Source organism: Solea solea, chromosome 2 (genome assembly GCF_958295425.1).
Source record: "Solea solea chromosome 2, fSolSol10.1, whole genome shotgun sequence".
Lineage (NCBI taxonomy): Eukaryota > Metazoa > Chordata > Actinopteri > Pleuronectiformes > Soleidae > Solea > Solea solea.
In genome coordinates, this window is record NC_081135.1 from 28,516,353 (window position 1) to 28,638,248 (window position 121,896).

The 121,896-nt window shown below is 42.1% G+C and overlaps 1 protein-coding gene across 3 annotated transcripts; it reads left to right on the forward strand.

Moving 5' to 3' along the window:
* The first annotated feature begins 39,426 nt into the window (after positions 1–39,426).
* On the forward strand, positions 39,427–121,374 carry epha3 (eph receptor A3). 3 transcript variants are annotated; one of them, XM_058615157.1, is made up of 18 exons: positions 39,427–39,611; positions 45,865–45,929; positions 53,424–54,084; positions 83,764–83,919; positions 86,848–87,216; positions 91,622–91,746; positions 96,150–96,312; positions 96,690–96,795; positions 97,157–97,221; positions 98,628–98,753; positions 102,026–102,211; positions 104,911–104,972; positions 106,183–106,392; positions 108,135–108,284; positions 108,959–109,152; positions 113,523–113,678; positions 116,998–117,115; positions 118,409–121,374. In XM_058615157.1, the coding sequence occupies exons 1-17, from the start codon at positions 39,518–39,520 to the stop codon at positions 117,077–117,079; spliced, it is 2,970 nt and encodes a 989-aa protein (XP_058471140.1). In that variant the 5' UTR covers positions 39,427–39,517; the 3' UTR covers positions 117,080–117,115; positions 118,409–121,374. The 3 variants fall into 3 exon arrangements, with proteins under 3 accessions (XP_058471140.1, XP_058471149.1, XP_058471130.1); XM_058615166.1 differs by having other exon boundaries at positions 117,001–117,115; XM_058615147.1 differs by lacking the exon at positions 116,998–117,115.
* The last annotated feature ends 522 nt before the right edge of the window (positions 121,375–121,896 follow it).

The window sequence follows — 121,896 nt, forward strand, 5'->3', positions numbered from 1 at the left end:
GCAGGGGAGGATATTCTTTTTTTTTAAGTGGGGGGGTTTTCTCCTTGGTGATAATCAGTGAAGCTGTGGAGGTTTTTTCGTGGCCAAGAATAGATGGCGCTTCTGGGCACAGATGAATGACCGCATAAGGACACTGGGGTTTCCCGTTCCCCCTTCTCACCCTCACCTTTTTGTCAGTGGATGTTTATGCTCAAGTAAATGTGTGAGCCTTCCTTTCTCAGACCTTGGCCAACACTGTGCCAGCGCCTGGCACCAATCTGTGATTGGCTGAGAGATGCAGCACCACACACATCATTGCTAGAGAGTGTGATGGAAAACAGTGGGAAAACTGGTATCATTATGGGTTCAAGTGTTTCATGGTTGTTTTCATGGCTGTGTAACCGTAACACAAAGTTAATGAGTTCATGAACTCTGTCATAGTGTGTATGTTTTTTCCTTTGGATAATTTTTGGGTATTTTTGTGCTGAGCTCTACAAAAATAAACCCCGACTTTCTTTCTATGCAGAAAGATATTTGTGTGAAATATGACTGTTGTAATGACTGAAATTTAAATTAGTTTTTATGTTTTAAATATCCCTTTTTGTTTGTTGTTGTTTTTACTAATTGTAATCTCTTGGTGTTGCATGCCAGAGAAATTACCAAGTTTCCAGGTGAGGCCTTGTTCTAATCCTGTCTTCAAGCTTGAACAAACCTTAAACGTATGCTAAAAAAGGAGCATATCCTACCAATTAGGGTCAGCTAATGAACCGGTTTTCAGAATCTAATATCGGCTGTCCGTCACACTCACTGAGCATGTTGTCAATGTGAGCCTTTCCGTGATCTCCGGTCAATACTTCCCAAACAAAAATACACACCCTCAAACTCATCCAGCATGTTCCTTGAGATCACCAGTTATCTTTAAGCTCTCCAAAATATTTAGACAGTGTGGGGTTAGGAATTGCTGCATGGTATGCTAATACCTAACAAATGTGGGTTGCAGCTTTGTCATGCAGGATACTTGTTTAAATGAGCTGAGATCAGTGTGATTGTTGGAGTCCTGTCCAAACAGTGGGATAAGAGGCAAACAGTGACCCCCTCACAGGCTGATCATTTCTACCACATGGAGCATGTTTGCACAGACCTGCTGCGGCTTCAACCCAGGAATGCATGTCCAATTTCCCTGCATCTCCATATACTTTAATGCATCTTTAGTGGCCGACAAAGGAGCCCACTGATGAGAAACATAAAAGAAAGAAAGAGAGAACAGTGCTCTGTTGATAACATCATAGTTTGTTAGAAAAAAAAGGAAAGGAAAGCCATCGTGTCATACTGATTAATAACAGTGTATGACATCCGGTAAATGATGATGAATAGACTCATTACTGTCAAATGATTCCCATGCTGGTTTGTTATTTTCTGGTGGCTGCTGAAGACTGACACCAGGTCAAACTTTGCCCTTTAGGGGTTAAAAAGACATCTGCGGGCTATAACAAATGACACATATATATGTCATGTGTATATATATATGTATATATGTATATATATATATATATATATATATATATATATATATATATATTTGTATATATATACATATACATATATGTTATATATGTTACATATAGTATATTATATTAAATATTACACTTCAAGTTGCAGTGTGTATTTTTGGTAATTTGTGTTGCTATTGTTATTCTGACTCAGTTTTATCTTCATGAACTGAAACAATGCAACATCATTTGTGTGCTTCATCCATTTGAAGATGGGCTCTGTCAAGCAACACTATCAGACATGACTAAGGTAGCATTTGTGTGTGTGCAGCAGCAGGGTAAGGGTGGGCAGGACCAACAAGCCAATGGCAGTTGCTGGTCTTTGAAACAGAGGAAGCTCATTTCAGGCCCAGTTATTTATTCATAAACTCTAACATAAATTCTGCCAAAGAACAACTACAATAACTTGATAATTATGTAAATCTCAAATGCTATAATAGTGTTTTTATTTACATATTGCCAAACACATAACACACAACGGCCAGCTATTTGTCTACAGATTTCCCTCGCAAAATCCCCACTGGACTGAGGCAGAAAAGGCTCCACTGTCATGTATGGTTCTGCAACACTGTCAATCAAAAACTGGTTCCGCCTTTCAGACAGTTCCACCAATCATGATGCAGAAGCCCAGTGTCCCGCACCCACCCACTCACTGCTCCATTGACCCCCAGAGAAGCTGAGCTTCCATGGAAGTGTCGTTTTTGACACTTTTTTTGCATTTGTCCACCGCAGTAATAAAACAAACTAATCTGTGTCGTCCCATAGAAAACAGTTGAAGCTGAGCTTCAAGTGGTTTTAATGCGGAGGCTGCTACGGGAATACGAAAATCACGTAAGACCATCCATCAGCTGATTCTGAACAATTCCGTTCTAGAACAAGTTTAGTATTGAACTATAAATAAATTTTAGAGGAATCTGAGCTTCCCTTGCTGTCTGGATGCTGACCGGATTTTTGAGCAGTCAAATTCACTTTTGTTTCTGTTGCTTCAGAATGTCTTGACATAAAACATTGTAACGGTCTTCTGACAGGACTCCCCAAAAAGAGCATTAAACAGCTGCAGGTTTAACCAGAGCAAAAAGACCAGAGCACATTACTCCAGTTTTAAAGTTTTTACATTGGCTTCCTGTCAGTTATAGAATAGACTTTAAAGTTTAGCTGCTAGTCTACAAATCACTAAGTGGTTTAGGTCCAGAACACATTAATGACATACTAAAAGAATATACACCTTGTAGGGCTCTGAGATCTACTGACATAGATAGTTAAGCCCAGGCTTTAAACCAAATATGGTGAAGAAGCCTTTAGCTGTTATGCTGCACACAAGTGGAACAAACTGGAGCCGAAAGTAGCACCAAATGTGAATATTTTATTATTAAACAAATACAAACATGATTTAACTCTTTTAAAGCATTTTACAAATTTAAATCTTCTGCATTTTACATTCTTTTGAATCATTTTAGAGTAAATTATTGTTTTATGCTGCACTATCATATTTTACGCTCCATTTTAGTCAAACTTTTTTTTTTCCTTTTTATTATTCTGTTCTTTGTATTATTTCAAGTAGTATATTTTTATGTTTCCAAATGTTTAATGGTATTCTGTTTCTATGTAAAGCACATTGAGTTGCTAATCATGAAATGTGCTATATATATTATATTATATTATGTTATAAATAAAGCTGCCTATAGGTTTTGACATTTTCTTTACTTTTATCTTTTTAAAGAGGTACTAGTCCAGGTGGGATTACTGTGTGGCCGTTGTCATAGACACACAGCAGTAGCAAGACGCCTGTAAGGTTGCAGGTATTTCTTTCTTCAGGCCCAGTGCTTTGCACGGCTCCTCAGGCAGTTAAGGCGATAGTTCAGTATAAGAAAGAAGTGAGAAGTGTGAGCACTTTCGAGAGAAACTAGGGTTTACACAATGTTATACAGAATGTGCAAACTGGCAAAACCAATTATGTGGACTATATTATTGCCTCGCGTATACAAGTAAAAACAAAAGGGGAAGCAGCAGAAGACAGAAGACTGGCTACTGTTCAAAGCAGAAGGACAACAGTAAAAATAATAATCGATAGTTAAATCGGCAGCATTGAACTCTTGTTTTATCTCTTTTTCGTCATCTGTTTTTTTCTTAGATTCTTTTTCTCTTATGAGGTCAAGTTGATTTAGTCACTTTGAATGTTGTTCTACACAGCTGTTCCTCCTACTGGCAATAGATCCCAAGGAAACCCTGTTGTCTTCTTTGTACACTGTCTTTAAATCCAGTCGTCATTGTTTTGTGAAAACCACATTCTGGTAGCCAAGAGAATAAAGATATTGGACCAATATAAACATGGATTGTGGTTTAATAATAATATTACAGATTTAAACCGAAAACAGTTGTCTATTTCTGCTTGATGACATACTGATACTTTGCGTGACTATTTCCATCCAAGTCCACGGGTCATGTTAAAAAGTTTTTCCGATTAGGGACATTAAGTAATAAGTACGGCTTGTTAATTGTAGTCAAATCCAATCAAAAAAGTATGTATTATACTGCTCATTGTCTAACATCATATAACCTACTGTATGTTAAGTGCGGGACAAGAGGTCCTAGTTAAGAGGGCAGAGGTGCCATTAAGCAGTTTTCATGGGAAAGCAGATGAGGTCACACATCTCTAACTCACCTTGAAATGTCCAAATGGAGACCTCCTGTTGCCGAGTATCAGTGTCTCACAGCTTTATCCTCGTGGAATGTCTGTGTTTATTATGAATGAGTTGCACTCCAGTGTGATTGTAAACGCTTGCAATCAAAGGATTAACATAAAACGTTGTGTTGTGCTACGTTCATTTGTTTAGGTTTATGTCAATGCAAGACTTTTGTACACGTCATGAACAGTGTATGTTGTTTATTTACTGGTTTGTGTCCTCTCTTTGTACATCTAAATGAAACCAGGCGCTTCTTTTTACCGCCATACCTCTACTCTATCTTTCTTTTTGTTGTCCCCTATTATGCAGCTAAAAGGACCAACTATCCCCTCGGGGAATGTGAGGTTTCCTCTTATCTTTCTCAGAAATAAGTTCAGTAAGCTTCTTCAATTGGTTGTGGATCACTGAGGTTAGTCTCCAGGTCTCAGTGGCAAGCCAGTGATGAAGAGTGTCTGTCAGCCTCCGCGCTCTGTGTTTGTGTACATGTGTGTTACATGATATGGCTGAACATTCCTCATAACCTGATGGCTTAAGGGTGTAAAATTGTACGTGGGAGACATGGCTTCTTCTGTGTTGTATGATGTTTGATTTCTCGCATTTAAATTATTAGTCCCTGTTGTGTCAGACTTGCTTTATAAAGTAAATGGTCTTCAAAACGTGTTTTTGAAAAGAAAAAAATGCTTCACTGCCATTAAATTATACTTGGCAAATTGTCTTGGTTACGTCTCCCTCATAAAAGGGATTTCTATCCCTCAGCATTCTCTGGTTTATTAAAGAATGTAACGTAATGACGCAATTATGTCTACTTTCCATTTAGGATTTTTTTGTGGTGTCAATATTTAATTTGTGCTGTATTCTTCCTCTTTTTTGTCTGTTCTTTTAAACAAATTCTTGCTTGTGAAAAACTTGGTTGTGACACTTAAGTATACAAGGCAAGGCATCAGTGAAATACAAATACAACACACAAAAACAACCTTTCACAACTACAGTCAATTTACAGTGTCCTCTTAACTTCTGCATGTTTTTTTGTCTTCATCATCGTCGTCACTATTTTTATTATTATTATTGTTATTATGCACACATATATACATATAATCTCAATATCCAGTGATGCAAGTGAAATATATACAAATCTGAATTTCTCAACAAAAACATACTAAATGCACTTTGCTGATTCCCTTTACTGATCGTAGATCAAATTACATGAAATATCACGTCATCCAAAAGTGAATGAAATCTGTATTTGGACCTCTTTCTCATATCTAAAGTCACTGAGGTGAGTGTTGCCTTGATCATCCATGAGTTAAGGTCACCTATTGTTTTCCTGTTAGCAATGACTATCACTACACAAGTCCCTCTATAAAGAGACCTCTACTGTCCTTTGAGATCAGCCTGTCTCACTGCGATCAATAATCCAATCTCAGTCTCCTTGTGGGGGAAGAGTGCATACGTGCATGTGTGTGTGTGTGTGTAATTGTACACCCGCGGTAGAGGCCACCAGTAGGGGGAAATGCTTCTGTCTGACCTCCAGCATGCATCATTTTCTTCCCCTTCTGTCTCCTGGCTTTGTGGGTCCATCACACATGTCTCCATTTGGCTCCTCTGGTCTTTCCCCTCCTCGCTCCTTTCATCTTTTCACCTGTCCTCATGCATCAGTGTGTCCATCTGTCTGTCACTCACTCACAATCGTTCATAAATTGGCTTGCACTCTGGAAAGCCTTTCTCCACATTGGGTGCTGATTACTGTCAGTGTATCTGTCATCTTCAGTACATGTCACACTGATCGATGGAGTGTGCGTATTTTGTTGAACGTGTGTGTGTGTGTGCACACGGGCCACGTCGGAGGAGCCACCTTGGTGATTTTTGTATCTAAGAGGGTCAAATCAATGTCTGTGGAGCCTAACTGTCTAGTCCTTTATTAGCCCCAAGGCCCAAGAACACACACATTAACAGATAAATCAAAAGTCACTGATCGGACGCGTAATGAGTGGAGAAGAAATGGAAATGACAGGTCACCTCTGCCAAATTTCCAATCCTTGGTGACTCTATTATCTCTATTTGTGTGAATGTGAGCATGTGTGCTTGTATATAAGGTTGGATGGTCACCACCGGTTTCCACACTGAGATTAAAGATCTACACAGGCACTATCATCGTGGCTCCCCGGTGCTTCTCTGTTCCTCGCTTGAGTGAGGATGCACTGGATTTAATGCAACACCTGCCTCTGTGTGCGTGTGTGTTTCATTCATCTGCATGTGGACAAAGACCACTTCATCACAACACGTCATTCAAATCGCGCCAGTCACCACTCAGCTGCTAAACAGGGAGAGGGGAACAGCAATTGATCGGTCACCTGTGCTGCATGTGCAAACCCTTGGGGACCGTCTGTGTCTCTTTTTCAGTGTCTGTGCATGGCAGCGTGTGGACGAGACTAAAGCCGGCTTTGAGAATGCTTTTAATTAATAGACTCATTACCTTGCAATCTCGCCGTGCCCTTGCCTCTATGTTGTCTCAACCTCCAGAGGGAAGCTTAGTGATTCTCGTCTGTAGTGAGGTATTACATCCCTGGAAACAAGACCCCCAAATGACCCTGTGTTTGCCAGCTGGGCTGGTGACATGCAGCACAAAGGACAGGCGGCGTGGTTAGACTGAGAATAATCACTGAGATTTGGAAATCTCAAGTAGAAAACAAAAGAAGATTGAATATACAACTTTTTGATCGACTTGTGCTTTTTGTTGGATAGAAACAATGAAGGGCCTTGAAGACGTAGATGAGAGAAATGAGAATAAGATGGAAAAAAAGGGCAGCATGAGAGCAAATAATATTAAATATCACAGTTTAAGATGAGGGAAAAGTCTGACCTGCATATTTATCACTGGGTAGCTCTGGCATATACAAACCTATACTTACTCAGGAAATGATCCAGAATACATCATAAATAATAAATGAATTGTGCTTCTTGTTTTCTTTCATGACCATGAACCTATGATTACCAGTGTTTAGGATGTTTCTGTTAATCTGATACTATAACTGTTACTTGTGAACATTAATCTTGAATGTTAAATCTTCTTAAACACACACACACACACACACACACTTTCTCTCCATGGCTGCATGTCGAGACTGTATTGATCGGAATCACAAATATGATTAGCTACCAATGAAACACCCACTGAGAGAAAAAAAAAGTCAGTTATATGAGGATTAGGTGACTTTGAGAGCAAATACTCAAACGCATCTATTATGCAGCTTGTCCACTGTTCCCCAATGAAGTGCTCACATTGTTTCATCCGCTGCATAAAGTCTCACTTAAACTGAGAGCAGCAAGACTTTTATCAGGAGAATACATGGAGGAAACCCCAGAGGCTTGAGAAAGCTGAGAAGGGCAATACTTTACAATAAGGTAGGGGAGAAAAAAGGTTAACTTATCGTCAGGCAATCATTAATCATTAGTTTATGATTAGATAATCATTAATTAATGCCCCAAAATTCAAGGGTTAGGGTCCACAGGCAATATTAAGGTCCTTTTCTAATAGTCCGCTAGACTCGGTACGATCCGGGGTTGCAACAATCAGCCGGTCCGAGTTTGCTTTCACACTGGACTAATAAAATATTCCCTCCTCCTCGCTGCATCAAGAATGACTGAAGATGAAGACAAGACAAACAATGAACAAGGAAACTCGCTCATTTGTTGGTTAATGCAGGACAACTTCTGTTCCTGCCACATAAGAGCAAAACATGGAGCTGCATCAAATCCTATCGGTCTTAGGTTATTTATTTTGTTTTATGTGAACATACTATACATATACACTGCAGCAATGGGCTCAGCCATTTCTCCCGGCTATCACGTATATTTTTTGCTTGTGTTTACCCACAGTGCCCTGTGTGGAACACACAATGGATCAGAGTTTGGTTGCACATTCACACCTCCCCAAACGAACCGGACTCTCAGAGCAAATGAACTAGTATTTAATTAAAGAAGGGCTGGTGTGAATGCACCCTAAACATCCCTGAACCTTTGCTTCTGACATCTGACCCAGAGAGATTTGTCAGGCAATCTGAATGAACTCTGCCTCCTTTAAAATGCAAGTGGAACCCAATGAAACAACACGTGCATATTTTATTTTGAGACATCAAGAAAGTGTTATGAATTGTTTTTGTTTTTTTGATAAAAGATATATTTTGTTAGGCAATCAGCCTTCGGTCATAATAGCAAACACATGGTTTGTTTTGCAATGCCAGGATTCAATAACAGATCTTTAGAGTATTGGGTGGGGTAATACAATAGGTAAGTAGAGGCGTTAGCACACCACAGACGGGATGAGCAGCAGATCGGCGCTGCAAACAAGCAACAACAGTGCTCCACTGGGGAGCGTGTTATGTCTGTGCAAGCGTCGATTTGTTCATAAACGATACATTCTGCACATAGACTTTTTCCAATGACTTTTATCGCCTGGCTTTTGATCAGCGCTCAGTCGGTTGACCATGCCTCGCTGTTTGTCTGTTCACTTCATCAATCAAGGACATTAAGCTTTCATCAATCTGCTCTTTCTCCTCACCTGCTTTCAGTAAGATAATTGCAACCTCAAGTACCAATCTCTTGCCTCGCAAATGAGACGAATGGCGCGGCGGTAATTAAACTGGAGTAGCACATCAGTGGGATGTTGCTCTTGGTGTCTGTGTTAGCATTAGAGAAGTGACAATTGATATCATTTCCCAAGTAGTAAGCAGGGCAGGTTTCACCATAACTTATAATACTGTGTATTTGACTGTGTTGTTGTGTGCATGTGTGTACTGGGAACACATATGCAGCAGTATCCCTCCCATAAAAAGAGTTTCATGCAGTTGTCCTCTTCAATTTGGAACTCCTGCTGACATTACATGTGCACTAGCTTTTCTACTCCCAAACACAACATGGCTAAACTGTTGTTTTATTCATCGCCTGCCTGTTGTGTCCTGATCCAAGTACAGAAGAGCAAATTCCAGACCTGCAAAAGTTCTGATCTAGTCCGTCTAGTCCGTGCTCTCGTCTTTTAATTACAATATAAAAAGATCCACGCTTTGTCTTGGGGGCGGTATATATTACAAACTCTCACAGTGATATCTGAGATCTGCGTGCGACTGTGACCCATTTAAACCATTTTCAAACGCTGATTGAGCCTATCAGCTCTCTCTCTCTGTATGTCCCGCACTGCACCAGGAAGTGATTTGTTTTGTGTCAAGTTAGACGGAGGCAACAGTAATATTTCACCTAGAATGGTGAGACGGTGCAAACATGTTGGGAAATTACTGAAAACACCCATGACAAGTGAATTATTCTGCCCTGGTTGTTCAGCACCAGCCCCTGTGCTGCCACTGTATACACACAAATGCTCCCTCGGTCAGATCAGATAGTATTACTTACTTACGTTCAGATGTAGCATAAAAATAATTAAACACACTGTGTCACAAAGACCAAACAGAGGCGAAATAGTGACATCAACAACAATGTTGTAATAAACTGCAGCTTTAAATTAGATGGACTACATTTCAGATTAGTAGTTTTATTTACTCACTGAAAGTAGAATTTAAGCAGTGTGCTGGTATGTATGTGGTACTTAAACAACACCTATATGTCTGCATTTTATGGTCCTCCCAACCAATGAGTGGGACTAATTGTGCTGCTTGTTTAGCCCACCCACACTTTGAGGAGGACGGCTACAAATTTCACAAACCCGAGCTCTAATAGGTTGATGGATAGTTCCCACCTGTCAGCGTGACATTTGCAATGGTCCCAATCTTTTGTGAGAAAACGGGAAGGAAGGAATAAATGGAGGGTGAGAAATGGAGACAGAGAAATGCCTCCTTTAGTTCCCCGTGTCTTCATCGCCACATAGGCTGTTTGGCAAGGCAAGGACACGGCAGACATGATTCACTTTGAAGAGTGAACAATGGATGCAAATTGCCACCAGTTGTTTGCTTCCAACATAAATCTTGTGCTTTTCTTATTTACTCCGTCGGTTTTCTACATGTGAGTACATTCCCTCACACAGTTGAACGTGAAGCTTCCACTTTTATCCTTAAGGTGAACATTACATTTCCTACACTCGCAGGAAGGGCTGTAATAAAACTGTTTAACTGTAAATGTCGCATTATTTGTCCTCGCTACCACCCACCAAACTAAAATACTCGCCGAAACAGGCACATCAAAAGGCACAATGCCACTTCACTAGCTAAATCTTATGCCATGTGTGCTGTAATAAAAACACGGCCTGTACAAATATCTAGGAGTTGACCAGCTTTGGTTTTGTTGTGGCAGTGGTTTTTACTTTGACTGCTACACTTTTAATTTCTTTAAATCCCAATGAAAGTTAAATTGCAGGTTCCTGTTACCGGGGCGACTGTGTTTTCTTTGTCTCTCTGGGCTTATGTACAGAAATATTTCATCCCTTAGATGAATTGGCAACAAAACCAGTGAGACAAACAAATGTTGCTATGGCTTCTGGAATTAATGCTGTGGAATATAAATTGGGCCTGTTTACGTTTTGATAAATTGGCATCGTTAAATATGCCAAAAATAAAATGTCCTGTTGACAATGTACCCATATATACCCAGACAACAATTACCGGGTTACTTTGATTACTATAGACAATGTGCATCTATGTTAAGCTTTGGTAATTCTTTCGTTTTCTGGAAATATAACATAACTGTCAACGTTTTAATTACAACGGACATTGGACGTGAGGCATTTATGGAAAGCATAGATTGCACTTAATCTGGACATGTGTGCCTAATCTGTGCCGCATGCTTGGCCAAAGTTACAAGTCTGGTTATGATTTTGTTTTCATTTTTGTTGTATTGTCAATTGTCAAATGCTGACGTGTTTAAATGGTAAAGTTAAAGCTCCAGTTTGTAACTTTTACAGCTTCTGTTGAGCAATACGATCACATCTATCTGAGGGAGCGTTGGCACAGAGGTGGACAGGGATAAGAAGCATGTATCCTATCAATCTGCTTACAACTGGGTGTTTTGAGCAGCAGAGTTCACTCTTTTTTTGTGGGTGTTTCTTTACATTTTCAGTCATACTCTAAACCTTGTTTGTGCCATTTTACTTTACTTGCACAGTGTCGCTCTTGCCTCTGCATGTTTTGACATAAAACAAATCATTTCCTGTGTGCAGCATGGGAATGTCATCGGGTGATACGAGATCTAAACACTGCTATACTGTGTTGATAGATTTTTTGTGACAATGGTTTGATTGCAGTTGATAAAAGTTACACACTTCACTTTCCTGAAGGGCACAGCCCTCAGCTATTATCATCGCTGATAAATAGATAGATAGATTGTCTGATTGTTGAGGATGAGCTACCAGGCTGTACTGAAGGAAAGGAAGCAGCTCAAAGAAAAGGTTTGCACGTCAACGCGGTCACTATAAATTCACCTCTCTCCTTTTAACATGTTCCTCAAGTATGGTTTGACGTGAGCGAATATACATTTTTCACCGCTGACTGGAGCAGCTGCAGGGTGGAAAACAACTCGTGTGTCCTTGCGTAGTGGTGCATTTCTGCTTACGTTGGCCAAAACCTTTAAAAGCATGTGTGTGTGTGTGAGAGAGAGAGAGAGAGAGAGAAGGAGAGAGAGAGAGAGAGAGAGAGAGATATCTGACTGAAGGATGTGATAGCTCGTGAGAAGAGGTGGTAATTGATGACTGTTGATTTAAAATGCTCCCGTAAACAACACACACGTGACTGTGTGAATGCTGACGTGTTGTGTTGCCATGCCTCGGTTTACACCGACGTTACGTTTTGCTATTTCACACAAAATGGCACGTGTCCTATGGCATGGGCCATATGTCAGACATGTCAAGAAGAGAGCCATCAAAGAAATCATGTCAGAGACAGACTCAAATGAAATCAGCCTCTTGTCTGTATGCATTTACTCACAATCGGAGACATTATCGGTGGTATAGAGCTGTTCAACATCACCCAGCACAGTACTGTGTTTACATGACAGAAGGAGACGGCTGTGGCTTATTGTTTTTATTAGTGTTTGTGTGAATCTAGAATACCATGTACACAAAGCAAGTTGGATCTTTCTCTAACAGTGTTTTTGCCTGTGTGTGTGTTCAGAGAGAGAGGAATAGTGTGTGTCCGTTCTGTATTGTGCTGCTTACTTTCCCACTGTGGTCATTCACATTGCCAGTTACACACAGCCTTGTGTGTGACATGCTAGATAAATCGTATTTGCATGTCCACACACACACACACACACACACACACACACTCGGGCACGGGGGGCACCCTGTGAGCCAAGAGACATGGGCTAGTGGGTTCAGCTTAACCACAGTGAACTCTGAATTGTCCAAAACAAACGGAGAGCACCATTCAAGGACCGGGCATTTAACCAGCTTCATCAGATCTACATCACTGTGTTTTATCTTTTGTTATTAAAGATTCGCCGTCTTCTCTTTCAGACATGAACTGGTGGGAACCTCTCACACCAGCAGACCAGAACCAAAAACATCGAGATTTTCAGGAGAAAACATCAACAATCAATTTACTCGGCAAGTTCGCATGCTGCGTTTCAAAATCAGTGCCTCTCAGCTCCTGCGGCTTATTTCGAAAGTTGGATTGATTTATTTTGGAGTCAAGAGCTCATCATATCAAAAGACAATTAGCAGGCTCTTCTGTTGTTGCAGCAAACAGAGATCCTCGTCGTTTTAATTTAATGAGCAAAGTCTGGCTCAGAACGAGAGTCTTTTTTTGGAATTTAATAATGGTTTCTACTCTGTCTCGCTCTGAAGGAAAAAAAAAAAAAGATTCAGCCTGGTGTTGTCACAGTGTTAGGTAGCATCTGACGATATTATAGAAAAACAGGCCCAGACATAGTGAGCAGAAGATGTCCACACAGCCCGGGATATTAGATTCATGAAAGGGCCAATACAGAGGCGGTGTGGGCAAGATTTTGCTTGAATAATGGATGTTTGTTATTGAAGAGAGCAGATGGTTCTGTTTTGTTTCTTTGTTTGTTTGTTTTACATATTCCTCCAACACTGAAGTGTTTTGACTGATTCACTTGTTCCAGAAAAGAGAAGAGGCTCTCTTCTCACCAATCGCACAGGCTAGTATAATGAGACAACCGCGCACACACACACACACACACACACAGACATGCACTCAGTGGGATAAAGGTGTTTTTACACCCCATTTCGATGTCCTTGCTCAGTTGTCCTCATTTGCACAGAACCTAAATGTGAATGGTAATCATAGCATTGTTCACTCTGCTCTCATGGAAACCCGTTCAAACAAACACATGTTGGGACTTCAAGAGTGGATTACTAGCAGACTTCTGTGTGTGCTCCTGGCCTGTCTGCACAAGAAAAGCAGCCAGTTAGCATTTAGACCCAACACTATAGTATTGTGGCTCTAATGGAGCATTAGATTAGGTTTAAGAATCTGAATGGGGACTGGTTCACTTGCTCTGGCCTGCGGCTACCCATACAGGTCCTCTGCTCAGCATTAGCATAATTGCGGTGCACGGCAGCACAGCAGAAGGTACGAAGAAATTCCCTTCCCTTCCCAGCTCATCTAATTCACTCTGATTGAGCTGGGAGGACTGGTGTTGAACTCTACAAATGACCCATGCAGGGATGGGGAAATAGAAGGATGGATGGATGGATGGACGGATCTCCTGGTAAAGCAATTAGAGAGGATGCAGAACTGCAAGAAAGAAGAGCCAAGAACTGCAGTTTCTTATTCAGTGCTGGAAAAACAAAAAAAACAAAAATGAGCAAGAAAAAGCAAATAGTAAGAGCGAGTGTGGAGAGAACAAGCACATCTGGCAGTCATAATTATCCAAATAAAAATGTTCTACAACAAGCCTGACCCTCCTAGAAAGAGAGAGAATAAGATATCATTTCAACTTACTAGTGTGGATGAGAACAATAGCTGGAAGCAGCCTCCCCCTTTCTCTCTTGCCTCTCTGTCTCTCTCTCTCTCTCCTTCCCCCTATACTGCCATCTCTCCTCCTGGGATGGGCCCTATTTTGAATTTAATGAAAAAGTAGATAACATTACATTGCACAGGACTCAAATGGGACCCAAGAGAGTCCCAAACCAATTTTTGTCGGACAATAGAAAAAAAGGAGAATAGAAAACCAGAGATGTGCACAGTTTTGATGAAATATAGCCGCGCTGTTTCTAAAAAAAATTACATTCCCACAAAACTAAACTTCATTCTCAATTACATTTTGTTTAGGATCTTATATTATTGAATTCAACACATTGTGTAACTCATTTATGTCTACAGAAGGGCATATCAATGTGATTGTGCTTGAGCAGGGGGAGATGATAACAATTTCCTGGTTTATAACGTGGACAGATTTGGGCACAAAAATATGTTCCTTGTAAAATGTAATGGTGGGAAAGAAGAAAGAGTTTGAGATGTCATTGAGGGGAATGATTTTTATGTTGTCCAATCTTGCACAGCAGTTTCATTTGGAGGTGTTCCTGTGTGCTCCTACATGACATAAAATGGATCTGAGACGTATCCGCGGCTTTACCGATCACAAACCCTTCTCCTGCTTAATCAGAGGTGAGCAGTGAAGTGGGATCGGTTTAACACCGTGCCACGGAGCCCTCATTTTGCAGTACCACAGCCTCAATGGATCCTAGACTCAGGGCCAGTGCCCTCTACACGGTGCCTGTGAGGGTGCCCTGAACCCAGACAAGCGTTTTCCCTCCCATCTAGCACTATTCTACCCTCCCCTTGCCTTGGATTCCTATTAAGCCAGTTTAACATGCCACCAGGCCCATTCAAATGGCAGTCAGGAGGTCTTCCAGAGCCTTACAGAGCCACTGAACTCTCCCTAACCTACTAATCAGACCTCTCCTCCCTTTCAGCCCTCAAACATAAAGCACCATCTTGACCACCATTTTGTAGGTCAGTCAGTGTGGGCTTTGTATGGGCCTTAGCGCTGCCAGAGAAAGATCCTCCTCCTATTGAAGCATCTTGAGCAGCTCCCTGAGCCACCCAGACACCTCCTTCTGCAGATGGAGGCACCCAAAGACAGCCAGATTATTAAGCTGTCACTGCACATCTAAATCTGTTCCCTATTGCAATGGTGCGGGCCTTTCCAGCAAAAGAGAGGGGAAGCCTTTGTGTGGCACCAATGTATTCAAAGCACTATAAAAAAAAAAAATCACACACACACACAAACTAATGCACACACCAGTGAAATGAGATGCAAATCCAAGGATTCACTTGGCAGAAGGGTGTGATTTTCTTTGTGTTGTGTGTGTATCGTGTGTGTGTGTGTGTGTGTGTGTGTGCAGGTGGCACTTGTAGTTTTGTGCATGTGTGTGCATGCCTAATTCCTGTTCTCAATCTCCCCTAGCATAACAGGGCCTGTACAGTTGAGCAGCCATAACACAGATGTTGGTAGAGGGGCATTGTGCAACAGTGGCAGGGAGAAAAATTACTTGAGGAGCCAAGACAATGCTTTCGGTTAAAGCCGGGCTACAGTGAGGCACAAAGGTGCCCACATTGCTGAAGATGAGCAATACAAGGGTTGCAGCAAAGGGAAAGAGACGCGGGGGGGAAAAGGGTATGCAAGGGTAAAGGCTGACCTGGATCCTGGTTAAGACTTCCTGTTTTTTTTTCCCCGCTCTCTCTTAGACAATCGGCCCTCACAGATTGGATTTGCATGGCTAATGTGAGTTTAAGGAGTTTGTTTATGCTAGGGGTCTTCAGATGCGGTTGACCCATGGATTCTGAAACCTCTCATGGAACTCCACCATAGCATGTTGCAGTATTTGAATCCCTGCTTTACTATATTGACATAAATGGCAGAAGGGGGCTCTTGTCTGACAGTTTTCATCGATGTGGATGCACGACTTCCTGTGCATGTGCTTTCCATCTGAATCAGCTGCAGGAGCTGCCTCAACCACATGGCAATGCAAACTGCAACATGGATTTTGTTTTTTTGTTTTTTTGTGGATGCATTTAATTGCTGTCAAAAGTAAATAATGGACATAATTAGTGTCAAATGTGAGGTTTGTAGGTGGATTCATGTCCAAACTTTTCTGGAGTAAACATGTTCCAGGGTAAATAGAGAAAAGTTTTAAATTGTCTGAAATATTAAACTTTTAATCACAACTGACTCCTTAATATGATGAACAGTGTATTGGTAGTGAAGTATTCTCTCCCTTCCCGCTCTCTCTTTCTCTCTTTCGCTCTCTGTCTGTCTGTGTATTTGTCTAAGGAGTGGAAATTAAAGGATCTCGAGGTAAATTCTGGTATTAGGAAAGGAAATGACCACTGAAACACTCAATAACACCCTCCGTTGTTAATGGCCACCACCCAGGCTCAGACAGCAGCATGGCCGGACACATAGACATATATACACACACACACGGACACCTGAGTAAAGGAAACAGGAAGAGGAAATGAGCAATCCACGATCCACTCTACCTTCTACTGTATATTCCCACAAAGATTTAGTGGCTTTCCCTAACTTCTCCATGGACTAGAGTGAGGCTTGTGTAATGCTTGAGCAAAGAGGTTGTTTTGGACCAAAGACAACCTTCTTCACCCTCGAGCTTCCGTGTGTGTGTGTGTGTGTGTTTGGGAGTTAGCCCTTCAGTTTAGCAAGCTACGAGGAAAAACATTGGAGTTTTGTTTTGGAATCATTAATGGACAGATGGTGTAAGTGTTGAAATACGACCCAATTAACAAGTGCTGCAGTTGTGTTATTATTTCTCTCCCTGAATTCATCTTATGGAAAAAAAGAGCTCAGAGTAAGGTAGATATTTCTCATGGCTCTGTGAAATGGGTTACACATGTACAATCCCGGCCCACCGCTGCCCTCTTTCCACTGCTTTCTCATATGGCTGCATGCTCTGTGCGTAGAGTATCAGCCGAGTTGGTCATGGGCTAAACAAACAGTATTGCCTTTCTCCCTTGAAAGTTCCTATTTGGTCTGGTAATAATTTTAGGTTAAAGGACTGAGGGGAGCCTGTAAGTGTGTTACAGATGGTATTATAACATGAAAATAGGTATAATTGCTATGTGCTTATAGCGCTGGTTAAGAAAACCTACAGTGTGGGATTAGGTTGCACTGTGTTGCCCTCCCTTGTGCATCACTCATGTGTGCATGCTGTTTTCACTGAGTTATAGCTATAACAGACTGTATAAATGTCTTATAATTACCTTAGAGGGGAATTTGTCATACTTCTGTTTTACACCATGGGTTAACAACCCCAACCTGAGCTTGATGGGCCTGGCAGGGTTCGAACAAGAAATTTGAAATGTTTGTGGTGTTAAGGTCTGACGGTCACATTGGCTGGGTGAGCTAATTTGACATGGTGCTTTCATATTATTATTATTATCAGTATTAGTGGTGTGCTATGGTTTATCAAAATAAGTGTTGATGGACAATGGAAAATAGTGCTGCTTACATTGACTGAATCGGACTTGGACACAACAAGTATGCAGCATGCATGGAATTTGAAAAAGTGGTTGATTAGAAAGTCAAATATGAGTTTCCCTAGAATTACAATCTTGCTTCTGTTCAATAAAGAAAAATTGAAAAACAGATTAATGAAAAATTAATAAAAAAAACTCACTTTAATGACTTACCCATTAAAATTTGCAGTAATTGCTGATAATACTATATGTCTTTGTCAAATGCAATTTTAAAACAACAATAGTCCTTCCTTTGTTTTTGCCATTCACTGTTTACGTCAAGTGGACAGCATTCAGGGAAACAATAATTGTGAATTGTTTGTTGTTTTGAAAGATCTACGGTTGCAATGAATCACAACACGATGGTTAATGTATTAGAAGTGCAAAAGAAATAGGCAAACAGCCTTGAGTTGCAAATACCAGACACATTAAGGCCTGGAGCACTTCCAGGGAAACCTTTCAATTACACAGAGTGACTACCACTCTGTTTCGGGAGCAAGATGGATAACCTCGAGAATGGGCTGTCAAAGAAGTAAACCACACTAGAGATTTAATTAGAATAACACATCGGGGGAGCTTATAGTTGTTTGAGCAAGGCTGCGTCGTAATAGACAGGTGGATGGCAAATCAATGCTTTGACCAGAGGGAAGGGCTGTGATTTTTTTTAAGAAGAGACACAGAGGCAAGAAGAAAAGTGAGTTTGTTGAAAGTGTTAATCAGGATTGTCACTTCAACCGAAGGCCCTCAATTCAGAATCACAGCATCACACCCAAATGCCCTGGGAATAACTGGTTAAAAGTGATGATGTTGACTGTCAGGAATGAACAACCATATTGTTTCGTAACCTCAGCCGTATTGTTGTAGATTCTTGGTTCGTTACTTGAAAGACATTCATCATCTTGGAGTATGTGCTGACACGATGCTCTCTCTCTCTCTTCTTTTTTTCTATGCTAGACAGTGTCACAATATTGGGCCTGCTCACCCACTGTTGATACCAGGAGAACTAATGATTTGTGAGAGTCTGCCAAAGCATTATGTCACTATGTGAATGAGAGACAGTATCAGCAGTTCAGAACAGTAGCACCCTGGGATTTGCCCTTCACCTCTGCAGCTCTGACAGTGTCGTTTTTGTTTGGTTTCCAATCACAACTTGTCAGCCATAATTCGTGGGAATAATTGAATAATGGAGCCACTTTCACATACATAATATACTGTGTGCGACAGAGAGGGAGAAAGAGAAATGGACAGAGCGAGCATTCAGCTCAGTCAGCATTGCCCGCACCCATGACTGCCTTCAAACCTCACAGTTGCAGGTCTAAATGCTGCCCAAACAGTGACAGTATGCTAATCCATTTAAACAGCTGTCAGTCAATCTAAAGCACATGAAAGTGTGTTATATGTGATTGAGCTAAATGCAGTGAGACAGACAGATGGAGCGCATGTGACCGAGTCTGTGAGTGAGCAGGGCGAGAGAAGCGGCACCGTGTGAGTTATTATACATTTTGTTCAGATCCATGGAAGGCTGACGTCCTTGTCAAGTGTATTAAATAACCACATCTTTCAATTTCTGGGTAGATGTTTCCAACTAAGTCTGTCTGCACCGACCTTTCTGTCAGACTGATGGTGTCCCGGCGAGGGCCGAGCCTCCACACCATGAAAGACCAGTCTGTCAGTGGACTCTGAAGCACTTTCTGCCAGACATGTGGTTCTTATTTTGCAGCTAGAGGAGCAGATTAACATAAAAGAGGGTGTGTAACAGTTCTCCTTTCCTTGGGGCATGTGGCGGAGAGGCCGCTGCTGGATTACCTCATTGAGGATCCTTTATAATGCTGTTTACCTTGCAAAGTGTGCATCTCAATGAGGTATTGCAATGGCAGCAAGCATAACAGGGTCAGTGGCCAATTTTCTCTGGCAGATTCCTGCACACACATACTGTATATATATCTGGGAATTTAACGTTTTACTCATCATGTGATACTAAGACAATAATTTGTCCCTCACGTCCTGGTGATTCTTAAACAAACAGTGCATTTCAAGACAATCATCCAATATTTTTGGGACTGAATGGAAAAAACGAACTTGAGGCAGCAGATGAAAGAACAGTGTAATCCCCACGGTCTGTTCAGTGGCAGCGCTGAAACTTTTGATTGTATCACACGATCACCATCAACAGATGGAGATTGCTTTGGTGAAGCAATGTTCTTTTGCATTAATCTCGCCGACTCGACAGATCTGAGCACACGGTCTAAATTGCATGGCACAAATGCAAGGTTGTACTTAGCCTTGTAATTGATCGTGGGTATGTTCTGAGTGTAACAACTAATACAGCACCAATCAGAGCACCATCTCCCATTGTGTATCAAAGCCTATAGTGCATTTGCACCTCAATGGTTTCACTGAGTGTACATGTAGACCATGTGTGCATTAGCGTTCCATGTATATTACTGTTTTGAGACACAGTGAGATGTTGCACCACTTTCGGACCAAGTTTTTACTTGGCAAACCACTGCAATGTCACCCTTTCACTTGTAAACAGAGTTTGATTTTGGTCATCTGATACCAGAAGAGCTTCTTAGTGATCATCTTGATTTGACCTAAACAATTAAACAAACAAGTAAGGAGAAGGGTCATATGTTGCAAGAAATGGCACTGTATTTTCTCATGTTACTTGTGACCCTAAACTGTACTTGTACTTTTCAACAACCAATGGGCAGGATTAGGATTAGGATTGAGATGTCATCCTCATCATCCTTCTACAACTCTAAATGAGAACGTCCTTCCAAGTTACAATGCCATATGATTATATTAATAATGTGGAATATGGGTTGTTTTTGACCAGCCATGGGGCTTTTAACATGTGCTCGCTTTGACATACTCCTTTTTTATTTTGGAAACATGTGTGAAATGTTGCTTTCCCTGATTGGTTCAAGTAAAAAAAAACAAAAAAACAACTAAGTAAATGATGTCAGGCCGAATGAAGGCAAACCTCCTCAGTGCCAGCTTTCGGCATCATTTGTAATCTTGTCAAAGACAATAACAAAATCCACTGCCAGACGTCACCACACAAAACTTGTGGTTATATAGAAACTGTACCGGGACAAACACACAACCATTAAACACAGGTGAGAACCATTATTCCAGCTATTTGACCTGCTGACCTGCGAAAGGAGCTACTGGCTGGTGGCGTTGACGTTCGTGTCTGTACATATCTAATGCAAGACTGCAGAGTTGATTTAAAACAAAGCAGACATAGTTTAAAAGACCAGTTACCAGTTCAAGGTTTGATAAACATATAAAAATGTCTCTCTTTCTTACAGGCTTGTGAGGTATTAGATGAAAATGTAGGTTTAGGACATTCTATGCAGACATTATTTATTCAAACAAGAATAAGTATAGTTGATTTTGTTAAAGGTACAGTGTATAACATTTAGCAACATGTATTTACCAGCTTGCATGTTGCTGCTGAAGTAGTATCTGAAGTATCACTACTTTGGTATCATTTTATTTACGTAAAATTAAAAATACCGGTCTAAAGATGTGTAGTGTAAAGGTTATTTAGTTACTTTTTTAACAAGGTTTGGGTTCTTTCTTGTGTCGTGCAAAAATGCGGACACAAATCTCACTTTAATTGTTTTTCATTAAAGGCAAACCTTTAGTAATTAAAGTGTTGACAAAATAAAATATGTAAACACACAATGTATCAAGTAAAAATGGGTCAAAGTACACAAAAAAACCTACTCAAGTACAGTAACTCAAGTAAAAGCATTACTTTCTACCTCTGGCCTTTAGTTACCTCCATATAGAGCTGACCCGACCCCAAGACTTATCCTGGGGTAAAGAAAAACAACAGTTTAAACAATCAGGTTTCTTGTAAATAAGATAAGTATCATTTTTATCTAAATTTCTGCCAAATTAGAATAATTACAACCACATTTCACAGACTTAAAGTAAAACGACAAAGCAGACACCCCCCCAATGATCAGGCTAATACTGGTTTCCCAACACATTAGATACTAATGTTCAAGTACTTTTAAGATTTTAAGATTCCTCTTACTCTGCTACTGCATAATTTTAGCCATCATTGTAAGAATTTCTCTTTAACACCACAGATCTTGAACGGGGAAAAGGCCACATATGAAGTGAAGAGTCCTTTGTAAAAGAAGAATTAATGTAATTTTGTGCAGTTAAGTCATAATGCAGCAGGTAATGAATCTCCTCCGTCGCTGTTCCATTACTCCGTGCAGTCACGTTATCAAGCCCTAAATTTAGCCTCATTATATATTCCATTTCTACCAGCCACATAAAAAAAAGGGAAATGGCCTTCTCTGAACATCAGGTGTATATTTCATATTACTGTTCACACAAGGGCCGGTGCCCCTCTCGTGTCCTCTTCTTTTACCTCTCACTTCATCTCCTTGAATTATAGCCACCGCTCACATCTACCAGCTCCAGATAAGCAGGTCTTTGCTACTGGAATTGAAAATAGATGACAGGACCAAGATGAAGCACTTGGATGAAAGGTTCAATTATTTTGATGATTGGTCTCAGGAAATGTCTGACAATGACACTCATTTAGTCCTGGCGGTGCTCTGTGGAGACATACTTATTGCAAGCCGAAAATGTCATCCTCCTCCTCCTCTCAGCACAATATCATTGATATCAGTGAAGCCATATTATCCCATGGGAGCTTTTTTTTTTTCAAACATTCCCCTTCATTTGCTGAGATATAGTTTATAGTTTAAATTACCTTGATAATTCATCTTCTGGTGACCCTTGTTTGGCGGGAACCAACCCCGTCCAATTAAGCAATGTAAATCTGTAATTAAGATGGCGCATAATGAACTTGACCCACGAGGTGGGGCAGATGATGTCCTAATCAGCATCACCGAGCTAATCTATCTCAACAGAGGAGTCAAAGGTCACCGATGAGGCTGCGATAAGAGGTGGACTCAATGCATAACAATTGCAGGATTAACTCGAAGCCAGTCTCTGACATAAAGGAGATTCAGCCAACGATGTAATTATTCGGGAAACTGGACAAAAGTCTTATTTGGGCAAATCTGTGCCTGTGTCTTCAAAAAAAAAGGCTCATTAAATAATAGCAACATCGCTCACTTGGTGGGTTGTTGTGTCCCTAAACATCAAAAATACTTAACGTTCATTGCAGACCAAAGACCGCTGCATATTTATTTTGTATTTTTTCTGTACTTTACGGTCACATCTGCTATTTTCAACCAGGTTATTAACCTGTTTGATTTTATTTGTCTGTGTTTTGAAAGTCAGTAATAGAGGCTAATTTAAAAAAGGTAAAAGTAATTCAACAGAAACACAGTGATAGCCTCGAGCTACGGGGTTTGGCTTTTTAAAATCAGGTTTATGTCTGTAAATAAACCAAAAATGAAATGTGAAACAGAACAAACCAAATATTTTCAACTGACTCTGTGTTATTTCATAACTTTACATAACCCAATGGCATTTGTATTATATATATATATGTATATATACATATATGTATATATATATATATATATATATGCCTGTGCACCACCGCTGGTGATCTGGACACTCTGACGGTGTCCCCTGTTCACCTCCATAAAGGTCATTGTGGGGGAGGACACACACACCCTGGTTTGACCCCCTCGGGTCAGTGGAGGCCTGTATGATGGAGATAGCTGGACAGGGTCAGATAATAGAATGACAATAAATGTATGGTGCGTTATATGCCCGCGAGCCTCTCCTGCATACATGCATGAGTCTCTCCATTCAACGCGTTGGCACACTCGGCGCATAAACATAAGCATTGTGTGCGTGGGGGAATGGTCAGTCCAGCTTGTCAAGCTTGCGGCTTGTTACATGTGCAGCAGATAACAGTGTTTGCATCTCTCTCTCTCCCCAAATGCGAGAGAAAATCCTTATGTCCACAACCCAAATATTACTTTCTATTTACTCCATGGATTATATACTGCAGATAATTCGAGATAACAGTGCTGCTTAGGGCACCTGTCACTTTCTCTGCCACCTGGCTGTTATTCCATTATCTATCCCATTTGAAATGTCAACATTTGATTTTTGTCTTAAACAGAAAGACCTTGTCAAAGCCATGGCAGGAAATGACCAACCGAACTGTAAACACTGTATTTTATACTTGTTCCAAATTTCAGCTGCCGTGTTTGTAAGCGCAATGCAAATGTATTCGGAGACAGGAAACTGTTTCACTTTACTTGTCCAATATGGTCTTCATATTTGTCTTTGGTTTGACCTGCTACAGATGCCTGATTTGATGCATAATTTATGCTCGGAACAGGGAGATGAATGTATCTGGGCTGTCACACACACATATACACGCAAGGTAGGGTAACGGACTTGAATTACCCGAGAAGGAAGAAAAGGAAAGAAAGGGAAGGGACCTTGAATTTGAACGGTAAAAAAGGGGGTAATTACGGGAAGTGGAGAGAAGAGGATGAGGAAATGAAAAACAGTTGTAGGAAAATAGCGCTAATTCAATTGGATTAAGTCTCTGTTTTCAAAAATAAACATCATGACGTGACATTAACCTACGGTACAGTATCCCCTTTTGTTGTCAGCTTGTCAACCTTCACACTGTCGTCCTTAGTCAGTCTTGGTTAAATAAAGGGTGATGAAAACCACTTCCTGGTTACACATGTGGTCAGGAACAGTCAGTAAACTGTGGTCAGGGCTCAGAAAAGATCATCATTATTCCTCGTCGTCTCACGGCCTCTATGGTGCACTTAACTTCAGAGACCTTTGAGTTAAGTGCACCGTACTGATAATGCACTCAATTATCATGATTACCAACATCAATTATTCCTTTTTCCTCCACATTGCTACACATCAGGTTTAATCTTGAATCCCAAAACAATTCCTTTGTCCGTGTGAAATGGATGACACATTGTTTTTCAGGATGCTGTGTGAAAGAAATAATCTTTGAGTCACGCTCACTCAGTCTATTTTGCTCCAGCTGTCCTGTATAAAGTTGTCTTTCTTTTATGTGCATAAAACTGGATACACTGTATGTCTTAATGATGATTCTTTTTGTTTTATTTGCCTCAGTGTTTTAAGCAAAGATGCACAGATACTAATGCCGGTCTGATTGCAGCGCTGGAGTCCTAAATCATCTCTTCGACTGTTTTTCAGAAAGCTTAATCGTGCAGACAGGCAGGGTGAACTAATTATCTGCATGCTATTTTTCCAGCCAAAGCTGGTAATTTAGTAGCAATTGACCTCCTGCAGTTTGCCAGCGAATGAAAACATGTAGGCCAGTCTGCTAACGAGGGGCCCGAGGACCCCAGGGTTCATCCGGGCCTTTCTCAGCACAGTGGACACAGGACCTCTCCCTTCACTTCTAATTTACCTCTTTACCACCTCCAGGGGAGACATCATCATCCTCACACTGTGGAATGACTTAAGCTGTAGCTGCAGCTGAGGAAAAGTCTGCTGGGGGAACAACTCAATACTGCAATTGTCTGGAAAACGGGATGTGCTTTTTTTTTTCTGATGTGTTTCACTGATGGCTAAAGGCCTTCACGCCTCCAGCTGAAATGTGCCTAAAGAGCACAATTCTACCATTTATGTCATTTCATGGAACATTCTTTTTTTTTTTTTTGCTTTGTCATTTAAAGTTAAATAGAAATTTTTTATTTTACCCATGGCATCTGACACCGTTAACTTCATGGGAGACACCATTCCAGTTAAACAAAGACAGATTCAGTCTGAATTGCAGCATGAATACAGCAGAATTGGACAACTGGGGTAAAAAAAAAAAAAAAAAAAAAAAAAATCAATAAAAATGGCCTCTATTTTGTTTCATGTGACCACAAACGCCTCACCTCGTTGTCTCACAGGATAATTCCGTTTGCTCAGTATTAAACACTTCTGTCAAAAAGATTCAGTTACTTTTATTGTTGTAAAGTAGTGCTTTCATCTTTTATTGGAGATTCCAGTGGGTGTCATGTTTGGCATGGCTGCAGATGGAACAGTATAGAAATCACAACTGTTATAACTTCACTGATAAGTGAAGTATGCTTATGGTGGAGTTTTGGATTGGCCCTGTGTGTGCCGAACTCTGCTATATTATATTGCTTTTGTTATCATTACAGTTATATATTAATTTGCAGTTGCAATTAAGGCCACCATTTCTTCAGTGTCATCTTATTATCACCTTGTTGCCACAGGGCTGTCCATCCGTCCTGCGTTTTACTACATTGTCATGTATTCAATGATGAAATGCTAAAGTAATGAGGACAACACTCACTGACGGGTGATGCATGTGTCAGTGCAGACTGCTACAGGCTCATTTCATTGCTCTGAACTGTAGAAAACCCTGAAAAGGCGGACACACCCACTGTCACTGCAGCAGCAACACAATACCTTGCGAAAACTCACTCATGTGTGAACTGGTCATAATCAGCATTTTTTTTTTTTTGGCTGTATTGCTAATTGTGCTGCATTTCATAATGTCAAATGCAGATTCAGCGTTTTTTTGAGAATGCCATATGAATTTGATGTCCTGTTTATGGTCCACTGCTGACAATGAGACATGGTTGTCTTAACTAATGTTCTCTTTGGGATGCTTTGTTGTAACTTTCCTTTGAGATATATCTTGGTTATATAAAGTCTATAAAGTGGGTGGAGGTAGGAGGCAGAGGAATTTCACTTAATTTCCTTTGTGTGTTTGTTAAAGTAAACACTGTTGCTCCATAAAAAAGGAGTAGCTGCATCACCACGATGTGTTAATTTGTGTGTGTGTGTGTGTGTGTGTGTGTGTGTGTGGAAGTTCCCCACAAATATTTGGCTAATGGTACAGTTGCTGTTGCTATATTTTTACTACCCGCAGTTTGTGATGCCAGTAAGTGGCTGATGCAGAGGGCATCTGTTGTCAACATGTTTGAAGAACACTCCGAATGAGGAAGGCGTCATGAATCACTCTCAGATCCTCAGAGATTCCCATTAAAAAAATAATACACACAGGTATAAGTATTGTAGATCTGGCAACCTGTTAAACAATTAGTGCTTTTTTTCCTTACAAAATGTGTAGCTTTGAAAAGTGTGTCTGTACAATTAAAGATGCTACAGATGTACATAGTTCAACTTTCTTTAAAAAGTGATATGCTTTTATTCTGAAGGCTGATTTTGAACTGCTATTTGCACGGTTTTATGTTTATTTTCTTTGATTTTTTCCCCCCTGTTATTCTGTATTTAATGTAGTTCCAGTTCTATGTTGTACTAAACATCTGCATGGATCTTGTTAAGGTGACTTCCTGTTTTACTACGTAGTCTTCCATCTGTGTGCATTAAGGCTAGTTTTACTTCCTGTTTCTCCCTCCCTGATTAAATGCACATGTTCCCAATTGTTTGTACCTGTGTCCCATTACCTCCTCTCACTTTGGTTTTTTCTTGGCCAGATCAATCTTCTGTGTTATCTGTAAGTATCCTCACATTCTCCATCCTGCTTGTTTTTCCTCCCATGTGTGTGTTTCATTCAGTTTTTCTGGATATTTTTTCTTTAGCCATGAATGCTCACTTGTGTAGCGAACCTTTTCTGATTTACCTAAAGATTGCATGAATTACCCGTAACCTTACCTGAGTCGTCTGTATTTTGGACCTCATCCCTGTGAAAAGTGACAATAATCCAGCTCGTTGTAGATACAGTAGTTCTGCAGAAGGTTGACTTTTGCTTGTTAAATCTGATAAAGTAGAGTTGTTGCCACTTGGGAGCAAAACAGACAACACCATATTCACATAATATCCCATTTTAGGTAACTTAGGTTTATATAAAAAAAAATAAGGCTACAGAAACATTCAGCAGAATGGTCCACATTTGTATTCACTCCAACTCCTGAAGTGAAACTCAGACTTGCTGAATGTATTCATATTGAAAAGTGACTCTGTGAAAGTGATGAAAAACACAACCACATCAGATCTCTTGAACCTCCGTTTCTTTTTGAATTTTTAATTGAATGGGCGTTTTATTAAACTTATTTTTGGCCAGTGACTAAATCACATGCACATGATACTGCAAAAACAATACACATTTCTTTTTTTCCTTTTGTACATGTTAGTTTTAAAAGTATCTTCTGCACAAGTTCCAGTCAAAACATTATCAGAATGTTTTAAGCGTCAGTAAAACAAACAGTAAAGCTATATATGTTCACTTGGAAATGATTGCTCTACCCAGATTGCTATATTTGCACATTGTTCGAAGACTAATAGTGAAGCAGACTGTGTACAGAACGTTGGTCTGCTGTTGCAATCAGACGATGGAACTGCGTCCTTGTCAACATGTGGACATATTCCTTATGCTTGCTGAGTCTTGGCTGTATTGAAGTGCTGCTTTTGATTAGTTTTGATTGGTTTCATTTGTTCCTCTGTGTTTAGACATCAATCACTGCCGTCCTGTATTGGATCTCTGCTGTCTCCCAGCTGCTTGTGTTTTGTGTGTGTGTGTGTGTGTGTGTGTGTGTGTGTGTGTGTGTGTGTCGGACCGCTTGGCTTTGAGACTCACAGGTGGTCCTCTGTGAATCTATAGGTGATCGGAGAGAAACAAACGGAACATAAACTCATGGCAGCGAGGTGTGAAGTCTGGATGTGTCCTGTGATGCCACTGTTCTGGCAGTTTGCCTCGATGTCTTTTGTATAATTGTTTTCAGCCTGCATATGACTTCACCAGTGCAGTGGGCTGAATTTACCTTTTAACAAAAACCAATTGAAGTATCTGTACTCGTGCTTTTGAGAACCAGTTTCAATCCAAATGGAAGTTATTCACATGTTTTCTATTCCTCTATTCAAAGAGATCAAACTAGCTGGCATGTTTACACACAACTACGTGTGTTGAAGTGATTACTTTGACGGGCTGACTTTGTATTCGTGTTAGGCCGATGGACATAAACATGGTAACCCAGTATCTTCAGAATCAGTCCGCCTGTTATTGCTTGAACTGCTGTTCCTTACTGACAGAGGAAAGAAGTGTACTGGCCCGCCTGTATGATCCGAAATGTCATGTATTTGTTCGGTAAGCAGTTAGATAATCCATCTGAAAGACTTCTGCTATCTCAGTTTGCCGTGATTGAGAGGGATGGGTGTGTTGAAAAAGAAAGCTTTCCGTGGAGGTTTTTTTTTTTTTGGCAGTGTAGGAAGAAAGGGAGGGAAAGTGCGTTGGGAGTGAGATGTCTGACATGCAGCTGAATCTCTGACCTGGCAAGGCCTGGAATGGCCTTGGCACTGGAGCACAGACAGAGGAGCGTTCATGTATGAAAAAAGGAGGACAGACTTTTTCATTAAAACGGACAGTTTAATTGAGAATTTTCAATTCCAGTGCTGCTTTTTTTTTTTTTTCTTCTAAAGATTATCGATGTGGTTGTGCCCCTGGCGAGCCCTTCTCTTATGGGAGGACAGTGGAAGTGGAAGGCCTGGTTGAGTTGGCAAAGCGAGCACAGACTAAGTGGTGCATGGATACCAGACAGCATGGCACCTACAGTACAAACACCATCTAACCATCCTGTGTAGTTCATAGACTCTCTATTCTCACCGTCCTTCCCCATTGTATACCGAACAACAGTTACACCAGCTGTCCTCGTATTAAAAACGTAATCTCATTTGCTCACTGCATGTTTATACATCACAAAAGTTAAAAGGGGGTCAAGCCAAGACAAGCGTATTAAATGAAAGCAAAGCATTGATACTAATAGTTTACTGCCATGTGTAGCAGTTACAGCCCAAACAACACTACTAACCCTGCTAAATGTTGTCTTCTGTAAAACATGTGCTATCATCAATATGGTATTTTAAGGGGAAAATGTTCAACTTACCTTAATTATCCGCCTCACTTTCACTACCATCACTGAAAAACACATTTTTCCACGTATTCATGAATTTTGCATTATCATGACTACATTTCTTGTTAAGTAGCGTTACGGGCCGCAGCGATAGATAATAGTTTGGCATTTTGCTGCAGCTTTTTAAAACTACTTTTATTATCTGCAGCTCTCTCTTCAGACAGGCTAATAATATTTTACTATTGGGACATTCCTTATCGTTACAGAGTTGGGGAGTTGTTACTCATAGCATTCAAAGCTTGTTCTCATCATTTAATTTTCTCCTTAAGGACTGTTCGCCTATATGAGCCAGCAACTATGAATACTGAGCTGATTTATACCGAGTTTGCAAACAAGAATTAGCCTCAGAAATGTCACTGACATAAAATAGGGTTTCTGATGCAGCGCTTTTCTGTCTGGATTTGAGGGGGAAAATGGATAGAACTGTTTCTGTAATGGCACCTCTGTCCCTCTGTGACAGATGAGCTGGAATAAAAGAAACTGAGTGTCTTCGTTTGTGAAAGTCACCCTTGGTCAGACACTACACTGACCGCACGTGATTGCTTGAGAAAGTGAACCCTGGTTATCTGCGTTGTTGTTGTTCACTGTGAGAAGAATGAGCCTGTGTGGCTCATGACGAGTCACAGTTGGTGATGACAGGAAGACTTTTTTTTTTTTTTTTTTTTTTTTTTTTTTTTACATGTTGTGAACATTACACAACATTTACATTTTGTTTTTCTGAAAGTATTTCACTTGACTGGGCAACTAGAGGTTTATCCACTGCGTACACCACTGCTTTCCACTATAACAGTAAAGACCAGGGGGTTGGTGCGTTGGCGGTCATGTGGAGGGAAGGGATGGCGTGATGGTAAGCATGCGTGTCAATAAAACGGTTGCCAGTGGGCTTGTGTCACAGTGCTTTAGACTATGTTGGTTGGATTGTACATGCAAGTCATGCACCCCCCCAGGCCAAATTGGCATATTGTCTGCTTTCATATACATGATAATTAAAACCATTATCTGTTAATGTTCGAAGGCTTCCTGTCCCTGTTCTTGTGCTGGAGCCACACCTCTGACCTGAGCCGTCTAAACTTCAGATGTACTCAATGCCAACATGCTTACCTAAACAAGCAGCTAATCAACCATTGAAGTGTACAGAAAGCAACACAGAAATACCAGCTAATTGGGCACAGTGGCTATCATTTTCATGTTTGTTTTTTTGCCTTGCAATTGGGAGCATTTCCTCTGCCAGTTATAGGCTGTTTTTTTGAGAATGTGTGCATGCTTCATAATTTTCATAAGAACCGCAGTGTGTCTCAATCATCCATATATTAGAATGGATCAAATAACCTCTCAGGAGTTCAGATATGCAGGGCTCATTCATCTCTGCATTAATGTGTGACAACTCTGCTCTGAAGTAGCTCGTGAGGACAAGAAACTTCTGTAATGACTCTTTTCATGGAAATGTTTGTCGCACCATAGGAGGTTGGTGCCAGGATTGTGCTCGCTGATGAATTCCTATCATATTCAGAAACAGCTGGCTGCTCAGACTAATCTTGGCCATTGTTTTTCCCTTTACATGACTGAAACACTGCCGTCTAATCAGACACAATAGTCAAACTCGGGTCTGTTTTAGAAGAGCTTCTTCTGAAACATTCGGAACAACAATTCAAATCACACTCGGTGCGGTTGTTTTTCTTAAGTTGAACTCAAAAATAGTCACAATATAAAAACATTGACCTGTTTTGATGTTGCAGAATTTCAATGTAGATTCCTTCAGTGATTTAAGCAACAGCTTAACAATTTACTCAGGTAAATGCTTAGTATTGACTAATATGAAGTCAAATGGCCTTTGACCAACTACACACCTGCCAATGAAAAGGTATTTTCTTCCTTTTTGTATAGTTATTTTAGAATTTCATTTTTTAGTTTTATTTTTTTATATTATTCATTGTTTGTATTTGTCTCCACTGTCAAGGCTCCACCAAGCTTTTTGTTGAGTGCTTTGCTGTTTTTAATGGCAGTTGTCAAACCAGCTCCGAGTTGCATTACTGCCACCCTTATTGCTCCTTACGCAAAGTATTCTGGGTTACGGTCGGCAAACGAAGGACGCACCATATGTATGCTTCACGGACGGGCGAACATTGCGGCCGCGTTTCCCGGAGCCGTCGTTTCGTGTGACAGTTGGGACAGCCCACATCGCACTGCTCTGACACATCTTTGACAACGTCCGGATGACGAACGCACATTTGGCGGATGCAGCTTTGAGAATTGGGACGGAGCTAATGTGTCTTGGAAAACGGGGCAGGAAGAGCGTCAGACTGTTCACATGAGAGGCAGCTGCTCCCGACGACGGGTGAGGGTTTTATAGTTCAGTATTACAGAGTTTCGGTTGGATGTGGTGTAGTCGCGCTCGGCTCTCACTCTGCTGTTGGGAGAACTGTGCATGTGTCATAAAGCAGAGCAACATCATGATATGGGCCCGTTACACACAGTATTTAGAGATTAGACTAACACTGTGGTTTTGTGGTGGGAGTCGTGCTGATGGTAACCATGTGTGCCTTACACGTACTTCGCCTGCGCCGGCAAATAACGGCGTAATGAATGTCAACATACCTGATACATGAGGACGTTTTTTCGGGAACAGGGTTGGTTTTGATGAGCAATGATGGAGTCATAGCCTTGTTTTGGCCCTATTTTGGTATTTCATTAAGCTGTGGCAACTGCTCGTGATATCACTCCTAAGAATCTGAACTCACATTTTGAAGCCCTCAGAATTGCAAGTTGTGTTAATGAAGAGGCGGCGCCCACATACAAAGACCCTAATGGACTGTCAATGCCTCTCAATGGGAATTGAATCAATTTACGATATTGACTAAACGCAAAACTATTGATTGAGACCATTAACTAAGGCAAATGTTTGCTGACATTATAAAAGGTCATTTTCCCATAAACTTACACTCAGAGTTATTTTACAAACCAGTGGAGTTGGTCCTTAGTGGCAATTAAATATCTTCTTATTTCTGGGTTGGCTTCAGAAGGGACCTAGAAGACTGTCCACTTATAACTGGACTGTGGTTGTAACTGTAAAGCTGGGAAAATTAAACTGATGATTCATTCCTTCGAGAACTTCAACTACTTGGATAATACTGGACAGCTCTAATGTGTTAGACTCTCTTCGTAAAAATGATTGCTCGCCTTTGTCCCAGCTTGCAATTTTAATTCACGAGCAAGCAATTTGAACATTGTCAGCAATGTGTGATCGCTAATGTGACAACCTCGTATTATGATTTGATGTAAATTATATTCAACTGAGCAAACACTCATTCCCACTCCAAGAGGCACACAGTTTTTCACATCAGTAGCTCAATATCATTTTCCCATAACGTTTCACATCTTGATGGTTTTTTTTGATAGTTTCCCTTTCTTATCAAAGAACAAAACCAAGGGAACTTTAACCGTTTCTATAAAGTTTTTTAAGCTCCATAAACTCCTTGTAAATACTTGTTTATGAGTGCTCTCATGGCAGCATGTACTGTATAAAGTATGAGTTTAATATATATATATTTTTTTGTTGGTGTAGATCTGCAGTAAGTCATGTTGCAGCTGTTTTTAAGAAACGTTTACGTCCACTTGTGTAATGGATCTTTTTTAAAACACATTACACATGAGGGAAAGCATTCCTCCATATTTGTTTAAGCTCAAATGCATCATAGGAAGAAAATTGCCACAGAAAACATTCAATCCTGTAATCCTGCACGCTGATGTCACAAATGCAGTCGCAAGGAAGAAGTTTGTCCAAGTGTGCCACGCCCATAGTTTTGGTTTTCACCAAGCTTTCCAAACTGCCCTGGACCCGAGACTAGGAGCAGATGACGGAAACGCAGAAATCTGCAGGGATGGTTTTCAATCACCACGCAAAGACGTTGATATTTGGACGTTTGCATTACTTTCTGCTCTGTTTTAACTTCAGCTAAAGCCCCGGTCTCAAAGCAACGCGTGTTTTTACGTCATCCGTCTCGGACATTAATCTTCATGCTGCTCTGCAGCTACATATTTCACTGTCAAACTGTTCATGTGTCTTTCCCTTATAAATCAGCCATATATATTTATATGGGCCCTTATTGAAACTGCTATGTGTGAGCAGAGGAACTGTACTCTAATGACTAGGCGCTGAAATAATTATATTAATGTCATGTAATTAGTGCATTAGCCAGGCTGCTTGGTGTCACTCAGTACTCGGGTACTTTTAAAAAAAAAAAACTAAACAGCTGCTGTGATTAATGACAAAGGACCACCTCATTTAGTAGCTTTAGCAGGAACAATCAACACGTATGTTTATGTCTCGTCTTCCTCTCCTCTCTGTGCCAGGAGTGAACACAAACGCCTGTCACGCTACAAATTGTTGGCGCGCACACGTCTGTCTGTTTGCATTCATGTGTACACTGTGCGCAAAAGTATATGCTGCACATAATGTGCACATTTAAATATCTTCTTGATAACACACTTGTGTCCGATGGGAGGGAAAGTTATGCACAGCCACTGGCCAGTTAGATTATGGAAGCTGTGTGACACTGTCGCACTAATGCACACTCAAACACACTCACACACACACACAACTTCAGGGCCTCTACTCTCTCATCTGTATAATTAAGGTGCTTTTCTCCTGAATATTTCAGTTAAATGTCTCGGCACAGCTACAGACTGCTGCACTCAGAGGAGCCATTGGGAAACATTCACACGCACTCTTGTCCTAATTCATATGGAGCTATTATTTTATAGAATCGGGTAGAATTTTATTTAAATGGGGACAATATAGTTAGCATAGATCCAATACGAATAATGCAACTGATGTGCTGTACGTAGAGTTTATAGCTATTGCTATAGCGTCTGTGACTCTTGTCAACATACATGATCTAACACGTTAAAACTACACTAAAACAACATGCGAACATTACATAAAACATTAAAATGTAAATGCATATACATAACAACTACGAGCTAAACTAGATTACACACAATAACAATTGGCAGACGATAAATGTAAGACATAATCAGTACAATAAAATATGATAAAACTTGCTTAAACGACACACTAAAATGCACGCAGATTGTCATTAATGCTTTAGCAACTTAATTACATGAGTCACAATTCCATATGAAAACATGCAAAAACGTCAAATGTCAAGATTCTCTTCAAACCAAAGTTGGTGCTGTGTGGGTGCCTGCATGTGTGTGTGCACGCGTGTGTAAATCTAATCCCAGAGCAGATGGAGGAGGAATCGAAGACAGTAGTAGCAGAAGGAATAGCAGATCACGAGGTTAAGACACTGTCCTGCGAAGATTGTTGAGAGCTGAGTCGATGATGGACATCTTCCTGTATTAGGACTGAATTCCTTCCCAGAAAACACAATGCGGTCTTTCACTTTATCTGACTCCGTTAGGCAACAACTTGGCCGTGAGTGTTCTGTTGCAACACTGGGAATTAAGATTATTATTATTATTATTATTATTACAGACAAACGTTCTTCTTCCAATGATTGATTTCCACAATTAAAATGATTAATCCAAAGCAATTGCAGATACAAAATGACAACTGATTTCAATGTGAAAATAAAAGAGAGGTGAAAGAGAGGGGGGAGCGTTTGTCTGCTTGTTTGCATATTACTGTCTCCTTGTGACAAAACCTCAGAACTGGCCATCAAGGAGACCTCCATCTAATTATGAGCTCTTATGGTTTTGCCTTGTTTAGCCGTCCTCCTGTAAATAAACCCTCATGTCAAACTGTTTTGTTTCAGGACTTTCCCCCAGCCTTTAGCGTTGGTGGTGAATGTTTTCCTAGCTGGAAAAGAATTATACCCTTTTTCTTTTTTTTAAGAGTAACTGGCAACAGTCTCGCGTATAGTAAAATGTGTTATTCTGTTAATCAATGACTGTGGATAGCGGGTAGTGGTGTAACCTTTGACCTTCAACCATTTCTTAAATGTTTGGCTGAGAAAGACCAGTGATCTCGTATAATATCCAAAACAAAAACACTGCAGTGATAAATCCATAACACCAATTGAAAAACATGAGGTTTTAGGCATATTCTACCCCCCGCCCCCCCAAAAAAAGTGCTTTTTTGTGGCGGTACTGGATTCTGCTGAAGCGTATGTGGTTTTTACTTGAGCAACATTTTTAGCTTTAATTTAAGTCAAACATCTAAACACTGTTTCTATCACTGAGGTTAGTTCTGCTATGTTGTTGCTTTTTTAGGGTGATAACACAGCCATCTGTTTACAGTGCTGTCACTCACACTCACTGTGTGTGTGTGTGACCATAAACCAGTGTTTTTGCCAAGGCCTGTAAACAAAAACAACAAAAGAAAAACACCACGAATCATCAGAAACTAAAAATGAAGATCACCAGAGCACATTGTTAAGGTTTTCCCATGTAAACGACTGTATAGGGTTGCCGTCCAAAACGGTGGTCAATAATCCAATCTTTTCTATTAAAACCAGCCAAAAACATTAAACCCAAAAAATCTATACTCGTTTACTGTGCTCATTGCCAGCCTCATCCCACTGCACTAGCGGGGAATGATAGGACAGGACTGTGGCTGAATATGGAAAAAGAAACTGTTGTGGGTGGGGAGGGAGAGGAGGAGGAGGAGGCCCGGCCCTGTCTCACAGGACCCCTTTATGGCGGCTTGATCAGTCCTCGCAGAGCAGCTTCTCTCAGCATGGAAGGGAGACGCTGCCACATGCACCATAACCTAATTAATCACTGGTGCAAATACAGGAGAGTAGAGCGGGAGCGCTTGATTTCTTTTGTGTAAAAGCACACACACACACGACAGACCATATGATTGTGCACATGGTAAAATAAACTTTTTGAGTGATGCTGATGTTAACGTCAATCTTTAGCAACATTTACTGCTTTTCGCATTTTTTTTCCTAAACACTAAATTCCACATGGACTGACACAAAATGATGATGGAATTCATGATTATATTCCTCCTGTTTGTCTAATGTACACTTCATTTATACAACACTTTAACAGCACAGCGACCGTGCCTCCCGTGAGGACCGTGACCAGGCTGCTGCTGCTGCTGCTGTTCTCGTCACTCTTTAGATTCTCCTACAATGCTGTAAGAAAAATAAAAGGACATGAGAAAGGGGTGAGGAACAGCGTTGCGGCTGGCAATAATAAGAAGGCGTCGCTGGTATGATGCTTGGTGTTGGGGGGGATAGTGTTACACGCCAGAAGCCTGCTGGCTTCTCCTCCTCCTCCTGTACGCTGTGAGTTTGGAGGAATGTGCCGTCTCAGAACCACAGGGAGGAAGAGTGTACTGACAGCGAGCAGTAAACACAGTCGGCCTGTGTGTGTGTGTGTGTTTGTTTGTTTGTTTGTGTGTTACCGTGTAAGAGGGCCAGGGTTTGGCAGCTTCAAAGCGTCTCGCAAACATCTGCTCCGCGAGTTTAGAACTCTAGAACTATACAGCCATGTCAGGACACATCGTGGCTAACAATCGCAGCTCTAAATCAATATTTTCCTCCCATCTCACACTGGATTGTTCCACTGGCTGCAGTTCAAGAATAGACAAGCGCTCATTGAGAAGAGGGGGAAAAATGTTTGAGTGGATATGGGCGGGAGGGGACCCGTCGCATTTTTCCGATTTGCCACAATCGGAAACAGATTTTCAGTAATTAGTCAGAACTAACTTGCAGGTTTAATGACTAAAAAACGCTTCTCAGACGAGCATATGAAACAAATTATGACTGATTATGTCTGACTGTCGGAATGAATCATTAATCATTAATACTTGTAATCATATTTCTTAATTGATTCACTCTTCTTTATTGTGTTGATGAAACAATTACCATTTGTGTGCAATCACTGCGACTTCCATTTGAGTTTTTTCTTGTGGTGAAATTACGACATTATTCAAATGGAGATGAAATGATGCACATTTTCATTTTTTTATTATTATTTTTTTTTTTTTCCAAAAGCCAGTGCATGTAGATAATTCATTGAATTTCCCATGTGTTTGCTCAGAAAAGTTCCCCCGTGGAAAATAAATCTTCAGACAGTTTGTGTGAACTGCGAGTCCACAATGACCAGCCTTTGAATTGATTGTTAGCAGTGCAGCCTCAGAATGAATGTGTTTCACTGTGTAATAAGTGAATTAGTGGGATGTAGAAGATGATGTATGATGGAGGCTGGCACGTCCAAAGCCCGCTGTAAATCCACATGCCACAGCCACTTAATAATGTGGCTGGAGACCTCCTGGCTTCATTCTTCACTGTAGCCCTGACAACCTGAAAATCATAAATCTCTCAGAGTGAGGCATGGCTCACTGAATTCACCATCAAGTCATTTGTGTTATACATTAAATGCATTGTTAAAAAAAAAAAAAAAAAATTACATTTATACATCATCATAAGCAATAATGACAATTTATAACATTAAACACTTAATCTAAAGTTTTTACATACTTTCTGTAACAAAAGAATGATGTGTAGCGTCCATAAATTAACTTTGATTTGTTGATAATATTAAGATAAATGTATATTCACATTGTTCCTTAATTTGATCATTTGTTTTATGCTATTTTTTTCATACAAAACACAAAAATAAAAGGATATTTAAAAAATAGAAGACTATCTCTAGGAAATGCAGTAGCATGAGGGCAATTTTACATTGATTTTGTATTGTTTTAAACACAAATATCACTTCCTCACTGGGTGTGAACTTGCATTTTGTAATAGTTTTCTATACAAGTCAGAGTGGAACCGCGTCGTTGGCCTCGGTGTGCACCGTGTTGTTGAACTTTTCCCATACGTCGGATGCCTTCCCAACCTCCAGCCTTCAACCCCCCACCACCACAACAGCTGGCATCCCAGTGAGGGCCCTGACATTACACTGCCACCATTTCAGTTTGCAAGTATTGTGGTGTCAGGACAGACCCAAATATAATCATACACACACACATGTAACTTTGGCCTTGAGTTGGCAATCCCTCCAACATATAGAAAATGAAATTGTCTGTGTTTTGCTTCACGTTATCGTAAATTATATATGAAGTAAAAGTTGTAATATTTTCAATATTCCCTTTCCTAGCAGCTAACTATGAAATAAAAGTGCTTCTTCTTATGCCTTTCAAACGCTACATTATAAAATAAAAACAAACAAACTACTGTACACGCTGCATTTGTTCCAAACATCCAAGCTTCTTCCAAAGTTGACAGGATCCTGTCGACCCGATCCAACTTTCAGATTTAAAGCAAATGGGTTTGCACCGGTCGCTCCTCCGTCCCAAATAAAAAACCAAGTCGTTCCGCATGCATGAACGAAAAAATCCCGCACAGCTTTCGCCTGTTTTATTAAAAACATCAGGTTCTTGTTGGCTCTCCCTCTGCGGTGTTCAAGCAAAGACATAAAAAAAAAAAAGTACATTTGATTTACACTCTGTTGTTCTAAAGGCCTGTAGGTCCTGGATTCATCTGCTGTACAGTACTTCCACTGGCCTAAATAAACCCGAAGTGAAACTGCTGGACCAGCAGGTCACATATTTCCTTTTAAATACCAAACCATATAACTTTATTATTTGACTAACTTCCTGGAAGAATAAAGCAGAGAAAACACAGAGAGTGGAAAAAGAGTAGGTTAAAATGTGACAGAATTATTACAGGAGCCGGTGAGAGGGACATATTTTTTGTGTCTCGAGATGGAGTTATTCTCAGACGGTGTTCCCCATGTTGGTTATTCAAATTACACTTTTTGGATTGAAAGGGGGCTGTAAAATATGCTGCATGTCTGAGTTTGACATGAGAAGAAGAAGAAGCCCGAGGAAACAGGTCTGAAACTGACCTGTGGTGAACTTGCTGTGTGTCGGACTCTGTAGGACCCAGCGGAAAACTGCTCCAGCCGGAGGGAGACTGCCTGAGTGAGAGAGGGAGAGGGAGAGGGAGAGAGAAAGCTGCGTGGAGAGAAGACGCTCTCAGATCAGTCAGTGGCTTCATGGAGTTATGTACCTCTGATCCGCCGCCATGGATTGCACTTCGCGATCACTCCTTTTCTTTGTATCTCTTTTGTTGTCCTGCGTTATCCCCGCGTTTCCCGTCATCTACCCCCCGAACGAAGGTAAGGAAACTCTCCGCTCTGCCCGACATGTGTAATTCTGCGTGCGCGCACGCTCATGTGTTCGTGTGTGTGAATGCGTTACGGGTCCGGCCGGCTGTGCGCTCGCCGCACATTTTACCTGTCCAGATAACAACATGAGCCAAAGTTCATGGAGGTGAGACCGACACAGTCCGCGAGAGCCGCTGTCTGATCACGCGCACGCAAAAGCTGGGAATGAAACTTGGAAAGGGATCCATCCACGCAGGAGCTCGAGCCTGATGTCGGATTTAATCTCTGTCCCCGAACTACAACTATGAAAATAAACATGCGTTTGGAGGGACACCGTTTCCAAAAGGCGCATGATGCGGAGTTATTACGCGGCGAAAAGATTTCTAGAAACTCGACTGACTGTGTTTCCCTGCGAGCTTCATGCGGCTCTGTTTTATCCAAGAATCCATTTGGGGTAGACGCCCCAGTTAGACACACGCAGTCGCACAGATTTACGGGCAATAAATGGAGGATGAACGCGTTTTGGAAAGTGCGTAAAAACGTGGATGTCTCTCTTCATGATTTTTGATCCAAAAACAAACCCTGTTGACTTTTGTGCCACTTAAGTCTCTAAGACGATCCTGTTAGTCGGATGATCACGATTCTTCTCTTTGTGGAAATGGATATAGTTTTTATTTACGTGCGATATGTCATGTCACGATTTTAATCACCGTTATTTCCAGAGTAACTCGTGTTTAGAAACGCGTCAGAATATGACAGACAGACAGACAGACAGACGCTCCGCTTCAACCACGTGAAACTGCGCTGGAAACCAGTGAAACGGTCTCCTCCTGTTCTTCATTTAACTCTCTCAGTTATTAAAATAAAAAAAAGAAGAAGAAGGTCGACGTGTTTTTGTAGCGGGGTCAAAGTAAAAGGGAAAGTCGAACTGTGCTGAACGTGCTTTGGTTAAAGCACCAAACTGCAGACAGGATACATTTAAGACAAGATTTGCATCACACTGTCCAAAAACTGACATCACAGTTACAGTTTATACTTTCATACTGGCATAAATAAAGAAATAAATGGAATAGTCACATAATATATGTTTATAGACCCCTTTTTAATCAACTACTTGGTGTATGAACAACTTCATTGCGCAGAGACAAACTTGAACGTAAGTTTAAAGGATGAGTTTGAAAAGTTTTGGTCAACAGGCCGCGTCAGAGGAGAAGAGAGGAGCAGATCTGAGAGAAACAATTGTTGTTTCCATTGAGTTTCTGTCTTTATCACCGTCGACCTGCGTCACACTGTTGTTTTCTTTCTTTTTTTTCATGCACCATACTACCTTTTTTAAAGTTGCCACTTACTCTGAGAAGTTTAAATCTCAACTTTCTTCTTAAAATCACCTATCTTTAAAGTTGTGTGTGTGAGAGGGAGAAACTGATGGAAGAGTTGATTTATCACACGAAGGGAGAATTTGGGAGAAGGGGGAATTAAAGTTTGCCTGGAATATCGAGTTTTGAGTCAAGGTCATCGAGGCCTTCTGCCAGGATTCACTTTTGCTTCGAGAAACTTTCGTTTGTTATATAATTGAGAAGATGTAATATTGCTTATTAAAATGTACAAGCAGAGCTGGAGAGTGGTGAGTGTGTAGGCCTGTGTGTGTCTTCGTGTGTGTGCGAGAGAGAGAGAGAGAGAGAGAGAGAGAGAGAGACAAATTAAAACAACAAAAAACTCACAATCAGTCAACTTTAAAAAAAATAAAAAAATACAATATCTGCTCAAACAAAAGATTGGGCTGCAGTTAACATATGCAGGTCATGATATTAACAGTTGCTGTAAAGAGTGACGTTGTTGTCACGGAGCGGATTAGAGGAATATAAACACACTGATGAATAAATAAATGACGAATATTTGTCTTTATGGAGCAAACTAACAAATACACTGAAAGTGATCGAGGCTTTTTAAGATGAAAAGTTACACTCACGTGTCTTTTGATTGTGGGGAAAGTTTATAAATGACATGTTCGATAGTTAGTGACACACTCGTGAGTGTGTGATCATTAATATATCACCAACCTTTCTTTCTTTCCATCCCTCGTTCTCAGTTCTTTTCACAAGTTTTCTACTTGAGGTCTGATGAAGGTCTGTGGAGTTGTTTTTGTTTATCTTAATCAGCAGATTATATATATAAATATATATATATATATTATAATAATAATAATAATAATAATTAAATAACAGTGCTGACTATAGATCTCTGTGTGTAAAGTTTAAATTTGATGGCCCTAAAATAAAGTGCTGTGAATTCGTTTACAGGTCATTTTAGTCAATAACGGAGCAAGTTAGGGACTTAATGAACAATAATTACAGACCTATAATGTAAATGAGATTTTTAAAAAATAAATAATAATAATATATTTATTTAGAATTATTTATTTATTTTAAATACATGTTTTTGACATGCTCATATGTCACAGTATAGAATAATTTGACTAGGAAGAGACACTGCTTGACATCATGAGAGACACTGATGTGTTCTTTCTTTTTTCTTTTTTTTAACACTTAATTGAAAAAAAAAAAAGTAAAAGTAAAAGTACAAGAACACCAGAAACAGAAACTTGAAGGTTGATGTTGCTGAGCTGAGTGTGACCCGCTGCGGGGCGTCGGGAGGCCTCTGGTATTTTTAGCCCGCGGTGGGGAGGCTTTGGCCCGCAGAGCCGCCGCTGCTGTTCCCGCTGGGATGTCCCGGCGTTAGTGAGCGACGGTATTTTTCACTCGTGTTGTGGAAATGAGCTCACTTACACACGAGTTTAAAAGTAAAATCCCTTATATTAAATACTGACAACACGTATGTGTCCTAACGTGAGGGTCGAGAGTGGATATCCTCCATTTTCACAGCAGGTTGATTTGATTTTCAGTGAGTGTCATTAAGTGTTGATGCGTATTGATACTGAACTGCTTACGTGCACAGATGGGGAATTATAGTGTGTGATGTAATTATTGAGGTGTTGGTGTGAGTGCAGGAATAAACTGAAGTGTAGTTGTGTTGAAAGAAGGAAAGAAGGAAAGAGGAATGGGGCAGAGGGGTTGGGCTATAGCAGCATCAGACAGAGCGACTCTGCACTTGAATAATTCATAAAGGGAGGTGAACACTTCACCCTTTAACACAGACACAAGTTGCCTGCACTGCGGTCTGACAACCTCCACATGCACACAGCCAGAGAGCCAGGCTGCAAACACAGCAACCCACTTTGTTCACTATTAGAAGGGACACTTCTATTCTATTCTATTCTATTCTATTCTATTCTATTCTTGTTATATTCTATGACTAAATTTCTTACTGATAGCTTCTCTTCTCATCCAATATTTTAACTGTATCTAAGGCTAAGAGAGTACAATTCCATGTACACATTTCTTTCATCATATTTGAGAAAAAATTAAGGTTAACCTAGACGTTCAAATCCTGTGCTGCATGGTCTTTACCGGTGCACATGGGTTTGGTGGTTAGTTGTGACCCATCAGATTAAAGTTGCAGGACGCTCTGCCTGGCTGTGGCATTGTGTTGTCTGTGCCGTTTCATTGGGGTCGAGATGTGCGTGTGTGTGTGTCTTTGTGAGCACTGAACAATGTTTAAACTATGGTGAGTGAGGACATTTGTGAAAGTAAGGACATTTTGTCATCGTTAAAGGGCTTTTTTGGGGGGTTAAGACCTGGTTTTAGGGTTATAATTTGGTTTAGGCTAAGGATTAGGCTATAAGTGTCCTCACCAAGAATGCTGCATGGGAATATGTGCGTGTGTGTGATAGAGGAAGAGATTGTGGCCCATAGGTATGAGTCATATACTGTAATTGATTCACCTGTACCTACCTCTCTGATGTTTTGCTCCCTCCCAGACAGACTGACTCAGTTTGCTATTAATACTCCTAGTTCCCGTTTAGAGGCACTCCCTGATGGGGCAGGGACAATATGCTTGGCTGATGGTAGCTCACTATGACTGACTGACTGACTGTGTGTGTGTGTGTGTGTGCATGTGTGAGTGTGTGAGAGCATGTGTATGAAGAGGGGGAGAGAAGCATGAAACAGTGTCTGGGTTTATTTTGTGACTGACTCAGTGCGCATGTGTGTTTTTCCTCCATAGTGCGTGAATGCACGTATACGTTGGTGTGTTTTTTCCTGTGTCTGCATCCTTGTGGTCCGTCCACGTGTTTACTTGCCTTGTGTCTTGGATGGGGATTCATCCTTCGGCATGTGTCTGTGTACGTTTGCACAGTGCATGCGTTTGTGCGCGTGGGCATGTGCATGTGTTCTCGTGTGCATGTGTTGGTGCCGACTCCCTCAGCCCGAGTGCAGCTGGAGGGGGCTTTTCTTTTTTTTTTCTCTCCCCTCCTTTGCGATATGAGAGCCATCTAATTTTCTGCTCTCAAATTCCTCCGCTCGGCTCAATTTGAGTGGTGGGCCCGGCTCGTTGAGAAATGTAAATTGGAAGCAATGGTCCTGGATGCTGAGCTGCTATTATCTGACATATACAGATAGCTTCATTAGACTCTAATAGGAATGTGTCTACTGCCAGTCAACTGGCTGAGTGGCGTTCCACTGGCTGCAGCTCAGGTGAGCCTCCATTTAGCTTTTGTGAGCCTGGAATTTCATAATAAGTCTCACTTTGTGTGGGTCTTCTTGCTTTCCCCTGCTTTCATGTGCTGCTCTGTTTTGATTAGTTTTTTTTTGGGCCCGTTCACTGATAATTATCAAACTTCCTTGAAGAAAACCAACCTGATATGCTGTTATACTATACCGTAAAACAACAATTAGTTCATAATGAAGTGCTTTTGAGGAGTAAAAACCTGTTTTCATTGTGTCACATTGGTCTATAATGAACAATACTGTCCAATACTGAGACAAAATGGTGATTGTATTCTTCACATTTTCACTGTGAATACATTTACAGCTGCAGGGCCTTACTTTCTCATAAACTTTCCCAGTTAAGTATGTTCTCTCGTAGTTGTACAGATGTTTGTGTGTAGTGTGAGCCGCAGACACAATACAAACTCAAGATATACAATTTTAAAACTAATCTATTAGTTATCCATTACCGATCATTTCTGCTGTTTTTATCCGTAGTCACAGTAACGCCTGTTGTGTCACTAACATCGGCTGAAGTGGGAATCTATAGAGCATAAAGCAGCCTCCACATTCCGCGCCCATCGCCCATCTGTCAGTATGTCACAGCCCATACTGACAGGTGTATTCAATGACAATCATTCACGCCAGAGCCATGTGTAAATACTAAGAATAGAAAATGCCATAGCTTATTTATTTTTTTCTCGGTGCTTAGGGAAGATGCTGTGTGTCAGAGTTGATTCCGCTCACATGCTCACATCATGGGTTGCTGTGCAGAATCCATTCATGTGTGCATAAAAGTCACCTGTACTCTCCTCTCTGCTTGTACATGAGAACGTGTCCCGAGGAGGAGGAGGAGGAGGAGGAGGAGGAGGAGGGCGGCAATGACGGCGCAGTTAGTGCTATTGACTCTGAGAATGTTGCACTGACACGACTGCTGCTTTGGCACGATAAAGGTCACCATATGAAAGCCCTCTGGCTGAACCGAGAGCTCGACTTTCACGATGATGTCTCGCTAATGGAGTTTGTTGTTCTTATTGTGTTCTCTTTTTCACATTTCTTCTGTCTGACATGGACTCCCTTCTCTCCGTCCTGTTTTCTGTTTAAAATGAGTGAGTTTTTGGCAGGCGGCACACATCAAATTGCATTTCCATTCGTTATAGATTGATTTCTGTTTGGTTTTCTATGAACCCAATTGGATTTCTGACCACCTCTGACACTGGCCGTTACATCAGAGTTTAGATTTAATACTTCTCCAGCCTCACCTGGTTACAATCCATTCATCGTGGGTGTATGTGTGGCTTCTTAAGGGCGCAGGTCAAGAGGGGTCAAAAGCATGAAAAAAAAAGAGAAAGGAAAATCACTTCTTGCTGTGGTTTTTGAAATCTTGGCTCCACTGTGGATCAACGCATCCTCAGGATATTTGCGATGTCGCCAATAAACCCAGCCAACGCCTGCTTTAATGCTATACACAGCAAGACAAGACAGCCAGCTCACACTGTTGGTTAACATGGGATATATGGTTTCTGTGTGTGTGTGACAGCTGAGTAAATAGTGTCATGGTTCTTTGAGGTTGGTGCTCCGTCCCGTGGGATTAGATGAGGGCTAATTGGGGCTAACAAGAACTAGACTCTTAAATGTTCTCTTTCTCTTCCTCTCCCCAGTTAACCTGTTAGATTCCAAAGCAAGCCAGGGGGAGTTAAGATGGATTTCCTACCCATCGCATGGGGTGAGTATTTACCATCTTTATATTTACCCGCATCATCTTTTAATATGCTTACATTTTGGAGACAGATGCAGCGACATGAGCTGAATGTGGGCTCCCGCCCACACCACTTCAGTACTTTCAAACTCCTGTGGTTCTCACTGTGTCATGTTGACCCAATGAGGCAAGTGCAGATTGACTGGAGATGTTTTTTTTTTTGTCCATTCTCCTTCTCACAGGTCAAAGGTTAAGCATGTGGAGCTTGCCATATGGTCAAGATGCTTAAGGGAAAATGTACTTGTGTGCATTTGCGGGGGTACGAGTATTTGAACGTGTGCGTGTTTGAATAAAGATTAAGGGATTTTAGGTCGTGGGCACAAAAGCATCCGTATGAGAGTGTTGATAAGCTTAGCCCCGCCTTTTTTTTTTGTGAATATCACATCAACAAGAGGTAGCATTTTACATTTTACTCTAAACTTTTTTTTTAACCTGTTAATACATTAGTTTTGCTATATTTGCGTCATCTCATTCCGTCTGTCCCAGAGCGTCAATACAGTTTCTAATAACTCCTATATACCCGCTCTTCAGTGTCAAAAGTCTATACAAAACCTTTTAAAGATGTGTTTATGTGCTGCAGTTTACCGACTTTCAGATTCAAAAAAAAAAAAAAAAAAAAAAAAATTTCATGCAGCCTCATTTGTCAGCAGCCCCCCTCTGATATGAAGTCCCGTCAGTGGGCTCTCACTGTGTTTATTTGTCTAAGTAGTTGGACTACTGTGCCTCAGGGCTGGCCCACTGACACACACACACACACAGGTTTGCACAACTACTCTTCTTAAGACACCGCATTGGCTTCAATTCCTTTGGACAGCCTGAACACAATGTTAACCAGTTAATGCCAAACTCTAACCTTAACTTAACCACAATTCAAATCTTAGCCCTGAACTTAGTTCCTTGGAAAAGAAGTGCCTGCCTCATTTGGAGCAGGTTCTGGTTTCCATGAGGACTACCGGGGCCTGACAAGTTGAGTATTTATGCCAGAAAATAGTAGTACACACATTCACACACATGCATGTGCACACATAGCACACAGAGCACACTTCCTCTTTTTCCTTTATTAAGTGTTAGAATTACTCCTTGGCAGTGGCTTAAGGTAATCCAGTCATTTGTTCTACAGAGCTGCCAAACTTCGTTTCCCTCAGCCATATACAGCACTGGCACCCTCAAAAGGCTCACTTTCTTTAGGAGGTTGAACCACAATGAAAAAAAAAAAAAAATGGCTAAAGGAAAAAAAACTGCAGGCTATTCAAAATGCATTTAGTCCAGAAACAATAACAGGATACAGGACAACTGCGTGACCACTGGAAGGGAGAAAACGATGTTGCACTGATAGATGTTGTTCACGTGTGAGCAAGTAGGAAAATAAATATCAATACTGCAGACCTGATCCATCATTGGCCAACGGCATGTGTGCCAGAGCTTATGGAGTGTGTGCAGTGAGGTCTGCTTCATTTCAAGGTATTTGCTTTGAACAAGTTCAGAAGAAAAGCGTGTGATTGTACAATTCATAAAAAATGCTGCAGGAGTCGCAGCCAATGTCACTTTTAGACGAGAATGACTTCAGAGAGCGGGGGAGACAGGATAGGACAGGATCAAAAGAGGGGAGACGGAGTGAAAGGGAAAAGGATGAAAAGGGTGAGAGAGAGAGGGGGGGGGAGGATGAGAGAATAGAGGAGGAGAAGAAGGGCAAGAAAGGATGATTGAGGGAGACACACGGAGAAAGATATTGCTGATGATCAAGTCCTCAAGGTGAATCATCTGTAATTACTCACGTCATCCACTGACTGCGCTCCGATAAGCAGCCTGCCCTGAGAGACTGCTGCTCACAAATAATTTCTCATAATGTGGCAGTGGTGCTGAGTTTACACACACACACACAAACACAATCACGCACACACAAAAACAGAGTTTACATTGATGGAGAGGCCACTGCTATTGCTCTTCTGGGACACTCTGGTGAGAGCAAATTAACAGCTTAGTATGTAAGCAAGTATGTTCACTCTGGAACAACTGACTGGCATGTTTGTTTGTGTGTCTGTGTGTGTCTGTGTGTGTCTGTGTGTGATGCAGATATCATTTTATCTGTCTGGGCAGCTGGCTGATTGCTGTGCACACTGTCCAGGGAGCTTAGTCCTTCACCACAGACTAAAGAGTGCTAAAGATTACATTCCTGCATGCTCTGAAAGCATTCTTTAGCAACACACGAACAACGCCACAGACACTGGCTCTGCATTCAAATAGAATTAATGCTTGAGAATCAATTAAAAACTCAGGATTTTACAGAATAAAAAAGCTTAGTATGTAGATATATAGGCTTGAATAGGCATTTGAAGTCAGTGGAGCTGCTCAATAGTCATCCTATGTGGCATAAAAAAATGTCTTTGCAGTACTTGGCCTGTTCTCAGGATTGCATAAGTCACCCGTGAGCTCGGTTAAAATGGAAGTGACTGAACTGTTGTGTCACTATGAAGAGGCTTAACCTATATAAACAAAACCTGCAGACACAGCATGTGATCTCTGAATATAGTGCCCGGGAATAATGAGTAGTATTTATCGCGCGCACATTCACATTTCACATTCCAATTCACAGGTCCGGAGGAGTTAGAGGAGGAGGAGGAGGTGGAGGAGGGTGGTGGGGGCACATGTGCATGTCTTTTCATATTCTGGAATTGGTCCACTACTTCAGTCAGCCAGCTTTTCTTTTCTTTGAGAATTCAGACCCGCCGGTTCAACTTCTTTAGTCGCCCAAGAGCTTTTAAAGTCTCCTGTGCTTTGCTGCCACACTGTCTATGAAATCAGCTAGATCAGTATATTGCCACCCAGAAAGTGGGAGCGTACAGAGAAGTCCAACAGGCCTAAATAAGGGACCAAAGACCAAAGGGAGAGCAGGAGGACATCTACTGTGTCATGTCCGTTCTTTCCAAGCAAACGTGCATCAAAACGTGTCCAAAAATCGCATCAAAAATGCAGTTTCAATACAGGGAAATAAATCCCAATCGTACATTTCCCGACAAACAAAACATTAGACCTCAGTACAGTCAGTAAACTCCTCTTTTTCCACTGTCCTCCAGCAGTTGTTGCACAGTGTTCTTAAGCAGAAGCATATTGACAAGGCTCGGAGCGCTTGGAAAACTGGAGGAATGGGGGTTATGAGGAAGTATGAAGTGTGTGGTTTCCCTTTGGTACGAGCGGGCTGATGAAATGTGACTGATATGCTGCAGTTGTTGAGTCTGTGACCACTATGACCTCCGCGGAACCCAAAGCGTACGCTGGCCCCCCCGTACTTGCTGTGGACTCTCCACTTTTTAGATCTATAGCCCTCTCCATACAGAGCTATTACGGACGCATTTTAATGTAACATATTTAATTTGTTCCTTTTTATTTTTACAACGTAGATCAAATTACCCCGCTAAGTATTGTTCTAATGTAGATCTGGCATTCGTTTTTTTTTTTTATCTTTAATGATTTAGGGATGTGTTGGCATCGCTGCAATGCAGTTCAGATCCTGTTTACAAAGAAATAAACGTGTTATTGTTAGACTTTGGAAAAACGACATGCTCCTTTTTTCAATCTTGTGCCCCTAAAACACGAGTCGGTCTAAATGCATTGTTGCCCTATACTGGTCCATCAACGTAACTCCCATTGACCTGCATCTCTTTGAAGTGGGTGACCTGGTATGCCGACTCGGTGATTCTGAGACGTGCCTGTTGCAGTCATTTTAATGTCTTCTGCGGATCAAGTTACCCACCGTCCATTTTACTGTCCCTTTAGCCGATGCGCCTACCTACAGCACAGATCAGAGAAACCGGGGGACAAGGTCACACCAAACCGTGCCCCAGCTGTGACCATCAAGGGCCGGACGGGGTCAGAGTTCACAAGTACTGGTGTAGGGTCTTAGTGTTGTTATATATCAATTAGAGGGCAGGGAGAGGTGAGTTACGCCCCCCTGGAGAGAAACAAGGGGCTGGCTGCTCACTTTATTCTGTTATTTATCCTGGTTGACACACAAACAGCTCCACACAGTCCCACAGGGAGTTGCCTCTGCTCTTAGCAAAGTTTCCAGAGAGTGTTAGATAGAAGTCATGAAAATGGTAGCTCCACAGAACCCAGAGAGTGTGTTGCAGTCTCCTCACTAACCCATACGGGTTATAGCATTAAGATATTATCCCTTTATTTCCGCTCTTTTCCTACTCTCTTTTCTAGTGAAGGACAGATAAAACAGCCCTTGGCTGACTAAACCCAAGTAAGTGATTCAAGGTTGTAGGACTTTATTTTTCGTGCTGTAATGTTTTGAGTTGAGGGTGCGGAGGGTAACTCCATGTAAAAGACGCTATCTTCCAGAGTGGGATCCTTACAGCATAGATGGAGGTCTCATTTTACTTTGGCAGAGACGTTGCTCATATTCGGGTCTTTTTGTCTCTTGCACACACACCTGGGTTTGATTTTGAGCCCTGTGTGTGTGTGTGTGTTTGTGCTTGGGAAATTTCAGGCCCTGATACGACTTAAAAGCGGAGAGCCATCACTCGCAGTCACTTTGGATTTGGCCCAGTGTGCATTGTTGTGCTTGACAACAATCTCATAGCTGCAGATCGCACGGACATCTGCATGCAATAGAGCACACGCATGCATTAAACAATATAGAGAGCAGGACAGTAAGTGGATCATTGGCCGGATTCACAACCACACAAATTTGCTTATTCACTCTGTGTTTGGGGGTATTTTCAGCGTACATGCCTCGCAACTTTAGGCAACTTTTTGAGGGGGAAACTGAAATCTAACAATTCGTTCAGTAAATGGAGAGGAAAAAAAAAAAATCCACATTCCACTCAAACTGTGGAGAAGCACTTGAAATAATGAGACAAAACAGACCCAATGCCGGGCGCACACTTAAGTCTGCTCCACTTATACTTGCTACATCCTCTTTAGCTTTTCATTAGATCGTCGATCAAAGAGCGATTGCCGCAAAGACGACCAACATTTCTGAGCTGTAACAATGAATGCATTCTTTTTGTGACCAAGCCACTTACAGGACCTTGACAGACAACCAGACGACTTAATGTGTGGTAGTATAAAGAGAAGTAACTTTTAATCGTGTCAAATGTTTTGTTTTTTTTCCCCTCAGAGACACAAAAGCTGTGCTGATGAAATACAGTTTCTCACAGTAGCTGTGTTTCACTAATACATGTCGAGACAAGTCACCATTTAAAAGATCAGCTAAGGTCAGGGGGGGAACAAAGATTGTGGTTCTGGTTAGAAACAGTAAATATGTCAAACATAACCCGAAAAAATGTCAATTGTGCTTAATGCTACAAGACAAACATGCATTTATTGTAAGGGAAACCAACTTTTTTTGTTTACTGAGTCACTGAATTCATGCACCGTGACAACTCTGCCGCTCTGATATTAGAAGAAATAGCTGCGTGGTTTGAGCATCAACACCTTCAGTGGTGCGAGTGTCGGATTTTCATTTCTTTTTTGGCGCCACGTGTAAACCTTTCCATTTCTGTGAGCAGCTGCTGTGACAGGTCACATCTGCACAGAGAGGTGAGACCCTTGGTTGAAAAATGTTTAACTATACAACAAAGACAAATACACTGTTTGCAAAGCTGAAGCAGGGGCACGTTAACGCTGTTTGCACTCTCTCCAAGTAAGTACATTATCTTATCAAACGCAACGTCAACAACCTCATTAATGTCCGGGGGAGATCTCGTCCTTGCCTTGCTGTTTTGTCAGAGTCTGTCATCGTGTCCTTTTTGCATGTCATCACATCATTTTCAGTCGTGTATTAAACTCGGGCTCTTACACCTTCCAAGTGAAGTGAGGTGAAATGTTAAGTTTCGGCTTCGTCTCTATATTTAGCCCCACTCAGTTCTGTCCACTTACCCCCCCCTGTTATTGTTAGCCCCACAGAGAGCTTGGACTACACTCTGATGAATGAGGTGACGCTAAGCAAAGCATGACGGGGGAGACTAAACACCAATGGAATCACTCCCCTCTAGTTTCCTCTTGCTCCGTCTCTTCCTTTTTGCTGTTTTCCACACGGACTCCTTCACGTTCTCTCTCTCTCTTTTCTTTTTTTTTTTCTTCCTCCCCCTTCCCTGCTCATTCTTCCCCTCCTCCTCAGGAGTGTTTCATTTACTCTACTGTGAGATGAAAAGCAAGTGGCCATCCTTCAGCCCGAGAGCTCCTCGAAACACTGGACGCTCATAGATTAACTTTACCGCACACACGCATGCAAACATGTAATAGAAAACCCTGCACTTTCTTAGCTCTTCATTAATTCCTGTGTTGAGCTGAAAGCACCTGCTGTGTCCGCCTGCGACGAGGCTTTAAACACTTCACATGAGCCTTATGTGAACATGCATGTGTACGTGGGTTTATATTTCCATTCATTCTTGTGTGAAAGCAGCATTAAATCCACTCTCCGGTCCCTCGTTCGGAAGAAAGCGCTGCTCATTCAGGCGTACATCCATTCTGACTTTCACACAGGGGGGGGGGGGGAAATAGATCCATTTACACAGTTATGCCTATTTATTCATTCTAATGAGTGTCATTTTTAACCACAATGAGTCCAGTGTTTCAGGTGTTTGCCCATTCATCATCGCTGTGATTCAGTGTTGATTTGCCTGGACAGCAAAGCCAAAGCGTATGATCAATGAGTCTTCCCGCTGTGTTGAATTCAAAAGGAATGACCCCCACTTTTTTTTTTTTTTTCTCTCCTCTCTCATTGCTTTCTCCCAGTGGAGGGAAAATGTAAGATAGACACGAACGTTCCTGGTATACACTCATATCTGTCTATATTCCCTATAGTTCCTGTTGTTTTAGAGTTGATTGAGCACATTTCCTTCAGTAGCAGTAGTCCTGTGATGCAAATAACAAAGAACCGCAGCTTGAAAGTCCTCACTTGTAGAGAAAAACAAAACATGTTAGTAAAAGGGTGGGAAAGAAAAAACACTATGAGATTTTGTTAATGTTTAAAAGCAATTAGGAGGCTTTGTGCCAATTTAGCAGTGTTGAGATACACATACACATTTTCTCTGAGATATTTTCTCACCACACTAATCTGGGAAATTTGGCTATGGCTGCAAGTTTACTTTTAATTAATGTAAGTCATTTTGTATGAGATCTGGTAGTGTGCATTTTCCACCCTTAACTGTTTATTAGATGCTTAGTATTCAGCAAGAGTGAATCTGAACCTAAATAATTCATCTGTAAATGCTTACAGGGTGGATATAACTATTTTTCTTAATGCTATCTCCCCCTCTTTCTCTCTCTCTGGTTCCAAATTCTCTCCTCTTACTTTTGTCTAACTTTTTTCATTGCATTCACCTCCCTATCATTTCTTTGTTTCCCCTCTGTTTTCCATTTAACCTTCTTTTATATATATATATATTTCTTTTATCTCTCTTTCCTTCCTACTCCCTGTCCCTGTCCTCTACCTCTCCTTCTCTCCATCAGTGGGAAGAGATCAGTGGGGTGGATGAGCACTACACTCCGATCAGGACCTTCCAGGTGTGCAACGTGATGGAGTACAGCCAGAACAACTGGCTTCGCACCAACTGGATCCCTCGCATGTCAGCCCAGAAGATCTATGTGGAGCTGAAGTTCACCCTGAGGGACTGCAACTCCATCCCACTGGTCCTGGGCACCTGCAAGGAGACCTTCAACCTCCTCTACCTGGAGACGGATGACGACCAGGGCACCCACTTCCGAGAGCACCAGTTCTCTAAGATTGACACTATAGCTGCTGATGAGAGCTTCACCCAAATGGACCTGGGCGATCGCATCCTCAAGCTCAACACTGAGGTGCGTGAAGTGGGTCCTATGACCAAGAAGGGCTTCTATCTGGCGTTCCAGGATGTGGGCGCCTGTGTAGCGTTAGTTTCCGTGAGGGTTTACTTTAAGAAGTGCCCGCACACTGTGAAGAACTTGGCCGTCTTCCCCGATACGGTGCCCATGGACTCGCAGTCGTTGGTTGAAGTCAAAGGCTCGTGTGTCAATCACTCCAAAGAGGAGGAGCCGCCGCGAATGTACTGCAGCACAGAGGGGGAGTGGCTCGTACCTATTGGGAAGTGTCTGTGTAACCCGGGTTACGAGGAGCGAAGCAGCGCCTGCCAAAGTAAGTCATGACTTCTTTCAGTGACTCATTTAATAGTTTATTTTTTTCCTCACACCGTTGTCTACTTTTTCGTTGTGTGTCATTTCTAACCTCTCACACTGTGTTTCTATCCTCATGCTGTGTGTGATAACAATGCGGGGTTTGTTTGTGAATGCTGTTGATGTGGCACAGTTCATATCTGGCAACCCGAGAAGAACCTTTGATGTCAAAATTCCATCCGTGTATGCGTGCGGGTGTCTGCTGCCTTCAAGTCTTCCCCAAAATCCCCCGTTTGCCGTTGTTTCTACATCCGTGCGAGTGTGTCCGAGGTTATCTGGCTCTTTGAGCTATTGGTTTCAGCGTTCACTAATTCAATAGCAATCTTCGTCGTGACACATCATTAGCTATGGGAAGATCTTAAGCAGAGAAGCAAGAACAGGACTGATAATGCAGAAGAAAGGATCGGGCTTAAGTGGATCGTGAATAATGGAATAGTTGTGGCGGTGGTCGTGGGTGTCAGTGGAGGCATGAGTGGGGTAGACACTGGAGTCTGGAGATACTCAGTCTCACCCCTCAAAATCGGCTCATGCCTTGAAGGTGGTTGAGAAAGTCAAAAAGTATTTGTCTGACTGCTTTCAAATGTGGGTCCACTTTCTTTCCATCTGCTACATAATCATCACACGCGCTTTGCAGAGGATTTGAGGCTTTGCCGCTCGATTGTTTGAGAGAAACAAAATATTAGTCACCGGAGAAGAAATATAGGCTACATCTATTGAGTGACACACTGGCTCACCGTCTTACCGCTAGATTATTGTACTTGACTATTTTGATTATTGATTGACCTTGTTTCTTCCAACATCATTTCACCGCAGCTTATTTGACAAAAAAAAAAAAAAAAAAATACATGAATACATTTTCTTTGACAACTTTTACTGCCCCTTTGGGATCGAGCAACCACCGGGTTCAGAGGTTAAATACTGTGTCATGTCCATGACAACACGATGTAATGGGTTATAAAATGTCGGAGCTTTCTTTGTGCATTTAGCGAAACTAGACGACTTGTGAAATATTAAATGTACTTCGTCTGGCTGCTGTGGCTGTGGGTGGTGAAACAGCTTTCATCAGTCGGACTTAAAGGAAATCATTAGTGTTCAGTTATAAGTATAAATTTCGGCCTCTGCACAGTAGTTTGTCCCACAAGGCCAGTTTTCACAGCGTTGCCTTGGACTTAAATAGTACAGTGCACATTATAGTTTGCGTTAAATGACAATAGATGCACCATAATATATGTGTTTACTTACTTCATGCTTCCCGGTTTGTGTTTATGTATATTTTGTTTGATCACGTCAGAAAACCCACTCGCCGTGGCTTTGGCACAGGACACGGACGCACCAGCTGCATGTGCCATGAAACCCCACTTTCTCTTTGTTGTGGCAGGATGTTGCGGTCCGGTCCGTTCTATATGTACTCCTCTTTTCTCAGTTTCAGAGCGCTCCCTGCTCTGCTTCAAAAGCCAGATAGCCAGACATCAGCCACCTCTGCGCTGCGGCCGTTCCGCAATGACATAAAGCTAAAACTGTGTTGTAACTGCTCCGTCTTTAGCTCCCTTACTCCCACTTATTGTAGCTGCTCCCACTGCTTCCATGTTCATCAACTCTCGCCTCCGCAAAGCCGTGCCCAGTGTTAATTTAAGATCAAAGCGCTCCCAGGTCAAACCCCTCCGATCGGGGCCAAGAGGAGCGCTTTTTCTGGAGCCGTGGACTCCAGATGAGTTTGTCTCACTGTCCAGCTGCAAGGAGAAATGGGAACTGTCAGTTGAACATGCTTATTCCGTGTTTTATGGGAGATATATAATAAAAGAGCCAAACAATGTCATCAGACAGACTTTCCGTGCGTTATCTGCTACTTCCTTCCTTTCTGACCTGAATACACATAAATTGTTACTCTACTTTTTAAATCCAAAAATAAACTATTTTCTTATTGCATTTTGGACAGTCAATGAATAAAACAAAATCCATCCATTTTGCTATTATCCCTTCTCATTTGAACAAAGAAGAGTTGTAGATACAGGGATAGGACATTACGCAGACAAATGGCAAACCCCTGTCCTCTGTCCCCCCTGTCCCCCACCACCACCACCACCCCTTTCACTTCCTGTCCCTCTGTAAATTGTGTGAATGTTTGGATGTATTTGACAATCTCTTATTAGTTTCAGAGAGGTCTAATGGACTCTAATAAGGTCTTATGTTACCCTGGAATGGGACAGCTGCACCAACAGGCCCCCACAGTCCCCGTGTGCAGCCGTTGGTGGGGGGGGGGCGCCCAGCGCAGAGCTTGCTCTGCAGGCCTGCTATGTTAACAGATAGATGACTGCATGGGGTTAGGTCACCATACAGACAGACAGTGAGAAAGCTGAACACATACTCGCGGTGCTACAGGCCTCTAAAACAGAGAGAGGCTGTTGTCTAAACTATGGTTTCTCCAGTGATTACATGTTACACACATACACACACATTGAGACCACATGGCATTCGGTCATTTCTTTTACCCACAAGGAGTTTTGGCTGCAGCTGAATAACAATTAAAAGAGCACCACTTAGCGAGACAACTACACCATTTTATAATTGGACACACTTTTAATTGAATTTATTCATAGTAGGAAACAGTTATGGGAGCTGCTTCAGCGACTCCCTGGTGTCCCAAGAAATAATGATGTGTGTTTGTTGTTTCACTTAAATAAATGCCTAGTTTTGAATATCACACATATCCCGCAAGACAACAGCCCTTGAGTCACATATGGGACGCAGAGTCTGGCGAGGGCGGTGTTTAAAAAGAGATTTGTTGACTTTCGCTGTTCGCTCTGACTCAGATATGGATGGAGCAGCTTCTTTGTTTTCTTTGACAAGAAGCCTTTATGCAAAATCTTTCCCCGAAGTCTCTCTGCTGAGTGTGTGTGCACTTGTATCTTGTGTCACCTTTAAAGGGCTTTTTCAGGGTTAAGACTTGGCTTTAGGGTTAGGGTTAGAACTGGGCTTAGGTTAGGTTTAGGGTAAGGGTTAAGGATAGGCACTTAGTTGTGATGGTTAAGGTTAGGGTAAAGGGCTAGGGAATGCATTATGTCAATGACGTGTCCTCGCTAAGATATAAAAACAAGTTTGTGTGAGTCAGAAAGTGAAAGAGGGAGAGACGGTGAGATCATGTGCAAAGATGCTGTTGTTTATACAGAGTCCAAAGTGTGTTTAAGGGGTTTAATAGAGTACACTCTCAGTATTATTAGACTGTCATTATCTTGCTGGGCTGTGTGCATGCGGGTACATGTATGTGTGTGTGTTTGTGTGCGTCGCACGAAATGTTGTTTTTGTCAGTGGCGCCTTCAAACAAGTCCATGAATTCTGTCTGGCTCTGGCTCTGGTAATATGTGACCATGTGTGAGCTGCCGTCAGCGGGGTGTGTGTGTGTGTGTGTGTGTGTGTGTGTGTGTGTGTGTGTGTGGCCGATGGCTGCCGTGTATACGTGTCATTAGTTTCAGTGCCGCACGGGATCATTTGTGTATTGCTGTGAACCTATTTTGATATTTCATCATCCCTATCAGAGCTGAAGATGTCATGGGATCACAGGAGTTTTTCACACTGCATGACATGACATGAAATCACGCCTCAGTCATTGCGTGGATTACTGTGTTTTTCTCGCGAGCAGGCTTCGGCCTTTCCACGGAGAATGTGAGGCCAGATCTAATCTGTGCTAAGTCCGTCTTTCATCTGTCATTAGAACAGACTGCAGCAGGTGAACTGACTCCTATCTACCATCAGTGTGAAATTCCTGCAACCATAATTTGATCCTAAAACAGCAAACCGATGTCTGCCTGTCGAGTTTCTCTTACTCTGTGTGTGTGTGTGTGTGTGGGGACGTCCGTGTGCGCTCCGCAGCTGCTCTGTTGGACGTTCCAGGAGAGACCCACGTTTACATTCTTGCGAGATTTATCAAGACACATAATCCTCAAACTTCCCAGCTCCATAAAGCTGAATACAATTATACCTATTTTATTTTGGATCTGTGCACAAAGGCGCAAGGACACACATGCTCAAGCCTGAGTTCCTGGTCTGTCTTGAATTTGTCACTATAGAAATTATTTTGTCAAGTCTAACAGCACTAAAAAAAAAAAAAAAAGAGAGAATGGAGAGTGTAATAGTTTCTCATCATTTTGTTCTGATGATACTGTATTTGTTTGGATGACTGCTTTGACCTTGTCATTCCCACATAACAGTGCTTTTTGCTCCTTGTTTACTTCCTTCACGTCTTCCCTCTTCTCCTCACTCTCCCCGGTGGCTGATGGTCTTGGCCTCGGGTTCAAAGCCCGCCACCCATCCCATGTCGAATGTTTTCTATCACTCTTCACCCTCTCTCTAGCTTAAGTGATTTAGCTGCTGCCCTCGTGCGCAGACATGCTCGGCTTTGGAGGAGACATGTTGGACTCCCGTTCTACATCTTTCATTGACTGTCACGCAAGCATACAGAAACCTGACCAATCAAATGCATAAATTTAGCTCTCTGGAAAAACAAAAAAGATTGATTTTATGAAAGCCTCCATTCAGCTTCAGAAATGAATGAATCCGGACAATTTTCCATTCCATCTCATTGTTCTGCTTTGCTGGCAAAATGATGGAGACCTAATGTGGCAAGTGAAGGAACTCATTTAGCATTTAGCTTGCCAAAGGGAACACACAAATATTGAGCGATCAAGCCAAACCAAAGCTAAAATAACAGTGAGTATTAGTCTTTCATCATAGAGAGCTCCAATGGGATGCCAGTGTTGCTCTGTTTTTGTCAAATGTGTTTTTGATTCTTCTGGAGTCTCCTTGAATCCAGCATAAAAAAAAAATGAAGCTTAATATTGATAAAGGCTGCAGCTGCTAACCAGTGCAAGGTGGTGTTTGGTTTTGTCCAGTTTTATATTTTTTACAGTTGTGGTGTTTTTAGGGGACCCACATTATTGTGCATTCCATATGTAGTGTGTAACAGTGTATGACGTCTAGATATTACTGTAATTAAAATACTGACACGGATTAGTTTTTGCCTGAAACATGTATCTATCAGAAGAGTATACATGTACGTGTGTTTGCTGCTCTGCACAAGTCCTGGTTCTTCCCCTTCTTATTTTTCTCATTGCTCACAATGTTTTCTGTGTCTTTTGTATATTTTTTTTCTGCCAGACTGTTGAGGCTGAGTGCTGTCAAGTCATGGGGCTTTTGGCTCCCCACTGGTCTCTTGGAACGATTGCGTTTGTTTGTGTTGGCCATTATATAACTGCCCGGCTCTCCACAAGGACATGTCAGCGTGTCTAAATGTGCAGGAACAAACACAGTGAGATGCAAACACTACACAAAGATACACAAGTCTCATTATATCCCCAGAAACTGGAAATTACACTATTTCAAATCAAGCACCAGGCGATTGTACAGTCCAGTTTTGTTTTTTTTACCTTCCTTTGGGGCCAAATATGTGTTTAAATGTGTTGTTTCTGTATGTGTCTGTGTTGTCAGCTTGATTTTTCCAGTTCACTGCATCTCCTTAGCCATCGTCCCTTGATCTAGCGGTGCCCTGCTACACATCTTGCTCTGTAGTTGCACACAATCACAATTGGAACATCCCTGTAACAATAGGCTGTTACTGTCGGGCACCTCATTTGCTTCTGACACTCTTTTTTTCCCAACCATTCCATGGAGTCGGTTCATCCTGACCTGTGTGAGTATGTTGTTTGTTTGGGTGAATGAAGTGTTTTACTGTACACGGCTTTGCTCAAACACTAGTGTTCCATCGCTTCGGACCTCCTCTTCTCTTGTCAGTTTGGCTTAGTGTGAGTTTTTTCCTCTGCAGCAGCCCTGTGGCTGCGTGTGTGCTGCCTGGTATTCAGGCTTCTTTTTTTTGCAGCTGAAGACCAGAGAAGAGGCTGGGAGACAAGACAGGCCTGGATTGAGTGCTTCGCTGAGAAAGGTCTTGATTCATGGTCTTCACACGGCTTTTGAAATCGCTTTCCCACTCGCACAATACATATTTTAACACAGCAAATCATTACCTCTCCCCTAGAAGCTTGTGTTTGCAGTAATGTATATAATTACTCGCTGTATTCATCATTTCAAGTGTGCGTGTTCAATCCACAAAATCCATTGCTGCCCACATTTGGAGCACCTCTCGTGTTTTTTTGGGCTCTTTGAGAATCGCCTGTAACCGTGATGTGGAAAATAAAATGGAGCTAATTAAAATATGCTGAGAAGCCCACAGTGATCATAGAGTCGCACTCCATTGGAGCCTGGAGGGAAATACGACCAACATGTTGCACACAGCGCATTTGACAATAAAGTAATATAGTGGTGATTAAAACCGGTGTTTAATATTAAATTGTCTTCTGCCACGTAAGATAAGCTATCACCGCAACACCACAATTTCATCTTTGTATAATAAAAAAAATTAAAATCAACCCAAAGTCATATTTTTATTTACAAAGGTTTAAAATGCAGGAAATACGCATTAAATAAACTCAGAAATAATTTACTTATATACCGTATTGTGTAGGCATCTACATCTGTTTGTGTCTTATTCTCTGTGTGTGTGTGTGTGTGTCTCCGTGTCCAACTGAGAGTATTTTTCTCAGTGTGTGTTAAGTTGAGAAGAATTCCTGAGCCTGTGGTTACCAATAGCTTTGAAGTCCTACCAGCACCAGGGCCCGGGGGTGACAGGCTTACTGCCACCCCCAGCCTCCTCTGGATGGCCCATAAAGGGAAAAGTAAACAGGCAACATTACCCTGAAAGAACAAATCTTTCCTGCATCCTTGGCTACAGCCTCCTCCTTGGCCCTGCGTGCCAGAATAACACTCACTTAGGCCCACACACACAAAACACAAAGGCTCTGTGCCTCCCTGACTTCAGACGACGCGACACCGATTCATATTTATTTTATATTTATTGTTGTGGGGATGACATTAACAATAGTATACTAGCACAGAGCACACATATACATACATGAGGATTAGAGGGAGTGCTTATTTGTTGGAGAGGCCACTTCACTGTGGTGTGTGTGGATGTGTGTAGTAATGTGTGTGTACAGGTGCTGACGGATGATTACTGCGGAACTACTGATGTTACTTATGTGGGCGGGTGGACAGACAAGGACGAAGGAGCTGGACGCAGCAGGAAACGATGTTTGGATACAAATGTAATGTAGGGGGTGAAAACTTGGGAATCACTGCCTCATTCCTGATGGATGAGAGGGAAGAAGCTGGAGAGGGGAGTCACAGAGGGTGCGGGAAGGGGAGTGGTTGTAGTGGTGAAGGGAAGGGAGGGACAAGCGAGAGATGGAAAAAAAACAGAAGCTTTCACAGGGATATGAACACTCAAATGCCTGTTTTGTGATTTTTGTACTACAACTATCAATTAAGTGTTTTCCTTTGTCCGTTCCTTTCAACTGCTGCCTTGTTTTGGAACTCTGGCTGATCTACAGTAAAACCAGCAAGTCATTTGCATTAACTTTTTTTTTTTCAGTGCTTTGTTTGATGATGATCTTTTCCATTTCGTTTCTGCTGACTTACACATATGCAGTGCAAGGTTATTATAGTTAATGAAAACTAAGGAAATAACAAAAACTAAAATTGAAAAAAAAAAAAAACTAAATCTGAATTGTGTGCTCGTAAAACAAACTAAAACTAACTAAAATTGTAGTGAAAATTTGCTTAAAAATCACTTTACCAACTCCAGCTACATAGTCAGCCATGACAGACATAACTCTGCTAACCTCAGACATCCTCCTCTAACAAAAAACATCAGGCCCACCCACCATCAAGCATTGAATTGATGCATACATACGAGTAAAGTGTTAGTGATTCAACCCTGCGTTGTTCAGCAGTTGTTTTCAATGTCAGAGCCTCAGGCCTTGACCACAAGGGAAGTGTGAGCAGTGAGTCTGTGTCACAAAATGATTTACCTGCTAACAGTTGAGAGCTGCCACACTTCCACTGTAAAACACGTGTCCTGAGTGAGGTCTGAGCTTCTACTCATCTTGAGAATACAGCTCTCGTATAATATTTTCTCTGTAAACCGCGTGCAGTTTATGGCAAAAGAGACCTGTTTCAGTGTCTATGTCATAGACGCACTCTAACTTTTTGGTACCCTGAATCCATATACTTTTCAACCGGGCTTTTATTTTGAAATAATTTGCAAGACTGGCTGATGTACGGCTTCATAATGAGTAGTCCTGGCATCCTTTACCGCTTTATCCTCCACATTAGGGTCGCAGGGGGCGCTGGGCAAGCTGACATAGGGTGAAAGGCGGGGTACACCCTGGACAGGTCGCCAGTCCATCACAGGTCCACATAGAGACAAACAGCCACCCACACTCATACCTATGGTCAATTTAGAGTGTCCAATATCTCTAATCCCCAAATCTGCATGTTTTTGGTGACGAGGCATCTTAAATTTATATTATTTATGCTAATTACAAAGGTAAACTCTGTGTAAAACCATGCAGCAGTCCTGCCGCAGACTCACAAAAGAAGCGTGTGAGATGCAGCCGATCAGTGCCACAGCTGTCGTGCCCGACGTAGGCATCTAACGTGGCCCAGGCAAAAGCAATACTCAGAGTGATCTTGTATCACACTTTACATCTCTCTTATGAATAAAATCCTCCCATTGCTATAAATCTATTGTGTGTGATGTCTGCTGTCCTCGGTGCTGAAAATGTGGCCGCATCCTCACTCATATCTCGGCGCTGTCAAGTGTCGAACTTATCTAAACACATCCTGTAGACATGCATGGCGAACCCTCTCGCAGTCTGACACATCATCAGATTGTGCAGCTGCGATGCACTCAGAAAAGAGAGGCCTCTTGGTGTCTCCTCCATTTAAAAAAAAAAAAAAAAAAAAAAAAAACTCAAGCGTTGCTGCATAAATGTCTGTCTCCCAGCAGCTGTCTGATCTTGGTGTGTTGCTACATCACAGATGTCAGCATAAGCAAAGTCTGTAATGACAGCCAGGCAAAGGCAGCAAAGTCGCTTTTAACATTTTTCAGAGCAGCTTTTCCGCACTTAATTCTCAGCTATAGATACAGTTACTGATGTAATTACGTATTTAAAGTGCTGAGCTTGTGTCCAATATGTTTTTGTCACCATATGGAAAGCTCGCAGTCACACAGCAGCTTGATACTTAGGCTCTTCTCCAAAATTAAATGATGTGATCCACGTAAAACGAGCCCAGTGCAGTGTAATATTATATCATATACACTTTTTTTTTTATTTGAAACTTTAGATTTCTTCGTTGTTTTCTCCTTGATAATATACTTCATGTGTATAGAACATATTTGAACTTCTATATTCCATGAGAAGGCTTCAGTGGCCTTGAACAAAACAAAACACAAAGCTCAGAGCTGATCTGTACTCAGGTAAACACAGCTGACCCCTGCGTGCTTTGTATTTTTGAATGCCTTGTGCCCTTGTTCCTGTGTTTACTTGTGTGTTGTTGACCTTGCAATGGGAACCTTGGTGTTTTAATACCTTGTGTCTTCCATCTTAATCAGATGTGCAGGTGGTGAGGCACCACGGCTCCTCCGGGAACTCTGTGTGTGTGCGCCTGTGTGTGTCTGTGTGTGTGTGTGTGTTTGTGTGAGTGAGACAAATGGATAAAAAGAACAAGTGCAGGATGTAAGTGTGAGAGACATGTCTGTCAATAGATGTAGGTCATTAGTAAAACGAAAGTGAGCAGAGGTGAGGAGAGGAAGACAAAGTGCTTAGCGCAGCAGGAAAAGCCTCTTACTGATTACACGCCCCCAGTCACACACACACACACACACACAGAGTCTGAAACAGAGTTCTGTTGGTTAACTTGCTCGTGATTTTGTGTTTGACAACCCGATGTTGATCTATTGAATACACACTGTAACAATGAATGCCGGGGTATACTGTACACGACACAAGACACCGTGTATGACACCATTTAGCTGTTGTACAATCAAAGCAATATGTTGCTCTGAAATCAGCTTTGTTTTAGGTTGTAGTCGGGCTCTTTCACGTCCTTCTGTTCTTTGTTTTGTTTCTTTGCAAAGGTTGTCTTTGCAGTGCAAAGTTCTGGTGAAACATCCAGCCAATAATTGTTTTACTTTTGCCCTCAACTGTGTGAGATTAATCCGCGTACCTATTTGTTGGATCAGCTTTTACTGAGAACTGAGCCACAACGTCTCGAAATGACACGTCAGTTTTTTGTTTTTTTTTATTGTGACCTATCAAATTGACCTCAGCTACCAGCATAATGGAAAAATGACATGGAGACAAGCAGCTGGAGTACGTTTTCTTTTAATGGATACTGGCGTACTCACTCAATGCACATAACTGAAAAAGTTTTACAGAGAAAATCCAGCTGAGGTTGGAGTAAACCTGATTAAGATGTACTAGGTGGAACTAACTGCTTGTAATTCAGGGGCAGGGTTTTTTCCGGGAATGATGCAGAACTTTATATCCACAGCGACTAATACAAATAAACAAAACAAGAAAAGAAAAAGCAACAACAATCGAGTGTAAGTGGAGACAATTTCCTCTCAAATGCTCGAGTTCTTTCTCGGATTTAACAGACAGTCCTGTCTTTGCCAAATGATCCATAGACGGAGACTCCACGCATCCTTGACTCCCTCTACTTCCACATTTGATAGAGTTAAAGGAAAAGGTCCCTGAGATCAGTTATTGCACAGTCTATCCATCCCTATCCATGGCCACCAAGCAAGAAGAGTAATGACATTTTACCATCAGCAATGGCTGTTGACTTAGAGACGGTGTCAAGTGGAATGACATGTCCTCGGGTGTGCGTGTGTGTGTGAATATGTGCATCTGTGATAGTGGAGGGAGGCCGTTTGCATGAGTCACGCACTACTCGTGTGTATACATACGAGTGTGTGTGTGTGTGTCTGTTTGGGTGTGCTGATTAAAGGCGGTCAGGCCTCAGTGATCAGGCCTTTAGGTGTCCCGGCACACTGAATGCCAAACACAACAGAGCATGCCCAGAGTAATCAAGCATGGAAGCCGCATCGCTAAACCACGCCAGACAAACCTTAAAGGCCCGCAGCTGTGTGTACATTTGTGTGCATGTGTCTTTTCTCATCTTTGTGTTGTGTTCTGCTTTGACCAGTTAAAGCCATGAGGATTTAATGCATACATACTTTTTTATTCTCCCCAACTCTAGGTGCAAGGGAGGTTAAATGATTTACACAAACAATAAACATGCAAGTGGGTTCACTCATTTTGCGACACACATTTTCCCATCCTGTGCCAACTGTGTATAAAAAAAACTCCTTCCTGCTTGCTAGTTCAACTTGGGGCAACCGGGGGACAAGTGGAAAGGGAATTTGGCCTGAAACTGGAGGGTTATTGTTTCCCCACCAGGTCAAAATGGGCTGCGTTACCCCTGAGCAAGGTACCTTTAGTGGCTGCTCACTGCCAGGTTTCTGGTAGAGAAGGCACTTTCCTATGGGGATTCTTAAAAAGTACAAACAAATACAAAAACATGCTAGCGTCATGGCCTGTAACACATGGTGCACATACATTTCGGTTAAGTCCAAATCCCCAGTGGAGAGCATGCCAGAAATGTACATGTGCCATTATATGTGTTTAAGATAATTAAAATAGAACCAATGTGCCTTTTTTTAATAAAATGTGTCTAAATGTCACACATATCCAATAGCTGAAGAAAATTGAGCCATTATGTATTTTTGACTTCATAAATCTCTAATGACTTTATCTGTACTCCTACTTCTAACTCGGTTGACAAAGGTATAAGAACAGTGTGACACAGAATTTTTAATCAGCCCCAACATTACGCGCTGTACCCCCACGGTGTGATAACACGTTGCTCTGCCAAAGTGTTACTGCCCGCAACATAGACGCCGCTCTATCTGTCTTCGTCTGAGTCTTTCAGTCTCTTGTAGATGCATGAGTTAAGTGTCACTTATACCAGGACAAAGGATCCAACCTTTAAAGGTTGTGGGGATACTGCAGAGATGAGCACTGACCTTTCTGACAAATTACTCATACTCGCTCAGGTATTCTCTCTCTCTCACACACACACACACACACACACACACACGCACACGTGCACGCACACACAAACACGCACAGGATGTTAGAAGCGGTATGAAAATGAGCAGAGAAAAATGGCAAACAGCACTGTCCAACAAGATTATTGTACTCATCATCCCCAGATTTTCCACCTCCTCTGATTAATTCCCCTTCATCTCTCCGTGTTCAAATGGATAGCATCGAGCATTTGTCAAGGTGAAGGTAGCAGGGCCCATGCCGGGTGATACAACCCACCAATTTTTTCCATTTCTCTGCTCCGCTAGTCTTTTGCGATTAAATGTTCAATTTCAGCAGCTGGAAGCAGTGCCAAAGGGCAGCGTCTCAAGAAATGTTACAGGAATCTAACTGATGAATGCGAGACCTTAACACTGACTCCTGCATAATAGCCCGCTCTCCTGGCTGCTTTGTATTGCTGTTGATGCAAACGGCTATATTGATATGTGGGGACAGATATTGACCTTTCACTAAAACCCGAATATCAGTTTCTGACCTCTACATCTGATTGATGTGTTTGTTTACTTAGTCACTACACGATGCACATGCAGGGAAGCATTGGGATTTAGTCTGAATTAATGGTTGTGTTTGTCAGATCCTGTATTAATGCATTTTTATTCATTTTAAAATGCAGGTCTTGTGACTTTACGGAGAATCAGAGGGCTATGTTGCTATTCAATGCGTTCGTCTGATCAGAACAAGGGACTTTCTGCAAGACGCTTCATCTCACCACCATAAGCCGCCTCCTATGTTGTGTGTTGTTTCAGAGAATTTGGCAGTAAATCCTTAAAAATGCCACAAATAAAGGAGTTTCCTTAAGACAAAGTGCACATTTTAGAGTTCCCGTTCATTATGACCAACGCAAGGCACACGAGTGCAATAATTGTGCTCCTTCAATCAGCATCTTGATATGTCGCAACTGCCAGGTGGATGGGTTATTGCAGTAAAGGTGTTTTACATTTTTCTTTCTTTCAAATACTGAAGCAAGAATCAAATATATTATGCTTATTATTTTAAGTATTTTTCTCAAGCCCGAGGTTTCGTGTACATGTACTCTGCTGACTCTTGTGTGTCTGGGTCGCAGGGTTGAGGAAGACAGCTCTGTGCTGGGGGGTGGGGTGTGTGGGGGGGACTCCAACTCCAACTCTGATGAGCTTTAGCCAATTAATCCATTGATTTACATCTAAATGGGTCCTGAAAGGTTACTGGCTGTGACTGCCATCTGCATGCACTTAACCATGCTAATGTCGTGCTGAGTGACACATGCACCCCTCCAACACACAGGCGGAAATGTATGGGTTTAGAGAGAGAGAGGATGTGAGGGAGAGAAAGACGAGACTGTCTGATCGCTGATAGATTGCACCGTTTCCCATCGTCAGCAAAATAAGGTGTTAATTCCGATATGTTAATCACGGGCGTGCACACCTTTTAATCATGAGACCAACACCTCTCACCTAGTCTGTCAACTCCCCACCCCCAGCCGTGCATAAATTGTTTTTCTCGGTGCATTTTTCCTTTTGTGTCGTTCAGTTTTTGATATAATGAAAGAAGACTTTATTCCAGGCTGGAGACTTTATTTGAAGCAATAAAAGTCAATTTACATTTGCCATGCAAGCAATAGCATTTCTGCCATTTCCCTCTGAACAGCTGAAGAGTTCACTCTTGCATGTCTGTTCTATTTTTTTTTTTTTTTGCCCCAATTACTTTTCCACTCCATATGACTGTTTGCACTCTCCTCTCCTGCCACGGTGAAGAATGTCTCACTCTGTTTAGTTTAAAATGGGCCACACTCCTTTCTGTAAAGCTGCTATTAGCCTTCTAACTGGCTGGGACTCATTGTTAATTACCAGTGGTCTTAGCTCAACTGAGAGACCCAGTAAATTGTCCCCAGGTGGGGAAAGAATAGGCTCTACCTTTCTCATAAATGCACTTGAGCTGATTATGACGGCGCGTGTACGTGTGAAAATGAATTGTGCTTGAAAAGTTAGGTTTTTTTTTGACGATTATCGGCCACGCCGGGCTCCGTTTGTGTTTGCGCGAATGACGGCACGCACGACTTGGTGTTTACGCAGAATGTTGCTCATCTGTCCGCGTGCCCGCTCATGGGTATCGACGTATGTGTACATTTGTCTGTGTATGTTTGCACATCTCAAGGCAAGCACGACTGGAATTGGCGCACGCTAAAACGCACCACGTCCAAAGCCAACAGTCCCGTTAAGTGAGATGTGCAACGTTATAATGATGCCATCTATCACTCCCTTCATCTTTCCATTCCTTTATCCCCCCCCTCACCCCTCCATCACCGTCTCTGTGGCCTCATTAATTTAGCCTGGACTATTTATGGGCCTATAAAAACAATAAGGAGAGAGAAGAAGGGTTTTACTGGCACGGCAGACATTTCCAGTGCATGGGAAAGATGAGGAAGCCTGTTGGGTTAGATGGCGCATACCACATCACGTTCAGTTAATTGCACTAGATTCTTAACATCTGGTTAACATTGGACAATGTTTTCATAAATGCAGTATGTCTTTTTGACATATTATAGCTTTTTGATATTGTGGAACAGACGCCTCTATACAGGCGGACATTTAGGAAGGCCTTGGACCAAATTGGGTCTGTACCCACGCACAATAATTTGAGATTAGAATGCACTGGCGTACAAATATGGTAATAGGCCTATAGGGTATTCTGAGAAAAGGTTGTGGGTAGTTCAGTGAGTGATAGATTCAATTATGTTTTTTTTCTCCAGTAATTGGGAACAAATGCTTAAATGACAATACTGTACATAGTAAAATATTTCTTCTGTTCAAAGTAGCTTGGCAGACCAAATTATATTCTTTCAACTATCATGACAGATTATTGGACAAGACTGAACGAGCAAGGATTGAAATCTTTTTATATTAAACATTTTATACTTGGTGGTGTCAAAGAAATGAATGGTATTGAATGGGATTAAAGGTCTTGAAGTCCAACTGTGCTGCAAGGGTGCAACATACATCGTAATTCCTCACACTTTCCTTGTCCTCACGTATAATGTTTTTGTCTCAATGAATCTCTATCACCAGATTTGCTCCTCACGTAATGTAACAAACATTAACACAATTCATATCATGAAATGTTGTTTTCCCATCTGGAAGAACAAAGGACATGGTCCTGTCAACAAGAACCTGTGGCTGCTGACGATGACGAGTAGAACACACACTATAGGTCAGTCTATATGGGGTTGTAGCTTCCTCCTCTTGGCTCCTTTGAGGCCTAAATCATGGGCCCACGATGTTGCCCGGAGCTCAAGGTCGCCTTCAATGGGAGGCCTCTCACACGTACAGTATATGAGTCAAACGGAATGGAAGTTTTGTGTTTGTCTGTATGGATGATGTGTAGTTACAGAATATAGGGAATATCCGTTTGTTTGTGGGTTGTTGCATCAACACACGGATCTTCAGGAATCTAAAGTGACGGCGGGATACAGTGAGCTCGATGAGCTCAAAAGGGAGCCATTACAGATCATGAGCTCATGCTCATCATTCATAATTTTAAATACAGGTAGTCATGCTAAATTATGCCTCTGAATACAATAAGAACCCTTGACCTGGTTTCTTTTTCTTTTTTTTTAATGACGGTTGCTCTGGATGGTTGCTGTTGATGTGAGAGTGGGGGGGGGGGGGGTTATCGCCCCGCTGCAGAGTGAAATACCATGTGTGCGCCCAGCGGGAGGACATTCCTGCTGGCCCCATGATTTCCTTAGGTCATTCATGCAGTCCTCATCCACATCACTGTAATGGCATTGTCCTGGGGCTCAGCCGCCCTGCCAGGCCCCCCACACTTCAGCCCTGGGCCTCGCTGACAGCACTGCCCATCAGCCACACCAAGCCTTGGGGGTGGCTGATCGGGAAAAGAAAGGGAAAGGTCGTGAGGATGAGGCTTGCCACAAGGCCATACTGAAAATGATGCAAACGTTGTTGTATGCTTAAAAAAATGACCTCCATCCTTCTTTTTCAGACATTGTTTGCAGCTTTGTGTCTGCTGAAAAAGGCCCACAATAACCCGGTGGCAATAGAACAGTAACAGTCGCATAGCAAATCAACATCTTCTAATTTGTCGAGCTAAATTAGGTCACTCTCTGTTGTCACTTTATTCTGTGGAAAACATACACGGATTGTGAGCCGAGCAGAAAAAGCACAGTCGCATATATAGATTGCAAGAGGGGGAATCTGCTGCATTGGCGAAGTCGTTGTATGGTATGAAAGCAGTGGAGGAGGGATGGCATCTGCCACTGCCACTGAATTCAACAAAGAGTTGGTGACCGACATCTTTTCTCAAAGCTTCTCCCTCGCTCTGCATTTTGTGTATGTAAAAAAAAAAAAGGCAGTTCATCATTATTCAAGGACAGAGCTGATTAAAGGTGATTAGGCCCTGCCCATCCATCATTCTCGCCTTTCAGCCTGTCACTGACTCCAGCATTAAGGGGGCACACCAGTTTATGTGTGAGTGTGTGAGAGAGAGAGAAAGAAAGGGTGGGTGGGTATTAGGAAGGGAGAGAAAGACTCTCCAGCCAGCATTTTGTTTTTCCCAAATATTCAAACTTACACTAATTGCCAATGATTTCTAAAATAAAACAAACTACGTGGCTACCTAATAAGGCTGCTCATCACTAAAATAATACACAAAAGCACTGACATCGCGGTTTGAGCTCAAATGAGCCGTGGCAGCCCATTCTTTACTGGATTCTTTAGTAACCCTGTGATGAATGTCCACGTTCTCCACTGATGAATGACAGCACTGAGAGCCTCTCATGGCCTTGCCATTCCTCATAACATTAAGCAACAATAACTTTAACCAGTGAGAAACAATGGCGGGTTTTGTAGAGTGAGAGTAAATGGATTGGTTTTGCTGGTGTCCCGTTCCTGTGGACAGTTGATCAGTTTGTAGACTGTGGGAAAGGAGTCGTCGCTCTAAATGTGCTTTAGTAAGTTTCTCATACCACATATTCATTCATATGAAGCAGTACAATGGAGCTCCGGCATTTGCCTCTCTTAGGGCGAGTAAAACCTCTGAAACGGCATTTAGACCCCATCATGGGACTCTGTAGCACACTCGCTTCTTTTAAAGATGGGGGTAAAGTGCATTTCATTGCAGGTTTTACAGAGTGTTGTATTCACTTTCACAAGCTGTGGTCAGGGAGGGAGGTGTGGATGACACAAACTGGTCAGTATCTGATTTCTTTGAAAGGGGCTTTATTAACTTGACAATGTGCCTCAGCGTGGCAGATGTGTGTGTGTGTCCAGCAGAGCATTATAGATGACCTATTTTCTTTTAAATTATGACAGTGTTCTGTCTGGCACTGGCTAATAAAATAGCTTTGGAGTGTTGTTATGCTGCTTCAGTTAGCAAAAAGAATAGCTCCACCAGAGTGACTAAATTTGCTAATAATGTGCACACGCCATCTGTTTTACCACGACAAGGTAACATGTTAAGTGCTGGAATCTATAGTTTTTTGAGAAAGACAGAGCGTAAAGTCAAAAGTGCATCATATGAGATGTATAAGAATTGCATTGTGTGCGATGATGACTACAATCTGTGGCGCCTCGGCTCACTGCGATGAGCTGGAGCTGGAGACTCCCACTAAAGTTAGCTCCGCGGGGTGCCATTCTGGAAATACCCTTCTGCTGAACCTGCACTTCTCACAGTGTCACAACCCCATCACTCTCAGGCACCCACTCTGCCCCGCACCTCACCCCAAGAGCACAAAGTCCCAGAGATGAAGGTGGTTGCAAGTACAAAAAACACTGCTGTGTGCCACCACAACAACACTGCTAACTGTTAGCTATACACTTCCATTACAGCTCTTCTTTCTCTGTATTTGATCATGAGTGGCTCATCATAAATAGTCTTCATATCTTTAACATTCCTCGCTGTGATCATTCTTCTATTCTGAATCGGTCTCCAGTGTGTTGTCTGACAGAGCACTAATGGATCTCCACAGCATGAGTGTGTGTGTTCTAAAATGATGACAGTAAGCTTGTTTTAAATGGACCCATGTGCATATGCACACACGATGCACATAACATGCTGTTGACGCACTCTGTGTCTATGTTTATACACGGTTTGTGTGTACCCAAACTGGTGAAACACAAGTGTCTTCCCATAAAAAACCAAAAAACATTCACGTTAAGACAAAGTAATGTTAACAATTAGGATAAACAGTTGTTTGAACCCTCTTATGCGTGTTTGACACTGCAGCAGCTGAGGATGAGCAGGAGTCAGAGGAGAGTTGGGGCGGAGGGGAGGGGGGGGTAAGGCAAGAGTCTTGATGTGTGCTCTTGGATCGTGCCACGATGTCTGGCCCTGTCTATGGTTCACCTGCGCTGGTCTGTCACTCACTCACACACACACACACACACACAAAAACACACATCTGCATTCACATCACTGCCGAAAAGTATACACACACACACGTGTGTGCAGTAACAAGCACAAAAGACACTTCCAAGGACACACACACACACACTTCTCCCTCCCCCTCTCCTGCTCTTTCTCTGTCTCAACACTAACACATGGCAGGACACCCTGTGGTGAGGTGTGTCAGTTGAGGAATGATTTAGCACCGCTCTGCCCCAAACACTGCGAAGACACCTGCCACAGGAGTCCTACTACTACTGCTGCCACTACACACACACACACACATGTGTGCATATGACACACAGTATTTAGTTTATAGACACAAGTAGCATCAACTAGCAACCTTGGGCAAGAGACGGCAACAAACCGTAAAAGAAAAGCCAGGTGTGTAGTCTGTGTGGTAACCGTTGCATTGAATGTTCGGGCCTCCTGCTGCGGTGGGGTGCTATTTCAGTTGCTGCGGTCGGTCAGGGTCCAGGGACAAAAGAGCGATGTGGTCGTTAAGGTTGGATCGCTTCCATAAGGAGGCAACTAATATTTTCCCCATGTGTGGACAGTCCACGAGGTGGAATAAAGTTCAGATATGCGGCCGACTGATGGCCCTTTCATGGCTTACACACTTCGGTTCTTTCTATCCAACAGATACACACAGCGTAAAAACTGAAGCTGAAGTGTCTGATGCTGGTTTAATGTGCGGCTGTGTTTATTTTTTGCGTATTTGTTCTTAAATGGAGCGATGAGGGAAGGTGAGGTACATCCCAGCGTCAAAAGAGATGCCATGCTCATTTGAATGTACACTGAATGGAATGGGCCGCAACACCGGTGTGGAGCTGTGAATGTGATTTATTTTTTTTGTAATATAAAACCTTGATCAAATTGCATCATTTTTGCACATAGCACTCATTTTATCATCATGTGACATGAAGGGGAGGGGGGGGGATCCTATTAGCTATAGGCACAGACTACACAGAGGAATTCTTAGACCTTTGCAAATAGATTGTGACCTTCCCATCTCTGTCAGAGATTCATGGAGCGACGTTCACTTTCAAGGTGAAATGTAATGAGATACATGTGAAATATTTGGGGTGGTGTGATTTAATGAGGTTGGGAAAAAGTGTACTATATCTTGCCGTGTGGCGGAACATGGTTTAGAGTGATATTCCCAGATACCGTCACCAGTCTTATTTTGATCATACCGTGTCATTTTCTCCTTCAGCCGAAACCGCAAACACACATGCACTGCAAGTATGCTTCTCCAAGGTTTGGAGCGAGCGGCGGTTTCAGGGGATGCGAATATGATATGTCAGTTAAATGTGGACTAATGGGCTGCAAAGGAACCAGTGTTTTCTGAATCAGAACCAATCTGCGTAACTTTCAGTGTGACGATTCACAACGATATCAGAAATGAGTTAGGGGGAAAAAAATGACATGCATTTCTAAATGAAAATGTATCCAGCAGTAATTCCCCGGCAATGAAGTTAAATAAAGACAAATACCAGGGGTTGTAAATTAAACTAAATGGTTTCCATGCCTAAATCCATTCTCCAGTCTGAGTTGTTCGGATCCAAGTGGGAGTAGCACTGTTGGTGATATGAAGCCAGGATTTTCATGTCTGAGGTAGAGGAGCCTGGGGACTCTTTAGCATATGGCAGTGGCCACGTTCTTAGCCTTGTGTGCAGGTGCCTGTCGGAATGTGCATATCAATGTGAGTGTGTGTGTCTGTGTGTATGTGTGTGTGTCCTTTTGTTGTCCTCAGGTACTAGTGAGAGTGGTATAACAGGCTATACTACAAATCTGCTTCCAGAGGTGAGCGGATAAAGTAGCTAAAAACAACATGAGGATAATACTACTACAGAATTGATCTATTTTATGAGATATGTTGCATGTATTATAACAAATGTCATTATATTAGACATATAATATTACTGAGATTGGTGTGTGTGTGTTCCTCACCCTCTACCTTATGCTCCATCCATCCATCCATCTATTTAATATCCGACTACAGAATTAAAGTCAATCTGAATATAACAACCTACTAATTAGAAAATGTGACAACATGTTATGTTCAAGGACCATTTTGCCCTTTTGTATCCCATCCCCAAACTGTGTTTTGGAATGACATGGCGGTTCGAGCTCCTGCCAGTTCAAAGGCTGTGGTGCGCCTGAGCGAGGTACCAAATCCCTGTTGCTCATTGTTAATTAGACATTCTAACAACTCCCATTTATCCTAGCCTGGATAAATGGGAGTCAGGAAGGGCATCCGGTGTACACATCTCTGCCAAATCAAATGTGTGGATCAACCGCTGTAGCAACCCCTAGAGAGGGAGCAGCTGAAAGACCCCCCCCCCCCAAAAATAACGTATATAGTCAACACATGCAGTACACATTCATCTTGGAGTACTTTTTAGAAATAATAATACCCCACTTTACAGTTCTAATCTGGTCAACAGATGGGAATCTCCATCCCCCAGTTTTCACGTATCAGCAAGGACATGGTCACACGGTTACTAATGGCTACTATTGTCTCACATGGGACTGTGAGACAATGATGCGGACAGCTAAGTCACCAAGACGACGGCGCGCTTGTGTAAATGCGCGTATGGCGTACATGGCTGGTTATCAGCGGTATTCACGGCGGCACAATAGTTCTGTAAAGGATGAGTGGAAGCAAATTGGTTTAAAGGGGATGTGCAGTGTGTGTTTCCAGGGAGCGCAAGAGTGGCATGTGCGTGTCTGTCTGTCTGTCTGTCTGTCTGTGTTTGGCAAAGTGAGAGGGCATTGAGAGGTCAGCGTCATCTTCAGGCACCACACAGTGCCTGCTTACACATGTAGACGCGCACAAATACTAGTGTGTAAGATTTGTGAAAATGTAAACAGTGGTCGTGGTTCTATGTGTGTGTGTGTGTGTGAGAGAGAGAGAGACAGCAAACAGATTAACTGTTAGTTTGTTTGTATGGTTATTGTTTGTACGTGGGAATGTAGACGACCGTGCATGGGAGTCAGAGAGACAGACGCTAACAAAGACTTGGAGAAAAATAGACAACTCATTATATGACCAAAAAATGTCCTCATCCTGTTTACTGGGATTCTCTCCCCCTCTCTCTCTCTCTCTCTCAGTCCCTGCCTGCGTCTCTGTTTTTCTTGCTTTTAAACTATTTCCCTCTCCTTGTCTAATGTTCATCTGTCTTTTTATTACAACACAGTCGGAATGTAACAACAATGGAATTCATCATTGTGTCCACTTAGTTTCTCTGTGTGTGTGTGTGTGTGTGTGTGTGTGTGTGTTTGGAGAGCGAGAGTGTTTCTGCTGGCATGCTAGTTGTCCTGGATTTTCTTCCTGACCTGGCTAATCTCTGGAGTGTGGAGGGTGAGGGGAATGTCATTGCATCCTTGATAGATACAGCAGGGAGTTGATCCATGCCTCTGCATGTGTGGGCTTTGTACGCCACTTGCCCTGTTTTGCCCTAGTTTATTGTCCTTCATGTTACAGCAGTTTTGCGTACACACACACACACACACACACACACACACAGGATTGAGATTTGTGTTTTTTTGAGTGCCTTTCAAAAACTTAAACAATGAAAACAACATGGAAAAAATGAAAACTGTCAAGTCAAATCATTCTGAACAGATGGGAATTTTAATGGACTCCTAATACTCTTTATCATAATATACTCACTTTAGAGGTGTGTATGCTTGTGCGTGACGGCGGAGTGTCTGATCTGTTGCTTCTCACGCTCATCCTTTGTTCACACAGAGAGCGTGTCCACTGAGTGCCTGCTGTGCGTCTCCTACAGAGCTGCTGCTATGTTTTTCTTTTATATATATATATATATATATGCCATAAGTAATCTACTTCTAAACTAAAAAAAACCAAATGTCTCGCTACTCAACCAAATAACAGGCCTCTCTGTTATGAAGCTATGTTCTGCCAATATCTCCCAATAAAATACCCGTGTTGAAAAATGGATGGATCAAGGGAAACCAAAATAGAGTGTTTGGACTCTGAAATTGGAACAGGATGTGTTGTGTTTTGACACATTTGACATATGCAGTCACTGAAAAACGGTGGTGAAAGATCAATTTCACTGTCAATTTTGCTTCGCGCTGTGTAACAGCTCGTGGACAAAACAGCCGTGAGCTCTGAGAACGGCGCGTCACAGCAGATCCAGTGTGGCCCAGGCCTGAGTCAATGCGTATCAAATTAAAGCGATGTCTGTCTACCTGTACCACTGTGCGGCTGCTTCACAAACATGTGTCTTTTAGGCGTCTGGTGTGCTGTTGGGTTTTTTTTGTGGTTTTTGCTGGAGAAAACAGGAGCAGAAATATTAGAAATAAAAATCTAATAAATATAATAATAATAATAGAATAAAGACTATGGTGCTCTTTTATACAATATGAATATAGATAGAAACAAAAACTGTGCTTTATGACAACTGTTTTTGTGCCGACGTCATTGAATTGAACAGGATTTCAATTTTATTTTGAAATTTATTTTGTTAAATACACGGGTAAATATATAAATATACCATATAAGACCAGTAGGACAAACAATACAATCATTTTACATTAGTTTTATTGTCAAGAGTGGTTCAGCTCATAAGTATTCTTCTTTACTTTGTGCCTCAATACCAGTATTGTACACCTTCATCACCTTCACCTTCCTCCTCCTCCTCCTCCTCCTCCTTGCTGTCTCCCCCCTCTCTTTCACTTGACCCTTTCTTTCTTTCTCCTTTACTTCCCTTCATCTCCCCCAGCTTCCTTTCGTCCGCCTCTTATCCTGCTCATCAGGCCGCTTTATTATGCAAATCAGTGTTGGATCAAATCACTTAATTAAGCTTTACCGTGCCAGTTTGTGTGTCTCACACACAGACACACACCCACACACACACACATGCAACCATAGACAAAAACGATACTGGTTTTGTGGTTTCATGTGCTTAGTATTCTGGACCCACAAAAAGCATGCACATACACACACACACACACACACGAAAGACAGCTGAACAGTCTTTTCTAGATAAACAGACTTGAATAGCTGAGTGTCTACAGGCCATTAGCCTGCAGTTAGCAGCACAAGCTCCAATCTGACCCTCCATCGTTCAACTCATGAAGCCGAGTGTTCCATTTCTGTGACTACTGAAAATGCAGCTTAAGAGGTCGCGGCGGTGATAAAACTTAACACTCGGGTCAGAAACGGATAGCGCTGTGGATTTGGTGTGCAGTGAGCGCTCGTTGGTTCAACTCATCAGTTTGGTGATGGATTTGAATCAATATAACAAAGCGACGCGCTTGAGGCAAAACATCTGGATTCAGAGACTCAGCAACTGCCACATGGGTGATCTGATGGACTCATTCTTTGAAAGATCTTGCTGAGATTACTGTCTTTTCCCTTCTTTATTATTTAACCTCATTATGGAGAGTATTATGTCCACTTTGTCGTACAATCAGCTGGTGATGAATTTGAGTTCATGCTGGAAATTACGGACACTTGGCTGGTATATCCTGCCTGATTATTCTTCCATGTCATGCAGTGCCAGCACAAGGACTGAAAGCACTACAATATAAAATCAGCGGCAGCTACGACCTGAGTAGCTGAGGGATGATCACTGGCCTTTGTTATATGTTGATTAGCCGTGACAGCGCTCATCACATTCACCGGAGCTGGATTAATTTAAAGGTTTAGTTTAGACAGTTAATGTGTCATCCACTCGACAGATACGAGCTCTGGAGGCTCACATATGTAAAGACTGTCAGGCAAAAGGAACACAGAACACTGGCTTGCTGACACATGAATAAATTCCAGTATGTTCCCAACGTGATTATCATGGCAAATGACAGAATAATTGGACATAAGAGAGACGGAATGCATAGCAATTTGCCCCAAGACGCGGCCTATCAATTCTGATGATTGCTTTCATTTACATTTCTGACAAAAATGAGTTTGTTTAATCAGGTTAAAACATATTAGCTTCAACAAATTGATTGTAATTTTCGCGTAATGAATGTCGGTGTCACTTTGTGTGTGCAGCAGTATTATGGTCATGAATTAGAGCCTTCGCTGGTGTCTCCCGCCATGACGTGTGCACTGGTTATCACAGCTGCGTCTCGTTTAATTCTTGCTGAAATTTGAAAGACAATACACGGTTCAGATTATTTTATTTATTTTATATAAAAGTATTTCATCCTCAGTCAAGTTTGCCTTATTCAATACGATGTTTATTAGACTGTGGAATAAATGTCCCGCCAAACTGTGCCATGGTTTCTTTAAAGCAGATTTTTGTAACAAGTTCACGGCAGGGGGGCGAAAATGTTTACCGTCGTCATGTTTCCAGTAACATTACAAGTGGCTCCGGATAAGACCATCGAGCCAAATGCCCGAGCTGTCAAAGTAAATAACTTTTCCATTTCAAAGAGAGCCATTCCAATTAAAGGAAGAAGGATGGAGGGGCAGAACGAGAAGGAAAAGCCACAGAAAAGAACAAGAGGAGGGAGGGAGGGAGGGCAGGATGAAGGGGCTGTCGACATGGAGGAAGAAGAGGAAGAGAGGGAGTGAAAGTTATTGCAATCTTTGTCCGATTTCAAAAGAAAAGGGAGGTGGAGGTGGTGCTGAAACAGGAAATCAATTGTTGGGGCACTCTGAACTCTGTTTGTGGAGAGAGACCATAACAGTAGCCTTCAGATTAGACTGACACAACCATTGAGGTCAAGGGTAAAGGTATAATCCCACTTCCTCTGTGTGACAGCAATCAGTTTACAACTCACAAGTGAGGTCACAGGTCAACAGGATGGCAGTGTGAGAAGTCATGTTGTAGAGTTGAATGTTGTTTCACGCCTGTTCCACTTTTTCTTATTATGAGAATTCGTGATTCCTCGGCATTGTGAAATCCTGAATATGGATTTTTATGATATTGTCTTTAACGTTCCCTGAAACCTGCTCGATGTTAAAGCTGCATGATAACAACAAAAACTCTGGTGCGACTGAGGTCAGCTCAGGTTTTCCACTGGCACACTGTGAGAAAGTGGACTGCAGTGGAGCACGAGTGCATCCAGCAGCCATGTTAATTATTGATGACGGTGTTCTGTGACCAAGACTATTGATTGAGCAAATTGCAGCCCCAGTTATTTTACAATCGCCATATCATGTGGCAGCTGCAGCTTTATTAGGCACCGTCCTTTGTGCACACTTTAAGTGTCGGTGTTGTTAAAAAAAGTCAATGATGAGATCACATAGACAGGAGCTAGAATTTGTGTTATTTAAAGTAATTATTAAGTTATTTGAAGCAATATACACACAAAAAAAATATTTGACATGTGTAGATTTTATTATTATTATTATCATCACATTAGTTATTATTAATTAGTAATAACGAGAGCTCAGGGTGCTTCTGCAGTAGTGGTTGCATCACAGTTTGAGATTTAGGACCTTGCTGTTTTTGGATTCGGCCTCGGAATTTAAATGTTGTGTGTGTGTGTGCCTTCATGGAGATACATGCTAACAGGTTTCAGTCTCTTCTATAAATATTTATTTTTGCCTGCTTTGTCAAGGCTGTCGCGCTCCTCTTCCTCCTCCTCCTCTCTCACACACACACACACACACATACTCACATATCATTTAATTAATCACACAAACCCTATAATCTTAACAGGTGCTATGTTTCCTCTCCAGGGGAACACATAAGCACACACTGTATCATAATATATCACACTGTATTCACCCGTGCCTCTACACACCCTCTGATGCTAAATGTCAGTGTAATACATCCCGGCTTCTCCTTTAGATGAGGAAGTTAACCTCCTGTGAGCCAAATCTGATTTCACCATCAGCCTCTGTCAGAGCTGCTTTTTATTGCAGTAGACAGTCGGGGGGGAAGAAGGAAAGGCCTTTATTATCCATTTCCAGCAGTTATAAAAAATATTTTTAGGGTTGTGGTCATGAAAAAGCAACATATCCCCAACTTGTCATATGAAAAGCTCATACCGTAAGTGCAGCTTTGGTTATTATTTTTCTACATTAAAAGTTTATTAGATCCACTCTGAGCCTAATAAGTTTTATGGCTGTGTTTTGCACTGAGTGGTCCCTGTGTGCGGCGTTTTTTTTCACTTTCAAGGGGAAATGAGGCTGTTTTCTTACGTTTGTGGAGTGTTGACTTGTGAGGCGCATTCATCCAAGTGTAGTAAAATGCTCAGTTCTTCCAGCAACTGAGGGACACGCTTCCACCGGCTGTCCCTCCATATATTTAATTTGATGCTATCCTTTATCCTAAGTGCTTTCAATTTAGTCAAACCATGATACAGGTCATTCCTGTAGTAGTGTCACTGAGCTAAAGTTGTGCTTTTGTGCAAAACGTAGAATTACAGTGACCTGTGGAATTGCTGTGAATGTACACAATAAATCATAATAAAGCATAAAATGTGCCACTGCACCACATACGGGTCTCTGACAAATGTCTTCAATCCTCCTGTGAGTAACACATTTGCCAAAAATTCGAATACTAGCTGTCAGAGATGGGGTCAAGTCACACATGTGCAAGACTCAAGTCTTAACCTTCAAGTAGTGCAGTCTCACCTGCAGTATCTGGTCTTTATTAAGACAAAAGACAGGATATTAGGACCTATAATGATATTATTGGCCATTTTTGTCAATCCTGTGTGTATAGCTGTTTTAACTTGTAATTACTCCATTTTAAAACCATATTCATTCAGCCACTCTTCCTGAGTGTCCTCTTTTTACGCCACAGTGTTAAACTTTTCAGCAATTTATCTGTTTTTCCACTGCCTGAAACCTTTGAGTGTCATATCAAGGTGTTCGCTCATTTATAGGGCATTCAGCAATTTGCCATTTTCCTTTGCACGTGTAGTTTTGGAAGATGAAAGTGACGACGCGAAAGGAGGTCTGATATGGGTCGGTGTGTTTCTCTGTGAAAAGAATGTGAGGTGGTGAGGGGCTTCACTGATTCACAGGGCAGTCATCCAATCATGACGGTGCCATTCCCAGCATGCGCTCACATACCGGCTCATATTATATTATTATTCTTTATCTTTAAACCATTAACATAAAAAAAAAAAAAAAAAAATTAAGTTTTCATGTCAATGTCTTATACTTTCAAGACCAAGTCGAGTCTTAAGTCTTTTATTTTTTATCAAGTCGTCAAAATAGTTCTAGTGGCAAAGGAAATGATTTAGCTTTCTTTCATAATACAACAAACACACTGTGGGCTGTTAGTGGCCTACTTACAGTACAGTATGTCCTCTGTGGGAACCAATGGGCTTTTTAGGGCAATTTAGGAGGTCAATAATTTAAAAGCTTATAACTTTACATTTTGGGTAACATGTAAATCTGTTATTATTTTTGTTTTAATTATCTATCTGAACTATTTAATAATGATCTTTTTCATATAAAGACTAAAAGTGAAACGAAAGATCTTGCCAGTGAATATACTGCACTATGATTGATTGAACTTTGACTCTAAATGTTATTACATGCAGTAGCTGAGGAGAAACTGATCCAGTTGGATATGAGTCCAGTGGTATAACAACCCTCCAAAGCACACAGTGACAGCCCTCTTTGTTTGGTGTTATGCGGGGGTCAACCGTTCGGGGCATGTGTGCTCTGTCAGTGGAATGGAAGAATCATATGAAGACTTGGACTGCGATGAGATTCATTTATTTTAACATCCGTCTGTTTATCCCGGAGTTCTCCGCTCTGCGCTCCCTGTGCGTCGTCTGCTGACCCTGCAGTTATCTTGCAGCTTCTGTTCTCTGATTGGGTCGGGGCGCTGGCTGTCAGGTCTGATTTCCCGGTGCGTCCTCCAATCGGGGTGGTCCGTTTTGGGCCTGTCAGCGAGTGTTGTGGTGTGTGTGTGTGTGTCGTTCCGTCAGTGGGATCGTGGCGGAGCAGTTTGAAAGCTGCCCCGGCGTTGTATTACTCGTGGTAGCAGGGAGATAGTGGAGTATTTGGTGCAGCGTGGGGACCTTGGTGTGCCAGTGTCAGTGATGAATAGCGCCGTAGTATCAGCAGTGTTGGCTCTTATAGGACTGTGTTGTCCACCACTGGGATCTGTCAGGTCTTTTCTGCTGAGCCCACACATTCTGTTGGGTTGCTCCAAGCAGTTTTTATTATTTTTATTATTTTAAAATCTTGACACTGTGCATGTCCTGTTTGTTTGAGTGTGTGCAACAGTGTCAGTTTGCATTTTAATAAAAGTAAGGTCTGGTCCAATCAGTGTCATCCACCATCAGACTGTATGTACGTGTAGCAATAAATATTAAAGTGATTTGCTTGACTTGATCCAGACTGTTTATATAAAGTGGCTTTGGATGCGGCTCCAAACACAAATGTAATCATGGTTTAAAGAAAGTGAATTTCTGAAAAAAATACTGGCTTAATACAATTTTAGTCCTGTGGCTTTTACAATTCAAAGTTGGTGCCTGGACGTATAGGTACTGTCACCTTCCTGTCTGTGGTCATTAAAATGGACTGGAGCTTTATTAGAAAAGCTCGTGTTAGACTAGAATGACTAGTTATCCCATCATGAAAGGCAGGTAGGACAATAAAGGAGTGTCGACCTGTGATAGAGCAGAAGAAATGTTGTTCTGTTATCATGACCACACACTATAACTATTTCTCACTTGATCGCAGAACTGTTTATGGAAAAAAAATGAGAGATTTAATCACATTCACAATCGCATTTTTGCCCCCGTTACCATCGCCTTCATCTTCCCTCTTACAGGCGTCGAAACGCGCATACACTTGCATATTCAACAAACTTCACACAGGTGGAGTGTCACCCTAATTGCCCAGATTGCAACACATTTGTGGTGAGTAGGAGTTAAAAGAGCTGCTGAGTGCACATTTAATGCCACAGATATTTAAAGAGAGCGGGCCTTTCATCTGAGGGGACAACATGCATTATTCATGCTGTGCCTTCTGAGAGATGGGAAGAGAAAGAAATGGAGACAAAGATATTTTAGAGTATTATTGTCTTTTTGCCAAACGGCAGTCAATGGATTTCTGTTACCTGAACAGTGCATCGTGTGTGTGTGTGTGTGTGTGTGTGAGAGATTAAATGCCACCCATATTTCATTCCTTTCCTGCTCTTGTTGTTGGTGCTCGGAAGAAAAATGCAGCTATTAGGTAGCTGCCGATGCGCCGGTTGAGCATGATGCTTATGTATCTGTCTGTGTTCTTCTGTCTCCAGTGTGCAGGCCAGGCTTTTACAAATCCGCACTTGGGAACGCGGAGTGCGCGAAGTGTCCGCCTCATAGTTTCTCGCACCACGAAGGCTCGCTGTTCTGCGGCTGCGAGAAGAACTACTTCCGCGCCGAGGGAGACCCCGCCTCCATGGCCTGTACCCGTAAGTATTGACTCAACATTTTTGAGTTATAATGTTATACAAGGAGTCCGATCCTCCGATTCCTCCCTGACCTCATCTGACCCTCACATACCTGTCCAGAGAAAACCTACCATAGTGGTGTGGGAGGATTTCTTCTCAGCCCATAAAACACGCACTAAAACCTGTCTTACCCTTTTCTCAAAGAGCGACTCATTCTCTCCCCCCCCCCCCCCCCCCACCTCCTGTGCTCTAAATGCTTTCAGATGTTTTTGTTTTTACTCTCAATCATTGTTGACAGTGCAGATATTGCTCTGAGACACTGTCTACCTGCTGCCGAAACCAGAAGCTCGCAATTGTTTTATGTAAAAAAAAAAAAAATAAAATGACCAGTTTAACTTCCAATGCAAATAGTTGTAAACGGTGGATAATCTTGTTCTGCAGGATCTCATTTAGAGTTGGACTCAGTTCACATAACACGGCGGAATATTGTTATTCTAGTGTGCAATTTCCCAATTTACCAGTGAAACGGCTTAATAATAGAGAAAGAGGGTTAACATTCCTCGTGTATTTAAAGGTCACTGTAACCATACACGCTGCCTTTTTTTTTTGTCTGCATCTGATGAAAATGGATCGCAGATGGAGATGCCTCCTGAAAGCTGTCCAAGATGCAGTCTCCATAAACGTATAAATCACTGCATTCCCTTATGTCAGATTATGGATACATCCGTTACTAAAGGGGCTTGGGAGAAGAAGGGGGGGGGGGAAAAGAAAGAAAACTCTTTCACAGTGCGGAGAACAGTAGAAAATACAAATCGACACCCACAGCCGCAGACAGGATCCTAATTAGAAAGACAGTCATGGCAGGTCCCTGTTGTGATTATCTCAAAGCCATCTTGTCAACAGGGCAGATTTCTCCCTCGTTGGGAGAGATTGAGCGACACGAGGGCGGCAAATGAATGGATACATTGTTAAAAGATAATGATCGTCATTATCTCCGAAGAGGGATTTCACTGTAAGCGGCGTGACAGAGGTTGTTTAGCGACGACTCGAGATTTTTGAAAAACTATGGGCAGGGAGATCCATCGGAGCCGGAGAGCGAGAATAGTCATTTCAGAGAGAAGGAAAAATACATGGGTGTCGTTGTTTGTTTACTCCCAGCAATTCAGCAGCAGCAATTAAGACGACGTTAATGCGTTCTCCTGCTTCCCACAGTAACGCCTCCAACGGCCTGCTGACCAGCGCCGTGTACCGTACCGTAAAAGGCACAATCGAGTTCACTTTTTTTTTTTTCCAAAGTGAAATAAATGAAAAAAAGAAGTTTTAGTGTCAGCTGACTGAAGGTCTTTGTGTGTGTGCAGTCTGCATGTGTGTGCGTGTGTGTTCTCTGGCTACTCCTGCTCTCTCCCACTGTACAAGGTCAGGCAGATGTGGGTTCGCTCCGTTGGAGATTCTAAACTGACCGTAGGTGTGAATGTGAGCATGAATGATCGCCTGTTTTCGGCCCGTCCAGGGTCTACGCTGCCTCCTGCCTGATATCAGCTGGGACTGACTCCACCCCCCCCCCCACCCCCCCCCCCCCACACACACCCCCGTATCCATAAGCAGTATTGATAATAGAGCGTCTGCTGACGTCTACACTGATAAGACGGAGGCTGGAGTCGTCCTGAGATTACCGATGTATCTTCGCTTCCTCGCGTCAAATGTTAATCTCAGTGTGTGTGTGTGTGTGTGTGTGTGTGTGTGTGTATTTTGACAGTTGGAATTGTGTCCATCTGCAGTGCAGGTGATATCGAGGTAGACGTGTAGACAAAGAAAATACATTCAACAATTCACAGATTGGGCTTGACATCCTTTTTATAGAGTTGTTACAGTTCATAAAGTGGCATACAGTCTTTCTTTTTTTTCTTTCTGCTGAGCTGGAATGCTGATCTAGAATAAATGGTAATAAGGAAGATGCCCTGATTACCAGGTGTGTTGCCTTGTGCGTACTTTAAATACTCTTCATCAAAGGTAATCATAACAGGATGCGAGATCCTTCTTCTTGATTTGGGAACCTGTGATGTCACTGGTAGATAACGGGACATAAAGTCATGTTGTGACTGTTCATTGTTTGTGTGAGTCACAATATTATGTTTGCTCAGTGAAATATGACTAATTTATTTGCACTTTATTGAACAGTATTGTTGACTAACTGGTCTCTGGAGCCTGTGTTTCACCATTTTCAGATTTGTGTATTTCTTTCAGTTTAAGTGAAGGTATACGGGATTTATTGCACCGTTAAATCTGTCTTAAACACGTCCTTAATAAGATTTGTGAGACTCTGGACTTTTCTAATCTTTGCTGTATTTTCCTTTTTTGACTTCTCTCTTGAACCAACGCAGTTACAGGCCGCGATGCGGGTTACACAAGATACCAGCTATGCATAGTTTTCGAGTGAAGTAAATTCATGTCAAGTCAAACCAAACAAAGCGCTTTATCTCGAGGCACGATTTAGTGATCCCAATTCAATCTCCTTCCCTCCACTTCACCAGAGATATTTGGCAGTTTTTTTTGTCCTCCGTGTAATTACAGCCACAGCTTTGATATAAAAATCTGGAACTGTTTAGAGGGATCTGTTTGTAATACGATGCTTTTACTGTTATATGTTGGTCAGACTTTGACTTTTCTAGAAGAGGCTTTGTTATGCTCTTCTCTTAGTGAACCAAAAAGAGAAAGAAGAGCTATTTGGAAAAAGCTGTGCAGATTCACAACTCAACTCTGATATAAAAATGATCAAAATCTGAATCTTGATATAGGAAACTCAGCTTTAGTGCTTTATTCAATGAACGGGTTCTTCAATTTCACCTCTATCCAGCTCCTCTCTCTCTACTCCTATACTCCTACATCAAATTAACTTTTCAATTCCTCAGCTTTATCTCACCACATCTTCCTCTCTCCTCCGTCTACCAGGTCCTCCTTCAACTCCTCGAAATGTGATCTCCTCCATCAATGAGACTTCAGTCATTCTGGACTGGAGCTGGCCAGAGGACACTGGGGGGCGCAGGGACGTCACCTTTACCGTTCTCTGCAAGCGCTGCCGTGCGGTCGCCGGTGCCAGTGGCGGCAACGGCAACGGCGCGGCCCAGCGCTGTGAACCGTGTCGCAGCAATGTCCGCTTTCTGCCGCGGGCCGCTGGCCTCCACAACACCACGGTGACTGTGGGCGACCTGCTGGCTCACACAAACTACACGTTTGAGATCGAAGCGCAGAACGGTGTGTCGTCGCTGGCACCCAAAATGAGGCAGTACGCCGCCGTCACCATCACCACCAACCAAGCAGGTAAGAGGGCACAGCACACGGGTGCATGGATGGTCAGGGAGACATTTTCTAAAGCTTTATATTGTACATACAATATATTATCAAAAAAAACAACAATGATCATTTTTACCATTGGCAAGAAACTATGCACTGAAGGGAATCTGGGAAAGTTTAAACCACAATCCAAACATTTGGTCGTTGAGAGGGAAAAAGAAAAAAAAGAGCAAATTGAATCTCAATTGTATATTAAAAAAAAATTGAAAAAAAGATGCCAACCATGAATCACAGTGGTCCTGGTTTGAATCTGGCACAGAACCTCTATCCTCTCTCTTTCTCTCCCGTTTCCTCTCATCTCCACTGTTGCTACCTAATACACAAACATGTACTAAGATACATTTTATTTAATGACAAACCTGAGGTGTGTGTAGGAAATTCACATTCTCAATCCAGACAGCATAGACAGATATCTCTGATGTTCCGTACATTGATGATTAAGACTATAAGGAAACTGAAATCAGAAAACAGATTCGACTGATTGCAGATTTCTGTTAGGCTTATTAAAGTCTGGCACCACTCTTAGATAATGCTTCATTTTATTTTAACTTAATAGCAAACGACCATGATGTTTTTTTAATTGTATTTGCCCTGGACATTTTCATGCTGATCCCGGGCTGCTAGTCTTAGGAACATATAACATTAGGAAATAAATAAATAATGAGACATCTACTTATAACGGACACTTTTAAGGCAAGGATGGACTTCTTAAACTCCTGTACGAGTATCTCTCTACACATCTAGTCCTTACAGGAATATGAAGGTGCTGGGAAACTCTATCGAAATAAATCTCACTGCAGAAGATCAGGAATACCTGACCCCATGAATGCATGAAAGTTTCTCTGTTGCTCATCAGTTTATTTCCTCTCATGTTCTCTTATAGTTTGCATTTGTGTTTGTTCTTGTTTTTGATCTCGGCATCTCAGCATATTCTCCTGTTGTTGTTTTTTTCTTCTCAATGATCATCCCTCTTCGGTCTCCTTTTTACATTTTTCTCCGCACATTGTTTCTGTGTCTGTCACAAACTTAAACGACAGCCGGCATCTTTTTTATGTGGATGAATTTTCAAACCAAACGATACTTAATGATGGAAGATATAGCCACTCTTACAACCTCATACTTTACACAATAAAGTAGTCCTAGTTTGACAAAGGAGAAGGATGGAGAAGCTCAGCTCAGAGCTTCTCTGTTCATCCGTAGTTGTTGTTTGGTATTTGAATATGCTGTATACAATGTAAGGATAAATACACCCTTAATCATACATATGCAGACTTTTTTAGAAGAAACCTGCCATGCTGTATTCATACACAATACATACAAACAGATGTCTGGTGGGATTACTCTCAGCTATTACAGCAGGGATGTATTGTAAGTGACATGGGCCAGACTTGACCTCTTTAAAGTGACAAGATGGGAAGAATGAGTTGTAAACATACTGCGTGTGTGTGCGTGTGTCTGTATATATACACGTCCATGTGTCTTGGCTGAAGAAAAATCAAGACTCCAGTCATCTCTTCTCATAAAGCAGAAACGTCAACTGTGAGGATTGAAAGCTACGAGTTTTGCATCCAACTAAATTAACCATGGTTTTTGTTTTTTCGTAAAAAAAAATCCTGTCATGCTTGCCGGCATAATCTGTGTATGATTAGTCTGTGGGATTTTCTCTGTCAATGTGAACACATATTGAATTTAAAGAGAACACAAAATATGCCGGCATGTGCTCGGAATATTAAAAACCATCTTTATCGCTTGAATGATAATCACGAGAGATGGATCGCTGGCTTTCCATACATCATAGACCGAGCACATGCATGCAAGTGCACATTAAAGCACAAATACACACACCTTAAGGCTATACCCAGTTTTGTCACCGCACACACACACACAGTTCTCTCAGTCCTTCTCAGCCTGCAGCTGCACACTCTCCATCAGCCCTGAGAGTTTACAAGGATTAGGTATGTCAGTGTACCAGCCCCACCAATCTTTACAAGTTCTCTCTCTTTATCCTTTTTCTGTCTCGGTCTTAACACACAAACACAAACACACACACACCTGTACAGACGCCAAAGCTGGTTAAAGCTGGATCACGGTTTTTCTTTTGGAAGGAGCTGTGTGTCATGGCTGTGCTGTCACAGTGTCGCAAGGTAGTGCTCCTCCTCCTCCTCCTCTTTCCTCTGTTGCTCTCCGCTCATTGTCGTAATTATGCGGTCAACTCGTTACCTGTGATCAAATCCTGGCTGAAGGGGTTCAGTTGGAGGAAACACACAGATATTGTGTGAAAGTGTGTTTATAGGTCACATCTTTAGGCTCTATATAATGTGTTTTTTTCAGTCTTCTTATGTGTTGCTGAGTAAAAGTTATGATTCATTTTATAGAGCATATTTATTAGTGATACCAGTGCAGAAGTTGCTATTTTTATTTTATTTTTGTTCATAAAAATGAGCCGAGCGAACTTCCAACTGTGACGCATTTCCAAATTTCCCAAATTCAATCCGATTTTTTTTTATAAATTTGAGTACTTTTTGTGCAGGTGTGTTTATATATACATCATAAAAATCATGTCATCAGATTGCCTATGGGTTGAGCTGAAAAGAGGATATAAGACACTCTATATTGCACATTCTTACAGCCTCTGTGTACGTTTTAATATAGTAATGGAGAAATAAGGGTTAATCACTGTAAATTCAAATATGCAGGGTGGACTACATGTATTCAATTCAATTGCAATATTACCAATAAGGAGTCACATCAATAGTGCACCAGTGGGGTAAATAGGTGTGTTTCAATGGTTTTATTATGCCCCTCAATTCACAGGTGAATAATGCCGAGGGCCAGTTTTTAAGGCCATTATGGGCCCAGTGTACATTAGTTTTACAGTTGAACCACAGACAGAAAGAGAGAGTGACAGCAAATGAAGTGCTTGCCAATAGAAATGCATGGAGAGCGGGGGTGTTTGAGGGGAGGGGGGGGGGCGGTGGGCGGCGGGCGAACGGGAGGAGGAGTGGAACTTGAAGCTGCCTCCAAGCGGCCCAGACACAGTAAATCATTACCACCATAAACCACAGAGCCAATAAAAAGCACAGCCTCACCCGGCTATCAGAACCAGAGGGAGAGGAGGAGGAGAGGAGGAGAGGAGGAGCAGGGGGTATAGAAACAGATTCTCCCCATCTGGATTCATTACAGGAGGAAAAAATAACTTCCCGCTGAAAGACACACAAGTATATGCACAAAAAAGACACACGCGCGCGCACACACACACACACACACACACACAGAGACACACCACGCAGCCATATAATCACAATCAAGAAAGGCTCGAACATTTCAAAGACAAACATGTTTTTTCCTGTGGTCTAATAAAATTAAAAGTCAATGCCTCAGATGCCGGGTTGGCCCTGAAGCTGCCAGGCAATTAGAGAGCAGTAAAGAAGGGAAATGAGAAAGGGAGTGAAGAGAGAGAGAGAGACAGAATTAGGGAGGGGTACTGAGCATGATCGAGGGAGGGAGGGAGGGAGGGAGGGAGGGAGGGAGGGATGTGCTGAATTACTAGATTGGGACCATGTGAACTCCCCGAGGCTATGCGATGTGTGGATGAAGGACTGGAGAGGCAGATTGGCAAGAGAGAGCCAGCACCAAACCTAAAAAGATGTGGAGAAAGGGAAAAAAGCTTTCAAACGTGGGCGATGTCCCCCTTTTTTCTTTTTTCTTTCAAAATACAGTGGATCAAAAGACACAAGTGGACAAACCTCTGACCTCTAGTGAATAAAAGCAGGAGCTAATGCAATGTATGTGTGTGGAACTTAATACCTGATGGAATAGAACTGTAATATCCTCACTAACTCTAGAGACAGTGATTGGTAACCCATAGCCTTGTTTTCCTTTATTTTGACGATATTGGCCAGGGGTTCCTTCTTCTTCTACTTCTCAGTTTTCCAGTATCTGCTCTGGGATGTTTGCTGCAGAGAGTGAGAACGAGAGAAAAATCTGGCATAGCAATATTTATATCTGTGCAAGAGACACATGTAAAGGTCATTTTTTCTTATTCTTATTAATTATTAATAAGTTATTCAAGCTAAATCATCTTAAGCCCTGAATGCTGCATTTCTTGAGCAGTGGATAAGTGCAGATGCATATTATGAGTATTTTAAGCTTGTGTGAGTGTTTACATTGTCTTGTTTTCCATGCAGCAACCCAGCGCCATAGTCTTTGATATGGCCCCACTAGACTATACAGCAAACTGAATTAGACTAACAGGAACCATAGACAATTGCCAGGATGCTACACTGGGGACTGAACTTTCACTGAACCTCTTTCTAAAGACACTCTCTCTCCTCTTTTGCACTCTGCGTCTCTCTATATGTCTCCCTTCCAGCTCCTTCTCCGGTAACAGTGATCAAAAAGGAGAAGACTTCTCGAAACAGCGTCTCGCTGTCCTGGCAGGAACCAGAAAGACCCAACGGCATTATCCTGGACTACGAGATCAAATACTACGAAAAGGTCAGTGCACAACATCTCGCCATATGTTTTAAAGCTTCACCAGAGCAAGGCAGTACCATAACGGTTCAAATTCAACGCATTTGATGAGGCGACGATCATGTCAGGGTTGACATTATGGGCCAAACGTAGTTCCAACTTCATGTGCTCCTGTTATCCTGATAGAGAAGCAGGTTTAACGTGTTTCATACGTATGACGTATGAAAAAGAGCCAGATATTATGTTTGAAGATGGCGCCTCACTCAGTCATTGTGTTGGTACGCCAAAAGAGTCCCTGTTGGCTGGGCTTTTTGGGCCCATGCAGGGAGGATGCTCAGTTCTTCCCCAGCCGAGGCCAGCGAGTCAGAAAGAGCGGGGCTGACTTCCTGTCTGCACCACACACACACACACACACCATATGATAAAGTAACTCACATGTCTTGCCAGGAAAAAAAAAATGGAATGAGCCAATTTCCAAATTGACAAATTACTATTGATGTGCAGAGTTTGCACTTTTTCTATCTCTCTCCATGTGTTTGGAGCCAAAAGTGACAATACAATAAATGTTGGTGCATTTTTCAAAAGATTTTGAATTTTTCTGAAATGTAAAATGTTTTGTTTTTGCAGAGTGGCTGCTTGCTTTAATATGGCTTTACATTGTCATATACTTCTTAATATCTATTCTGCCTAACTATAACAAGCTAGAACCAGCATCATGTTGGCAGCGTGTGTCTTCCATTGTCTTCTCCCCTGCCCTATTCTCCTCTTTGCCCCCTTCCCTGCTTCTCTCTTCTTCTTTTTTTTTCATCCTCTTCGTCTCCCCTTTTCACATCTCCCTCTATCTCTCATCCTGTCCTCCTCTCCCCTCCTCTTCTTAATGGAGACAAGTTTTATGGCCAATAGTAAATGTGTCTGTGGGGTCTCTCGTTCCTCTGAGAGGGGAAATTAGTGCAGAACGAATTACACTGGTTTTGCAGCGCTGACGCTGTGCTATGGCTGACATTTGATGGTGAAATTAGCCGTGGATGCAAGTTTAATCACTCTGGAAGATTCAGTGTGTGTGTGTGTGTGTGTGCGCGCATGCGGCATGTGTGTGCACGCGGCTGTGCCTGTCCAGGATCACAGATGCCAACAGTTGCCCCTAATCTCTTGATTAGTAGGCAGACAGAAACAGTTTCCTCTCTAAACTCTGTTCCCTGCTCAGCCATCCTTACCTGAGATGTTAAAACAAGTCAGTTTGTGATACTGGGTCAGAGCTACTGCAGCAGGTTTCATTCTCAGCAGGGATTTTGCACTCGCACACACACACACACACACATGCTCACTCATCACAATCGAATGTTCATTCATAGAGGGCAGAGGAAAAGATAAGGGGAGAGTCTGTATTGCAAATGTCCTTTTAATAACAGTGCATCTCTCCAGAAATGAACTGGAGACACACTCCTCACAGAAACATACACACAACAGGCGAACGCACAAAAGTGAGTTCCCAGGCGATTCTTCACAGCGGCCATACATACCCCCAGACAAAAGGCTCCGCCATGCAGAAGAATAAACTGGGACAACCGGGGGGGGGGGGGGGGGGGACCCTCATCACAACCCAGGACAGAGGCCTCTTCACGCGCCAGGCAGAGGGATGCCGACGACCTCTAGCATGCTAAGGACCAACTAGGGAAATTAGGCAACTAGAACTAGCAAAGTCACTCAATCACACTCAGAGTTTTGATAGTTGAGGAAATAAAAAAAAAAGAGGTAAATATCTTTGTGACCTGTCACTCACGGACCTGCCTATACCAGTTCATTATGATAATGATGATAATGGGAAGTGTTTTCTTACTGTAGTGACAATGTCTTTGCAACGCAGCCTCCAAGATTTGTCGGGGAGTCATGCACGTTCATGTGTTTGTGGGGCAGAGCTTCAATGAGAGTGCAGATAGGGGGTGTGGGTGTGGGGGATGTGTCGTTCCAGACTCATAAGTACAGCTTTAAAAATTGAGAAATAAAAATATAATTTGCCACAAGTCGCCCGGTCTACCCTCTGTAAATCCTCATAGAGCTTATTGAAGTCTTCATTCTGGTCGTTCACTCCTGTCTGCCCACAATCTAACACATGTGTGGAGTTATTCGAGTCCCTCGGTAATATACCTTAATATGCCTAATCACTTAATTCTGTGGAATATGCGGGTGCTATCGTTTTTTTCCGCGTTTGTTAAAATAACAGTCTCACACAAAAGTGCGCCTCAAATCCAGAAAACGATTTCAAGTTTCCGGCAGACGGTTGTTTTAACGCAGGACTGAGTGACTGTACGTTCAATAAATACGACTCGGCGACTGGAGTCATCAGTCGATGCCACCTTACAAGGAAACATGCCTGGAGCGCGTGTCATTAATTCAGTATCAAGTGGCGGCTGACAAACCTGTGGTGTGATGATAAATGAAAACTAATATCCGCTTATGTGAAGTCAAAATATACAAACACAGCACTGACGGACAGAAATAAACCGTTATGGTTAGTAATACGTTTTTAACAACGCAATGATTTATGTTAAATGAGGGGATCCTTAAGACACCAAAATAGTGTTAAAATACTAGTATTTTTGGATAATTAAATTAATGTTTGCACTGTTGTATTTAATACATCTCTTTAGTTTTTATTCATTTTTTATTGTTTACTCTTGATTTGTCCACATCCGTGTCATGGAGCGCTTTAAAAGGGAGGGAAAGAAGAAGGGAAACACACCATGGAACCAAAGGCCCAAGTGTCTTTGCATTCCTGCCGTGCACTTCCTGTGTATCTTATAAATGTGAATGACTGCTGATGCTCTGGGGGATTTTCCTCACTCCGTTTCCCAGTGGAAGAGAGGTGTTTCATTTTGGAAATCCCAGGCCAGCTGTGTGATCTTCCCGTCCTCTTAAACCCAGCAAATGAGTGCTGCACAGCTCATGAGACGTTGTCAAATACACTTTGCTTATTGTTTTTGCATGTTTTTATCACCTTAATCTGCAGGGAGAGACGGAGAGAGAGCGCGCTTCAAATCCACTTTAATTTGTGTCTGTTTATTTAGTCTCAGATGCTCAGGAATGCTGAGTGAAACACCGCGTTTATGAGACTTGTGCTGGATATCTCCCGGGTTTTGGGACCGGTTCGCGTCTCAGACTGTGTGTGTGCGCGTGTATTAAACAAGCTGGGATTTGCTACAGCTTTGTTTACACGAGCAAAGCAGAACACAGAACAGGAGGCCATATTAAGTGCTACCCATGTTCTAGCACACACACACACACACACACATGTTCTACAGTCATATGGCTTGTCAGGAGAGGAGAGGGTATCTGTGCCACACCTCCGTATGGTTTCCAGGGATCACATGAACGATGATGAGCCGGGGTTAGATTTATAGGCATGGCTGTCGTATCTTTTCCCTCCTCACTAATGTGACAGTCTAAAATGCTTTTTTGTGCACCATAAAACCGATCCACGCCATTAGCGGACGTTTCTCTTGGATTCTGGCTGTGCACGTGTGCATGTCTGTGAGTGTTTATGCCGCTGCCTTCACCAATGAGTGCCTGTTAATAACTGGCTCTATAAACCGAGGATTTCACCCGACCTGGACGCGGTTCAGCCTTGGATGGTTTTTATGAGCTTGGCTACGTTGCAAGAGGTGTAGCTCATTTTTTTTTTGGGGGGGGGGGGGGGGTCGTTGAAGTCGTCTCTGGTAGCAGGTTGTCATAAGATTTAAGCTCACACTTGTCCTGTTTCTCTCCTCTGGCAGTGTGTTTCGTAGCACCGAGCCTCGCGTTAATACGACACCTCAGACAAATGGACTATGAAGACACATGAAGAAACATGTCGTGTTTTTGTTTTTTTTCTTATTTTTTTTTCAAGCAATCATTTAACCCCCATTTTATCTTGGATTTCCAATAAACACGTCTCTCTTCTCGTCATATTTAACCTGGTAACTGTGGGGGCAACATGAAATATGTTGCTACAAAACGTAATTAAACTGAAAATTCCAACAACGTGACCTGAGTGGATCCACTTATTTTTCCAACTGTAAAAATGTCACTCCACACAGGCAAAATTGAGGACTGTTTTCTCCCTTTGGTTGTCTGCGTTGACCTGCTGCCCTCTCTCATCTTTCCTTCACCACTTCTCTTCTCTTCACATCTGGAATCAATGTGCCAAATGTAGACCTGGTGTGTAAATCCTCCTGTTGCTCTATCAGTGGAGATCAGTAGGAGAGAAGTCATAAAATATAAAAAGCATAACTCCTCAGGCTGGAAGCAAACTGCCAGACTGTCTGAGATATGTGTGTGTGTGTGTGTGTGTGGTGGGGGCTCAGTGGGATATTCATTCATTGTTCCAGCCTAGAAAACTAAATTGCAGCATTTCTTCTTTATCATTTGACGTTGTTCTTCTTGTATTACAGGACGAGCAGGAGACCAGCTACACCATCCTGCGCGCGCGCGGCTGTAACGTGACCCTGAGCGGCCTGAAGCCGAACACGGCTTACCTGCTGCAGATCCGAGCGCGCACGGCTGCCGGATATGGAGCCAGCAGCCCCAGCTTCCAGTTCGAGACCAGCCCTGACTGTAAATTCAGCCGAGAGTGGACACTCACACACACTTTTGCATAAAATAGGGTTGCGCTGTTGCCAATATTGGCGTTTAATATAAAATAAAATAAAAGAATTTGTAATGTTATACACTGTCAGGGGATCAGCGAGGAGTTATTTTGCCCAGTGGTCCTTTTAAGTATTATTGAAGAGTTTGAATTGTAGAGTAAAAGCCCAGCTTCTTTTTATATAATGAGGGATCAGTTTTCTATACAGCTGGCCAGATTTAGATCGCCGAGCATTTACACGGCACAAAATATCAATCAAACTTTGTGCAGAAAAAGGTTCATTCTACTCTACTATGGAGTGCATTTCATTGTATTTACGTACTTTCTCTCTCCTTGTCTTTTTCAGCCGCCTTTTCGATCTCGAGCGAGAACAGCCAGGTGGTTCTGATTGCCATTTCCTCCGCCGTGGCCATCATCCTGCTCACTGTGCTGCTCTATGTCCTGGTCGGCAGGTCTGTTCATGACACACACGTCATTATGTTTGACCAATTGTGTCATTTGTACCTGTTCCTCCTATAGTTTCTGTTAAAAAATAATAAATAAAAAAATGAGGTGGGTATTTAGGTGCGCGGGTGTATTTATAGGGAGTGGGTGTGTGTGTGTGTGTGTGTGGAGTTGGCAGTCAGTACTGTTCAGAGAGAGTATAAATCCATGGCTCATTATAGGACTTACTGATCCTCTCTTGGCTTATAAGAGCTGGGATTACACACACACACACACACACACACAGAATTCTTGCGAGCCTTCAGGCTGGGCTACATCTTATTGGGAGATGTGGCACTATTTCTGACCTCTCTCTGTTTGGATTGGCAGGTTTTGTTGCCGCAGCAAATCCAAACATCCCGATGAGAAAAGACTGCACTTTGGCAACGGCCACTGTAAGTATTAGACTCCGCTTTCCCCAGGCCTGGTTTGATGTATCTGCGTTCTCTGCGTTTTGCTATTCACCGAGTAAAGGAGTAATTGCAGTTATATTTCAGGGCGTGTGATATTTTAACCCGTGGGGGAATCTTTTTTTTTCGCAGTATTTTGCGATCCACCAAAGCAGCAGTGGTGGTTGTTTAAGAACTAATATTTCCCATCATAAAGCAGTTTTCCCCCTTCACTTCGGATCACTCGGTCATATGAGAAGACAGCAATCCAAGCGAGACGATATTAAGACGGTGGTTTCTCGGCCCATTTGTAAAGCAATCCTGAAGGCTTCATTTGGAGAGGCAACAAGTTCAGACTGTTCTCGGTGCCAGCTGCAACAAGTGCAGCAAATTAAGCTTTAAACAATCCATAATTACAGGGATTACTCCAGAGAATAGTCATTTTAACTTGTACATTTTTCAGCAGCGACGAAAAGGCTTCACTTAAATGATGTAAAAGGTAAAATATGAATAGAATCCATGTTTAAAAAAGAGCCGGGGTAACAACTCATCGTCTGATGTGGGCCAGCGGAGCAGGGCGGCGGGGTTTAAAACCTGTCAATGACTTTAAATCAGCTTCGCTTCTGCTTGGCGTGTTCTGCTTAATTTACAAGTGATATGTTATTTATTAGAAATCCCCCTCCCGTTGACCTTCACCTTGTCATTAGCTCGGCAGCTCCCCCAGAGACTGAATAACATTTTGCCCTCTCCTTCATGAATAGTTTGGATGGGTCATAAGCAGGGCATACAGAACCCACAGGGAATAATAAAACACCAATTTATCTCTCCCTATTTTCAAGTATGTCTTTAAAACACACACACATTAGTAGCCTGTACTGACGCTTTTAATCCTCAGATTGTCCCTTTTTCGTCATTCTGGTGAATGAATCAGCAAAATCTTAATTCTATATCCAAGTGCATTAATTAATATTCTATTCTACAAGCCAGTCAAAGCTAGTGTAAGTCTTTAGCAGTGTGAATATGTTGTCGTACCATGTGACTTTGTATCACTAATCCGTTGAGTTTAACGACGTGTGTGCATCTGGCCTTGATTTTTCCAAACTGAAAATGTGCGTAAACACATAAAAACAGCTTTACTTGGACGCATGCCATATTGTTGAACATTAAAGCGTCTGTGTATCTAACACACAATTTTCTGTATCAGCCGCCTCCTGTCGAGAGCCCATCTTCTTTCTTCCTTAAAGGGAATTCATTTTTAAAGCTTGTGTACCGAGACACCGAAGACAACATCAAGTAGACGCTCATTAGTGATATGTTTTGTGTGTGTTCTGACTGAAGTTTGGGATATTCAGAGGACTTAAGGGTGTAAAGACATTTTTTGAATGACTTTTATGCATTTTCTGCTGTTGCAGTGAGTCTGCCGGGCATCAGGACCTACGTGGACCCTCACACGTACGAGGATCCAAGCCAGGCCGTGCATGAGTTTGCCAAAGAGTTGGACGCCTCGTGCATTGCCATAGACAAAGTTGTCGGAGCAGGTGAGAAGAAACACATGACAACGCCTACCATACTGCACGCACACTTTCCTCAGGGGTTAGGTCCCATCCTTTCCACACTGAAACGGAACGAAAGCACAAACAATCTATTTTTCTTTGCTGTTTTTGAAAAAGTTCACCCCTAAACACGGCATCGTTTCAGGAAATGAAATCCATCATCCACAGGAAACCCACCAAAATGACTGCAAATCACAGAAGCAGTGACAGTATGAACCAAAACAGGGTAAAGGAAAGGAAATAATAGAAGTAAAAATCACCAAACAACAGTATTTTAGTGGTTTTGTTGCAATATTTACTGACTTTTCAGACACCTGCCGACCTTTTTTTTCACAAAAAAACGACAAGCGACTTTCTGGCATCACCCTAACTACCTTCCGAAAAGGAAATTGTCAGTTGTGCCACACGAGTGAGCTTCGTCTACCTCTATTTGCTGTGGGCGGAGAGTCGATCTGACTGTAGACACGGAGAGGGAGAGAGAGAATCACTGTGACCACACATACAACACAGAGTGCAGCTGACCGTGTGCTTTACAATCACTACTCTGCATGGACCCTGATTGACCCAAGGAAAAATAGGTTTGGTTTGCTCCTCCCCTTATTTTACCATTCAGTTTCAGTTTTTCCTCTTCACTCCCGTGTCTGAACTCGCTGAGGACGGGACGTGTTCTATAGTGATATCCAGCACCTTTTTCGGGCTGACTTTAGTTACTTTTCCAGGAATGCAGTTGGCAAAACACTGACAGTGATGAAGTGGATAGAGACAGTGAGTGCCAGTGCACTATGACATCATTGTTTTCCCAAAGTAGTGCTGTTGTCTGCAGGAAAACATAAAGGGGGCATTTTGAGATTTTTCCACTCTGGGGCCTGCTTCTGTGTGGATGAAACGCTAATAAGATTAAAAAAAACTATACATATTCACCTACACCCATTTCTGTGTGGACAAGCCCTTATTCAAAGCAAGCAAATTGCCAAGTTGGTGGCATTTAACTTTACTTTCTCGCTTTTTTTACTCTGTAATGCTCCATTTAGATGACAAAGTTGCCCCAACTGCATAAGCACAGAGAAAACGTCAGTGCCTTAAGTATTTCTATATATCTACATTTTCCTAGCAGCTAGCTAGTTTAACTCTATGGCATTTACTGCACAGCTGGGAATGTGAAGAAAGAATTGATGTCCCGTGTAGAAATGTGTTTTACTTTACTTTCCCTTTCCTTATCTCCTTCCCTCCTTCCCTTTAGCTCTTTTTATTTGACCTAATGCTCTAATACTAAACTAAATCTAATTATTGCAACAGTAAAAACAAATATCTCCTCTCCTCTCGTTGTCAGGGAGGAGAGGAGCAGGAGTGCAGGGGTAAATGCGTTGTGATTGATGTCAAGTGCCCGACAGAATGTATAGAGAGTAAAGCGCAGAGTGCAGAACAGCAGGCCGCGGTCTCCAGAGTCCCGGCAGCTCTGCACACTTTAAAGCTGTCAGAATAACTGAGACTCGGATACCTGACTCCACGCTGGACTATGCTACACGCCGCCACGCATATACCACTGTCTCAGTACTCATCAAAGACAAACCACATTCATCACAGTCGGGCTGGGTTTGCTTTTCTTCTTTAGAGGTCAGATATGGAAAGGCGAGGAAGTATTTGTCTGTGGGAATCTTCATGATCATGATTTTCCCCTTTTTTCTTCATTATAATACTGAGTATGCGCACATGTTCAGACTGAAGAGGGGTACTTTAAGACGTCTAATGTAAACAATACATAGCTTTAGGCATATTTTAAAATACTTGTACAATGAATGCCGCAGCAGCATTTTTCATAAAATAGCCCAACATTTAAATTCTGATTTGTCCTCAATAAAGAGACAGAAGACTTTCTTTTTTTTTAAAGCTATATACAAACTCTGAACAATATGGAGTAGGATACAGCTCCCTTTTCTCTCCATCCCTGCCTCACTTCCCATCTGTCTTCATTAAACAATGTTAACAAGACTTTGATCTGCTTGCCAATCAGTGATTGTGTGTTAAAAAACAGAGCACAGGCGCCATGCTTTTTACATGGGTGAGCCTCAAACATCAAAGTGGGATTGTACGCAGCTCTGTTCAGAACAGGAAAGCAGCGAGTGGCCCTAATCAAGCGTCATTAGAACCTGGATCTTCTTTCTTGGAGTGACCGCATAAAAAAAAAAAAAAAAAGGTGTGTTGGCCTGGCTCATGTGTCCACTGCTGACGGCCAGAAGAACGGAGCAGAGCAGGGCAGGAAAGGACAGGCTGTAATTATTCTGGCTAAGTTCTTCCAGACCCCCATTCCTTCCAGTCCAAGACTTGATCCATGCGCTCTGATCCAAAGCTGCTATGGGAAAGGACTGTACAGGATGTGCAGATGTCTTACCACTGACATCACCACGCATGAGCACACTCAATATGCATTTACACAATGGAGAAACACACACAAATGCATGGGCAAATGATACACACTCCGCTCGTCCTCTGCAGTCTTGCCAAATCCCTGTCACCAGCTGTAACATGGCTGGCTGCCTTTGAAGTGGCCAGCCTGCCGACAAAGCTTACCTTGTGAACACACACACACACACACACAAGTGGGAGCTGAAATAAACACACACACACACACACACACACACACGCTGGCAATGAATACTAATTGATCTCTCCCGGAGTGGATGTTAAGTCGCACGGTGTTTTGGTTTGAAATAAACAGAAAGTTGAAAGGTCACCGCGCTGTCTGTTCAGTTTGGAGTTGTTTTAAAACATCGGGACATTATTTGGACTGTACGGTACGATTTGATTGATAGTTACATGTGATTTCATGCTACACTAAGTGGTTTTAGCACAAAATTTTCCAATTATTCTTTCCCAAACCAGTTCTTTTTTTCCTTTTTGCGTTTGTCCTCATTTCCTACATCTCGACAATGCTGGAGACTAACACAACCCATACTCCAGTGAAAAGAATAAGACCCAGTTTAAAGTATTTGCAAATGTAACAAGTGACTTTTTATTTCTGTTAACCCATACATTAATAATTAAAAAGGGAAGAAGATTTTTTTTTCCTTAATAAAATATGAATATTCAGTTGAATTTTTCACATCAACTGTCCCTCAGGCGTATACATATACACATAGATGAACATTTGGACCATTTTGTACAGTTGTATTGTGTCGCTCCAGTTTGTCATTAGTCAGAAAGATGGAATCTAGATTTGTATACATTCAAAAAATGGATTACCTGTGTTTTCTGCCTAGGTGAGTTTGGTGAGGTGTGCAGTGGCCGCCTGAAGCTGCCCAATAAGAAGGAGATCTGTGTCGCCATCAAGACGCTTAAAGGAGGATACACTGACAAGCAGAGGCGGGACTTCCTGGCAGAGGCATCCATCATGGGACAGTTTGACCACCCCAACATCATCAGGCTGGAGGGGGTGGTGACACGCAGTAAGTGCAATTTGTGAAGTGATTATGGGGGCGGGACTAGATAAGCTTTGGCTTCTCCCGCTTTCCCTTTCAGTTATGTGTATTGTGTGAACTATACTACGATGATGTGTGATGAGTGATCTAACTGACATGACCGAAATAAACATATAAATAAATAAATAAATAAATAAAAGATCTGTAATCGGTTATTCAGTCTCACAAGAATCACCATGGATGCTGGGATAATTTAATTAAGGGCGTCAAATATTTGGGACATTTGTCAAAAATGATCACAAATTATGTCCGAATAGAATAGAATAGAACTGAATAGAATAGAACTGAATTGAAGACGGGCCATGATTTGTATTCACATTCCATCACAGATCTAACACCTGCAGAGACTTTTTACCGATTCCGGATTTACAATTGTCTTTGACAAATGGCTGCAAAGTGGCTGACAGTTCTGTGAAAGAGCACAGGAGTTTTATTGAGTCGCCGCGGTGTAAATCTCTGCAGATCAATGTGCTTTGATCAAAGCCTGTGTCCAAAGCGGGCATAAATCCATAAATCCATATCTCTGAGTCGCTCCCTTCTGGGCCTCTTTATAAGACTATCATTAGCACACAGAAAGCCTCTTTAAAAAGGAATGACTGCAGAAAAAAGGAAATAATGAGTGTGAACTTTGTCGCTGAGAAACGGGCCTGGCCTCCATCTCTCCCTGCGGCACCGGGCTTATTAAGTAGCTCTGCCATGTTATTCTAAAGAGTCGAATGAAATACCTGAAGAACTCCCCCTCACTTTATGCCCTTGATTTTTTGGTTTCTCTTATTCTGTCTCTTTTTCTTTTTTTATGTCCATTTCTCCCGTGTAATTTTTAGAAACCTAATTGCGTCCTGACTCTTAAATTTTCTATGCATCCATTGGAATCAAAAGCAGTATTGCCAACATCAGATTTCAAAGTGTGCAGTGGAAATGGCCACAGATTGATATTCCAACCGTATTGGTTTGATGAATGAAGCCTTTATGTCTAAAAAACACTTTAGTCAGTGGGTCCAAAAAAGTTTCATCAAAGATTCATCATTTTAATTCAACAAAAATGCACAATATGTGATCGTTTCGAGGTGTAATAGAAAGTTAAGCACATGCACCTTCACTTAAGAAATGCATCTTTTGTCATGAGCAGAACAACTGTAAACGTGAATCAACTAAAACCTATTTAGGAAGTACATGTACAGTAAAGTCTAAGCAAAGAGAGCACATTCACACACATGACTTAGAGCCTCGTCGTTAGTCGTCACTGAGAGTGAAAGAGTCGTGTGTGTGCTTGTAATCCGTCAACCTCAGGACGGCTCGTCTAACACGTCTTACACCACTCTTCCAGTCCACTGAGAAACACTGCAATAACACAGGGCTTTTGGATCATTTGCTGCCTTTAAACTAACAGCGGAAGTTCAATATTCACTACTCTGTATATACACACACACACACACACACAGACATATCAGGGTAGGGTGATTTATTAAGCTGCTCCCGTTAATTCTTAATAATCCTCAGACTTTCACACCCCATTTACCTTGCTGCTGGTTTTTGGCTGCACATTTATAGATACACACACACACACACACACACTTGTGCACACTTGTGTTTACAGAACAAAAGGGGCTTGGGGGCCTTTATCATTGTTGCCAGTGTAGGGAAGAGTAGAAAGTCGGAATGGTAAAAGGAGATAGAAAACAGATTGGAGGGCAGATTGTACGCATGTTCCCATTTTTCATATGCAGACATGTTTGTTTAATGATGATCAAAACATGTAAGTCATATAGGGATGCATTAACGGCATATCCATCCATCTGTGTATACCTATTACGCTTTGACAGTCTCACAGGGATACTGCGATACAGTATATTCATTTATATATATATATATATATATATATATATATATATATATATATATATATATATATATATATATATTATGATTTCATTTAAGATACTGAATCCGTTAACTTTCATCATATGTTCGATGTTTTCCGGTAAGACTACAATAGATCTGTTTAGTTTCACAAAGGAGTCCATCGTGCTCTCCACTTATACCAGATGTGGTGGAGGTCACAATAGATGCAAGAAGAGCGAGTTGTAAAAGGTAGGGAGGGAAGAAAAGGACGATAAAGAAAAGGAAGGAGGGCACATTAATCGGAATAAAACGCAGAGTGAAGCGGCGGGAACAGAGTCGCCTGGCACACGGAGCAGTTCAGACATCGATGCTGTGCATTTAACAACGGTCGATGGTTGTTTTTCTTTTCTTTTATTCCTCAGTAATAAACCCTTAAGTCAGCTGTAGTCTGATCAGGTGCAGATGATAGTGGGCAGAAGGGGATTTACAGCCAGGTCTTCCACGGGAATAAAGATGTCACACGTGGACAGCTGACCTGCTGTAGCCTTAAAACCTGACTGAGATCGTTTCATTGGGCTCACTCAGAGAGAGAGATAAAGAATAGACAACAAGCAAGAGATCAAGTTCAACCTACCTACATGTACAGTGTTGTGTGTCTGCCTTATATCAAGGTTCAGCTCTCCTTGTTCACCCAGCCCCCCCCCCCCCCTTTGTCTTTGCTTGCTTCAAAGAATAAATCTGAGGTTTTCTGCTGGACAGAAAACAGTCACTGCCCCGATTGTGTGAGCAATACAGATGATGCAGCGTCCTCTTTTCTGTTACAGGTAAACCGGTGATGATTGTCACGGAATACATGGAGAACGGATCCCTGGACAGCTTCTTAAGAGTATGTAACACACAAACACACACACTTTACGATATAAGTGCACAACAAAGTAAATCCTCACTCATATGCACATCTGTCTTCACATAGGCCTGGATGCAGTGTGTTGAACTCATTAGAATACAAAGAAATGAGCTCTTAAGTGTATATGTTGTCTTCTATTTTCATAATGTCCTTTAATGAAAAGGTCATTTTGCTTTTTTTTTGCCAATTTCAAACAGCTAAAACTTTCCCCGCTTCCTTTTACTGTGACATTTATGCGAGGTTGTTTGATTCCGACTGCTGTCTGCTGTACTCTCCATTTAGGGGCTAATCACATGCTAAAGTTTTACGATGTGAATTCCCACTCGTCTCCCAGATGGGGATGAAGTTTTGCTTCTTGCCTTGCCTCTGTGTCTTAAACAGGAATAGACGCGCGTCACTGAAACGAACCAAAGGACATCGGCCAAGCCACAACACTGCCATGAAATCACATGTTACCTGTTTCAGCTCCTTTTCCACATGTGTCTGCACAGCATCCACACACACACACACACACACACACACAGAAGTAGCCATTGCTTCCTGACCTGCTGTTTTTCACTGAAAATGTGTCATGTGTGCAAACACGCTCGCACAGACTCAAAGCATATGACTGCAGCTTGTGTCCGTGAGAGCTTTGTGGTGACTAAGCCAGGTGGTCCGGCTACTAATTGCTCGAGACGATATGGAAGGTGAGGTCGTCCTGGCTCGTTTTCAAAGGAAAACAAACTCATCTTACAAGCGTATCACGAACGACGTCGCATGTGAAGAGCGGGGGGAAAAACTGCGCCCGTGCTCACATGCTAAACCAAACACGGAGTGAAAACGACCGTACTTATATCGCAACGAGTATTTTATCCGCCTTTGCTGTCGGCTATCACCTTGTCTCTGTTTATATTTCTTCCCCACATTGACATCTGTGCAGTGGACCACAGAACATAGTTATACTTACATACAACACATGTAAGCTGAAATAGAGATATATACATTTGTATAGTTGCTTTAAACACAGCATCCCAATTCCACACATGAGTGAATAGTAATGTGAATATGCTGCATTGTTATCAAGTAATCAGAAAGGTCAAACTGTTTTATACGACAAACAGTAAAACGGCTACAATCAGCAATTATTTTCCACCTTTAATCATCGATCTCTCTCTCACTCTCTCTCTCTGTCTCTCTTGCTTTGTAGAGACATGATGCCCAGTTTACAGGAATCCAGTTGGTCGGGATGCTGCGTGGCATCGCCTCGGGTATGAAGTATCTCTCTGACATGGGATACGTTCACCGGGACCTGGCGGCTCGAAACATCCTGGTCAACAGCAACCTGGTGTGTAAAGTATCAGACTTCGGCTTGTCCCGGGTGCTGGAGGACGACGCGGAGGCTGCTTACACGACCAGGGTGAGCTGAGAAGTATAAACACAAACAAAAGGAAATAAGTGTCAGCATTATTGTATTTCTTCACAAATGCATCGTTTTATATACAATCTCCTGCCCTGCACACACACACACACACACACACACACTACATCCCTCTGCCATGGGAAGAGAGAGGAACACAGAGGCAAAAAGTTGTGTGATAAGACCAACACAAATCCATAAAAGCCCCCAAATCTCCAGGTCACTGCACAGAAATGACAGCATACAACAGCTGGGGGACTGTGTGTGCAATGATGGAATGCAGAACATTGATAGGACGTTTTGTATGTCCCTCAACTTCCCCCTGTCAGTGCTTTGTAGAATTTGTCGATGCTACAGATGCAGGTTATCGAAAGCCTCCCTAAAAGAACTGAAGTAAAATACTTTCACGCTGTCCAAATGAATGGAAGTCCGTGCATGTCCTTAAAAGGATAGCTGTGCAAACCTGTGTGTGTGTGTGTGTGTCCGTCCTTCACACACCATCATGGGACCCTGTGGTGTGGTAGATCATGCGTGCATCCCTGTGAAACACTGTATAATTAGCTGGCACAGTATTGCTTGTAAAATAAACAGTCAGCGTACCATGTGCCTTTCTCCCAGAAACACACAATCTGAAATAAAGAGGCAGAATAATAAACTCCACTGGCATTTGACAGTAACTGACAATGTGCCACGCACGCACACACGCACGCATGTAACAAGTACGGTGCATTTTTTTGTTTGTGCATCTCGCACTTTAGCCCCTTTGTGCCGCAGATGGTGACCGCGAGGACAGTGTGTCCGTCTGCACTTTGTATTATGTTTTCTTTCTGGAACAATCCTGTGTGATTGTGTGTTTATATGTGTCATAGATTCCTAATTTCCTTTGGGGTCACGCAAGTCTGCGTGTCTGTGTGTGAGAAAGAGACCAGGCTGGAGCCCAGCGACTTCGCCAATGACTCTGTTAGCTTTGGCTGCCGCTGGCCTTCTTTCCCCAGCTCGGTTTTCCCTTCACTTGTCCTGGTTCTCTGCGCAGACGACAAACGCAATAGACAACACACGCCACTGATGCAGTTTGATGAATGAGCTTTTCCACAGCTGATGTTGACGTTCTCAGAGTTGATATTGACACATTTTGATTCAAACTGAGCATTGATCAATATTTTTACCACTCTAAAGCTCAACTGTTTTCACATCCCGGATTTTAAGAAAAGAAAACCTTATATTTCTGTTGGAATGTTTATACTTGTCAGTGTGCGAAAGAGAATCAATCAATGGGACACTCAACTTTTCCACTGCAAGTCAGTTCCACGAGGCTCAGCAGCTCCTGTGGGCAACATGAAGCAAGTTTCACCGCGCGCCGTCCACGCCGCACAGTGAATAATAGCGATACTATTTCAGATAAGTGTTACAGTTGTGGGACTGAGGTTGACATCACCATCACGCAGTCCAAACCACAGAGCCCATGTGGGTTAACAGATGTAGGCCTTTTACATGCGACATACACATGAGCCTTTATTGTATATTTTATTTCACTAGAATACAACTAGGGGCCACGCCGTCTAAAGTTGCAGTAATTTGTAATATTTAAAATCCTCACATTTACACCACATCTCCCACATTGTTGTCTGTTTGATACAGTGCGCTCTGATATCTGAATATAAAAGACCTCAGACCATATTTGGATTTATTCAGTGGCAGATTGACAGACTCTTTCATTGTGTTCTCTCTCTCTTCTCTCGTAGGGAGGTAAGATCCCCATTCGGTGGACGGCACCAGAGGCCATTGCCTACAGGAAGTTTACATCAGCCAGTGATGCTTGGAGCTACGGCATTGTGCTCTGGGAGGTGATGTCATATGGGGAGCGGCCATACTGGGAGATGTCCAATCAGGATGTAAGTACTGCCAAGTTACCCAGTTCCTTAAGCAGGAATGTCTGTGTGGTGCACCTTCCCAGTGTTGCCAACTTGGCACATTTGACAAGTTTCGTTCGAGTGTGCAAAGGCAGCGGCAACTCTCACTGCCTCACATTTGATGTTTATTTAATGCTCGGAGTGGTGTGAAGAGACGGAGAGGCTAATCAGAGGTAGACATGACAAGGCGGCACTCGGAAAGTCCGCGAACAATAAAGGAACTCATTGATTTAGAGGACGTTCAAATATTTAGAACTAGTTTCTTCTAGCATCTTCCATCCTCTACCGCTTTATCCTCTACATGACGGTTGTGAGGGGCGCTGGTGCCAATCCCCGCTGACACAGGGCAAGAGGCGGGGTACATCTTGTACAGGTCATCAGTCCATCTCAGGGCCACATCCACTCTCATACTCACAGTTAATTTAGAGTGTCCAATTTCCCCAAATCTGCATGTTTTTGGACTGTGGGAGGAAACTGGAGAACCCCGAGAAAAAACCCACACACACACGGAACAGAAAGGCCTGTGTTCAACTTTTTTTAGCATATAAAAATTCCTATTTATGAAAGCATTGTTGCAGTATTCTGAGGACACACACTTTTGACTGTATCTCATAATGTCACTTTTCCTATCTTTGCTTTTCCCTTCATACGAAAAGGTAATAAAAGCTGTAGACGAGGGCTACCGTCTCCCCCCGCCCATGGACTGTCCAGCAACCCTCTATCAGCTGATGTTGGACTGCTGGCAGAAGGAGAGGAATAACCGGCCCAAGTTTGAACAGATAGTCAGCATCCTGGATAAACTCATACGCAACCCCGGTAGCCTCAAAATCACAGCCAACACTACATCCAGGTAAGTGCACTGGACCACAATTACATTTTTAGTGGATAGGGCTAATAGAAAAAGGATATAGATGTCTTTTCTGCTCAGTGGATGCCTGGTTGCACAGGAACTCTTCTTCCTTCCTCTCTTTGCAGGGTGTTATGTGCAAATTAACTCCACTTATGACGTTCCTCCTCCCCTTTTATTGTCCTTAAACAGTTTCACTGAATATTTATTTACTTTCTCATGCGGTCTAATTATATATTCCCTCCCTTACTTTTCCACTTACTTTGTCCCTCCTCCTCTATACCCACCCTTTGTGCCTCCCCTGTCCTTTGTTGGGACAGGCATTGTCTCCCAGGGGGCCATGGGGGAACCAGGGCAGCGCATGTACAGTTCTATGCCGGGTAGGGGAACATGCATTAGGTCTACAGCAGGCGACTATGGTATTATGGAGACGTCAATGCTCATAACATTGACTAATGATTTCTTAAGAAAGTGAAAATAGGTCCCTTGGAGTTTGCATGTAATTTTCCTGATTGCCTTTTAACACAGAGCGAGCACAGGCTGGCCGACAGAGGCGGCTATAGTGATTTATGAGAATAGTGTGTGTGTGTGCGTGTGTGTGTGTGTGTGTGGTGGCAGCAGTAGCACAGCAGGAGCAGCTGCACTCAGCTCCACACACCTCGTTTGTCTCAGGCTGTCCTGGCTGGTTAATGGAGCACCCACTCCTCCTCCTCCTCAAAGCCCAGACCGAAGCCCACTACCAAAGTAGAGCATCTGGAGAGTTTGGGGCTGTGACCAGGTCAGAGTTTAGTGTCCCTGCACGGACGAAGAGGGACTGGAGTCACTGGGCCAAGGTTGGCCGTAAGAGACTAATTATGGGGCCAATGAGAATCAAGTTAGGGTTAGAGGCTGCCGTCTATACTATTGACTTTACTGTGTGACTAAATGTGAGATTACAGTTATACTGTTTTCAAAACGGAAAGACTGTTCCCTTCATGTGCGTTGATTTGTGCAGTGTCACTAATGCACTGCTGCAGATGGAGATGGTTTTTAAACCCTTTCTCTTTAGGACTAAATGAAAAGCTTCTGTGAATCTACCAATAAATCAACTTGGTAAGATCACTTACACTGTGCTTCATTTTAAAATCAACTCTGTCCAGTAAATGCGGATCTTTCGTTCCTTTTAAGTTGTTACGGCGGAGGTGGAAATTATGCTGAAACAAGAGCTAACGAGTTTCCTGTTGTAAGGCTGGAACTGAGCTAAGATCTATGTTCATGTGTATTTTGGCCCAGAACGGTTTCTCTTGGTAAAGTGACACCAGTAACTGAACCAAAGATCAGAAACATAAAAGGCACACTATCAGGAAACGTCCTCAGTTTGTAGAATAAATCAAAAAGCCAAATGGTCTAAGCAGAAGTCTATGTATCGGGAAATAAACGTAACTTTATTATTAAAATCTACAGAGAATCTCAAGCCGATGCATTTAAATCAAGCATTTAAATTAGGAATCATGCATGTTCGACTGGAAGCAAATTCAAAATGTCACACTCGAAGAAATGTAGGTTAATAGCTTCCCTCAGACCACCTGAGCGGTATTGATTCAAACTACATCATATTCATCACATCCAGCCGAGGCAGTGGTCACGTATCAAATTCTCAACTAATAGGGTTGACATTGGCCCCGTGTATCAATCGGACCTCTCCGAGTGACACCCTGGGAACTGTCCCAGTAACACAGCGAGAGGTGAATTCCTCCCACACTGTCCCATGAATGTGTTCATGCTCCACTCCGCATCCACCTCATTCCTCCCCCGAGAGCTTTAAAACAAGAAACTACACCGCCCTGGTTATTTAGAGGTCAAAAGAATGAAATATTGAGCAAAAGAAGGGACGGGAAATGAAAACTAGAAAGAGGGTGGGCTGTGTTCCTTCTCCGGTGTATTTATACATCCCACGGTTGGAGCGGTTGTTTTCTGCAATGTTTTATGGTGTGAAGTCCATGAGGGGTTTTTGAAAACCTCCTCTGCCCTCAGACCGATGCTTTCTTTTCTCTCTATTTTACCCTTCATCACGTCCCTCAGTTTCTCCGTTTCCTCTCCAGTCATCTTGTCTCTCGAGCTGCTGGGGGAGATGTTGCTGAGAATGTAACAACAAAGGAAACAAAGAAAACGATATGGCACGGGAGACAAGGTCATTTGCAGTTTACCTCTCGGAGGAGACGCGGAGAGGGGTAAAGTAAGCACAGGGGGAGAGGAGATATGAGAAGGTGTGGAGGAAAGGATCAATAATCCTCTTTTTAAAAATAGCAACATTTGTATACTGACAAACCAAGGGTTAAAACTGAGATTTATATTTTGTTTTTCCAGAAAGAACAGGAGAAAGAAAGAAAGAAAGAAAGATTTTTTTCTCACTCCCTCACTTTCCCATGCAAACCATCCCTACTGTCTATAATTCCCTTTTTTCTTACAAACCAGTCTCTCCAGGGGGTCCTGGGGGGCCCCGGCATTTTGACAAGCCTCTGATCTGGCAGGAAAAGACTCAATAATTGTAACAACACCCACTCCACCATCTTTTTTTCCCCCCCTTTTTATCTTCATTTTTCCCTGCCTTAGTTTGAGATGCAGTGCCACTTTTGTGTGGGCCTTCTGACATTGTTGCCTGATGGAAGCGTGACAAATGTCTGTTTTAACATCCATTTAATTGTATTTTATTTTATTTTTTTTAATCTAAATAAACTGAATCGGCATCAAAGAGAATAATTAATTAAGAATGATATTCATTTGAAAATGATTAAGAAAAATCCATTTCAGGAGAGTTGAAAATGATGCACCATTTTCATCCCCTGAAGGTAATACCTCCTCGATCTTTGACACACAATGGCTCCAAAATTCCCTGCCAATCCGAATCAGTCAGGTGGAAGTGGACTTCCTGTTATATTAATGAATTTATTTACAAGGCTATGAATAGTCTTCACCAACTTCCCCTTTTCCTGTCCTGTGCTGCCAAGGCTCTATTTCCCCTGTGTGTGTTTGTGCCTCTCTTGACGTAGATGCCTTTATCTAATCTGTAAGTTAGGTGCAGCTTGTGCCTTTTCAACCTCGCCAATAAGCACACAAAAAAAAGTGATCTCACCATTATTTGGTTATTGTTTGTGTTGTAGGTTCCAGTTTGTTCTCATGTGCTCTGACCTAGTTTTCCATCTCTCGTTGCCTTGATGTGATCGGGTTTCACAGAAACAAAAAACAACACTTTTATTAAACCCAGCATCGGTGGTGACATCATAGATCAGACACTGATAAAGGAAGTAGCTTTTCTTTATCATTCTCAGCCTCGCCACCAGCTCCCGTCTTTGCTCTGTGTGTCTCTCTGCCTCGTCCTTCCTCTTCCTTTGGCAAACATCAATCAGAGGCGGTCAGAGCGGTGCCTGCAGCCGTTCCTTCACCCTCTACTGTTGACTGAGCACTCTGAAGCTCAAAGCAGTTCTTTTAATTTGATTTGATCCAATTGAAACCATCAAGTCTAATCAAATCTAATATTGGAATTTACTGCCGTGCGTGGTACATGAACTGCAGGAAACAGTAATGAAGTTAGACAGAAACCGATGCCGCTTTTGTTAGCAGTCTTGTTCTTGAATATGTTTAATATGTGATAGAATCGCTGTGTGTTGTCGTGACACATGCAGGCTGAGTACATGGTTGCACGTGGTTGCATGTACAGATATGAAAGCACAGTGTGTGCATTATGTTCACGATCTAGTGAAACAGTAGAGTTTAAAAGGACAAAATGTCATTCCTCGTAAAAAAAAAAACCTCCGCTGCTACATCCTGTGTCAAATTCAATTTTTAAACCCGAACCTGAGTAAAACTATGACAAATAGTCTTATCAAAGCATGTGTATTTGCTGACAGTGTCCTGTACTCTCTTGTTCTACCAGCGATGCTCCTGCGTTGGCCCCTGTAAACGGATCCTGCAACAGAATGTTGTCGCTGCCCACCTAGCTTTTTGTGAGCTCTGTTTCCATCCTGGCATCCACCTGCAGGATATAGAGTCACACATTAGGGAAGTTTATTTTTATCGCTACCATTTCTCGTCCGCAACACTGCTGACTTGCTGTATCCTAAAAGGACAAGGTCAGCGTCAAGGCACTAAATATCAATACGGTACTCACTGTATTCACGTGGATGAAGCAGCGTGGGCCTGCCCGCATAATTGTGCTTGAATGGGGATCCGCAGTAGAAGGTTCATCTCTCTGGTGCTGGTGACCCACTTGGCCCCAGTAACCTTGTGTTCCTAAAACTATTATCGCCACTTATATCAAGTAGAGGACAACTGTCCAGGTCGTGTGTCCTATATGACAATTATAATGAACTGCTTCTTCCCCTCTGTCTTCTCAGGCCTGCCAATTTGTTGTTGGACAGGAGCAGTTCAGAGGTTCCTTCCATGGGGACGATGGGCGACTGGATGGATGGAATGAGGACTCTGCCCTGCAAGGAGGCCTTCTCTGGGGTCAGCTACAGCTCCTGCGACACCCTGGCCAAAACCTCCACAGAGTAAGGCAACAAACGCACACACACACCAGTTGTTCTCAGAAAGTAAAGAGAGCTATAGAACCCTGACTAAAAGTGTCCAGTTGAGACTCGTGGTCATTTACTGTATAATGACGGGCACAGAAGGAGCAGGTGAGAGCATGAAAAGAAAGAGAGAAACCGAAAAAGCAAACAAGAGATGAGGGAGTGGGAGGTGTAATAGTGAGTTTCAGGAAGTATAGACAGTGGGGATGAGAGGCAAGAAAAACAGACAGAAAAAAAAATATACTGGAGGTTTTAAAGAAAATATTTGCGGGGGGCTAACATTCGAAGGTAAGGGTTAGGGTTCATACGATATTCACTGCACTGGGGGTAGTTTTTGTTTGGCTTTACAACTTACCTTGTGCAACGCACTGCACACTCTTCCAGCTCAGGACACAGCACGCTGTCGGGAGGCATGCAGCAATACAAATATTGCATCTATGAATACTTTATCTACACAGTGTCTGTAGTAAATTGGTCTTGTAACGTCAACTAAAGTATGATATTTGACTGGAAGGTTAGAATGATGAATGAACCCAAACTCAGGTTCACTTTGGTGTGCAAAAAAAGACAGGTGACAACTTTTCTATTCTTAATGTGTATTTTTCTCCCAACCTCTCTTGCTCTGATGACCTGCTGCTTATTAAACCTTTGTGGAATGTGACTTTGTAAAGTATTGGACTTTTTAAATCCTTGTGATCAAAGAAGTCCTTCCCTGTGGTAACGGCGGCAGCTGAGGCAGTGAGGAACCAATGTTCTGTGTTGCAGCTATGGATGTAACTGCTGTACTTAGTGTAAGACCATCCATTTATAATCTCTGGAGTCCATTGAAATACAGAAATCAGTCTGTAATGTGTGATGCCTTAAGCTAAATTAGAGCTGCAGCTAATGATTATTTACATAATCGATTAATCTGTCGATTATTTTCTCGATTAATCGTTTGGTCCATAAAATATCAGAAAATGATGATGTTCTCAAATGTCTTGTTTTGTCCACAAACCAAAATGATTTACTTTTAATCATTTCTTTGTTACCCAGAGCAAAGAAATGAAGAAAATATTGACATTTAAGAAGCTTAAACAATTGGAAATCTTGTTTTAATCATGAAAATAGCTTCAAACCGATTAATCGATGATCAAAATAGTTGTCGATTCATTTAGTACTCGATTAATTGTTTCAGCTCTAAACTAAATGCACCAAAGAAACATGGGCTGAGTCCAGTTTTCTTTGAGGAGAGCGCTTGCCTATGCGGAGGACACATTTTTTGCATTCCTTTCTCTGCTCGACTCCATCGCTCCGTTTCTTCCCTCAAAGGTACAGGACTATACATTATTTTTTCCTCCAGACCTTAACGATTTAAAACTAATCAACAAATCTGTCATCGGTGAGAACCTCTCCTCGGCACAAGGATTATGAAACATCAAACAAAAAGCTTGCACAGCGGAGTGGGAAATCCACATCTGGTATTGACAAAGTACACTGCTGGATGAGTTGCTATTGCGTAACCTTGTACTGAAGAAATCGTATCAGTCTACAATGGTTTTTCTGTAGCTCGGCCCTAAATTGGATCACTGTAGTATTAATCCACTGAAGGCTGTAGCTAGGGCACTCAAGGCTAGCTCAGATACTAGGCTAGCAGCCTTGGCTGGGACTCTACATCGCTCAATATAGATTGCTGTATTGATTCGTACAGTCTTAATCTAGTCCTTGATATTCAGCACAAGGCTTGGCAACGCACTGACCTCTAAGGAGTAGTAATCATACTTGGCGGCAGGGTGCTGACTCATCTACGGGAGGAATGGAAGTCATTTCTTGAGACATGATAGAATCGAGTGATGAGGACTTATCATTTTGGCCGTTTTGTTGTTTTTTTTTTTAACTTGACCAAATTGGCTGAACAAAGGGAAGCATTCTTAACACAGACATCGTTTTTTTGTACACCAACGTATGCTACACAACCACAGTGTGGCTGGTAGTAGGTGTCATCACTCACATAATTGCAGAAATGCACCTCCCTTGCAGCACAGATGATGGATGTCAGCACCACAGTTCTACCGTCAAAAAAACCCCCAGTCAAAGTAGGTTTGTGTTTATTATTGCAGCTCTAAGTCCACCCCACTGGGCCAACTAGAACACGGAGGGGGACTCCACAAATCCAAATGTTTACAGCTCTCAATGGCAAATATTAATAGCCGTGTTTTAGGGTGATCACGTTTGGAACACGGTGTGTATTGAGTCTTACGACCCGGCGCCTCATTGCAATTCAAGAGAGACTCATTTGGGCTCACTGTCCTACACTACGCTCGTGCAGAATATACGTTCTTTATGCAAGAAAGAAAAAAGAAATGACGCCACAAATCACACAGTTTCATGCACCCGTGTGTATTCGTAAGTCGTTTGCAGCGGCTGCGTTCGTTTGCTTTCTGTTCATGAAAATCTAAACTCGAGGAGGAAAAACCCAAAAGAGGTATTGCAGTGGGATGATGGGAATTGTTGAATCAACAATGTGACACACTGCAGAAAGAAACTTTCAGCTGCTACTCTCTCTCATATAATTGTGTGTGTGTGTCTTTTAAGATTTAGTGATATTCTGTGCTTTGACTCTCAACAGAGCAGCTCTCCAGCAGAGCAGAGATTAATTATCATGTGTCAGTATTTCAAACGTAGCTGTAATGGTGTAACTGCTGCTATAATGAGGCTAGAACGGTGCACTGGAGACTTTTGGGGCTTTGTTTTATATATATATATATATATATATATATATGACTTCACCGCTCATCCCCTATGTTGTAATCTATCATAACATTGTTATCTTGTCGTCTTGCAGTTGATATTATGGCGTGCTATATGTATTTTGTTTGCTTTTCAAATGTAATTGAACCGATGGTCAGTCCACAGATATTTCTCCCTCCTCCCTCTTGTTCCACTATGTAAATCTGATAATGATTAATCATTATATCCCAAAAGAATCTATCATGACCTCGGCATCGCCTAGCAAAAATGCCCTTTTCTGTGAACAATGTATGATTTGGATTTATGTTTTTAATTCACATGGAATCTTCAGATGTTGTTTTTGTGTTTTTTTTCCAGTAAATATGGGATTTTCTGTATATGAGGTCATAAATGCTTTGCTATCATGTCCACAAACCGTGAAGTTACTGTCATAGCACTTTTATGGACTTGTAGGATATATAGTAAAGATGATGAAACTCACTGTGCTTCAGATGCCATCCTGGAGAGACGGCATATCTGTGTCAACCAGTGCAATGTATTAATGTTGGTGGGCCTGGCTGTGTCTCAGTAGAGTGGTTCTGACGGAGGTCCACGTGACACCTGCCACATGCCCAGAATGGGAGCCGTCCATGGGGATCACCACTCTCTAATGTCCAGCTCCTCTACGCCCCCTCAGGCTCTGGATGGTGGGTGGTGGATGAGGGCCTCGGCCCCCCCGATGCCTGGGACCAGTAACTTTCCTTCAGAACCACTGATTGGCTTTCACTCTGATTTGTAAAGGGATAGTTAGTTAGCATGGAGTGTGTCGAGCTCAATAGTTAAGTTTCCATGGCAGCTCAATTTAGCTTTGTCTTAAAATATTCATTCATATTTTGTGTGTGAATGAAAAGGAAGAGCTAATGTCTCTCTTTTATCGAGCTCAAATAGTGTGTTTATTGTACTGCTTCCAGTTACAGCACTATCCCTTTATATTTGACCACAAAGTGAAGCAAAGTCTGTGATTTTCTGGTGGGGGTTTTTTTTGTGTGTGTGTGTTTTAAACCTGTGCTGCACTGTCTGCTCTGGCAAACTAAATCTTCAGCTTGCGTATTACAAAATGCATCTGTTTTTACATAAAATATCTAGATCTCTTTAGCTGAGTGAGTTTGTTCTAAAAAAAAAAACAAAAACAAAAAAAACACGCCACCACCTCAACTGCAACCCCACTGCTTTTACTAATGCAACATCATCACCATTTGACAAGGTGCAATAATGTGCTTTCACTTGTGTTTTCAACAATGCTGTGTGTATTTATTATGCAGTTAAAGGTTGTTTTTGTCTCTGTGTGTGTGTGTGTGTTTCAAACGAGGCTTGCCATTTTAATTAAGCAAACTAACGTCTGTGTTTATTTGGTATGTGTGACGTATAATAACATGTATACAACTGATAGTGTTTGAAACTCCCGATTGCATGTACAGTGAGTCACTAATCTTTACACGGAGTAACTAAGTATTAATAACACATACATCTGATTGACTGTGCTATGGTCCACACAGGAACCAGTGCTGCTCCTCTCCAGCTTTTACTGTCAAAGAAATCCAGCTTTAGGAAAATAGGTTTCTTTCGCTGCTGAGGTCCATGCGATGGTTTCTTCCCCTGACAGGGTCATAATAGCAGCTGTCAGTGTATAGTCCCACAGGCCCACCTCTCTCTTTGTTAGTGATGGAGAGTGGGTGGCACACACACACACACACGCACACACCTCCTTCAGAGATATGTGTTAGCACAGTGGCCTTCTGGGAAATGCAGTCCTTTGTGAATGGCAGCTTCATGGGAAAGTGAAAGGAGCAGCACTGGGAGCATGTCATTAAATGCCGTGTGGGTGTCAAAGCTTCATCACTAACGAAGCTTTTCATCTTCTTTTTTTTCCCCTCCTCCTCCTCCTCCTCGTCTACCTCACTGTTGTCTCTCCCCTCTCTCTTCCTCTCCTTCACAACCAGGGATCTGAAAAAGTTTGGAGTGGCTATTGTCGGACCGCAGAAGAAGATCGTGAGCAGCCTCAAAGCCCTAGATTCCCACACCAAGGACGGCCCAGTACCTGTTTAAAACATGAACCCACCCGTGTGTCTGTGTTAAAAGACTGCGGTTTGCAAATCAGACTCTTGACACAGTGGCTGCGTATCCAAACTAGAAATGGATGGATATGGAGGGAGAATATATGAGTCAGGTGAGGAGGGCTTTGATTGTTTTGAAGACACTTTTTTTAAGTCCTGCTGGAGGACGCGGAGGAACACAGCATAGATCTGACTCTTCAACCCTCCATCCCTCCATGCCCAAGTTGAGATGCCTTACAGACTAATCCGAGAGAAGGCGGGGCAGAAGAGAGCCAAGGGGGGTGGTCGGTGGATTAAAACTCGGGGCTTGGACGCGGGGGAAGGACTGGACTAACAAAGAAGCAGGAGCTCTTATATCAGCATCAGCTTCCCTTGACTGCTAAAAGGGTTCAGGCAGCACTGACGGACGGTTTCTTCACACCAGCCTGTGGTGTGAGGCGGTGAAACAGCTACGATGCCTTGAGTGGTGGTGCATGGCAGACAACAGCAACTCACATGAAGGTGGACTGCCCGCCCCCCCCACCCCCACCCCTACACACACCCACACCCCGTCCTGGACTAATGAAGGCGTGAGATTTTCTCGAAACTACCTACATTACTGTCTCTATCCACGAGAGACCTGAGCTGGTAGGGACACACACACCGAGACAATATCCGAGCCATTTTACTCTGTAGCTCTAATCTATAGCATTTGCATTGAGTTGACATTTCACATACAGTAAAAAAGAAAAAAGAAGCAATAATAATAATGATTATCAGTTAAGTAGTCTGTCACATTTATAACGTCGCGAGCGCTGTGCTTTGACGGCACAGGGGGCCGTAACATAGCCACATCCATGTTCTGTGTGCTTATGAGCAGATACTGTACACTTTTATTGCTGTTCCTGCAATTGAATGACCTTTGTGAGAAATCTCAGGATGCATACTTTTTGGGTCTAATTTCATGAACAAGGAGAAACAGAGAGAAAGAGAGAAAGAGAGAGAGAGAGAGATGATATATAGAAAACAATGAGAGTGCAGGTTAAGAGAGAAGGTAGCAAGAAAAAGGTGGAAGTGGCAAAGGAGAAATTGATGAGAGGGGGGAAAAAACAACTTAAATAAGATGAAGCAGTGCGATACGGTCCTCTGCTTCCTATGCTGTTGTGTGGAAGTGTTTCAAAACTAGGAAAGAGTTTGTACTTGAGATTCCCTCCTCGGGTAAGCAGATGGACATCAGCCCCACGAAACATCAGGTATAATCTCCTTAACCAAGACGTTTGATGTGTTCTCATTCACCGTCTTTCCCACTGCTTCTCGCCGAGAGTGTAAACATAATATAGTCGATATGCTTTTGTCTGAGTCCGTAACTTACTAAAAGAAAAAAGCCACTTGGGATCTGTCTTCAAAGGGATTTTTGTTCTAGTTTGAAATGAATCAGCTGTTAATTCATTCATCTCGGTCGAGCGAATGCAAAACATAGAGTGCTGACGTGTATCAGTTTAGCGACGAGTCTTGCATGCTGCGGCTGAATATCCCTCGCCTCACCCTTGCCTTCCAAGTGTGTTGGAGAACCTATGTAGCCTTCAGTTGGACCCGGGCCTTTAAAACCATGTTGAATCTGTCCCTTACTACAGTACATTGTTTCTAGTGACAAGAAAAATTGCTCTTAATCCATAAATCTCAGTGTGTTGAAGGCAAAAAAAGGAGAGTGCCTCCTGTACTGTAGCTTTGCATAGGGTTGGTTCAAGATGGGATCATCAAGCAAAAAAAATTCTTTTTTTTATCCAAGTCCTGATTCTTTTTCAGTGTTCTCACTGGGACATGGTGTGGAAAAGAGAGCTCCAACACTTTCTGAGATAGTATCCAAGCACAGGATGAGATTTCCTCAAGGCACCTAAGAACATAGGTCATTTTCTTTTGCAATGAAATACAAACTTAAAGACGTCAGTCTCCTGCTCCGATGTCACCCATTCAATGAGTATTTCTAAACGGGCACTTTGGTACTTTGTGCCGTCGGATGGGTATCATTCGATCACAGGGGTGCCATCGTCTTTAAGCTTGTTCCAAGCACTTACTTTACAATTTTTAAGCACTTTGAATGGAAATATTTCTGCCTTGGCTGTAAATTAAGGTTATCTAATGAATGGAGGGGGGTGATTACGGTGCTTTTAGGAAATCCAGCCCTGTTCACTGTTACCAGTCGTTCCTCTGTTACTTGGTCTACCTGTGGATGCTGCTGTTGCTGCTACGTGTCTGAATTAGCATGTACATACCATAAAACCATCATAATCATAGCAACTAGCACTACAGATCCCACTCTATGTACACGGTCATCCGTCTTTGTACAAATGTTTGTATGTATAAAAGAAATAAATCAAAAAAAAAAACTGTGCAACATTTTAATTAAAAAAAAAAGAAAAGAAAAAGAGACACAAAACATCTGTATTATATTTTATCTTATTTTCAATTATAGTTGTCATCTCTGGTTGTTTTTTCTACAATAAAAAGGTAATTATGGTTATTTTATTATTTATTTGTTAACATTATACGGAGCAATGTTGGTTTCTTCTTTTGTAGCATATACGGTAAATTATGTGTTAGTGCTACCTGTGTTGGGTTTTTTTTCTTTTTCGACTCACTTTATAATCCGGAGACATCTGAGAGAGCAATACTGTTATAATGCATACCTGTATCCAGATTCCTTCGTTTCTGTCTCGAGACTGACTTGTGTCTTGTGTGAGAGTTTTACGTGTGCAAATGTAGATGGCCTTGTCTACTAATGTAAAATGATTTGTAGTGGAAACATTTATATTTTTATAATAAATATTCACAAAATATTTTCCAAAAAATGGATGATGATGATGATGATGATAGACCTGCTTCTGTGTGTCTATTTTATTACTTGATGAAACTAAATACTGACACATAAATTAAGTTTTCCCCCTTTCAAGTGGAAGCGTATTCCCATATGTGAGTGGAACACTCGTAAATCGGGCGTCATCTTTTTATTTTACATTCCACTATTTTGGCATGTGCCGTCTTCCGAATAAAAGCCACCGATCATCCGACTGACGTGTGTAGTTTAACGGACAGGTGCTTCAAATCACCGAGGTCACGGGGAAATCAATTTTGAACAGAGTCCATGGAAAGTTCTTTCATATCCAAGACGGACCTTCACCACCAATATCCTCACTGCGAGAAATAGTCACTACAAAGTAGAGGAAACGTTTGGAAAAGTGAGCAAGATGTGTGTAAAAATAAACGCACACTGTGAGCATGGTCAAATACGCACAGCCTACTTTGCATCTTTACAAAATTATAATTTTCATCCGACGACTTGGAAAAAATGACAGTATCACCATTTGTTTTAACTTTGAATTAAACACATTTCCTTT

Excerpts from the sequence above, each read along its gene's own strand:
- epha3 (XM_058615147.1), top strand. The coding sequence starts at position 39,518 with ATGGATTGCACTTCGCGATCACTCCTTTTCTTTGTATCTCTTTTGTTG. Across the intron at positions 83,920-86,847 it reads CGCCTCCATGGCCTGTACCC|GTCCTCCTTCAACTCCTCGA; the intron begins GTAAGTATTGAC and ends TCCGTCTACCAG. Across the intron at positions 98,754-102,025 it reads AGACAAAGTTGTCGGAGCAG|GTGAGTTTGGTGAGGTGTGC; the intron begins GTGAGAAGAAAC and ends TTTTCTGCCTAG.